Genomic DNA, 144,179 nt, shown 5'->3' on the forward strand with positions numbered 1-144,179 from the left:
TCTTCTGGGTTATTTTTTTCAGAATCCATTTCAATAACAACATGAAGCAGTTTGAATTTTGAAACGAAGTCAGAAGTTGGCAGGAATTTTGCGGGGACAGGAAGAAGGGACTGGTGCTCTCATTGTCTTTGATAGTAGAAGATTTTTTTTCTTTTCTTAAACATGGACATTAAACTTTCTAAAGAAATACAGAGCACATTTCATCACATAAACAGGAAGTGAGAACTTTCTAATGAATTTCATAATGGAATTACTTATTTCCATTATAATGGAATTAATTATTTGTGAGCGAAGTTTGCTTGAAGCAGTATCTCCTCCTATCTGTCTCTAAAATTACTAACCAAAGTAAAGGTCTATGATCTTCTGCATGTGGTCTCTTCTTACTTTTGCTTTTATCTTTTCTTCTTAACTTTTTCACTCTGATCTCTCTACAGCAAGGGATTTTCAGAGATTTGTTCCTCCAGAATAAAGAGAACAGTCCCCCCCTCTCCATTTTATTGTTAACCCTGCAAACTTGAGAACAGAAACCCAAGTGGGTTCTTACCTTTCTACACACTTGCACCAGCAGAAGGGCCACGTGTTGCCTTCAATTAAACCGGTGCAATCATACCAGTGGAAAAAAAAAAAAAAAAAAAAAAAAGAAGAGACAGCTACGTAGAAAGGTGGGGGGTGGGGGGACAGAGATGGGGACGACACACCAAACCAGAAATGCTTATATCCTCTTTTCTACATTCACACAGAGCTGAAAAGCAGAGACTGTCCACTGAACACATCTTGATGCTGGGCTCTCCGTGGCAGAGAGTGCTGGGGATACTTGCTGTTCCCAGGTCTAATGGTACTCTCTGCCAGCTTGAGCATGTATTACAGCAGCTTCAAGGCTGCTCTAATTTATTCTGCTATTGACGGATCCTTGTGGGAATATATTATCTGTGGAAGTTCAGCAATGCAGAGCTGTATCGCAGCTCCTCTTGGCCCAAGTACCTCGTTATTATTTGCATTAGGGTTGCTCCAGGGTTGCCTGGGGCCATGCTGTGCTTAGTGCTGTGGAAACACAGCGGTGTGTGCCCTCTCTCAGAAAGGGACAAGAAGAAAATGGCCTGGGACCAGTTGCCTGTGGAGTGTGGGGCTGCGGCTGTGCAGGATAGGCTCCCCCCAGCTAAAGGTCCTCTTCTGCGGGGAAATCTCTTCTGAGCACTCATGGGCACAACCAGCAGCAACAACAAGCAGAAAGCTGAGCAAATCGGTTTGTTTCTTTCTGAAAAAAAGAAGAAAAAAAAAAAAAAAAGAAGAAAAGGAACCACATTTTCATACTCGGGCAATGTCATAACTTGTGATTATTTGATCTTTACTTGGATGTAGAAACTTCCCAGAGGAAAGCTTCCTTCCCTCGCATGGGAGGCCAGGACTAAAATAATCGCGGCACGGACCTGGGGATGATTTAGCCTGAAAACTTTCAGGTGCTCATTGAACATTGCAAACTGGATTTCAGGCACCAGGAGGGGAATACTTTCCCCTTTGAATGCAAAAACCTAGCAGGATTCCTTTGTAATCTATACTTTCCTCTAGGCCTTTTGAAGCTTAACTTTAGGCTGAGTTCAAGTGAGGAGTCTTAATTTCTGCTTCCTCACAGCATTTTTACTCTGGGACTCACTATTGCTTTGTTTGCTTGGGAAGGAGGATAAAAAGCAAAAAGTGAATAGAAATCACCCTCTAAATCAATGCTTGGAATGCACACAGTTAGCTGAGAAATGGTTTTATTTATTAAAGATGTGAGAATCCCTGCTTCCATTGCACATCTAAATTTTCACTTAAGCAAGATAACTGCAGTCCTCAAAAAGGAACAACCAGTGCTTAGGAGTAGCAGAAGTGGGTACTTTTGAGATCATCAGTATTTTATAATGCAAACAGAGAGACAATATTGTCTGAAATACGGTCTTAAAACCAGCTTCATCTATGCAACAGCAGTTTTCCCCACTTGCCTTGCAGTTTTAAAAATGAACTTGTTCCAGCAAAAGAAATAACACAGATACTTGTCATACAAGGTCACTGGCTATTTTATCCCACAGCTTAGGTTTTATGCTGTACAGCTCAACTTCAGACTCATTCAGAAATCAAAAATCTTGTGACAGACAGAAGTTGATGACAAATGCATGCAGTGCTGACCCACAGTACACCATCCACTTCTCTGATGTGTTCCACATTGTTCAGACATTGCCCTTCCACATCTACTTTCTTATTTATATTGGTATAAATATGCATTTATTTAATTGTCTTTTGTATGTGTAACATACATGTGTATGTTATGTATGTGTAAAATACATTACAGCATCGCTTTAATATTAATCCATTCTCCTCTTAGTGAAATTAAAGTTCTACAATGTTTTTCCACTAGTTTTTGGATGAGAAAATTCCCATTTTAACTAAATTTAATTAATTTTAGATTTATTTTTCTCATTTTAACATGAAAATTCCCATTTAGCTCAAATGAGTTGTGATTTTAGTTTATCAAGTTTGCCAGTACCAACAACAGTGCTAGCTAAGCAAGCAGACACATGGTAAGAAAGTTGGGTTTGAGTCTTAAACAGCCCTTTTCCCCATCTGGGAGCAGGTTTTTTGCTACATGGACTCCTTACCTCACTTAAGAAACATCTCTCTCCAGGCAGATGTAGGTCACTCAGCCAACAGCTCACGCCCAACTTCTTGCTGGCCCTCAGCACAGGTGTCAGTAGGAGATTTGAGGGTCATCATCCCAGAGCAGTGGAGGGCAGGGAATCTTTTTATTCTTGCAAGGAGAGTGGAGAAAGCAACCTTCAGAACATGTCCCTTAAGCAGCAGCACAAGTCTGCACCCCTACCTACCTCCGCTGAATGTTCGGGGGAAACAACACAAGCCATTTACGCCTGCAAACCTATACAAACAAGCAAGGTATTTGCCATGAGAAGTAGCTCATGGTAAGAGGAATGCGGTTTTCTGTATTTGGCTAGGAAGAGTTTCTAACAAGCTTTGGGACAATTAAGCCTCCCCTTCCCGTGGATATTTTAACATAGAGATACAGTGTAAGAACAGGTCTTTCTCTGAAGAAAATATCCCACACTGCTGATCAAGAAATATTAAGAGGCTTAAATAAATATTGTCCGCTTGTACTGTGATATCTCTGCAGCACACAGTGAAAACCACAGGAGGCACCACTGTCTCCAAAATGTTAAAGAAAATAATATTATAGTGTAAGTGAACCACTATCATGAACAAGTTGTAACAATTTAATACATTTATTGAAAGCTAAATTTTCCATATTTTCAGCAAGTTCTCATGCCCTTTGGGATATATTGTGTAGCTCAAACTACCAGCTACTGTCCCCTCCAGCAATAAAACATTAATAGACTGAAACTTTTCAATTGCGTTACTATGAATGCGATGCAATTTAATTTTATAAATGCCATCAATAATGCATAAAAAATATTGTAAAACATAACATGATGATTTTAATTCCTAAAAGTGGGTCTGAAGAAACAGCGGATGAAGTGCAATACTAAGCAGGTGCCAAATATAATTATTTACTCATGCTAATATCCACATGCCCAGAGCTGGTCAGACAACGCCTATGCAAGCACCTTGCTCTGCCAACCACCTCCCTTTTAGTCATGTTAATTAAATCATGGTCATAAAAGACTGCTTCTGCCTGGCAAACTACACAAGCCTCTGTTTTTGAACATTGTAGGAAATCAGTTGTAAGAAGTGTTACTTTCACTCAATATAAAATTTGCTATTGGGGGTGAAGCTGGTACTTGATAGAGAGGACAGTTTTCTGTTATCCACACAGGTTCTGATCTCTGGCCTGACGACATAATGGGAACACATTATGAACTTGTCACTGTGGACAGTCACAAGTATAAAGTGTAAAGAGAAAGAGTGTTTTAAAGACATTTTCACCTCTGGAAGGGTCTGATCCTTGGTGACAGAAGTGGGACGGCTGAGACCTGCAGTCAGCAACATTCTGAAAATGCATCCTGCATAACTGCTATCCTATTTTTCCCATGCCCATGATTCCTAGGGATGAAATTAGCCTCTTCCATTCAACCACATGAGAAGAACCAGGTCGCATCAACCTGATGTGAGGGACCAGGTTGCACCAGATGTGCAGCCTTTGGCATTCTCTGTGGCTGCATCCCTCTACAGTGATCCTCTACCTCCTCCTGGGACCCATTTTGGAACCTATCATACGTACATAAGTCTCAAACATAGTGAAAGGACATTAAATAACGTAAGGGAAGGACAAAGATGAGGTGTAGACTTTTAGCCAGCATGGGATTTCACTGCAAGACAGATCTCTGTTAGAAAGTGTAAATGCAGAATTTGGCTCTCCCATTTGTGGGTTTGTGTCTGCTGAATAGCATGGTAGCCACTAAGTGTTCAACTATAGACTAACTTCTGCTTTACTTACCTTTTAACTAAAAAGATACATTTTTGAGTATTTTTCTAACATACACATTCATAATTAGCAGATAATATTTTAGCATTTGTAAGAACTAAAATCCAAGTGGCAGCACGAACTGGCTCTGTCATTCAAGTACCATTAAATCGGGGTGGGGGGGGAGGGGGGAAGAGGGGTGTTGCCATTTATGTGAACATGCATCATAAAGCAACACAAATATAACACAAGGTGAGACACGTGCTTTATCACTGCAAAGCAGAGCCTGGATAACCATGGATCCTAAATTGCACTACAGACTTTCCAGTGCGGTCAGGAGGAGACATTTCTGTGTTGAGACAAGGCCAACATATCCTCCAGTTGTGTACAGCAGCATAAAAATACTTTGCCAGCAAGGCTCACTTTGCTTGCCAGATCAGCATTTTTCCCTGGCATAAACTTGCCCAAGTGCATTATTTACAGAAATAGCAGACAACTCAGCTTCAAGAGGACCTTTGGGACAGGTCCTCAGGCAACAGAGGCAGCTTCTCTGTACTGACAGTGTTGGGTTTACTCACACTGAAGATACGGTCTGAAAAGGACATGGCAAATGCGGGAGGGGGGTTTTCAAAAAAAAAACCCTGGATATTCACACCTGCAGATCTTTCCAAGCCAATGTGTCCCACAAGCATAAACATAGTCTTGCGTGTGGGACATAGCCGTGATCAGGCTGGCACGGGAGGAACTGACAGCCAGAGACAAACAAGACCTACAAGATACCAGACATCAGTCTTGCACTTGAAACAGCCTTGCACGATGCAGGCGTATACATACCACAGGCATTTTCATCAGGGAAAGCTTTTAGAAGTACCTGGTCTGAAACACTCTGTGAGAAGTGGATCCAAAAATAAAAGATCTCCTCATAAGCTGCTTCTTGGAACAACTCTCACATGAAGACCAAGCTTGGCAGATTTGTGGCTGATGTGCTGGGTTGTGACATCTGAAGTCAGATTGTAACTTGACATGAGAGATCCAATCTGACAGCATGCATCAGCTTAAGATGCAGCAACTGAAGTCTTAAGAATATGTTTTTCTCTTTGCTCTGCAGTTTTGACAAAAGCTCCACTTACAGAAATGGCCCATCAGGTACTCCCTGCCTCTGCTCTTGGCTGGCTTTGACAGGCTCGGTCACAGGCTCCCGGGCCACTGTTCGTAGAGAAACGTGATGCATTTGGGGGCATTTCGCAATATGTTCCTATTTGAATGCCCAGATCACTGACTACGTTTCCTTGAGGATAATACATTCAAATTAAAGCAACGCCTGTAAAAGTGACAGATCAAAGGACCTAGAGTGCAATGTACCAGCTCCGTCCCCTCCCTTTCGCAGCCGTTTGATTTACTGAGGAGGAGAGGTTTTACCTGCAGATAGCAGCCCCAGCCCCATGCCTTCGGCCAGGCTTGTTCCCACTGTGATGCCATGTTCCCTTATCCCACCGAACCATCACTGAACCAAATTACCTTCTCCATCCACAACGCATGAAGCTTGCCACCACACATGAAGCATCCTCTTTCAATTAAGGCTATTTTGTAGCATCCCTCATGTGCAGCAACTTCCATTCTATCAATACGTGAAGGAGACTAAGCAGACACAATTTGCATCCCAAAGAGCCAGAGATGGGAGCTAAATCAGAGATATATATGATAACTTTCGGTTAGTTAAACCCTTTTCATTACACCAGCATAGATCCCCGCTGACTTATCCATTAGTACATTAGGTATAATTATGTCAAGAGAAAACTAGCTGAGCCTAAAAAGACAGTAAAACCTACTGACGAGCAATTTGCACCAACTTGCTTTTTAGCATCTGAATTCGTTTTGGGAAGCGTGGAAGTTCAAGATCTCCTTTTCCACCTGCAGAACATTCTCACTCAGACCTTTATGGTGGCTCTGACCCCAGAAGACCATCTGGGAGGCTGTCCAATGACTGCAGCCTTTGGCTGCTCACATGTAAACACCAGAATTTTGTTAATTCTCGGTACCCAAGATTGTCTTCATTAGTATGGAAGTGACCAAAACAGAAAAAATAAAGGCTGCTAGTGAAGAATTCTTTCCACTTACTTGGTGCAGCTTCAAATATTACGAAAAGCCCAAGAGCGGCTGATGACATCAGCTACCCTGCACTGAGGCAAAGTGATTTATAGGGAAAAAGCTTCTGGACAGAACAACACTGGCATCAGTCAAGGGTAAAGTGAAAAAAATCTTTCACTCAGTGGTGAGCAAGTAACCCAGCTCAGCGGCTGGTCATAACAAAACTCTTGACCTCATCTCGTATTTAACTTTCCAAGGGAAGTTTTGATGGCATCCAAGACTGGGTATGTTTGAACAGGATCACAGACATACCGGCTCTTTCCTGGATAAACTATGTGAAGCTGGAGAACAGCATCTGCCCTAAACAACAAAATGACATAAAAATCAGTCACATCCTCATCCCTATATTATCATGATTATAAAATACACTCGGGTAAACACTACATGGAGCAATCTCATCAAATTCACTGCTAGGATTTTTTGTGCCTTCCACTGTTTTTTCCTGTCTATGAAGACCACAAACAGTGTTTCTGTGCTAATTCACTTGTGTCTTCATAGGGGCAAAAAGAAGAGACAGGAAACATGACAAAGAGAACAGCTATGGAGGGAGTAATACAACCAACTTCAAAATCATTTTGGTCCCCCATCCTACCCTCTCCTGCTCCAAGCTGCCATGACTGAAAAACGTGCCCTCAGAAAGAGCAATTTTAGACCATTGCTTTATGTGCTCTGTTGTTCACCCTTTTTTTGTATTTCTTTCAAATATTGTAATTCATACAGCAGAGAGAAGAGATTTGGAGGGTAACTTTTTAATGATACACTCATAAGCTTAAGCTTATATTGATAACTGGTTTTGAGCAGCAACTGTGTTATTTGCAAAAAAAAAAAAAGTAGAAACCAATTTAGGGAATTAGGAAACAATTAACCCTTAGGGCATAAGCGCTGCTATTAGGCATCAGCCCACCCTGGGCACACCATGAGGAACCTTATCTGCAGGAGATCAGAGGGATGGGAAAGGAAAATTGCATGTCCATTCCCAGAAAATTAAACACCAATTTGAAAACTCATCATGTGTTTTTAAAGCTATCTGAAAACATTAAGTGTGCAAGGAGAACCCTGGGACAAAGCGCTTCTCCAAGCAGGGGCTGTACTTCAAACACTACTTGTGCCAGTGGAAATTTATTCACCTTTGGGTCCTTGAGCAGCCCATAGTGGGAGGACCCCCAGCCTTTCATTGCTGCATCCTGGCCCAGCTGGTTGTCAGTGTTAGGTGGAAAAGAGCAGACATTTTGCATCACGTGCATGATCCGATCCTCAGCTGGGATAAGCTGTCAGAAGCTCCTTTGAAAGAAGCTGTGATATTTCACACCCACAGAGATGCTGCCTCTCTGGGGACAGACAGCTTTTTTCCCAGAAACTCATATATCATCACGATAACTGAATTCAAAATGAAATATGAGTGTTGAGCAGGCCCACGGAGCATGACCACTAGCAGATATAACCCAGCTTACCTGGGCTGCCTTCAGCATCTCATAAATGTTTGGTCCTGGTGGCATTTGCTGCACTTCTCTCACAAGAATCTTCAGTACACATACTGTAGCTTAAATCTCCAAGACAATTTCTAACCCACATGAACTATCATGAGAAACATCACCATGTACCAAGCAGCCCATGCAGCAGTTCTGGACAGATTTTGGGGTAATGTTTTGAGGTGAAAACAAGGTTTTCAGCTTGGGCAGACACCCACTGCCTCCCTGAAGTCTGTCCCTCCCTACAGTTAACAAGGACACAGCATAAGAAACATACTGCATAAACCATACTCCAGCTTCCTACAAGTACAGACCCACAAGACAACCATGTTTTGCCTTTTCTGCTCAAGGGAGGAACCCACTGTGGATGCAGCAGACCCAAGCACAAAGCGCCGGGAGCTGAGAAGACAAGAAGACAGGCAGTGGTCCCAAGCCCTGATAGCCCCGGTATGTTGTTGTTGCTGTTGTTCTGCTTTACAGTGCAATTGCCAAAATGTAAAAGGAAACAAGTTTTATGCATGAGAAATATGTTTCTAGCGCAGACGAGGAAAGAATACTTCATTGTTTTAAAGAATAGTTAGAAAATTGGATATTTCTGAAAAATGAGCCCTGTGAATATAAACCAGCCGAGTCCCTGAAGGCCTGCAGTTTCCCAAGGAAACCTCTATGAATCTTGCCAAGCACACAGTATGAATAATTCCTAAAACAATTACTGGGTGAAGTAAATAGGTGGCTCAACAATTTAAAGTACGTGTGTGTGAGGGTGAGGGACTAATTGCAGGGAGACAAATCTGAGCCAGGTGCTGCTCCAGTCCTAGGGTTAAAGGTTGAACTTGATGATCTTAAAGGCCTCTTCCAACCTAAATGATTCTATGAGTCTATGATTCCCTGAGGTTTGGTGACATCTCACTGAGACTCCAACCATCCCGCGAGGACACGGGCAGTGGGATGTACTGGCAGCAGACCCCCAGCATCACTGCCATCAAGCCCTGGCACTCCCTGGAGCAAAGCCTGGCCCTTTGGTTACGTTACATAGTGATTTTGAGATGCTAATAAGTTAAGAGGTGCTCCAAATCCAGAAGGCATAACACATCATTTAGCGCTAATGACAATTGGGCTGCGCCTGCACTTTGTCACCCTCAGAAGGGACCAAAGAAATTATTCCTCCACACAAGGCCAGGGGGAAGAAGGGATACAAGGAGCAAGGGATTCCCTAATATCTGCTGAGAAGGCTGTAATTTCCTGAGCAAGAATCATAAGAGAAATTACTTTCATATCAAAGATACACAGGGGGTTATAAATATTTATGTAAAACTTGCAAAAAATACATGGTACTGAATAAATAAAATATTTTTTAAAACAGTTAAAAAATGACAAGTGCACATGGGATTATTTTTTTTTTCTGATCCTAGAAGCATTCATGCAGATCTGGCAGTGCTGTACCTCACTTGTATAAATCATTGTAAGAGATACTGGAGAGGGAATAAAGGTCCAGATTAAAGAGCTGTGTTAAGTGTTTCCATCCCACTGTGCTCTACAGGTCCTTGTTGTCCCTCCTCTGCCCTCCCAGCAGGTCCTTATGCACATGATGCTTCTCTGCCAACATAAAGAGAGCAAGAAAACATTGCCTCAGCAAGTTCAGCACTCATACAGAAAATAATTTACTTAATGTAGGGCAGAATTAGGAAGACTCGAATCGCCTTGTCCCGGTCCAAGTACTCGGAAAAGGCTTCTGTGGCCTCTGGGACAACATTTCTGGGGAACATTTCTCTCCAAAGCTCAGCTCCTGCAAAAGATCCGAGTTTAAAGGCCAGCTACATGGGCTATTAATAAATCCAGTGCACAATGATTTTAGGCACAACTCTGCTACGTGCACATTAGCATTTGCTTATGCAGCTGGGATGGAGGCATCCTGCAAACCTTTTCCCTTCTGTTTGCATGCCCCCTGGGCAGCACACTTGAGTGGCTACACAACTAGCTCCAGAGCACACTGCAAACCAAGCTGGCCTCATTATTAATATTCGGTTTTTTTCCTCCACTCCTTCTTGGTGGGTCAACCAGAGACAGCTCTGCCTGTCCAGGCTGTTAAGGAGCCAGCAGCAGCTCTGCGAATATCAGCCCCTTTAAAATTACCAGCTGAAGCAATTTGGTGAAAGCATTTGCAGATTTCACGAAAATCAAATCTGTTTGCCATAATAATAATAATAATAATAATAATAATAATAATAATAACAACAATAACAATAATAATAGTAGTAATAATAGTAGTAGTAATAATAATAGTAGTAATAATAATAATAATAGCAGTTTATATCAACACCTGATAAAGTCCTATGAGATTTAGAAGTTTAGACAATGAAGTGGAATATCATCAGTCCAGGAGAATAATTTGGTACTTTGTTCTTTACCTTTCACTTGAGCTTTATGGTGCATTTTTAACAGCAATGGAAACCACTGCAAAGCATCACAGTGTCTTGTGGGTGTGTAAGAACACGCTCTGAGCTCTTTTCCTCTGAGGAGATCTGCATGCAACAAAAAACAAAACAAACAAAAATATATCTTATTCAGAATTTTTTGCCAAAATACTTGAGTCTTTTCCCTGGCTTCCCAGAGATCCCATGATGGGGCAACTGTGCCAAGGGGCTGCTTGCAGCCTTTTTAGCTCCCTATACAGGGAAGAAATACAGGGGCAAAACCAATAACACAACAAAGATCTGAATGTATGTCTGAACAAAAATCTCAAGTTTCACCTTAGAAGTGTCATGAACAAAACAGCCACAGCAGCTCGTTCAAAGCCTGGCAGCTCCGGACACTCCTGTGAGATCTGGTCCGAGTGCCTGGCCGCTGCCATGCCCCTGAAGGTACCAGGACTGGGGGGCTGGGGGGGGACAATTTACTGTTGTTCATATAAATATGTGTTGCTTATGCAAAAGAGTTCTAATCCAAGTGTCTGTCAGCAGTTCCTAGCACTGAGCTTTGAGAATGCAAAGGGAAAAAAAAAATCTCTGGTTTTTTCTCAGAACTGAGCAAAAGGAGTATTTTGCTTTAAACCCAGTATTTCAGTCCGCTCTGTCTCGATCTGCTCAGCATTAGCTCCATGCAGACTGTGTTTTCCTTCTCTCTCAGTTTCAGTATACAGTTAGGTGAGTAATATAATCTATAAATAAAATATTTTTATCATCTGAATGTCATTAGGAGGCTTAGAATTTGTGCCGCTAGATCTAACCTATCACAGATTATCCAGGGCAGATGTTATTTAAGATCTGTAGTAACTATGATCATATGGGTTAAAATTAAGAGGGGGTATAATGAGCTTCTTAAATAGCAGGGAATATCACTATGGGAAAGATCCTATATTTTTTTTAAGTATCCCAGCTGCCTGACTCAAGGGTTCATGATACTCCACCCAAACAGTTCATTCTTCCACACTTCATTACTCTTAGCCTTTTGTACATTTAAAAATATATATATGTATAATCTCTTCTATTCTACCATTATCAGGACATCATTAGAGCGTACAGCTCATTAGACTTCGTAGCTTCATGTCTATAACCAAGCTATTAGACAGAAATTGCTATTTCCACAAGCGCTCTGAGCTAGCATCCTAACTTCTGGGACGAAAAGAAGCAGGAGGAATGTTAATTTCCATGGTGGATCAAAGAAAGATCTCTCTTCTGTGGGATCTGCTCCTGGGTCTGAGAGGGGAACAGCAACGTAGCATGAGGAGGAGACTAACAATCACTGAATCACCGGTAGAGAGCTGCCATTTGAAACTCTAGGGATCCACCGCATTCTAAAAGCCAGGACAAGAAAACAATTTTCTGCAAAAATGTATTTAAGACAAATGACATCTTACACACCCACACGCCAACCTAAGAGGGTTAACAGTACTAAATATCATTCATAATGATGTCTTATTGTTATTTGTACCTCAATGAAATTCCGTTTACTGGCAGAACAGATGCACATCTTGTTTTGACCACTGCAATTAAAAAGAATAGCACCCTCCAGCTGATGTTGATGAAAACATTGGAGTTACTCCATAGATAGAAGCTTGGATGCCCAGATTTCTGAACACTTACAGATAAAATCAGAACCTAAGTCCCTTTAATTACTGTATTAAATCCCATATTGTATTCTTTGAGCCTAGATTAAATTTGATCAGTTTTTACATAAGTATGACCAAAAGAAAGTCAATAATAAATGTGAGATCCTCACAAAGAAATAGAGACAGAAAAGGAAAACACAGCCAAGGACTATTTGTGAGTGGAAAATCCCTCCTGTGATGGAAGCGTGGGTTGGTGGCCTCCGCCACATCGCTCCCCACCGCAGACACCAGTGCCAGCGCTCATCTCAGCATCAGCCAGACGGAGAGGGACTTCCACAGGGTTTTCCCCAAATCCCTTACCTGGGCTTACCTTATACTTTCGCGGTCCTGTGGCTTTATAAAATTCAGGTTTGAAAAGGCCCCTCTCCCAGTGTGAGGGGTGCAGTGAAGCTGGTTTTGCCCTCCGTGTAGCCTACCCACTCCCTTCCTGGGCCATCGCTGCCACCACGAGGTGCCTCCTTCACCAGGACTTTCTGCCTTGGTTTGCGGTAAAGTCACATACATTTTCTCACGACTCCTGTGTTACTCCTTGTGGAAGGCAAAGCAAAAGAAACAAATGTTTATTGTGGCTTTAATGGCTACTTATTTTATTACAGTCAATTGCAAACTCCCCGGAGCGGTGTGGTGATGAACGCACATCTCTGCTAACGAGTAGCAATTAGGAAAAACAGGTAGCACCATCTACAAAGACAGAACCCCTCTTTTCAGTAAGATTAGATGACACTAGAGTCCATAGCGGTCCCCATAGCAGTGCATGGGAGTTGGGTCCCAGCATGGGGAGGATGCCCCAGCTCCAAAAACCCAGCGTGCCGCTGCCTGGGTGCAGCACCACCAGGAGTAAACCCCAGGAGGGAGCAGCAACCAAAGGCAGTGGCTGCTGGTCCCTGTGGGCCAAGACGGCTATTTGGAAATAAAATAAAACTAGATTAGAGACACTACATGTTTCCTCCAGAAACCTGAGTGAGCGGTCAGCAGGGCAGAGCACGTTTCAAATGCTGCTCCACAAGCACTGGCAATTAAAAACCTTGGTTGAGTGTGTAAAACAAAGCACTTTGTTCTTTCTACCTCATTTTAAATTGTTCCAACAGTTAATTGTGTTAAGATTTGGTTTCTTCACATAAACACATACTGTATGTAGGAATTAACTATACAGTAAACCTATATACCTGCTCGGAAGTGTTTGTGAACTCATAATTATTACAATAAAAGCTAAAAATTAATTGCTGGAGTAAACCAGCAGCACGGATATTGTTAGCGATCAAAGAGAGGAAACAAAGGAAAAAAGTGCAAATTAAAACCCAGCTAATCCAATTACTGGCTCATATTTTCTCAGCTAAAAATAAGTTAGATTTCTTCTCTTATGTCACTATGTATGAGGACCTCTGTAAGATGCAGCTGTAAGCATGCACATCCTGTAAAGATTTCCACAGTAACAACTGCTGACAAACTCTTACAACTCTGGTTATCTTAAAGCATCTCTTCATGCGATCTGTTGGCTGAAGCTGCTGAGTATTTTAGCATTGACTTCAGATTCACACAAGCACCCCTCAGCAGACGCCATCAACCACTCCAGCAGCTGACAGAAAAAGTCCTTCATCCCACAGGATTAGTGCCCGATCTCACCAGCTCCTTACAGGACCAGAGTCCTGCCTTGATAAATTCAGCCACAGCAAACTCTATGTATTTATTGTGCATGCATTACTAGAAGAATATTATATATGATCATGACCTTTTGAGATCAACTATTTATTACTTGGAAGAAGCAGTTGCTACTGCAACTCCATAAATATTGCTTCCCACCCAGGCAGGAGGTGCTGCCCGCAGCTCCCCACACTCTACAAGCGGCAGCCGCTGCAGGCAGCATGGCCAGCACGTCACTCCGCTTCCACACCAGCAGCCCTGCTCAGCACAAGGCTCATCTGGAGGAACCACCTTTACATTTCTTAGATGCAGCATCCATTTAAAATCTCTCCCTGTTCTGCCATAGAAAAATAATAGAAGATTGGAAGTGTCCTTACCGGAGTTACCCAAGTCTGTCTTTGTTTATTGCTCCCACTGCTCCTTGGAAAAGTCAGTCTTGGCCGTGTTGAGCAGCCCAGCCCAGCATGCAAAGCGCTGAAGTCATCCGCAGCCCAAGAGCCTCTGATGCCAGCTGCAGCACGATGGGCTCATTCAGCAAGAGCTGCTGACCTCCTCTGCATCCAATATCACTTCCCAGCTAGCATCTTTTTTTCATTATTTTATTTTTTCTGGAAATCAGAAGCATTTTTAAATCATGACACCCTGAATACCAAGCAACGATTTTGGGGGAAGCTTCTCAAGCAAAGTCTAGACGGAAGAGGAGAACTCTAACCCAGTCTGAAAGGATTATATTCTCACTAACCAGGCCAGCAATCATTCCTCTAAATGCATACAGATATATGGGTTCCCTAGAAAGAAGAATCACAGAATGACCGGAAGAAAAACCTCTGTTTTCTGGGGTACTAAGTATCGATTACTTTCATTTCACTTGTGGAAATGAAACACCCCTAAAAGGCAGCATCAGGTTTACTAAGTACAGATTTGATGAGCTAAGTGGAGCCTCATGTATCTGCATAGCTGAAGATGTGACTAATTTTTGGCAGAAGCACCAGAGATTTGTTATAAAAAACAAAGCACCTGCATTAGTTAATTAGCTCCTGGTACTGAAAGATCCTTCCCAGAAGGACTGCGTTCACAGTAAATTCCTTCCTGAGTCACAGCGATATATGTATCAGCAGACAATTCAATCATGACAGCAGAAACCCGATGTGCACAACTCTCAAATCTTTTCTGACATCAGCCTTCAGCAGTGAGACAGCCTTGGAAGCTGAGCTAGAAAAAGATGGATTACATTACAGAACATGGAAGATCTGCCACCCACCAATGGAAAATGATCTTTTTAAAACGAAGATGGAGGGACTTAATGAATTGATAACTGAATCTCATCACAGTACTGTTATAATGGGACATATCAAAGTTTGCCATCAGCTACACGTTACTGTCTGAGCCTTCTTCCTTTCTACTTTAATGGATAAAGTGATTTATTTTTTTCCCCCATTGATGATGTGGTGGGGGAACCTGATACTCCAAACGGGGAGCTCATCAGCGGGGGCTGGGGGTCCCCTGGGCCGGGTGCTCTTTCAGCAAATGCAATAATAGGAAGGCAGAATGAGGCTGGCAATGAGGGGCAAAAAATTAAAAACTTTGCCTGCAAAGAGATTGGAGACAATCCAAAAGGGCAAATACGAGCATTTCCTTCACAGGTTGCATTCATTGGCCATACATTTCCAAACACATAAAAGATGTCCTGCTCCTTCTGTCCTAAGAGGCCAAAATATGATATAAACCAGCAGGATTCAGTCAAAGAAATATCAAGTCACAACATCAGTTTCTCCGATGTGGAATAACCTAACAAGGAGTTTAATTTTGGCAAATCAACATTTAAAAGTTGCCCAGAATTGCAGTTTACAACAGGGTAAAGGATGAGGATGGTGAAACTGTAGGCACAGAACACAGGTTCTTGCTAAATAAACTCATTACATCTAACTTTGCACTACTTCTACTTAACAATATTCAGTTGCTGTTAATAACATGGTATATTGTGACAGAAGACACTCAGATCTGTGTCGTAAAAGACAACGGCAAACCGTAGCCTGAGATGTCCAAGGTGGCAGTCAGTGGCACTGCTGCCCCTAGGTCCAGCCCTCCTCCTGCCTGCGGGTCAGGGATGCCCGCTGTCCTGCTGCACACCCCATGGCCCCCAGAGGATGCAATGAGCTTCAAAGACACGTTTGCAGTCTCCCTGGAACTCACAGGTTTTTCCTCGCATTGGTTTTCTACTCTATGACCAACCCTACCCAGATGCTCAGAGTGAAAATTGGGAGGATATAGCCTTATAATTTATTTTTGGAGATTTTTAAGCTGGTATTCTTCATTTCCTTGCCTGATCTCCTGCCTTATAAAGTAGAATAAAATAAAATCTCTAAGGGCCTTCTTGGAGCTCCTGTTTCAATAGTGGAGCTACTGCTGGGAATAATTCCGACATTGTTTTGGGGGCTTTTGTTGGTTGATATGACACATTACCAGCTTGGGATTTGAGGCTGGGGATTTTTCCCCCCTCCCCCCCATCTCAAGAGGAGGTAAGGTATCTATTCTAAAAATAATCCTTATAGCCATAGTGGCAGGCATTTTCAAAAAGGAAGGTTCTGCAATTTTTACCAAGCACAGTCACTCTGATTTCACCTTGATGTCCCCCAAAAATGTGTCCTGCTCCTGAGCAGGAGAAACTAGACAGTGCAGAGCCAGGACCTGGTCCAGGAGGGTATTTTTGATTCAACAGAGAGAATTTAGTACCTATTCTTTTTAAACAGGAAAGATGGTGACAATATTCCTGTTTTTGTTTTGCTTCCCATTCAATGCTCCATTCTGCAAGGACTTCAGTGCATGTTTATCTCTGCAAATATCCTCAGAGATTGCAGTAGGACAAAAAAGCTGTTTGTTTATTGGGGCGGGGGAGGCACACACAGGGGTTGGGATGCAAATAATCTGCATATATATAACCTTTCTAAAATGAATTTGTTTTGTCTGAGATTTACGCTGCCATCCTTGGTAGCGGAATAACATTACAGTGTGCAAGTAGTCCAATAAATTCATTCACTTCTCCTGATGCCTGCTCGGCCACCTCCTTTTCCACTGCAAAATTACAGAGAAAGAAAACAAAAAAAAAAAACAAAAAAAAAAAACAAAAAAAAATGAATACACAGAGGTCTCAAAATTCACAGTGTTTTGAGCTCATACCAAAGTCAGCGTGCCTGTATGTGGGAAAGTTTCCACTGACTTCATTTCCAAGAGGTGTCTGAAAGTGCTCTGGGACAGACCCTCATCCTGCTGGCACGCACAGCTCCTGCCCCAACAAGGACGTTTCGGCTGATTGGCAAAGAAAAATGTCTTCTTTTTGTCACAGTGAATAATCCAGGTACTGAGAAAACTCAATTGCTCATGGTGTTAAGAAAACAGATGTTGCAGGACTTTAACAGTGGTTCAAAGACTCTTTACACTGATGCCCAAAGCTGTTAAAAGGGCACAGGCTTATTCCCTGCATGGACTCTTCCTTTTAACTCCATACCAGGCTTTCATAGCTTCAGTGGCTATTTATGAATCATGATGTTGTTAATCAGTATTTCTTATTCACTGAAAAATAGGATCAGCAAATTTAGCAAATTGTGAAAGTCATTTAAGACCATTGTCTTACATCTGAAAAGAGCCAGTTTTGATAGATGAACTTTCTGCCTTCCTGCTCACCCTCTCTCTGCTTAATCAACTGCTTCCCTCTCATGGAAAAAAAAAATCCTTTCATCATAGAGTCACAGAATGGTTTGGGTTGGAGGGGACCTTAAAGACCACCCAGTCCCACCCCGTGCCCTGGGCAGGGCCCCCTCCCCCCAGCCCAGGCTGCTCCCAGCCCCATCCAGCCTGGCCTTGAGCACTGCCAGGGATGGGGCACCCACAGCTGCTCTGGGCAGCCTGGGCCAGCGCCTCGCCGCCCTCACGGGGAACAATTTCTGCCTCACAGCTCATCTGCATCTCCCCTCTCTCAGCTTAAGGCCATTCCCCCTTGGCCTGTCACCACGTGCCCACGTACAAAGCCCCTCTCCAGCTTTCTCATCAGCCCTTTTAAGTTGCCCTTCAGCTTCACATTCCACACCAGCCCCTCCTTGTTGGTGACAACAAGGTCCAGCATAGCACCCCTCCTCATGGGCTCCTCTATCACTATCCTGCATCACATAGAAGGCAACACCCCCTCCTCATCTCCCCTGCTTGTCCTTCATAAAAACCCTCTACCCTTCCTTCCCAATGCTACTGTCATAAGAGCCATCCCACCACATCTCTGTGATGCCAGTCAAGGTCATAGCCCTGCAGGCCTGCACATGCCTCCAACTCCTCTTGTTTATTCCCCATGCTATGTGTGTTTGTATGGAGCATTTTGGTTGGGCCCCTGATGGAGCTGGCTTACCAGCTGGGGAGGCTGGACTACCTTTGTGCTGCTCTATAGGTGCTCTCCTGTTGACCTGTGACTCCTCTCCAGGTGCTGGGCATCTATTGCCGGCACTGGCATCAGCCTGGTAGGAGGGGGATGGACTGAGATTTCTTTCCCCTGGTAACTTCAGTGTAAAGCAGATCAGGCTGCCTTAGTCAGCTGCAGTGTCCCTCCTGATGTGATGGGTCTCTGCTCTTCATTCTGCAGAGGGCAGAAGTGGTTCTGCAAGGGCACCTCGGGCTCTGGGCGATGTCTCTTCCTCCCGCAGGTCCTTGCCGTTGTGAGCTTCCGTTCTTCTGCATTATTGGCCCCTCTCCTGGCTGTGTGTGCCGGTGGGGGATTTTTGGGTTGCTTGGCCACAGGCTGTGGGGTCCACTGCAGACTGCACTTGTCAGCAACTATTTAAATCCTTCCCAGCCTCCCAGAGGTTACACAGCCTCCTCACCACCTCCTGCAGCTCAGCCACTGGCTGCAGGAGGTTTCCACCTAGGCACACCTTCTTCAGGCAGGTCTGCTGCCTGTCCCTGCCCCAGGAGAAGGGTCCAGGTACGTCTTGCAGCCTCAGGTCTGCACTACAGCCTCCCCCTGCAGCAACTCCATCTGGGTGGAGGCATTAGCCACCGCAGACCCCCCAGCCAGAGCTGCAGCCTTGACTCTCGGACAAGTGCCCACCATTCTGCCTTAAGGGTCAGGTAGGATGAGTGCCCTTTACCTGTGTAGATGGTCACAGGATGCTACACAGTTGGGTTACGTGGACCTTAAGTCTCTCCACTCAGCCAGTGGAACGCATCTGCACTGGATGATCACCTTGGCAAGTGACTGTTGATGGGGGTTACACCACATTTAAATTAATCTCATTTATAAGCAAAACACTGTATTCTTTTCATCATGGCAAGACAACAACCCACTGTTTGGTTAGGCACTGTGCAAAGCCCAAATCCCTGACGAGAGACTGCTCACCCTAAGGATGGAACCCCAGGCCCCCCATGGCAGTGGCTTCCCTGATTTCTGGATTTCTCCCAAAGTGTTGTACATGAAACGTAGGCGTTGAAGGCTGCAGGGTGCTCAGACAGGGTTACTATTAATGGACTAGGGAAATACTGCAGCACGGAGCTCAGTGCCGCCTGCACTTAAAGTGCCTTATAGCCCAGCTACCTGATGCCAGTGTGGGCATCCTACAACCTTGGTGTGTGGAGCAAACAGGGAAAACTGACACTGGTGCTCCAGGTTAAGATGGGTTTATCTTTTCCCTTGCATCTTCTTTACGATTTTTGACATTAGACAAAGTGGGGTTTTCCTAGAAAAAAAATTTCATAACCACTTCTCTGCATAGCACTACAAAGGCCTCATAAGGTTATAATCTTCAAACATATTATTGCAAGCCTTTGATATTAAAATTAACTGCTGTAAGTAGTTAATTCCTGGGTGTTTAAGAATAAAGACCATCCCTGTGCAATGACAATTTGAGAACAGAATTGAGTTGATGTTCCTCAAGAGCTCAGGTTCAGGTGTGTCCCTGGGCTTTCTGCAACCTCTAAGGCTCAAAGAGCATTTCAGACTTATTTACCGGGGCAGAGAGAGGGGAGAGTTTGTACAAACTTTGATTGATTTGCATTTCTTCAATTATTTATTTCTTTTTTTGGAATTAGAGAAATACTAGTCCCTGGTAACTTGTTATAGAGCATTTGGGCATCTCATACCTCTGGATCTAAGAGATACGGATAGGAAGAGCCTGATCTGGATGGAGACGTGTGCTATCAACAGGTGCAGTAGGCTTTCCGGACTGGAAATCAGAAACTAGACATGCACCACTCCTGTTGAGCAGACACAAAGTAAATCAGTTTGGTTACCTACAACTTTGTGCTGCTCCTTGGTCACCATTAAATCCTAAGCTGTAAAATGAAGTTCATCCAATCGAATTTCTTGAACCCTTCTGAAGAAAATAGAGAGTGAACGTATCAGACCCTGTTGGTTTTGCCATGATGCTTATTACTTTACGCTGTCCCCACAAATCTCTCATAATACTTGGCACTTAAAAAATAGGTTAGGAACACTCAGTGATTAATCCTCCCAAAGACCCCAGGAGATCCATAAACAGATATTAGCCTCCCTGTCTACAGAAAGTGAGATGGAGATAGTGAGGATTAGACAATAAGCTGACCCTGTGGCCAAACCGATGCCCTGCTTTATTTGCTAATCCCTTATCATCTGTACTCTGCTAAGATCCAGGTTGATGACAATATTTTAAGCCTTATTTTCAAAGGCAAGGACAGAGCTGCAGAACAATTGCTATCACTGGAGCAGGCATTAACTTCTCCTCCCAACAGCAAAACCCAGCCTGATAAATGGCTGAAAGGCAGGGTGCAGCGCCAGGAGGGCAGTGGGGGCGACTGACTTCAGCAGCACGGTCCTGAGCCCAGTGCCGGGGTTGACTCAGGCATCTCCAGGCACCTCCACACTGCAGGGTTGACATAAACACATCTTAAAGCATTCTTGGGTGATATCAATCAAATGCAGTGACTAAACCTGCTCTACTTAAAAGCTGAGACACAGCACTTTTCATGTACCCTGTGACTATATCCACTCCTATTGCTGCCCACTCTGGAATGAAGTAGCATATGACAACATGTCATTTTTCCACTTTCTGAGCACCACCACACTGACATTTTTGGGGAAATGGCTGTATCCTGTACACCTCTGGGCACCCAGCAAAGCCCGCACTCAGTGCAGAGTGGGATGATCATGACCCATCTCCCCAGCGAGAGGCAGGAGCTGCTGAGCTGCCTGACGGCATCTCTTCCTGGGTAGAGCAGCTTTTGGCTCTTTTCTCCTGGCAAAATCTCCATCTGGGAAATGCTGGAGGCCCGTGTCTCTCGGCAAAGTCCGGGACGGTCTGCTTGCAGACTTGTCACCTGCCTCTGTCAGAGCCTTTCCCCTTGCACCCCGACTCTGCGCTGGCCCCAGTGGAAGATGGCTCTGCTTTCCCAGCTCCCACTGAGCCCTGAATTTGGCAAAAGGATCTAACGAGGAGTAGTCTGCACGCATCCACTATTTCCACGCGTGGGTTTTTGTTCTCCCTGTGAGACCACAGGTACACTCATTGCTGCTTCTGAAGACCTACCGTACAGGCCATTGTGAACCCGCTGCTGCTGAAGCAAGATCCCAGCTGCCGTTTCCTATGTCAAACACCCAAGCCTCCTTATAAATACATACATATTTACACAGTGCAAGCGCACAACCACACCAGTATCTCCCGAAACTGGCAAAATCTAATCTGCTCCCCAGTCATGACAAGCCAACTGCCGAGTTTCAGTCTACAGTGTTTTCTATACGGCCAACCGTATGCCTGTAATAATGGTGGTTTACAAGAGACACACCAAGAATTACTGAACCAAAGCTTTGTGCAAATGTAAATGCTGTGATATTATACACAAAGCGCATATTTTTCTTTCTTAGATTATAACGTTTGGCACAGCTGCACATAACATGCCATGTAAACTCCAGCGTACATTAAGTTCATTCGCATAGCAGTTTCTTCGGGATAATCCCCAGAAGATGAGATAAATTATATGATTCCCATGTGCAAGATCTAAACCAAATTCTTTTGATTAATCATAAGCCATTAATGGTAATGGTAATGAGTATGCCACTAAGCATACTATAAAATATGTAAAGCCTGGATGGCTCTCAATAGATCTTGGCAAGTGCCTCATTTAACCTTCACAGCTCATGAAAAACTGTTCGAACTTCTTCGTTTTAGACATGAAAACTATTGATTGTTTACAGCATTGCATGACCTTTTCTGACAAGTGGGAAAAATTATGAGATATTAGGTTGTAATTCAATCATGCAATATGCTCTAAATTATGTTGAGTTTCAAAATGCCGATGTTGTTTCTGCACATTTATTTTAGCTTTGAGTCTCATCTAAGTCTTTGGAGAAGAAATGTATGAAACTATTTCAAACTGCAGTTTCCCTTGAATGGCCCTGAGTGCAGATAAACTGTTAATATCTGTAAGGCATCAGATATGAAAGGTTAATCTTAACTATAACAAATAGTAAGTAATTTTAAAAACATCAACTAAATAAGACTTAACATTTATACATGAAACAGATTGTGTTGAACGAAGATCCTATTTTAAAAAACCTGTGCAAAGACATATCCAGACTCAAACCACTGGTGATGTCCAGCCACTATGATGTCTAGCTAACATAAAGTCTTCTTCGTCTAACAGCACCTGTAACAGTCTGCTTTGATCCGTTATCCTGAACCTGAGCCTCAAACTACATCTTTCCTTCACTGCTGATCAGACAGCACACAGGGCTTCAGGAGTTAAAAGTATAATGTGCCAGCAATTTTTTCTCTCCTATGGGATCTCATTTATCTTCCATCTGATCATATTTTCACTGTTTATTTCACTTCAAAGTCTTCTACCCTTTCATCATCAGAACTACGCCTCCAATGACAGGGAATTATCATATCTTATTATAGACCTGTAATTACGAGTGATAAGTGACCACTGAAATGGATCTTTGGGAGCACAATGTTAAAGAAACATCCAGAAACTGGATTGTGTCAGAAAAATGTTTTGTTATATGCTCTTTCAGTGGTGGATGACTCTGCAGTTCCTATACATGACAGAGATGCTGCTGATGGTTATCTATGATTTTTCTGAAAGACAGACCATTTCCCCTATATAAGTAGAATACTTTTACTAGAAGTGTGTGACACCTCTGCCAACGCTAGCAGATGTAAGAGAGAAAAGCCACATGAAAAGGTCCTGCATCCCCTGGTTGCTTTGGTCTCATACAGGTCAGTAAATTTTGCAGAACTCCAGCTCACCCCAGCCTCCCCCAGCAGGCATCCCACCAGAGATCACTTCCCATATATAAATTCACGTTTCATATATTTTGCAGACTGCTCAGCCCATTTATGACTTAAGCATTTGTAGCTAAAAAGATTTAAAAATTTACAACATGTAAAAAGTTTGTAATATGGCCATTTCAGTGAAGGGAACCCATCTTACCTTGAAGGTCTGCAGGAAGGAGGCATGTTTGTCAGACCTTTTGCTCTCCATCTGGGACTTTTTCTAAACCAATACCTATTGATTCAAACTTTGTCTTTCCATAAGTGACTCTAACGCTCAAACTGAAACAGCAATTATAAAATACAGTGGAACATAAATACTAGTAAAAGTTGGGACCTGAGGCATTCAAGTGACTCAGCAGAGCAGCAGTCTTCCACAAGCAGTGATGAGCAGCGTGCATTTTCTTGGCTGTTTTGAATTAGCAATGTTCTCATCCATATACAGGGCTGTTCATGTGGTAGCTCTGCAGTATATACCTAAGAACAGGACTGGAACCGTCTTTCTGTGAGGGACAGTAAAGCTTTTGGCCTGCTGTAAAACAATGATGGCTTTGGTCTGTAAAAAAACCTGAATATAGACAGGTTCTTTAGAGCTGATAGTTTAGCAGTAACTGTCCCTGTCATTCTTACCCATTTCAGGCACTGAGATTCCTGAACATCCTGCTGCATAATTCGGGGCTGATTTATAGAAAGAAGGACAAAACATTACCAGTCTCAGCAGAAACATACTTCCACTTGAACTGGAAAGTTCAAATTTGCTGGAAGGAGGTCATTCGAGTTTGTATTACTGTGCTCCTTGCCCTCAGATTCAGCCTGCTCTTTCAAGAGGGCAGGTCTTTGAGGGATATCACTGTGTAAAATATTGAAGAGACCTCAAGCCACTGTGAGGAGCACAGACTTAATAGGAAGAACCAGCCATGCCTCTGCATTGCTCAAACCACTGTACCAGGTCCTCTGAGGAACTAGAACGAGCATAGTTTTTAAAAAGGAGCTATGTAAGTTAATTTTACCTAAAAAACAACAACCGGGCACAAGTTTCAAGGTAAGTTCTGTATAGAGAGATTTCTGACAAGGACTACAAGGACTATTGGGTAAGTCACAGAGTTACTGGTGAGCTAATTTAGGGATGTCTTACCTTCAGAAACTTCATGCTGAGAAAGGAAGCAGCTAAACCACATGACTAATCACTTTTTTTTTTTTTTTCTCCTGAAAACTTGGGCAAAAGACTTGGAAATGTGTATCAACAAAGCAGCCCAAAAGGTCGTGGGACAGATTGGTGATTGATTTCACATGATTTAACTGTTTCCTTATAAAGACAAGGCAATCATTTGGAAAGGCACCAGCCTTGCATAGCTTTGGTCCATGGCATAAGAGGATGTTATCAGGATGCTGCCTAAAGTAGATTACAGTCCAGTACTGGGAAAGCGTTAGAGCTGGTGCAGGAAGTGTTTCACCCAGGACCGCCAATTAAGGCACAGGGTAATTGGCTCTACAATGGCAGCAAGTTCCCTTTGCTTTCTTCATCTGCTCTGAACACAAAAGCGCATAAAATATTCCAGTACAATTTGAGGCAACACATCTTGTTGAATTTCAGACAAGTGAGTTCAGTTTCAGTGAAAACACAAATAATACAACTCACTAAGCTGAAATACTTGTGGGAGGGGTAGGCAGAGGGATCATTTACAGCTGCCTAGGGTAATTACTCCATAGGTATTCAATTCTGGTGTTTCTAAAGACATATACATCTGTCAGCTTCTCCTGAAGGCAAAAAGAAAATAAAAATGCTGAGGCAGAGACATCCCTAAGATAATAAAAAATAAGTTTATAGGCAGAAGTTATCATTTCTGCATCATATTTTGATTTTCAGCAACCCAAGTCTAAATATACGCTCAGAAGCACCAAGAAGGGATGCAATGCAACATTGCCTGTGTAAAACTCTTAGATCTACTCAAACCATTTTATTTTATTTTTTTCTGCAGTGGGGGAGGGTATGCTTACATCTGATTGCTTTAAAACAAAGAAATCAAACCCTTGAACTATCGATCCACCGATCTACTGTCATGTTAAAGGTCATCATATTTACCACCAGGGATGCACAACCAAGCAATCAATTTCCTAATTAACAAAAGGTGCATTGTATTTCTGCCACCAGATTCAGGTAGTTTAAGAAGCTAATCACAGCTCAATTAAAAGTTACTGCTCTCAATTGGAAGCAATTGGGTGAATGTATCTAACCCATTTAAAAATAAAGGCAAGCCATACCATTTGAACAACCCCTAAAAAGCAGTGATGGGTGTGTAAACCCATAAACAGCATATGGGACCATCAGAAAGACACTGCCCATGATTAATAACATCTTTGAAGGCTACAAGTGGGGTTTCCTGTGCAATCTGAGTCATTTAACTGTAAAAGATGGGTAATAGGTAGACACAGACTGCAGAGGACACCAGGACTGTGAAGAGACTAAATCATCAGTACTTTGAGTCAGACTGGACCTGATTGCCTCTGAACTTCAAGCCAGGCCCACTCCAGCCTGGCCATCTCCAACTCTTATATTAAAACCGTGGATGTGAATTAATAAAGAGCAGAAATCAGGGAGACAGAGGCACAAGAAAGGAAACAGAGAATCAATATTATTCCTACTAAAGGCAAAAGGTACTTTTGTAATTTTGTAATTAGTGCTTGGCACTAAATGTGAAAAAATTAGAGGAAATGAAATAAGACAGTTGGAAAAGACAGAAAAGATCTGAGAAAACAAGAAATTATGTGAAAAAACAGAAATGGGAAAGAAAAGCAGCAAGTCCTTGCTCACCCTGGCAACTTGGGTCTGGCTTTGCCTTTGGAAGACATAAGAGGTACAGGAGAATTTTATTTTCTAACAAGAACTTACATTGCCAGATCCCAATTCTGCCATGTGGTCCATACTGGTATTTCAGAGTGGGAGTACAACGCCTTTGGGCTTTGGTTGAGGGATACAACCTCACCTTCTGCTTTTCATGCTGCCAGTAAACCATAAAAAAAAAAATAATTTCTGTCAGTGCAGTTGATATTTTCACCTCTGTACGGCAGTCCCCTTTATTGTTCCACATTCATCCCACAGCAAGCACTGAAGAAAACTCCTGGAAACATGAACAGAAATGAGGAGAAGAGACCTCTTTCAAGTCTGTGTTCTGCAGCAGCTGATGGGACGCTGTCTCATGGAACCACCAAAAATGAAGACTTTCACAGCATGAGGGAAAAACAAGCTCGGAGGATGATGCAGTTGACAGGCCAGCTCCCAGCTACTTATTCCCCTGTGACTCTCCTTCCACTGGTTATTATCTGCAGCCAGTGGCTTTTGTGCCAGCTCTGAACCAAAACCAGTGATGGGGGAGCCTGAGGATCAGAGCAAGGCACAGCCAAAACAGCAGAGATTGGTTCCCCACCAGCATTTGCCAAGGAGGGGGCTCTGGGCAAAGCCAGAACAACAAGGGGCAAAGCACAAACTGGACTGGAGCATAAAAATGCACATGACAACAAAAATTCCTTCCTTTATTTAAAAACATTAACTTCAACGCCATCCACTGACAAACATGGAACTAACACTCACTCCATGTGCCTTGCTTTACAGACTCACTGTTTTCTTAAATATACCTACTGCACTTACATCGTCCTGCAAACAGACAGGTCTTACAGAAATGCTCGAAAGTGAAAGGTATTTTACCATACTAAATAGATATTTTCTGCTGACAGTGACATCTAATTTGTATGAGTGAAACACAAAAGTAACAGCCCTATCTGAATTTCTTGCAGGCAAAAAGTTTGATGGATACTTTTGACATAAATGGCTTCAATATTTTTAAAACATTACAGAATACAAGGGCAAGTATTTGAAGCTTAGAATGCATTGTATGGTAAATTCAGAAATAGTTGGAAAAAAAGAAAAATCATTACAAATTACTGTCTACCTAGGGGTATTTTTTCTAAGGCTTAAAAACAAAACCAAAAGTTGTTATAAAAGCTATAAAAGTTTTAATAGCATCTAATAATATATAATTTAAAATAAAATGGCAAAAATAGTTTTAAATATTCTGTGCTTTGATTCTTATATTGGAAATGAAAAAATATTCATCTATTACTTTCTGCTAGGTAGAAAAATGATAGCAGTGTGATGCATTGCACAAGTCCCGCTGAGGATTACTACCCTGGGTTTGGAGCAACTGGAATATTTGCCAAGCCCATGGCAACCTGCACTACCTTTTGTTATGCAGAGGTATCGATCTGCATTTATCCAACGGTGGGCCAGGAAGAATGATTTCAGTGTCCAAAGGTACCTATTTTAGCTGTCTCTCAAATTCAGTATCGATAAATTGCAGCTGTTGACCTTGGCAACTTGGGAAATTCAGGCGCTAACCACCGCTTCCTCACGCTGGGAAGGTTCTGGTGACTGTGACCTGCAGGCACAGTGAGAGACCACAAAACAAAAGTTGCATGCTGCAGAGCAGGTATGCTGCTGCTTTGGTCATTTCTTTTCATGATAACTGCTAAACACCTCCTAAATAACATAGAATATAGAGCAGTTTAGTTTTAGCCAAAAGACTGAAATGACCAATTCTCTAGAAAAGGAAACATAATCCTGGCAGATAAAAAAATCTTAAAGATTTTTTCCCCCACACAGAAGAGACTATCTATGTTCCCCAAATCATTCCTCCATACCTTAACTGAAACATCCTTTTCAAAGAGAAAACAATTCAAAGCGGGGAACAGCTGCAGATAACTAACTTTAAAAAAGCTGAAGACAGACATCCAGTATATGTCAAGAAAATGGAAAGTAATGAATTTCTAACAGGCTTCTGAAAAAAACACTTTAACACACTTTTTATATAATAAGTATTATGGTGATAATACACACATATATATCTATTTAGGTATATATAAATAAAGCTTATGAAGTCTTTTCCATATGAGTAGTTTGCATAACGTTTGATGAATTTTACAGATTGTACAAGCTGCATATCGAGATCATCTTCCTCAGTACATCTTTTACAGTTTTTCCTACTGTAAAATGGAGCATTTCATAGCACAGAAGAAAACCGGTCCCTCTTTCCCAAGATAAAATTTCTGTTATGCATCTCATCGCCATGGAAGACTGAGGTAAGTGCAATGACACCATTGGGAACTTCTGACAAGGCTCCCTGCCTTTGGAGAAAGTGCCTTTGCACCTCCAGAGCCTGTGAACGGTTTGCTCCTCACAGCTTGGTCTCAGTTACTAAAAACGTGCTTTCAGGAGTGTTTTCTCTTCTAAGCTCATTTTTTGAAGATTAAATACTCATGGCTCAATGCCCTAAGCTATGGCTTAGACTTGACTTAAGGAGTAGCTTTATGGTGCAGCTGAGCCAGTCCAACCACAGGCCATGGGCACTGGCGCTTGCCTCATCCCACTGACACCTGCTTCAGAAAAAATTGCCCTCCAAAACCAGCAGGCATGTTTTTGCCAGTTTAGCTCCTTGAATTAGATTCTTGGGTCATCAGACGAATTGTGGCATTGTTGCAAGGCAAGAAACGGATGGTGCAGTTGTCAACAGAGGAGGACTCTCCCATTTGGGTACAACTAAGATCTGGAGACCCTTAAATACACCAAGAAATTGAACTCTTGCAAGTCTTCCTTCCAAAGAAAACCAACTCTCAAAAAAAGAAACCAATGCTCTTCTTGCTCCCATTTCCACAATGCTCCTGACATAACTTGCTGCTAAGTGACTAAAGACATCAGCTACTCCACTGGCAGAGCAGAATAAATCTCAAGGTAGGGAATTAAATAGGATTGCCTAGTCTTAGTGTCAGAGAAGCTTTGTCATTACAAGGATTTCCAGCTCAGTTCTGTGACAACGGACTCTCTGAACCTTTTCACTAAGAAATCATAATGCAAATTTTATACCTGGCATGAGTCTACAGTTGTGAGAAAGTATACTTTTCCAGACAACTATAGTGACATCTTAGGCAACAGAAAATAAAAACCCTACAAATAAATAACATCCTTTCATAGCTGCAGTGCAACCCCACAGTGTAGGATTAGTGCATCTTTATTTAGGGTCTATTCCAAAATATTCTGAAGCCAACAGGAATTTTGCATTAACTTTAGAAGGCTCTATCTAGCTTTCTGAAACAAAGCAAGAAAATGCAAATCGAATAAATATTTAGAATTTAAATGTACTTAAGTGAAATGCAGAAAGCAAACTCAGAGCCTCGGTCTCCCAGGTCCCCCTGCACAGCATTTATTTTAACTTCTAATGTTGTGTCATTATGTTTAATGAACAGGAATCATACTTAGCACAGATACTACAGCAAAGATTCACCAACAGAACTACTTGGGAAGGAGAAAATCATTCAGCTTATATTGTTTTAATATTGCATTAGCATTCCTAACAGAATCTCCCTCGTGTGGAAAATAAAAATAGCCTCAATTCAACACAAATCATGCACAAAAATGTTCCCCAAAGCAGTTTCAGCTGAGATTTAGAATTTCTCTGACTCTAGACCCTTGATATTCAGCAATCTTTGCTTTGAAAATACAACCATACCTACTTTTTAAAATCTAGTTTATTATGACAGACTTTGATGGCACCAAATTCTTTGGGTTTACACCTGAACAAGCCAGCAAAATTATACACCTAAATGGCGTTTTGAGTAACTGTGCTTAACCTTACTAAGGAGATCAAAGCAATATCCAGGGTCACACGCTTCACCCTCATTAGGAAAATGATTTCACAGGGCTGTTGTTTGGTCATTATTGCAAAGCAGGGCTCGGGAGGAAAGGGAAGAGAGTCTTCCAGGGGGAACACTTGCACAGAGCAGCCAAGGCACCAACTTTGCTTTGAAGACGGCTCAACAGAGCAACCTTTAGTGAACGGTGACAGTTCTGCTTTACAAGAAACCCATCTCAGCACCCTCACAGGCAGCAGCTCTGCCAGAGCCCGCAAATAAAACTGGTTCAATAACCAGAAGACAAAAGTGAATGTTAATTACTAATTAGTAGAGCTTCAGGCAATTATGTAACTATCAATGGAAAGCTCAGACAGACACATGACAAAATCAGGCAGAGAGGGAGACAGAATGGCAGGATGCGGGGCCAAACGTGACAAAAATATTGTTTCAGTCTCCAAGGAAATTACACCTTTCATGTCCATTTACATTTGATGTAACAGGAAAGTACAATAAAGAAGAATAATGATTCAGTCCCACTAAAGGAACTCAATGTGACGTGCCTTCTGCTTCTAGGCATCCGTTCCACAATTATTTTAAATCTCTGGCGTCTGTGTGGCACAGATGAAGTATGTGAACATCAAAAATTAATGTGTTGAAACCCATGAACCTATCTGCTTTCTTTCAATTCACTTCTGCACTTCAAACCTTGGTCGAAGCGTAGGCTTTGCAGCCCATCCACCTAAGCTCCAGACCCTGCTTCTCCTGGCAATCCCCAGTTGGATTCACCCTGCCTCTTCCCCACAGCATTAGTTCAGAATTGGTCACAGCTGGCCCGAGCCTATTGCTAGGACTTTTCTATGTAAATCCTGCAGGAATCTGGCTTGTTCTTTCCAGCAACTCCTATGTCAGCCTATGGCATAAATGAAGCCAAGCAAGAACATCTCATGAAGAGAAGAGCTCTCGTCGATGTCCGTTGTACCACCCTCGCAACACAGCAATGCCTGTGAGGTTACCCAAGGGCAGATTCCTGCCCAGGCTGTGCATGGGTGAAAGCATTTACTTGAAGCATCAATAAAATTATGCACCTTCTTGATGTGCAAAGATATTTTATGTGTTATCCTAAATATTTTAAGCACCCTACGTATTTTAAAGGTAATCACATCAAAAAGTTGCGATAAATTACTGCAAACTTAAATTTTTTTCTGCACCAAGAAGTTTGTAAATCCTATGCTCAGTGTGAATCAGATTTTCAAGGACATTTAAGGACAGTTTGAAGGCACAGTCCATACATGTGCATGTCTCGATGGGTGCATCCATTAGTGGTTTACAAAAACAGACGTTAGAACTTGCCCATCCAAAATGGATTAGCACATAACTTTTGCATACAAACCAGGCTTCATGTGCATTTTTTGTGTTTACCCATAAATTCCAGGGGAAAAAAGGGTGAAATGAAAGTGTTCCCCAATTATCAGCAGATTTGTATGCTGTATGAAGTACAAAACAATCTTTGTGACTGATGTCCAAACCCAGTATCTTTGAAACACAACATTTAGGGTAGAGCACAGCACTGGAAAATTAATGCCAGATTTCTTGATGCTGGAGGGGTGGTTTTTTTCCAGGTAAAACACTTTATGAAAGATCAGTTTAAAATTTCTTCATGTTTTTTCTCTTGGCATTCAACACCTAAAAAATATTACTAACCTAACTTTTGAAGTATTCACAGCTGCAGAGTGGAAGTAAGTGTGTTATCAGAGGTACTGCCTTTTAAACACCAGTCCCTGTGCTACCTTCCTGGCACACCTGCATTACCCTGTTACTGATAACAAGATATTGGGAAATACCTTTGCTCGGGGGGGGGGGGGGGGGGGGGGGGGGGGGGAAGGAGAAAAAAAAAAAAACAAAAAAGAAAAAAAGAAAAAAAGGATCTTTTTCCACTGCCTTTTAGGTGGGAGTCAGGCATAGGAAGAGTGCTAGAAGCCTCAAAACCTTGTTAATGTTGCTAACAAGGATCCAGCCATTATGAACAAGGACTGTTATTTTGGTGCCAACAGGCATTGAGGAGGATGTCTTCTGTGATTGTTTTCTGTTACCCTGCTGTTTTCCTAATAAAAAGGCAAATTAGGGAAGCAGGAATTTTGATTCCTCTTTTTGCCCAAGACAGCTTATTTTCCAGTTTGTCCAAGCTGTCACCATCTTCAGGATGTAAGTCTGTTTTCCAAGTCTCCTCTGAAAGCTCTGACAGGCAAGCTTGAGCAGTTTTTCCAGAACACTTGTCTTGGAAAATGGTACTTCTTAAACTATCACTAAAGGGTGTGTGTGTGTGTGTGTGTGAATGCATCTGGAGCCTCAAAATCTGGAAATCACATAAGGAACACCAAAGATCAAGTGTCTAGGCATTAGAAAATTGAAATCTGGGAAACAATGTATAATTTCAATAACAATGGCAGATTAAATATACATATATATAAAAAACAGACATTGCACACTACCTAAAAAGTATCATGTCAATTATTTAAAAGGATTAACTTTATATTCAAGATTTTTTTGACCACTGAGACAATGTTGGACATCATAAATCTCATCTTTCAACAATTTCTACACTATCCATCTGTGCCTGCAATAATCTGCACCCACAGGGGTTTTGTGTTTCATCTTTGTTTTGGCATTAAATGAAGAGAAAGCTATTACTGCTTCAATTACACCAATGTCATGAATATTAGCACAAAATAACTGTGCAATTAAGAACTTTATAAATCAAAAATTGTTTGAGAAATACAGTTTGGGGTTGTGACTTCTGTAACCTGATGAATTTAACAGATCTGTGGAAGAGTTTTAAATAAGTACACTGAAATTTTCATGGGACCAACTGTTCCCTGGTACTTTATTCCCGTAAGAGTTTAAAATAGGCACGGCAGTATGTGAACCTGCAGGCTTAACCCACATGCAAATAGATATATCATTTAGAATCGCTGGCATGGAAAATTAGTATTTACATTTTTTTTGTGTGTGAATAGATGAAATATTTGTAAGTATTTTGGAGAAACTTGTCTTTTCTGTAACTCTGTTCATTTTCTTCAGATTCACCAAAAGAAAATGAGAAAAACTCCTTTCCTCCAAATTTCAGCTCAGCTATATTGTATTATATTACATACACAATATTTAGTTGACATACAGTTCTGTGTATAACAGAATAGAGTTTAACCACTAACAACATTGTGTACGTGTACTTATATTGTCTATCCTCAAAATAGAAGTTACTCCAATATGATGTCACCAATGTGGCAAAGTCAAGCCCTGAAAGTCAGGAATTGCTTCAGCCTCAATCCAACCTTATGCATTTACAATATAAAGGTTTAACACATATATGCTTTATAATTTATACCATGTTTTATATACATGGTCAGAAAATGATGGTGTAATGAGAGCAAGGGGATTCTAAACCTGTTCAGTCATCACTGATGCCTCTCAATGTTCCTTCCCTCCCAAAGAATCTACACCTGAGTACACACACCTGGGGCACTGACCATCATCTCTGTAAACAAATTTAACCACAGAAAGTTTATCACAGCCCCGCCCTGCCCTGCCCTGCCCTGCCCTTCCCTATTTAAAACAAAGTAGTTTGTTTCCTGGATTATGAAAACCTAGATCATCAGTGTCTCCAGTTGAATTAAACAACCAATATAAACTGCTGGTAACCTGACATACTTCTGCCAGCTAGGCTAGCTTATGAGTTAGTTTGAGTTAAATACGACTGCAACAAGTGGTGACATTGCTAAACTTGCATGGATTTCTAGGAAAGCAGAAAGAGACAAGGAATTCACACAATTAAATGGACCTTTTGAAAAACAAGCAATAAAATTTAAGACTCAGTTCTGTAGCCTATGAATATAGATGCTCCTTTTGTTGACATGTTGAATATACGGTAGAAGTTAAAACCAATATTGTTTCCATAGGCGCAACGTATCATTGAACAAAATGCTTCTACAGGAAGACTGCATCGTAAAACTTACAGATTTGGATCAAAGCATAAATGCAAAGAATCTTAAATATCAACTTCTTTTCCCTGCCTTTTTACAACATGTGCTTAGGTTTTGTTATTCCAAAGCCAACCTCATTTGGCTCAAATGCAGGAGCTGAGACATACTAAAAAGTTATTGTAGAGTTGAATCAAAATATTTTTTAAGTTCCCTATTTCACGGCACTTTTACAATACTCTTCTGAGTGCTGTGCAGGCACAGGTTGAGATACATCAGGGAGAACATTTTTAAAGAGACGGTCTGTTCTACTAAGGGCCTTCCTCAAAGCCAGCAAAGGCAATGCAGAAGGTCCCCTCTCATTTCACAGAGGAGGTGACAGTGCTGCAGTAAGGCACCAGTGGACTCACCCCTTCTCCTCTGGCCTGAACATCTGTCTGTCACAAGTCCTTCATTCATTGCTATTAATTGGAATTAAAATTCTGTACTGCCAGCAAGACCAACACTCATTGCTTGACAAGGACCCTTCTTTTACACATTACTGAGTGTGCCTCCAGCTCTGTTAACTGCAATTCAGAAGCTGCAAACATTGCAAGAGGTCAAGAGATCAGGTTGCATCATCAGATGGCATTTTATCCCTGCTCAGCTGCTGCACCCCCTCCTCTGCCCAGAACCAAGCACAGGCAGCTCACTGCAGCACAAAACAGAGAGGGCAGCTCTCCCGCCAGCTCCAGGAGGGAATTTGAGAGAGAGAAGGGAAGCACAATTTTACTAGGCAGTACTTGGGTTAGTCATACTCTCAGGCAGATCTGAGTACAATAATGGAGACTTTCGATCTGCCAAGCTTTACTCCTGATGTACTACATGCTGTTTTTACAGAGGGAAGGAGCAGACCACTATGCAATAACCACAGAAAGTAATAAACCAGGGGAAGTGGCAACATAGATGAGGAAAGACATAGTCCTACTTACAGAGGCAACAATTACTGTGGCCAAACGCCCAACTCTTGCTGTGAGACCCAAGTGTGAAGGATTTAAGACACCTTTGTCCCTTTGCCCTCTAGCAGGAGTCAGTCGGTACAGTTAGTGCATTTCGGAGTAGGAGAGTGCAAAGCTAACATACCAAACAATACAGAAAAAATGGGCTGAAGCACCGGAACTAACAGTCGATTGTTAATTCATTAACATTGTCAATTAATTCTTGCACCTATAATAAGTTTAATGCACTGCTGTGGCTCTCCAACACTTTTTCTATGTATAACTATAAGGAAGCCTCTCCTCTGTGCCAGAGGACTTGGCATATAAATATGTTGCCTAATTTCTCAGTGGGAAAGACCAAAGATAAAGAGGTTTGCAGGCTATAATGCACTCTTCTTGGAGAGTTCAGACACAACTGTGTGTACACACAAAAGTGTGTAAGGCACTTCTTCTACCCATGCCCACAAGGGACTGCCATAAGTCCTATTTAATTCAACTACTGCATTATACAAGTTCCATCACATCATACAGAACAGCTTTAAATAGTATGGGTTCTGTTATGTTTGATGCACTTCACTATCAGTGCATGATTATTTTTTTAAATCAATGAGATATTAAATACTCCACCATTTCTTTCATCTCAGTGTGAATTTTTTTGACTTGAATTTAATTTTACGAAATAACACCTTCCTCACATCTCAATCCAACTGTTCTCAGATCCAGAATAGTTAAAACTGGTGAAATGCATAGTTTTGATTTTTTTTATTTTATGCATCACATCGCATGACACATCTTGAAAGCCAGGGCATTTCAAATATCTATGAAAATGACATAATTGCCTGCCAAAATTCACATTACTTTTTCTGCTTTCCCAAATCACTGTTTCCAAACAAATCATCATAGAATAGCCCCTCCAGAGCAAGTACTGCAAACTTATTTAAGCTAATGTACAAAGAGATTTGGAACTGTCTGACCACGGATAAGAAAAGGACCATTTAGGATGCTTTTTACACAATGGTTTATTCCCCTGAGACTCAAACTCTTCGTGTTTAAAAAGGAACTTTCCATATGAGGGGTTAAGCTATATAGTCATACACATCTATAGCATGGCAGCAAGTAAGTTGGTTGTTTTCTACCAATATTTCTAAATTCAAGTCTTAAGGTGCTAGTAAACTTCATGTTCAAAAACTTCAAACACCAAACCCACTGCATGGCAATCCCGAAGCAATAACATATTGCTAAACAAGATGGGCTGCTTGGCTCAGAAAGTGACATTTGCTCTCCCTCTAGAGTTCTACCTGCATGTGCTGTAACCTATAACTTTTAGCTAGTTGAGTTATTCTGCTAGTGCTGTTGGTTGCTGTTCTTATTCACTCAAAAAAAGCTAGTGACCTTGCAAATTAATCTTTTCACCAAATCTTATCACAATATTTTATTCAGCCTTGACCACTGGTCTAAACTCCTCTCAGATACATTATAATGCTTTAATGTAATAGCTGCAAGCAAACTACTTACAGAAGTTAGTATTTATATTGTCTCAGTATTCATTATCTTTAGAAGCATCTTCCTCTTTGCTTTTGACATTGGTATATAATCAAGAAAATTCACCCTGAACTGTCTAATAAGACTCTGCACTGCTCTAGAAAAACTAGGCAGATCAGTCTTTTGAACAAAATGGGAATAAAAGCATTTGCTTCGTGCTTATTCAAATATTTCATGTGCATGAAGAAAAAAAAATCTAAGAAAAACAGATCTCCGGTAATAAACATCTGCTCTTTGTGCCTAGCAGAAAATTTGGCTCCTCTCAGCTGTCAGGAAATCGGAGGTAACCTTTGAGTTCACGAAGCCAACAGCCATGCACTGCCCTGATCCTGGCACTCGCAAAATGTCAAGGATAATCTCATTTCCATTTTGATGAATAATGTACAAAACGGCAAACACTTCTGCACATGTATATACAGGAACTTGGCCATGGGAACTCAGTAGGTTGTGTGGAAATGGAGGCACAAGAAAAAGATGACTTGAGGGTCAACGAGACTGATGCCTTTCAAAGCTGCAGTTATTTTACTTTTTTTTAATGTTAGAAGACAGCGAGATGAAATAACTAATTTGAGTACATATCAATTCGATTTCCTAGTCCTTGTAGCATTATTGCCCCTCCACTGAGCGAGGGGAGAGGTGGCACTGCAGGGCAGCTCATCGGCAGAAGAGCCGTCGGTGACGCGGTGCTGTCGGCACTGGCTGTCAGTCACCAGCCCTGCAGAGCGCCAGCCCAGCACCTAGCTCTGCGGGGAGCCTTCGCTCAAGATCCCTCTCAACCTGAGACTAAGAGCAAGAATAAAATCTCTCTTACACGCTCCCTCTGTCTCAAAAGGGGCATGCATAAATAAAAAATTCAGCATGACTTCTGAAGGCCAAACATTCCTTTGCATGCAGGAACTCAAGCTGGCAGTCTTTACAAAGGCTACCGGCTAGGTCTTGTTTGGGGTTTTGCAATTATATACTGGGAAACAGAAGAAAAAGAATAAAGAAACCCATGGAGCCAAAATACCTAAGAAGAGGTATCACATCTATAATTTCTTGGTGTCTAGGTAAAATGGCGCGACAAGCCCAGAAAAACAGCCAAAGCTATGCATTCTTGTCTCTGTTTTTTCTCTGTTCGTACCTATTCTGCTCTGTCTAGTAGGAAACAGGCAGCAACAGCCCAGGGTTGGTTCTAGGTCATGTTCTGGTGCATAGGCTGAGCTTCCAAAGTTTGTTTTTTTCTAAACATTAAGAAGGCTTACTTAAAAACCATATATTTTAAAATAAAGGATAATTTTAGGTGTGCCAGAAGAAAACACAAAATAAACTTCTCTTCCCTATGGAGTTTCTTGGTTTCAGTGGAGGTTACAGCTTCACAGGACCAAGCGTTCACTTGTCACAGCAACGACACTGAGCTCTGTCAGAAATGCCCTTCCAGCTGTGCCCCTTGGCCAAGCAAGCCCTCCTGTCCCACCACAGACCACAACCTCATGCCCTTCAGAAACAGTGCTCGTCATTACTTCTGGCCCTGCCACTCATCCTCAGCTGCTCTTGTGCAAGCTGCCGGCTCCTGAAGGTCTCAGCATCCACCTGAGGTTTTTCTGGCTCAGGTAAACCAGGGAAATTTGACTGAATGCTTCTTACATCGGGAATGGGATGTTGAAATCATTTTGCTTAGCTGATTCTCTGAATTAGCTGACATTCAGTCAGAAGGGGCTTTGTCTTCCACAGAACATACTCGTTATTATTTTTTCTGCTTTTGTTTTTTTGGTCTTACATCTCTTTCCCAATTAAACTGATGGTATAAATCAAAATAAAAGTCTTTTTACTTCAGGGAAGCAATCTGAGAGCAAAGCAGGACCGCTACGGTACACATTTACGTTAGTTAAAAGTCTCTCAAATTTCTTACAGAAGTTCACAGCCAGAATGTGATGAGCCTTAAATGCACACGGATTTCTAGATGGTGAGTTAATAGGAAAGGCTTTGTCCGCACCGTCACTTAGTACACATCAGCATTTCAACACACCTTGCACGCACACAGCAGATAGCTGAAGGTACCCTGGTGCTCCGTGCTGAGGGCAAGCAGCACAGCCTCTGACATGGCTAAAGAAACGCGTGGTTTAAGGTGAGATTGGGCATGCAACACCAGCATTGGCTTTGACTAGCCAACCTGACCGCACACTCAGTGGGACCAGTGGCTCTCCCGTACCACATGCAATCTGTCAGGCAGCTGCTAACAGAGAAGTATAATTTGACTGCCTCTCCTCTACCCCGGCTGACTTCTTCTCCAGGGAAGAGTGTGTTGCCGTGGCCAAGAACATAGTCTCAAGCTCTATTAAGCTTTCTCTTAAACTCCTGCAATAGAGGTAAAGATTTCCAAGATGGCAAAGTTGTATCATGCAAGTATTGCACGGATATTGCTTAGAACTTCTGTTCATTACCTTACATGCTTGAGATGCTTTCTGGAGGAGAATAAAATATATACATAAATGTGTGCTCAGAGGGCATGATATTGAACTTCTCCTCAGAGCCTGGGGACAGGCCAGTTCAGAGTAGCCCAGGCAGTCTCAATAGATTGCCCTGGCAATATCCTCACTCAGCCAAGGTCCATCAGGCCCAACAGTCTTTCCTCAGAGGTGGTCATTAGCACAGCAGCAGATAGGGAAAGAAGAAACAAAACCCATGTAGAAGAGTCCTTGGCTGTTAGAAACACCGTGGGTCCCAGCAATCCTGAACTGAGGTTATCGTGCTCAAAAACCACAGGTAAACACTTCTTTCATTACTCTAAGTCTTTCTTTAGGCCTCAACAGAGTTTTTTGACAATGACTTTTGCATTGTATTTTATGGGAAAAAGCACTCATATTTTATCTGGTCTGAAGCCAAATGCAAGAAATAACAGAGGCTGAATATGATGGACGATGGAACCACGGCTGCCTGTGTTCATACCACCATGTGCTCACTTCTCCCCTCTGGCTCCCAGCCAGCCCCTAATGAGCTGGTTTTTTGGAGAAGCACTCTGGTATCACATACTGGAAAGCAGCATAAAACTCTAGGATAATTAATATTTAGAATACATTCTCTTTTAAATGCATGGATGTAAGAACATGTTAGGAACAAAATCCATTGACGCTCTTTGAGTAATGCTGGAAAACACAGCCAGTTATCCAGATCACTCAGGCAGCCACTGGTAAAGTCAAGAAAAGCCCTAAATACACTGCTGCAGATAATGGCATATTCACTATGTGAATTTCTGTGTCACGGGAAAGGGACATGATCTTGTATTATCCTGCTTGAGATACTTACCGCATCTTAGCAGGACTGTACTAAGCGGAAGCACAGAACTACATTTTGTAAAGAAGGTCTTAAGTAATCCATTTACTTAAGGAGGGTAAAAAGCTCTTCATTTGTAATACAGGCATAGATTTAATGACAAAATGGATTTTCATCAGAAGTTTCTAAAGATTTCTAAAAGGCTTTGAGCATTAAAGAGAATTTGAAATAAGCTTGGAATTTTGCCTAGTGTTTTTAGCTGATTTCTTTCCCCTTCCCCTATCCCAGGCACAAGATGGTAATTAGAGCATATTACATTCCCTCCAGAAAATATATGTCATTATGTGAGAGTCTGTGAATAAGGAGTTCAACGCATCTCTACTTCATGTAACTAATCTCCTAAAAATACAGCATGTGGTAGAACAACAGAAAAGGCATTGCCAAACCAATAACATAACTAAGATTTGATTTAGCAATAACTAATATGGTCCTGCAGTGACCTTTAAAACTACCTGCCAAGAATTTTTTATAGAGAGAGAGAAAAAAAAGTGGATCCTATAAAGCCAGTAAAGAGAAACATTACATTGGCAAGTCTCTACAGCAGTAATCAAGGTAATATAGATGTTCATTTGAAGGAAGGGCAATTTGGCTTAACATTATTGAAGTCCCCCCATTTTCTAACATCCTAAAAGCTTTTCTAACTAAAAAAGGCTCTTAAACTGTCATGTGCTGGATATAAACCATCTCAGTCAGAACCACTAATCCCTCAGGAAAGAATTTCTTTGGTAAAAGGGTCTCCCAGGACTGCAGCTAAAAACTTAATAATTCAATTTTGGGGTATCTTTTTTTAATCAATTCATATCAAGAACACATAATGTTTATACCACCTGTGGAATATCTTTCTGTATTTCTGATTAATTAAAGGCTTATTCAGGTCTGAAAGGATCTAGCATTATGGCATTTCCACCAGCTTTTTTTTTTTTTGACAGTTATTTACAATGCAGGCTTAATTATCGCATCTTGCAAACTCAGCTTTCATCCCCGAGGTTACATTATACACTTTCAAATAAACAGATTTTTTTTAATACAGGAATTTGAAACTGTGACAACAATCAAGATAATAAAATATAAATTTATCTTTCTGACCACATTCTTACCACTTGTAAACTTTCCTCAAAGCATTAGCAAACAAGGGCTCTGTTTAATCTAGGGAGCTATACTATTCCAGTTGCATAATAAAACAAAGGCAAAAGGCCTGTTTGATCCGTGGATTATATTTTGTCTGTTAAATTTGCCAGTAGCAGAAGGACCGTGGGGCGGTGGAGGCTGAGGGGCTGCACAGGCTCCGCGGCCGGGGGCTGTACCGACCCCCCCGGGGCTCTGGCTGCCCAGCCCACCGTGCTCCCTGGGGGCTGCTCACTGCCTCAGCTGTACACAGCCCACTCCTAGGTACGGTCAATGCAAAACCACATCCTCTTTTAATGATTAAAAACCTAATCTCAGAAAGCAATTAAATGGAAAAAAATAGTCAATAATACGAGATTTCAGAAGAAGTATCGAAGTACCAAGGGAAACGTTGGTTTTACACAACAATTGGGTTTAGTTAGATTAATAATACCTTTTTCTTTTTTCTCCTAAAATAATGTATGGAGAAATTCATATCAAAACAACAAACCTCATCTTCATTTTCAATGTCTTTATGCGTCAATTTTTTTCAGAACTTTGGACTGGAATATTTTTTTAAAAAATGGGAAGAAATTTAGGTCATTCACAATGCAGATCTATAATGTTTGCTATTTTAATTTTCCACCAGCAGAATAATTAAGCATTTTCATATTTGTTAAAGCAATGTAGCATGTGAACTATCATGCTACTCTGATTAGAACATGGTCAGCTAATATATTCTTCAACAACAGATCTTCCCTAAAACAAAATGGATAGAAGATTGCATATATAAAGAAGAGAATGAAAAGATGGGTGTAAAGAGAGCATTTATGTTGATCGGCAGCTACTTTTGAAATTCCTAATACACTTGACCTGACAGAACATGCATACTGAAATAGTCTTCAGGTGGTTGAGGGAAAAAAAAACCCCAAACAACCAAAACACAATGCCAGAATTATAAGAGGAAACACTGAATATGCTACAAATACTAGTAAGTCATTCATGTGGCTTTAATGTTGAATCATTACATAGGTTTATTAAGGAACTGAGGAATATATGCATTAAATTCGATTCTCACCAACAGATGCAAAAAAAAAAGCTTGCATGGAGGAAACTTCCTGGAGCGCCAGGCTCATGGCTTTTGCACAGACCCTGGGAGGAATCACATTGCACACATCCTCAGCTACACTAATCTAATGGGATTTCCCCAGGAAAAGAACACAGCATAGAACATAACAAACTTAAATTACTGACAGCACAAACAAAACCACTGACCAAGAGGTATACAAGACTTTCTGTAATATCCTCCTTCAGAAATACACTTCAAAGCAATTCCAGCTTAAATCAACGAAATGAAAGCAATTTTGACGTTTGGAAACAGCAGGGCATAGGGATACCACTTGGTGATGTACTGCTAAATTAAAATGAGGATCAAAGTAAATTTCTCTAACAGTGGTATACAGTTATGAAGAATATTCATTCTAGCTCTAATTTTTTAAATGATTGTGCTATGAATATACAGTTCATTAAAAAGATAATTGTTCAGACTTATCCTACAGACATTACCCAACTTAGAAGGTTCCAGCTGCACCTTTCAGAAATATCTGATCATCGTTGCATTGCCAGATATTTACATAATGATGTTTTAAAATGTGAAAATCAAAAAGGGCAAATGCAGTTTTAATATGCAGCAGCCTACTAATGATAGTCTAGAAACAATATACATACATGCATATATAAATGCTGTGTGATGATTACACATGCACTGTGGATACATCAAATGCAATACATACCTGTTTCTGAAGACAGGGTGCCACACAAACATTGTCCTATTAACTATTTACTATAAAATCTACTAAACTCTTATAAACTAATATAAACTAAACTATGTAATGTAAGCTATAAACTTTACTAAAAACTATTTGAAATAAACTTTACTATAAACTTTTTTTTAAAAAAATATCTATTAGTGGAGAATAAGCATGGTCTGTAATCATTCTTACCCTCTTTCTTTCTTTCTCTTTTGAGGCAGGAATTAGTTAGCCCAACTAAGAATTGTGTTAGTCTCTGCAATAGACTTGGATAACAGAGAAAAAAATACTTAATTACATATAGCATGTACATGGGTGTGCTAATATATGATATTTAGTATAAGACAGGATACATCATTGCTGCTAAGGGACTAATGAATGCAATTGCCTATGTAATGCAAATATCTCTGTGGTGTTAATGTGATATACTTTAATGCCTTGTGAAGGCATTTGATGCTGAAGCAGCTTTCTTGAATAGATTAAAGGAGCCAAACTATATTTTTCAAGATTAACAATAACACTGTGCAACTGGTGATGATATAAGGCTGGAGTGCTGCAAGCTTGATGTTTACTGACTGAATAAGGTTTTCAAAAGGCAGTAAGGTACAGCATTCCAGCTGAGGAAGACTGCAAAAGGTAACCAAACAAAAGAGTTTTCATGGTTTAGAGAGCCATAAAAATTAAAACCCCACTATTTAGCTCACTTCTCTGTTCAGGCTGCTATGAACCCCAGTAATGGTTGTTCGTGAAAGGTAGGGTGGTATTTTACAAATGACACTGAGAGCAGTTTGTCCCTTACAGCTTTTAAAATAGGGCATGTCCTGATTTATGACCTGCAGCTGCTCTAGAGGTGAAAGCACATCGTGTCTGTAGAGCAGCGTGTGAATTTACAGGCCTTCCCCCCACCTCACCTTTCCCTCCACTCTCACTCCTTGTCAGACAGATTTGGGCTCCGAGGATAGTTTAGAGACCCAGGATACATAGGGCGTAATGAAGAGGATCTCAGGTAGTGGCATGGAGATATTTCTGCCAAAGCTGCCTGCACACAGACCGCTGAGACGGTCAATTAGCTGTGCAGAGGAATGGACTTGATAGATAATTAAATTACCCGAGGGGTCAGACCATTAACACATCGCACTGTACTTCACAGGCTACCCAGAAAAATGAATCCTGATTCCTGACTATTTAGGCAGAGCTTGAAAGAAAATAAAATGTGCCATAATGTTAATTATGTGAGCATGAACACCTCTGCAGCATAAAGCGTGTGAGAGAGGAGGAAAAATTTTTTTGTACTGTTTTTTTCAGCTAGCAGGAAGTGACACTTCTATTTACAAATTCATGAATGTATAAGGAAAATAAATTAAAAGTCAAAAAAGGCTATCTACTTTGAAGCTTTCTGATATTTGTTTCTTTGTCTCATCTTGTGTTACCTACTCAAAAGTATGTGAGATGGGGAGGTGAGACCTCCTGCCACAGAAACTCCAACTGAACAGCACTGAATGTTCAAGCATGCTAAAAAAACTGAGGCAAGAAATAGCAAAGGAAGGGTTTACGTTCTCCTTATAGATGCACTTCTTTACGGCACCTAAGGAGTACTTGTCCTAAAATCCCTCTATGAAGCCCAAGCCTGTTTGCTTCAGTTGTCACATGCCATTAAGGCATGAAGGGACCATCACGGAGAAAACAGAAAAACCAAGAGGAACCTGCCTGGGGAAGGCAACTGTGACACCAGGTCTCAGCTTTCAGAAAAGGATCCTGGGAATGGTGAGGAGCAACGCCTGAGCTGTTTCTGACAGCAGATTAAGAGGACACCTTAAATTTACTCTGGAGAACCCAAGACCATAGCTACGTATGGTCTTGGATCCTCCAAGGATGAAGGTCCTCAGGAGTATCATCCCAGCTGATGACAATGAAACTCCTCATGAGATCTCTGCAGAAACCTTCCCTGCATCCAGAAAACTACATTCAATGAGAATTGTTTTTCAGTGACTCAAACTTGAACAACACAATGACAGAAAAGGAACATTTTCTGTGCCAGAAAAACGTCCGATGACTATAGCTACCCTGTTTTCATCGGCATTCACTCCTCACCAGTGCCAGTACCAGCTGTAAACCATCCCTTACTGCCAACTACAAACCCACAAAGAGACAATAGTTTCAACTCCCTCTTCTTGGATCTTGGGGACCTTTTATCTAGTATATAGAAGTACTTTCAAAGAGACAGTCTAGAAAATAGAGTCCAGACATGCTGTATAAAACCTGAAGTATAAGCTTCACTATAGGGAAGCTCTTGTTTCAGATATACAAAACTCACCCATTTCACATTGTAGTGACAAATGAGAAAAGTTACTGAACTGAGACTTTAGAAAACATATATCTCAGCATTTATGAGTAGCTTCACTCACTGAAAACAAGGGGTTCTGCTTCATTACCACTCCAATATTTAAAACCTAAAATATTTCTGTTCATTTCCATATAGTGGGTAGCTTAATGAACTTCATTACACATATAAATCCTAGGTGTTGGAAAGGTGAACAAAAACTCCCAAAAGCAAACAAAAAATATTTTTCTAACTTAATCAGCAAGATCAAATTCTGGATAACCCTTGCTGATATCACTTGGAAATAATTAATTTTGACATCAAAATGTGAAGATTAATTTCCTAACCTAAATATACATGGCACCCAACATAAATAATTAACTAAAACAAGGTCCATTAAAAATGGAAACAGAAAAAGAAGGAACACTGGGAATTGGAAAAATGGGTGCCTAGAATACAAAAAACATTTTCTGTGTTTCAATTACATGCTTCCCTTTAACTGAAAAACACTTTCAGTTAAAAATTAAAGTAGAATTCAATGCAATACCAAAATTCAGTGGAAGAATCAAGAAGCAACTGGTGTGCAGAATTTGTTCCTGGTCTTTGCAAGCAAGGAGAGGTGTTTTGTCCCCTTGCTCCTTCTGAAACTTAATCATACAAGGGTTCGGTGCGCGGCAATACCCCTGGTGACCCCCCCATCTAAGCACATCGCACAGGCAAGCTATACCATGTTCTAGCTAACGATAAGGCATTTGATGACAGATTGGTATTTGTGGATTTACCCAGGGCAACACAGGAGCAAGCAGTGTTGGTGTCTGCATTCAGGCATAAGGATTTCCCACCTAAAATATTCTCTGAGTCTCCACGTAAAGTCCTCTTTACCACCAAACCAAGGAAAAAATCCTAAAACCACGCTGCACGCTGATGGTCAAGGGTTATGGGGGGGAGCAGAGGAGCTGTAAACCTCCTTCCCTCCACCCTTTCCTTTCCCCAGCCCAGGAGCTGTGCAGTGGGTCTGGGGATGGAGCTGCCGTGCCAGCACAGCCAGGTCTCGTCACCCAGCAGGCTGGCAACCCTGCAGGGCTGAGGGCAGCCAAAGAACACCAGGAATATTGGTAGAAATGATAACAGATCAGCTCCACAGCTGCTGCTTTCACCTCAGGCTGCTCTAAGAGTCTTCGGGGACGAGGGTCCGACAGGGCCACAGGCAGTGGTGGTGTGACAGCAGGTGACACCTCTGTACTCCCACGCCCAGCAGGTGGAAGGTACCAGCCAGCCCCAGTTTCCAGCAGAACTCATCTTTCCACACACCTTGGTTCTTCTGTCCATCTTCCACATCAGCCCGAGACTAAAAGGAGAAAATTTATAAATATATATATACACACACACATAATATACATATAAAAATCCTGTGGATTAACTATATACATATAGTATATAACTCATAAGATTTTTAAATTCACTCATGGCTAAACAAGCAAGGAGGAAGAAACTCCTGAGAACCCACGACTAGCAGTACTCACCGTTACACACTTGAGAAGCAACCAGTAATTACGAAGTTGCATGATCAAAGCTTTTAATGCTAAATTTTCACAGCAGTTTGTAACCATTAAGCAAATGTTTCAGCTCACAGGCAAGGCAAACATTACTATGCACCTTCAATGAAGAGTTAAATTTAAGTAAAAAAGAGAAATGAAATTTTTCCATTGTTACACAAATAACTTATATCGTCTGAAACAGAACACACACGCCCCCAGACCCCAGTCTTCCACCTTAAAATGGAAGTTGCAGAAGCTTGCACCCTGCTGGTAAGAGTTTTTGCTATAAAATCAGCATTATTTTATTTAGCAAGAGAAGAAAAGTCACACTTTGAAATATCAGCATCAGTCCTGAAACCCATTTATGAGAAGCAATTACTTTAGGTTATTGATTTGAAGCTTCAAGGGAGATGTATCACGTTTGTTTTCAGACTAAAGAAATAAAGAAGGAAATCATTATGTTAGACATAGTATTTCATATTAATGCTAATAAAGTTGTTGGAGAGGTTTTTTACCATTGTGTTGTATAGAAGTGTGAATAGCAGAATCAAAGAAACCCCCAAAGTGCATGCCCTGGGCTCCCCAAACAGCATGTCATAGAAAGCCTAAGGTTTCTCAGGACTTAGAAAAAAACTGATTTTGTGTATATAGTTAATGGAAAACAATGAAAAAGTGTTAGGAGTAGCATCCACTCTTTGCATTAAAAAAAATCACGTTGATCCAATGTTAAACTCAAGATGAAAAAAAGGAGGAAGCTTTACATGGAACTGGGGTGTTATCTTCAGTCGTCTTGTTCAGAACAAAACAAAGTGCCTTAATCTACAAAGCCATGGTTCAGATCAAGAATCTGCGGTTTTCCAAGCACAGATCCTACCCTGAGTCCAAGACCAAAAAGCAAGGAGCCGGGATGTGTAAGCAAGTGTCTGCCCAGAGCTTCACAAACTGCAGTCCTTGCTTCGCTGGCATTGGGCGTGCTCCTGCCTGTTGGGAGGATAAAATATGTTTTTTCCATTTGAGAACCTTTGCCCATGATTATTTCCAAGATCACTGGTACCTGAAGAAGGCAGGCGTAGGTGTCCATCCTCCCTATGCAGAGGAAGCTCACAGCGGTTCTGGGACAGCCTCGCTCACTCCTGAATTAGCCTGATTTATTTAGTGATGACTCCTCAGCAGCAAGACACAACACCTTATCCACAGGGTCCTTGTTTGGTGAACTTTTAGCAATACCAGGAAAAAAAAAAAAAAAAAAGCTGAGTTTTGAAATAAGGGCTGTTGTGGGAAGGATGCGCCCAAGCTGATTTGCCATACAGATAAAGCTGGTGTCTGAATAATTCCCTGCCATATTAAATTCTGTAACAAATTACTTTTTACCTAAGAACTACATCCAAATTCAAAGGAAAGGCATGTTCTCAAAAGCCGTGCATAACCACAAAAGGAAAATCTCAGACCTGTAAAGAGCAACTCTCCGTACCAGAGATACAAACCTGTTCCCACAAAGAAAAAAGGAGGAAAAGGGGTGTCAACACTCTGTGTAGCCCCTGGGCTGGCAATCCCATCCCAGTCCCCAGGCTGGCAGGGCTCTTGGTCACCTGAAAGCCACTCCCAGTATATGCACCCTTTTCATCCATATGGATTGTTACCCTTGTGACAGATCATTCAGCCTGACTTGCAGTAGGTCATGCGCTACAGCATCAGTAACAGTGTAAGTGTAGATCGCTATTGAATATAACTAAGTTACACACCAGACTCGATGGGAAGGCTGGCATACTCAAGCATCATTGCAGGTGTGTGGAGGTAGAAATATCTGGCTAGTTTAGATCATACTTCAAGTTTGAACACATTCAACGGCTCTGGAATAATGGTGAAAAAAAACAAAAACACTGTTTCAAAATACTTCGATTTTAGGTGAGGCTAGATATTAATTTCATAGCAGAAATATAAATTTTTTCATTGAGGCGTGCAAAAAAAAAAAAAAAAGAAAGGATTAGCTTGCTTAATAGGTGACCTTTCATCACCTGAATTTTAAATGAATTCTAGACCAACTTTATTATGTTCTCAGCATAGTTTTATTTGTAGCAATGTTTCCAACAGTCAAATAGGACGGTCCACATTGAGAAAAATGGATTTGTTTAAAATTTGGTTGCCTAGGAAAGCAGAACAAAATAAATTGCTAAGGTTAATGCTGGGTTTTGATGAATTATCATCAGCTTCAGAGCATCTACCATTTGCAGTGATGACAAAAGTGAATGCTGTTGGGCTGCGTAACGGCACGGAGGGATGTGCTGGGTTCAGGGCTGGCACGATGGATGTCCACCACACAGCGGGGAAGATCTCAATGCAATTCCCCCAAGACTGCCCCAGCCGTGAAACTGCACCACACTGGGGAAACAGCACTGCCAAAATTAACCTCCACAACATGAGTTACAAGCAAACTGGAGGTAAAGAGGAACCAACATGCAACACCAGAAGTAAAACTTTGGGGTGGGAGAAGAGAAAGGCATAAGACTGCACTTGCAGAAGAGCTCATTTTTGAAGGCAAATCAGGATCATGATAAAAAAAAATATGTAACTACAGGAATCTTCTATCTGTAAATACACAGGGTTTTTTACTGTAAGATTCATGTGCACAGATAAATACCTACAGAAACTTGGCCTTCCCTAAACCACACTACACTTGGTTTAGATTCTTAGATGTTTACCTAAAACATTATTTTAGGTTTGATTTGTTTGGGGATATTTTTGAGTTTTGTTTTTAGTTTTGAGTAGGGGGCAATTAAGGTTTCTCTCACTAAAGCAACTGATATAGTGGGATACTGCATCCTCCAGCTCTGAGCTCCTGCAGCCCCGCCAGCCTCCAGGCAAGACACATTTCCATTCATCATGCTCCAGAAAAGCCCAGCCTGCACCCGCAGGTGCCTCCCCGAGGGGGCTGGAGACCACACAGTCCCCTCCACTCACACCCCCCACCCCCCCCACTCACCTCCACATGCCTTCAGATGAGCTGCCATGGGAACACCTCCGCTTGGCCCCCTCTTATTTTGGGAAGGGAGCAAATGGAACAGCCGATTCCACCGACTTTGCAATATGGCCATTAATGGTATTTGCCTGTATTTATTTAACATTTCCCCAGCCATAGCCGATTTCCATGATGCATCACACAACACAGCTGATAAAAAGACAGTAACCAGGTGTGACAAGTAACAACATAGTAATAAATGATGTAACAGCACTGGGAATTACAAAACCGAAAAACCAACAAAAGCATTGTTTTCTGGATCACATGGTTAAAAGGCATGTAGTGCTCTCTCTCACTCATGTACTATTTATATGTTGGATGGGAAAATAAATATTGCAACAAACAATTTTTTTTTCTATGCTATGAAACTTTGTTCTCTCTGACATACCTGGAGGTTTTATTTCTTCTTTTTCAAGAAGTCTATAAAAAAGTCCTCTCAAATGAGCAATTAGGCTTATCTCACTTGCTCCATTTAAGATCACACTATGATTGTTCTTACCATGAAAGAGTTTGACTACATAAAACTTTACAGCCAGGTAGATTTGTTTGGTTTATAACACAAAAATATATGCTATAACAGGGAGGAGGGTGATCACAGTAAGGAGCTGAAATGACTGCAAGATTTTTCACACTTTTCCCTGGAATTACTCCCATTATGTAAAATCAAACAAGTCTTGCCACCTGTCTACAAAATCCTCTTTATGTCAACCTTTGATGCTCCAAAGCCATTGACTTTGCTGCTAGTCTTCATAAATTGCAAATTGCTGTGGAAAGTACAAGCACCAAAAATAAAGGCAGGAGAGGTCGTTGTGAATAACGGGCCATCTCCAAAGCTGGTACAACCCAGCCACCAGCCACCTGCTTCTAGAGCCGCCTTTGGCACATGGGCACCAACGGGCAGGTGACACTCCCTACATGCGGAGAATCTTTTTTCCCTCAAAGCAGAACTGTTCTCCATTTTTCCTGTTTCTATGTTAATGTTTTATATATTAATAATTATTTATATAATATTATATATTTCTATTTTAACGTTTCTATATTTGTATAATAATCACATAGAAAACATTCACTGTTACAGTCACAGTCAGGCTTAGTCTTTGGTATATCTTCTAACAATATAAGCTGTTTCATTCATTGTCTCAGACCTTGTCTTGGTTTTTTACTATAGAGGAAAAAAATTTCACTTAAAAATGCCTATCTGTATTACTGGCTGTGGTCATGCATCAGGGCGAATCGAATTTACAAGACTGATTTCTGATAAATACATGATCTTTGATGCAAAAATGAAATTTCAGTTCCTTTTAAGGCAAATTAACACCTCCTGGGTTCCACCCATCACCGTGGTTAGCATATCCCCCATGAGATAGTGGACCACCACAGAGCATGAGGGACAGGAGCTTGCTTGCAAAAGGCAAAGTACCTAAGCCAAGACCCCCAGTTAAACGGGGTCCAGACCAGAAGCAATATAACGTTGCTTCCAAGCTACCAGATCACACTAGGACCTGGAAAAGGAGTTGCACCAAATGCAGCAAAATCACATGGGTGAAACCACACAGTCCCAGCACGTGATACCCTTGGCTTTGGAAAGTTTAAACTCCTCCCTGGAAGCCCCTGTGTAGAATTGTGCCCCTTCCCTGCCCACATCTGGAACACAGGCTGGGGAGGAGGGGAACAACGCAGGATGGAGAGGGGAGGAAAAATACCATGGAGGCTGTTTGGGAAAGTGCCCCAGATGATCTGGAAAACAAGACTTACTTGCCTCTTTTTTTTTTTTTTTTTTTTTTTTTTTTTTTTTTTTTGACATGAGGGATAGCTACAGCTAATAAACGATCTAGGAAATGTGCCTTGAGTTAATTACTTATCCTGTTTATTGCTGCACTGTAATCAAACTGAGCTGTTTTCTAGGCAAGCTGTTAAATATAACAAAGCAAATAGCAATGCTGATTTGGGAAATTTAATATCACAAAAGGCACCGAAGTCTGTAACACAAACCTAGGACCAGCCCAAGAAGGACATTGCTACATTCACATACGCCCACAAATGCCGGCACTTACAAGGCTCAAAGCTTCTCCTCCACGCAGGGAAGGACTGCCTTGATGTTAATGTGAAATTCCACCCAAGTATGATATTTTGTCTACATTTGGAAAATAGTAAGACATTTGGGTGGATTGTTTTCCTTTGGTTACCAAGGACACTCTGTCATAGAAAATCACCTCCACGTGAATTTAATTTCCCGCAGATACTGCAGCACACCCTCCTCCCATAAGTCAGTTTTTTGGGGCATCTCTTGGAATGAACTGATGCTAACCAAAACACATCCTCTGCCTTTTAGGCAGGGTTTTTTCATGTTGTTTTGTCAACTTCTCCATAAACCGTCATTATTTGCAGGGTTACAGAAACAAGAAAACCCTCACAATTGTTCCATTATTGTTTGCCCTGTTTCTTCAGTGCCAAGCATCTTCCTTTCCTGTCTTCTTTTTGTCACCCCCTTCAGAACAAGGTTCTTTGAGGGTGAAGGGAAAGCTTACAGAGCCTTATAAAATGAAGTTTGCCTAAGAAAAATTTAACTTTTTTTTTTAAATCAAACCTGATCATTTAATTCTGTAAGCTCTCCCCTTACCTTCCCAATCTGACTTCTGCCTTTCTCTGCTCTGCCTCCCAAACTGAGAAACACACTAATTTCATAGCTACAGCTACCCCTTGTCCCAAAAAGAGCCTGCCTTTCTTTTACAGTCTAGTTTACTTCCTGGAATTAGCAATGTTAAGTTTATCACTTATTTTTTGCACTGTAAAAACAGTAGAAAGAAACCACTTCAAGCTGAACTAAACACAGTTTGGACAGTGCAGTGGCTTCAGGCCAGAAAATTCTTACAGCCGAGAAGTAGCAAGTATTATTCAGGTTGTTGGAAAAGTCTTTTCATGGCTGTATCTGAGTAAGTGAGCCCATGGTGCACATTTAGCTATGAAGGCTGGAATTCCTGCTCCACAACCCTAAATACTATTATTTATGTTAAAAAAAAAAAAAAAAAAAAAAAAAAAGTTATTTCCAAAACAATTTGCTCTTCCTCCAGTTAAAACCCAGACTTCTTTACTCAGAAGTTCCACATTTCTGATACAGTGCGCTAGTATCAATTTACTGTAAAAAACAAAAGTGAAAACATTTTGAAAAGCCTGACACCTCTTCCTTACAGAAACCTTATGCACTGTAATGGCACCATTTCAGCTGTTGTATTATAGGCTTATTTCATATTTAAATGTAATTATGTTTGACCTTTGCTCTAATAAATCCTTGAACCAGAATTGGAAGATAAGAAATTCAAATACCTTAAGCTTGCTAAAGATAAAATGCTGAAAGAAAGGTGATGTTGCTTAAATAGCTTTGCTCAAAAATCAATACAGAATACATTCATAAATTAACAATCACTCTAGACTAAAACATTTATTGCTGGAGGAACACTGCATAATTAAACCATGGGAATGAATAACAAATTAAAATTTAATTTTAATTTTTCAGTTCTTTTTAAAGCCTTTGGTTAAAAAATTAACTTGGCTACACCTGACTATTTCTACTGGAGATTATGTGCCTTAATTGGTCATGACTCCAAAAACTGGAGTTCTTTAAAGGTCAGGCTCCAGCTAAATGATTTTAACTGGATTTATGCCAAAATCCAGAGATGCATAGGCTCGGGGTAACTGGCATAGGCCAAGAAAAAAAAAAAAAAAGAAAAAAAAAAAAGAAAAGCAAATACTGCATTTGTAACCCCAAAAGGGAAAATTCTGATTAATCAAATCATTTAAATCATACTTATCCTTGACCTTGTGAATTGCCAAATTAAAAACAGTTGTGTGCTTCCAGCCTGCGCTGGATTTAAGCACTGCAACCTGTGCTGGTGTTACATCGTGGAGCAGGAGGAGCAGAGCCGGAAGATTAAGGATGCTGCTGCGGTCCTGACAGCCGCTCCTCTCTCAGTTCAGGGTTGGGATTTCTTTGTTTGATATGATTTTGGACTAGGTGGACTGAATGGCTATTTAGAACTGGCCCACAAGATTCAAGGCAGCCCTCCAGCTTGCCCCAAGCTGCATGGGGCTGCAGCCTGGGCACCTCACGCTGCAAACTGGAGCATTGACAGCAGAGAAAATCAGAATTGTTTCAAGAGTGCTTCCAAACTGAAATGCCACCGTAGGTGCCCCTGGAGTGATTTCCAGGCAGTGGTGCCTGCCACAATACGTACATCACTCCTCCCTTTCTCTGCCTACGTTGCTGTCTCAGGCATCCAGCATGACCTGAGCAGCACATGCACCGTGTATCACCAAATATCCCTTGTTTTCTTAAGACATCAAGAAAAATAGCTCAAAAACCTCAAGTTCCTTTTTTTCCCCCCACTTCAGTTTTCTAGGATGTTTTTTTCAGGTTATAACCATATGCTCACACAGAAAGCTGTTTCAGACTAGAGTAAGATGCAAAGGAAATGAAGCTGGGATGATTACTGTTTGCTCTTTGAAAATGGGCAAGCAATACAAACCTGCAGGAACAAGGCGTAAGATTTAATTCTTTTTTCTTTTGCCATTTCACGTTCCATTTTGCCTCCCTCTGTCAAAATCATCCCTGGCTGTTCAGCATGAGGTGTCACTGATTAATCCCAGGGAAGTAGGGGGTTAGGAAGGAGAATAATTACATCAGGCAAATGTGATGTGCTGCCTACAGCACTTAGGTTTTATAGGCACCTTTGACCTTTTAGCTGCATTCTGAACAGTGACAGTTGCTGCTTTTCCAGGTAAAACATGCTTTGTGTTAAATAAGGGAGGGGAAGGGGTAAGATGGGGTAGGAAGGACAATTAACTTCCATAAAATAATTAGATAATTTCTTCCAGATGTGTTGGCTTCTGCTGATTGCCTTGGATAAATTATAACCAAAGCACCTTCTCTGTACACACCAGTCTCTTTCAATATATCTATTATCAGTCACGCAGTGGTGAAGCAAACACTGAGTGGCCACAGAGAGATAAATTTGAAGAAATTCTTTCTGTTAGCAGACTTGCCAGGAAACTATAATACAGGAATTTAGTCTTTTAGGAAATATATGGTAGTTTTACACTATAACTATCATTTAGATATTTTGGATGGGATTGATCTGGGTGCATAAAAATGGAACTTGTACTCTTTTTTTCAGTTTTAGGAAGGTATCAGTAAAGGATGAAAATGTCTGTATCATGAAGGTCACATTAAAAAACATCATTAGTAGATCACTTGACCTTTGCTTCATAGGTCAATTCTGTGAATCGAATTTCCTTCAGCATTAAATATTTTTGTTCACAGTACTTAAAAATACCATTTCTTCAGAGAAATAAAAATCAGCAAAGCAAGCTGGCCCTTTTCTCACAGATGCGGCAGGGTGACGAAGATGCACAGCGTACTTTGGGGTTCCTCTCTTCACGTGAAATGTTGATGTCCAGTGAGGGAAGACCACTTAGAGATGTCTTACTCCAGACCAGCAGGTCTGGGGGAGTCTGACTGCACGGGCAAGGGCCAGTCCCGTCGGTACAGTCCTCTCTTACATTGCTAATGATGACAAACCTGAGAATGGTTTCAGTGCATCCCTAAATCACCCCAGCTGGTAGGGTCTCCCCTGCTATATGCTCTGCAAAACCAGAAGAAAAATAAGTAGAAATAGAAATATTTTGAGCACAAATCAAAAATAAGGTAACAAGTCTCCTCAAAGTAACTGCCTTCAACCAGTGCTGGAAACACGATTCCTTATGCTGGTCTGACCCAATGTATGTGTTTGGTTCTTACTTATACCCGTGTCAGCACTGAACCCAAGTGAAATCCTCATGGTACTTTTGCACATATTAAATTAGATGAGATTTTCAGAGTCGTAGATTTTGGAGCCAGAAGAGACTGTTATGATCTATTTGAACTCATGCATCACACAGGCTGTAAGTTTCACCAAGTGATTCCCATGTGAAGACCATAATTTATAACTGACTACGAATATACTTTAAAGCAAGAAATCAAAGTTCTCTATAAAAAGGTCAGTTATTTCATGTAGGATGAATGATAGATGAGACCTAACAAATTAAACACATACAGCACTTTTTTGATACCAAAATACTCCTCAGAATATGTTTTTTGTTACACATCAACTTTGCCCATTGTAAGATTAAAAGCATAGTGCAAATACAGCCCTGGAGAAGGAATCCTACCTGACCATACCCAGCTGCTTCCTTTCACCTAATACATGTGAGAAACAACATTATACGGAAAACCAGAACATAATCTTTATGGCACATTAGCAAAACAGCTAAACAGTGAATCTGCAAAACCAGAAAATAATCCTTTTCTTTTAATGTATGGTTTTCCTTGAGATTTTACCAGCACTTAGCCAAATAAGCAATATGCTCTCCTCATGCACACAAGAAGGAACGTATTTCATCTCTAAGCATTTACACCTTCTGAAACCAAAGAATACACCAGGCCCCATTAACCAGCATATGCTGAAATGGGGAGAATTTTATCGTAAATATAACTTGCAAAGACACAGGAGGTTCATTACTACAGTTGTCAAATATTAATGACAAATCCAAAGAAAAAAATGTCAATAAAACACAATATGAAAGAGCCTTGAGAAACAGAGGTGAAGGGTAGTTCCTGTCTGGGTGACATGCAGACACCAGGAATATCCAGCAATACCACTCCAGGTACTCCAGGTACAATTTCAGTGTTACTTGGAATAAAAGGAGTGGCAATTCTCTAAAAGCCTCTGGTGAAATAGGGAGATGGACTCAGAAATATCTAAATTAGACACTCCAAAAGAGACTGAGAACTTTTTCTTTCCTCTCAGACATGAAATGGCGCATTTTTAAGAAAGAAGACCTTCAGAAGGTCTCTATTACACAGTGGACCTCATCGCAAGATATTCGTTGTTACTTATTTAGATTGCAGAGGCTGAGCAGGCTTTTAGCACTTATCCCTGCAGAAGAAAAATACAGCAATTCTTGGGGAACATTTCTTGGAACAGAAGAAAAAGAGAATGAAAAAAAAAAAAAAGAAAAGAAAAAGAAAAGAAAAGAAAAACATGTTTTCCTCTCTATCCCCCTACCAGGGTCCAGAGGCAATTTTAGAATTTACAGATACGGGACAACTCTGCAAACCCAGTGGGAAGTTCTCCTTCCCACAAGGTCTATGGGAGGTTTGCAATGACACTAACAGCATCATTAAGGGCTCACAGCTAAATGCAGTAACGAAATCTCATTCATGTCTACAGCAGCCAGTAGAGCCAGCACCCCAAAGGCAACACACGCGGGGTGTGGTGGGGCTTTTATTAGAGGGGATGCTCTTTCCCAGCACTGCCAGTCACACCACAACGACCTGAAGTCCAACTGCATGGAACCTGTGACAGCTCAACATCATCTGCAAGTCTGATCACCATCAAAATTCCTGGCTCGACATAATGGGCACCTGCCTCAGAAGGCACCCACTACCTGAATTGCTTGAGAAAATGTTTGTATCTCAAACAGCTACCATGATCATTGTCCCATGAGTACAACCAGTCACACTTCAGATACCTTTCACATTTCTGCTTATTTGCATCACTTGCATGTTTCATACCAGGTGCATTTCTAAGGAAAATGAACAGTTGACATGGCACATTTGTCCCACCGTTCTACAGTATTTCCCTGACTTTTGGCACCTGACACGGATACTCATGAAGGAACATTTACCCAAGCAAGCTGTGATTTGCTACAGTGTAAGTGGACATTTTTCACCCCGACTGCAGACATTTGCCCTTCACATGGGGTTTCAAAGCCTGTAGCTGAGCATGATGATAACAGAGACTTCACTGTTCCCAATCTTGGATATGCACAAAGGGGCATTTTTTGCAGTTCAAGCCTTCCCTGCTTGGAAAAAGAACGCACAAGGAATTAAAATGTGTGTGTAACGGTTAGCACAACAGCTCATACTGTTAAATCATACACAGACAGAAAACACTATCAACTGTGGTACTGGGTCTATAAGTAGCCCTGAAGTTAAAGAGTCACAGAACTCTTGGCTGCTAGTATATTTTTTCTCTTAAGTATTACTTTAAATAATGCAAGAGTTTTAGTTTCTGACAAATCACAAGCCAGGTCACAAGCTGTTTAAAATAAAAAAATCAGTTAATTTGTTTCCCAACACAAAATATCTAGCAATTATTGCAGAGTTCTTTCCCTATTCTGAACAATTTCACAGTCTCCAAATATGTATGAGGTTAAGGTCTCTGTGACTAGCCTCACTTTTAACCCTGATCTGTTAGCCTACATTGATCTACTTTATTCCAAGCAGTATTTTGTGACCATATGATTTTTTTCTTAATAACCATACTTACACCTGAAGTGAAACAATCCTTTGAAGTCCAAATATTCTATCTGCTGCCTCTTCCCTCTGAAACAGATACACAGGTCAGCACACTAAAGGTTAAGTTTACTTCTGATGTCTTTTAGGTGATTTTCCTCCCCCAGAAGAAAAGAAATAGGGTAGAAGAGTATCTCAGACTCAGGAGATGCCTTGACTCCTGTGCTGTTAAAATTTAAGTGGCAAAAGTATCATAGCCCTGCCCGTCCTCAGACATAGTTAATCAGCTTTCTGGTGGACATACTGATACAGGGACACTCAGGTAGAAATCCTACATCTTCCTACTTCCAGGCACAGCCCACTTCTCTAACCCACCTTACATTATACCCATATTGGGTTTACTATGTCATGTGAAAACCAGTGTTAAAGCAATTACTATTTAAGTTTTCCTAAGATAATTACCCGAAGTGAAAATTAGTTGAAAAACATGAAAGAAAAGGCCACACAGCCAGCCAACAGTGCAACACGCCATAAGCAGGACAGGACTGGAACCCAGGAGACCTGGATGCTATTATCCTGCACTCAGCAACTTAGTTAAATAAATCACTGCACCTCTGTTCTCCCCATCAAGTGGGGGAGAACTCCACTCTCCATTAGTGGAGACAATGATAATGACTGCGCCATAAAATCCTTTGAGATTTACTGTTTAAAAACAATCTGAAAGGTAGGTATGCTATTCTCTTGATTAGATTATTTTATATCACTGTTCTTCTCATCGGTTTACTCAAGCTGTGAATTAGAGTCAGTAAGAAAGAAAAAAAATAGGTGCAGCTTGGTGGTTACACTGGAACTAAGCAAACCTTTCCAAAAAATTAGCTATATTCTACATGTGCGTGAGGGACAGCAATTAAAATTAAAAAAAAAAAAAAAAAAAGTCTTCCCAGATCAGTGTACTAGTGCAAAAGCTGCAAGGCATTAATCACCACAGAAAAGGTGTCCTTAGTCACTGAGTGACCAACACCACTCTTCATGAAGGTGGTCCAAGAGAGGGAGCACCAGCATCTCTTCTGAAGAGTACCACAGCTTCCTGAGGGTGCCCTGTCTCATACGAGAAACACTAGGTTTGAAAATAAACTCTTAAAAAACTTGTGTGTTCAAACAGAGTAATGGTGCCAAAATCAGCTGGAAAAAATATAGAAAACTTTCCAAATCCAGGAGAATGGAAAGCTAAGGCTATTTACAAAAAAATGCATTTTATCATTAACTGGATGGCTGCATTTTCACTGGTACAAATACAGTTAGTTCCATTGAGCGGACACAGGAGTTTTTATAGAGATAATAAAAGGAACTATCAAGAAAAACAGAAGATAGATCCTTGCCAGGATCAATCAAAAAGCCTAAAAGATAAGTAAAGCCAAGCAAGTATGCCCACCAATTCAGAAGTTTGAAAGAAGACATAAAAATATAATTCAATTATGCAATGAAAGACCACTGAGCAATCCAAAAGCTATGTAAAACCAGGTACTGAAATATTAAACTAGTTAAATCTGAAATAACACCTAAGAAAATAAGCTCAATAAAGACAACACAATTCAGAAGTAATTACAATGGTAGAACTGAACGGTTTATGAATGAGCTCTGTATAGCTGACGAGCCGGATATTTGCAGGAACATTTTCTTCTGAAGAAACAAAAAGTGTAAAAAGAAAAAGGCTGGCAGTGAAATAACAAGGAGATTATTGTGGATTTTAAAAGAGTATTGTTAGCATGTAAATGGAAGATGTACCTGATGTGAAGTAGCTTTAAGCATGAAAGGAAAAAGGAAAGCACAGGTTAAGCTGCAAGTCGTATTGGGAATTAATGAGAATTAACAGAAGCATAATTGTACCTCGTTACTTTAGAAAGTAAGAAAATTTTAATATGCAGGAAAATTTACAGGAATGGAAAAACTGAAGATTTTTACAGAGGACACATAATTTTTTCTTCCTGGGTGTTGCTGCCCCATTGAGTGTTTGTTGGCATAAATCTGGCTTTCCATGTTTTTCAGTCTATCTTCAATATTTCCTCTGCCTCTCTGGGTTTTACACTCAGGATTTCCGCTCCCCCTCCATTGCTTGATGACAGGATAGCTTGAGCAGTATCTAAACATGAATCAACCCTAAAAGGAGGAAAGATGTGTTTCTCAGCCACGACTCCTGTGCAGTGAAGTAGCTGCTGGAGAATGCTGCAAAATTAAATGTTATGAGGAGTCTGAAAAGATCAACGGCAAACTCAGAGTTAGGAAGCACAAACTTACATACACTTCATCCCAGGCTCAGTAAATTTACTCAGAAGCTTTGACTATTGATAAGGGAAATACAGAGAGACACTTCAGATGTGCAGGTACTACCTTAGCACCATCACACCAGACAAATTTACTTTTTTAATTAACCTCTCACCAAGTTAAGAAACTTTGCTTTGTAGAGTGCTCTGCCTAGGAACGTTGTTCTCTGTATGCTGGGCATTTCAGTAAAACAACTATTTTTTCTTGCACAATTAATGAAGCTTCAGATGTAGAGAACAATCTATTGCTCATTTCACTGATGTGATTTTGTATAAATGTGTGGGAAGGGAACACATAATCGAGTTCATTAAGTCAGCCAATTGCCTAGGACTGACCCTGCAGAAATACTGTATTTAGTTACTGAATTCCCCCGAATGCCAGTGAAATCTTGGAATGACTACATCTTCTTTAAGTGAAGCCAATCTGGATATGGTCATAAAAGTTCATCTGCTGATTTAATACGAGCACAACCTCACTGTACTTGACAGAGGATCCTCAGGAGTTGTTTACACATCCAGCTGCAGCTGTTAGGCTGTATTTTCACAGGTTTTGCACCAGTATTTAAGATGTGCATATATCTGGGGTCCCAGACAGTTTTGCTCCGGTACCACAGCCAGCAGAGAAGCAGCAGCGCATGGTATGATGCCAAGCTACACAAATGAGGCAAAGGAAGCATGTGTCTCTTCAGACAACACACACGTCCCCTGCTAAAACAGTGGCCTTTGCGCCACCAGCAATCCCCATGCCAGTGTTTGAGCCACTGCTTTGCATCTTTTAATGGCATCATCTCCAGCCATGAGCTGAAGGAACACAGGAGCTGATGCCCCAGTCAAGTACAGCTCCTGCCCTTCAAACCATAAGTATTCCACACGGGATCTAAAAAGATCCATGAGTTTGAAGGTAAAATGCAGCTTCTGACAACCTGGAAATCCTCCTCTGGCAGCCGCGAATTGTCAGCAAAAGACCCATTTTCCCTGTACCTTCACCTACTGGGGGAATTTTAGGAAGCAGTTGTTGTGATGATTTTACCACCCTGGCTGTCCAATGCCGCACGACAAACGCTGTATGAAACACTTGCCCATGAGCAGAGTGCAGCAGCCGTGCCCCGGCCGGCCCAGCATTTTGGCAGGAGCACACCCTGCCACGAGCACCTGCGCCCACTGCGTCGCCTTCCCAGCTGCGGGAGCTTTCCGGGCTTTGCGGAGCAGCACAGCTCTTGCTTTCTGCCAAAGTTTTAAGCAACTGTCATCACATCATGTCTATGCAGCACCATTCACAGTGGCTTCCTGCAAAAGAGTAAATTGATTTTATAGGGCCCTTCTGATGTTTGTCCTACCAGCACGGTCCGCACGTCTTTCCCAGGCTGCCATCTGGTACAGGTTTGCGTTAGGCTTCCCACAAGAGATGAGGAGGGGGTCACACTTTTTCCCGCAGCAGTGTCTTCTGTAGGAAGCAGTGTCTTCTGTACCTTTTTCTGACATCTGTAGCAAACTATTTTCCTGCTTACTCCTTTTTATTTGCTGCCAGTTGCAGGTTTCAGTTGTCGCAGTCACTGCTTACCTGCAAATGCCAGCACGGTCCCTCCTATGCAGGACACCAGAGCACATGGTTCTCCTGCGATTGCGTCATTCGTCTCCTTCAGGTGTCAGCATCAATGCTTTTATTCCATAGAGCTTCAAGTAATTCGTGAGTAATTCCATCATAGAGTCTCATACATACACTGCGTACATGTCACAGCTCATATGAAAATGTGGTTTTTTAAAAAAGATGAAAAATGCCAGAAACAGTGCTAATGTCATTTGGGGGGGTGGGAGTGGGTGGGTGTTTGACGTTTAGGTGTGGGGTTTTTAACCTAGGGCAGCAGGAGTAGGACCGTTAGGTCGTCGACAAACCTTTTCATTGGAGCTGAAGGTAGCAATGGTGGCTATCACCTCCCAAACACTACCACAGTCTGGCCAGTATGTTTTACAGGCATTTCTCTGCACAGGAAGGAGCAGGTTGACAGCCAGCTGAACATGAGCCCCCCGTGTGCCCAGGGGGCCGAGAAGGCCAGCAGCACCCTGGCTGGTAGCCGAAGCAGCGTGGCCAGCAGGGCCAGGGCAGCGCCCGTCCCCCTGCGCTGGGCACTGGCCAGGCCGCCCCTCGAAGCCAGGCTCAGCTCTGGGCCCCTCACTCCCAGACAGACCCTGGGGGGCCGCAGCGTGTCCAGAGCCGGGCAGGGGGCTGGGGAGGGGGCTGGGGCACAGGGCTGGTGGGCAGCGGCTGGGGGAGCTGGGGGGGCTCAGCCTGCAGAAAAGGGGGCTCGGGGGGCCCTGATGGCTCTCAGCTCCCTGGCAGGGGCTGTGGGCAGGGGGGGTCGGTCTCTGCTCCCCGGGAACCAGCCACAGGACAAGAGGGAACGGCCTCGAGTTGCGCCAGGGCAGGTTTAGGTTGGGTATCAGGAAATATTTCTTCACTGAAAGGGTGGTCAGGCATTGGAACCAGCTGCCCGGGGAAGCGCTGGTGTCACCATCCCAGGGGGTATTTAAAAGACATGCAGATGTGGCACTTAGTCACATGGGTTAGCGGTGGGCTGGGCCTGGCAGTGCTGGGTTAACGGTTGGACTCGATGATCGTAAAGGTCTTTTCCAACCTAAATGATTCTATGATTCTGTAATGAAAATCTTGCTAACTTAAGGAAATTCTCAATTTTTAAATTTAATTTCCCGTCAATAAATCTAATTAATTCAATTTCTGATTCTTAATAAAAATGGTTTCCTACATCATTATAGCTACAATCTCTAATATCTGAGACCCTACAGGATTACAGTCTGTGTAAATACAATTTCTGCAAACAAATGGGTTTTACATACAGATGGAGAAACAGAAAATGGTATTAGTAGCTATGTCAGCTTCAAACACCTACCATTTTGAAAAAAGACAAAAATAAAATTACTGGGTTTTCTCTCTGTCACACTGAGGAGAAAGACATTTGTGACTGTGCCATCTTCAGTTTGACAAGGCTTAGGATATTCCCTTTCAAGAATTGAATTATCTTAAATATATCCCCACCAGAAAAAATTAAGACTGTCATTGAGGTTATTTGACATTCTGCAAGCACTGGAAATCTTTCCCTTGAATGGGAAATTTTGTGTTATAAATGTTTGTGCAGTTTTTAACTAACCCACTTGACCACAGTTCCGACAGTTGTGAGATGGTTGTTCATAATATATTCGTATGGCAAAATGTTGTTACGCAAAAGCAAACTTTACGCTTCCTAGCTCACACATACGAGCACTCCGTGCAGCACAGCTGGGCCAGTTGTGGCTCTCCGTGCAGCCAGATGACGCTCCACTGCTTGCACAGATATACAGATGGACAGAAAGATTCCTCCCTGGCCAAAATTTGTTGTCTGCGTCCCATTTACAAGCCTCTACAGAGTATCCAAGTTAACACTTCAGGCACTGATTTTGAACATGGGGTTGGGAATTGCACAAAAATTCAGGAAAAGAATGACTGAAAAGTTTTGAATTAGCAATAAGTTAAAAATACATCACTGTCAGCAACTACCACTTACAATCTTCACCATTCATGTAAACCAGAAAGGCAGAGAAGAGAAAAAGAAAAGAGAATCAAAGGAGGTCTTAATAAACCTAAAGAAAAGACCCAAGGAGAAAACTTCACAGAATACAAATCACCGCTGAAACACAGCTGGTGTGTAACTTTTAATTGTTTTTAAGGAAAGCTAATTCCCATGGGTTTTGAAGATGGGACAGCTTTGGGTTTAAAGTCATTTACCAAGTATATTGTTCAGAGGTGCCTTTAGGCAAAATCACTTTTCTGTTTGTTTGGCTATTTTTTCTTTTTTTTTTTTTTGTTTTTTTTTTTTTGTTTTGTAATATTATTTAGCTGTGAGAAGCATCATTACAGCCAGCCTTCCACTTCCAAATTTTCCTTTGTTTTTCTTGCAATTAGGCCAGCTCTAGGATGGAGCAGGGGAGGATACTCACAGCATGACAGCACTCTGATGGCCATGGGCTGAGCCGGCCACACCATGTGCTCCATCACACTGCAAAACTCCAGCTGCAAGACCCTTCGACTTCTCGGGTTCTCCAGCTCCAGTTTCATGTCCTGGGAATGCATTTTCTAGGTGAGCAGAAATACTGGTGTTTGCTTCTTTCCCACTTTAGGAAGACATTGAAGCCAGATGAGGAAACTGCATGGGGAATTACAGCAGCGAGGGAAAAGCATAAACACGTGTTTTTACCAATCAAATTCTACAGAGAACCCCCTTTTTCCTTTCATTTCTCTTTCTGCAAAAAACATGACTCCTTCATGCACTCCCTCTCCTATTCCCAGTCACTGGACCCATGTCCTAGGGTTTCACTTGGGAAATCAAATCAAAAATCAAATCCCTGCAGTGGCGGTTCCAGGGCTCAAGCACAACCCAGATTCTTGGCAAAATGACTCCCAAAAATCCCAGAAAGCTGGGAAAACAACATAGCAGTCCCTCTTGGGGAAGGCTTAGGAATGTAGAAAATTTGTTTTATGCTTAAGGCACTCTGAACACCTAGGATTGATTTGTATAGAACAGGGGGCGAAGAGAAAATAGCAAGAGCAAATGATCTTGGTTTTTTCTAAATGTTTTTTTTTAAAGGTAGTTGGAGTGTTGGATGGCACTTTCTGCTTTCATTGTTTAATGGCCGGGGTGACCCCTAGAATAAGGAGTTATCTGTGAGAGTGAGCAGTGCTTTTATTTTTTTTTTAGAACAATTTCTGAAATCAGACTGAATACTTTGAATATTAGCAGCCCACCTACAAACGAATAAGCAGCTCCTGAGATATTAACATGCCTTATGACATAACAGGTTATAAACTGGCATTTTATAGAGGTATAGCCACAAAACTGGTGTAAACCCCACAAACTCTTTGGCCAAAATTCCAGTAACCCAGAGGAGAGGAACAAATTGCAATTCTTTTTTGGTTCAAAGACTCTTGAGTCATGATGTCCAAAGAAGGCCATTCCCCAGACTGCCGAGATTACCTAAATACTGCCCTGACCTCTTTCCTATTTATTTCACAAGGTTTTGCATTACATATGAATATGTATATGAAGTACTAACTTGCTCTCTCTGGACAGAAAAGAAAGTTCAAATAATTATTCATTTGTGATCACTCCAATTAATTTAAAGGGTATATAGGTAACCCTCAGTGTCCTATTGACTAGGATTAACAGAAAGTACAGTGGAAGACAGGAGTGAACACCTGCATAAGAATGATCTAATTGAGGTCTGGAAAAGGAATAATCTTTACAAACCTGCAGCTTCAAACAGGCACGTCAAAAAGGCTGATCTGGGTAATGGACTCTTCCTGGATGACCAAGGAGAATTTTTCCTGAAGCCCTTCATCAGAGGGAGGCTGTTAAACAGACCAAGCAGGAACGGCTAAATACGACAAAGGCAGGACCCGTCTGGCTGCTCTTGCAATAGAAGTTCACCACCGAAGGAAGCTGTGCATCTGCCATCCTCTGAAAGAGGGATTAACAAAATCATTTCTTGCTTTGATAACAAAGTCATTGCAGCTGTACAACAACATGGACAGTGGCTTCTCTGTCAGCATGGACTATGCGAGCAAGTGTTCCTTAGCCAGGAAACAAGGAGATTGATGAGGAACGTGGCAGAAGTCTACAAGTCACAGGTGCCTTAGCTCCATGGAAGCCCTGAACCCAAGGGAGATCTCAGTGGTAATTTTGCACTTATTAAGAGGTAGGTCCCAGCTCCAGTCCTTTCTCCAGGCTCTTTGGAGGAGCACAGAAACACAGCTCCACCACAGGTGATCGGGTGCAGACAGAGAGCTGTGCTCCAAATGGCACTGTGTGCCCAGTGCTACTAACGAAGCATGTAAAACTAAGACAAAATTGCTGGCAAAATCATGGATCCTATCATTTCCTCTGCTGGGTCTGTAGGGAAGCAGACGCTGCACTTACGGAGAATTTTATTCTCTCAGCAGCTTTGATTATTGATGGGGACTCAGTGCCAGCTGTGGCATAATAATTATCATAAATTATATGATAATTTATAAGAAAGTATCATAAAATCATAAGCATTAACCAAAATAAGCAATTTGCAGAAAGTTTTTGGTGACGTGGACATCCCCTTTCATCTTACCTTCACTCATCCTTCATATAAAGAGAAAAAAATAGTGACTTGGTATAGCATGTATACTCAATTTTTAAGTTTATGTTGCTTGCAAGGCCAATCCTGTAGTCATGCAAAAGCCTTCCTTGACAAGTTTCTAACTTGCCCTACACTTTACTGTTTTATTTTGTGCTGGCATGACAGGAGGTGGTTTATTTTGCAGAAAGAACTGTTTTTCACAGGGACATTGGTGGACTCTTTTTTTTTTTTTTCTTTTCTTTTTTCTCTTTTCCATATTTTATTCTCTAAAGTTAACAGTACTGGCAGCCAGGAAATCTCTCTGCCTGAACTATGATGAAGTCATACAACACACCTTAGCCACTCTGCAAAGCCTATAATAAATTAGGTGATTCACTCAGTGTACAGATTAAGCACAGAGTTTGGAAAGCATGCAGAAATAACTCAAATGAAGTGACTTTAAAAAAAAAAATACAAACACGTCTGGGTGTATTGATAGCACTGTAGAAATATTACAGTCTCTGAATTTTCTTACTCTATATAAATTTCTTACTCATAACAGTCCAAACATAGATGGTATTATCTCAGAAAATGTAAACATCTGCCTAATTTGATTTGGCTTCAGCTCTGCTACAACGAGTTGACCTGTTTCTAAGGAAAAAATTTAATTATTCTGCTCAGAAGTGAATCAGGCAAAGTACAAGCCTGTGATTTCATCAGTCTAACGTTTTTTGCAGAAACATCTCAGTGGAGTGACTGACATTAAATGACATTACACACTAAATCCCTCTTAGCAGACAGCATGCTTGGTGGTGTTTTGTTTTTAAATATTTAGGGTTCATGGATTTGTGTAGTCTATTATAATTCATGTGTGTCTTATGATGTATCATTGATTCCATCTGGGCTGGATCAGCTGTTATTATTACCTGTCTCTTCTCCAATTTACCTTCCCTAAACAAGACAAATTCTTTCCTCACAGTCCAAAAGGAAGGCTATCTCTAAGGTTTATCTCACCCCAACATTTTATCTCAAGATGGCCAATAATTGGTGAGTCAGGGAAGAAACACTGCAGAACACAAAAACTTCTCACAGAAACACCCTGCTGGCTTTCACCAGCTTGCAAGTTTTATGGAGATTATATCAGCATCTCTGTGTACTTTAATAGCCACTGATGAGTTTATTTCCCATAACTTCGACTAACAGCCTCTTTACTCTTCCACTTGGAATGTCCTTTAGCAGTTCTACATTTAGTTAAGCACTCTTAATTGCTTTTCATTTGTGGGGCTGGTAGGTTGGGGGGGTTTATCTTCCATTTTTTTCCTCAGGAATTTCACTGTACAAAGCATAGCATCCCTGTAAGATTTCTGCTACAAGAGACAGCTGATTGTCATTCCCAATCCACCTTCTTACAGCTGTCGATGATGTTATTTATCTGCATTACCACTCTCCTTGAATCACCTCTTTACCGGTCCGAGTCCAAGCCTACTCTGTCCCTGGAGTTGGTGATTCACAGAGGTGTTGTCACCAACACCAAGATCTCTCTCCTGAGAAGTAGTTTGGAGATTACTTGGCATAGGCAGGGCTAGAAATATATATTCCCACTTGTATTATCCCAGAGTTTCGCTTTTTTATGTCATGATAAATTTATCACCTAGTCACTGAGGTCCCTTTGCAAACTTCTGAGGCTCTACTAATAACTCTCCTTCGTGAAATCTGATTTAAATAGACGGGTGGAAATGTAGTAAACATCCCTAATCTCAATTCATAGTGATCAGTAATAACATTTTTGATGGATTGCAGTAGTAGAAGAATAGAGAGTCCTGCTCTCTTTTGTCCCAACTCACAGAGAGCAGAGGTACAAAATACTGTAAATGAAATGCAGGTTAATAGAAAAATAAATAGAAGAGTTTAATAGAACAATGAAGAGGCATGTGCTAAATAGTCTTAAGCATCATTATACAATTATTAGGCTATATCACTGTAAGTATATAAAAAATATATCAAAGGAGACCTGACATTTATTGCTTTCTTCTTAGGTTCACCTGACAACTTTTCCAAGAAAAATGAGTCTGTTCCAAGAGCGACTATACGACGCTAATGCAAAACCATGACTGTACGGCAATTTACCCTCGCAAGGCTGAGAACTGGCTCCAGGCAGGTCAGTAATGTGCAGGCCAGGTCTGGAGTCAGAGCCTTGATACTGGATCACAATGATTTATTGAAATCCACAAACAAGGCTACAGGCTTGAGATCTCCCTCATTACGACTTCCCAGGAGCACCAGGCTTAACATCCCTTAACAGTATAGTATTTTCCCTGGCTTTGAAACCGTTAGCAATTTTATAGGGCCTAACAGGCATTACAGGAGGAGTCAAGCTGCATAAACTACTTCCACGTGCAGATAATTTCCATTTTAGTAACCCACACAGGTAAAGTGACACCTCTAACCCTGGAGAAATTTCAGTAATATCTCTAACTCCAAGCTGAATCCTTCTAAATCAAAATAATTAATTTTAACAAGAATTTGCAGATCATCCTTGTGTATAGCTCAAGAGTTTAAGTAGATAGCAAAAAATTTAATTTATTTAAGAATTTAGTTGAACATGGGATTGAATAAATTCGCTAGAGACAACTGGAAATCCATGCATACAAGCATCAAGGAAGACCTTAACAGGCAGAATCCCCTAATCCCATACTTGTGAGTACAGCTCAAGTGCAGTTAAAAGAATTTCTCTCCAGAATTGAATTCTTTCTTAAGCAACATTATCTGGATAATGCAAGGACACATTCCAGTAAAAACACAAAAAAAAAAAAAAAAACAACCAAACCCACAAAACAAAACAAAAAACAAACCACACTGGAATTAAATTTTTACTTGGCAGGTAACAAATATACTAAGACTCCTAAATAAAACTATAATAGTTTCTGAAATGAGAGATTTCCTAAAAAAGGACTTTTTTAAAAAGTTAAGAATAGGTTAGCCAATATGCATCCCAAAGATATATATATATATCCAATATATAACTAAAGACAAAAATACTCTCCTTGCAGAAGTATATGTATAGCACTTAGTTTATGGTCCAAAATAAAAAAAAAAAAATTTAAGAATGACTCAAGATCAGTTGAGCTCATGAATTCTCTACCTTCTCAATGAACCGTGCACTTGCCAGCAATCCTTCCTAGGCTAAAAAATAAAAATCTAACAGAGTGAGTAGAAATCCCAGGAGTAGAGCACAACGCATTGGCAGCATAAGTACCCTCTCTTTCGCACAAACAAAACCAGAAGCTCCCAGCACCACCCCTGAGCCCAGCGTGAACTGAGACCTCTTTGGGGAAAGCCCTTGTGAAACTTCCATCCATATCTCCAGAAGAAAAGGTTCTGTTAAATCAGATGTTTACCTCAGTCAGCTCCATCCCATACATATATCTTCTAACCTGATGGATTCAAAAGTCAGTGAAAGCTGAATGCAACCATAATACTTCAGCAAATGGTAATCATGGAAAAACCAAATGGCGCAGCCACCCCCTCCCCCCAAACCCGTGACTGCCCGCAGGAAACCCTCAAGTGTAAAGCTGAAAAGCTGAACCTCTTTGGTTTCAGTCCACTGATGGATCTCTAATCTTTCGTCTGCCTTCCAGGTTTTTTATTTCCATAGCAAACACGTACCATGGAAGTGTATCGTAACAGGGATTTTTTTTTTTGTCTCTTTTAATGTCTACCTCTAGACATAAACACCTGAACTTCATTTTCATCTTTATACAATGTTCCAGTGTTGACCTCTTGTTTCTTCTAAATAGAGAAAACTCCTGTTGCACTTGTCTCTGGGATCAAACTGGGTTATTTCGGGGGTGCTTATGCATGCTATAGAACTATACATGCAGCTGCATAAGTGTTCAGAATCTACCAGTTCCACAACTCATATACAAAAAAATACCAGGAAAATACAAAGCAGGAGTGACAGAAGCTCTCTCCTTTAGCTTCTGCAGTTTTCAGAGGCTTTCCAAGAGCCCATGTAGTCCTTTAAGCATTCAGAGAGCATTCCTGATACTTATCATAATATCTAAGACTGTTATTAAATCTCATCCAATTTTCTGTCTGTAATTCAGCAGAAAAGCGCAAGAAAGCCCTCCCTAAACTGCCTCTAGAGAACAGGGACTCAGAATGTCAATCAGATGAGTTTGTGCCTATATATATTAGTAGCTATGAATCATCTCATGAAAAAAAAAAACATGTTTTAGCTTAACTGACCTTACATGCTGTCAGCTGATGCCTGAAAAAAAAATTTCAAAACAAACTGGAGTCTGCAAAATCGTTAGACTCACAGAATGGTTTATGTTGGAAGGGACCTTGAAGCCCACCCAGTCCCACCCCGTGCCCTGGGCAGGGCCCCCTCCCCCCAGCCCAGGCTGCTCCCAGCCCCATCCAGCCTGGCCTTGAGCACTGCCAGGGATGGGGCACCCACAGCTGCTCTGGGCAGCCTGGGCCAGCGCCTCGCCGCCCTCACGGGGAACAATTTCTGCCTCACAGCTCATCTGCATCTCCCCTCTCTCAGCTTAAGGCCATTCCCCCTTGGCCTGTCACCACGTGCCCACGTGCAAAGCCCCTCTCCAGCTTCTTGCCGGCCCCTGTAGGTGCTGGGAGCTGCTCTAAGGTCTCCCCGGAGCCTTCTCCTCCCCAGGCTGAGCAGCCCCAGCTCTCCCAGCCCGGCTCCATAGCAGAGGGGCTCCAGCCCCCTGACCACCTCCGTGGCCTCCTCTGGGCTCGCTCCAACAGGTCCGTGTCCTTCTCATGCTGGGGGCCCCAGAGCTGGTCGCAGCGCTGCAGGGGGGTCTCACGGGAGCGGAGCAGAGGGGCAGAATCCCCTCCCCCACCCTGCTGGCCACGCTGCTGGGGATGCAGCCCAGGGCACGGGGGCTCTCTGGGCTGCGAGCGCACATTGCCGGGTCACATGGAGCTTCTCATCCACCAACACCCCCAAGTCCTTCCCCTCGGGGCTGCTCTCAACCCATTCTCTGCCCAGCCTGTAACTGCACCTGGGATTACCCCGACCCACATGCAGGACCTTGCACTTGGCCGTGTGGAACTTCATGAGGTTCACATGAGCCCACCTCTCACACCTGTCCAGGTCCCTCTGGATGGCATCCCTTCCGTCCAGCGTGTTGACCCACCACACAGCTTGGTGTCATCGGCAAACTTGCTGAGGGTGTGTTCGATCCCACTGTCCATATCCCTGACAATGTTAAACAATTGTGGTCCCAGTATGGAGCCCTGAGGAATGCCACTTGTCACTGGTGTCCACTCAGACATTGAGCTGTTGACCACAACTCTTTGAGTGCAACCGTCTGGGCAGTTCATTATCCACCCAGTGGTCCATCCATCAACCCATGTCTCTCTAGTTTAGAGATGAGGATGTCCTGTGGGACAATGTCAAATGCTTTACACAAGTCCAAGTCCACATTCTCTTCCATTGGTTCCTTCATCCAGCATCTAGTTCCCAGAATTCAAGCCTCATTTTTTATGGATATTTTATCACAGCAAGGGCCAACAAAATAGTGCAATTAAGTCCAAAGGCTAGGAGTGCAGCATGTAAAAGACAATGGCAGCTGATTTACTATTTCAGCCTTACAAATGCTTTTCACTGCAGCCTTGGCAGACAAGAGAAGAACCCAACCCAAAATCTCCAGCAGAGTTGTAGGAATAATTGATTTTTCAGTTCAGTAGCCAAACTGGAAAAGTAAATAATTTGAAATTACCCAAAATGCTTTTTGTTGTTGTTTCTCATTAAGGTGAAACACAGGGCGAGATAACGCTGCTTCTCCTTCACCCAGCAGACTGTCTATAGGTTTTTTTCAGCCAACATGTAGGTGACCTGGATTGAACCCCTTGATTCCTTTGCCCCTCTAAAAGAAGGGCTTTTATCATCACCTTACAACATATTTCTGAGAAGGTTGTTCTTGTTCTCTTGCTGCTCATTTCCATGAGTTATTTCACCGTCCATTAGAAGAGCAAAACAGGTGTCCTCCCACCAATGCAAGAGATGTGTCCCAAATACCAGATGATTGAATTACTCTTGGCACTCAAGTGCTTCGTATCAAGTGAAGCATAATGGACAGGAAAGCTGTCTGCTGCAGACGACTGCATATACAATGGTTGGGATGTTCCTCTGAGAGCGGAGGAATCATTTCAAATCCCTGTACCCTGAACCTCTGTTTCCCAAATGAAAATGTGGGCTTGTCTTGTCTGGGGCCGAGGCCAGCAATGGATGCCTACAGAAAAGTGTAAGAGCAGGAAAAGCACATACTTATATTTCTCTAGAATACTCTCCCAGACTCCAGCAATTCCCAAACACTATTGCTTATTTACTAGCCTTTGATGAACACTTTTCCCAGTGTTTTAACTATTTCAGAATGCCTTAACCATTTGCAAATTTCCTATCAGCAATCATCTAAAAGGGCATCCTTCCCTCTTGAACTTTGAGTATAGCCACTGGGAAAACCAAGAAGGAAAAAGAAAACCACCCCAACAGACCTAAATCAAAACATTTTTAAAATTGACCAAGATTTCTGATTAGTTCCAGAAAATCAACAGCCCTGTTTTTCAGGTTTTGCCAGCCAACACACTAGAGCTTAAACTGTACCTGTACAGCTGGACCTGCAACAAACCCAAAGTCTTTGGTGGCTTGGTCCAGAAGGGAACTCTGTTTACAGTCACCAGCCAGTCCCTGGCACGTGTGTGAGCATCAGCTTCCCAGGAACAATTGCACAGGGTGCCATCAACGCAGAGCGAGTACGTTTTGCAGGCAGGCAGACAAGTGAAAAGCAGCATGAAGGTACCATTAAAAGGGAATGGCTTTTTCTTGCTGAAATCAGACAGACAGGCAGCTGAAGTGACTGTTCTTAGTTGGAAGCTAGTCACATAGTTTAACTGTAAATAGTAAAAGATTACTGAAAACTGCAGAATAAAAAATAACTGTTTTGAATTAGAAATGCAAGAGATTTAAATTCTTCTTTTTAATATATTTATTTAGAAATATAATTATCTATTAAAACAGAAATGCTTTACAAAATGCTTGATTATGTTCATTCGAGTATTTTCTTAAAACTAATTGAGTTAGAAATCCCTAATTTCCTTTTATAAACAAGGTCCTAAAATGCCTTAAAAATCTTGCAGGAAATTCATGAAAATTTATTCAGTATGGTATGAAAGAGTAAATCTGTGTTATGCTTATGGATACTTTCCAAAAACATGTATATCTTAATTAATCCCATTAATTTTACAGGATTGCTTGCTTGTAAAGAAAGCAGCTTTCTTGAATGGAAATTAAATTTTCAGCTTCAAAGTATGGGGTTTTTTTACAATAACCAACACTGAAAAACACAAAACATTTCTTGCTGCATGGAAAGCTTGATTTGTTTTTCTCATATATATTTTCACAGCAGTGACAGCAACTGATGGCTTAGTACTTGCCTGCTATATATAATGCTATGCAGGACATGAAATAATTATTCATTTTATTATAGGTCTACTGAGGGAGCTACATTTGAGTTTAAGGTTAACATGACAATCGGATGAACAGTATTTTCAGCTTTTTATAACTACGGAATAATAGTTCTTTCCAGCTGGCATTTGTATACCTAGTCTGAGACTGTAGGCTCCGAACATTCAAAAAATATTCACTTCTGGCACTGCATTATACTCAGAAGGAAAAAAAATAATATTAATTCCTTAATTTTTCTTATAAATGGTTTTATTTACTTTAAAAGCTGAGTTTGAGCATAAGATTTATTAGTTCTTTAACACTGATCACTTTTGCTATCTGAAAACATCCACCACCCTGCAGGTTGCTGTGTGATCTTACACAGACACGTTCAGCTCCAAAACTAAAATATTGTCTCCAACATGAGCAAATCACTAAATCAGAGGCATAACCTGAGAATCTGTGTGCTTCCTAAAGCTCAGTGTCATTCCAAAGGATACTGACCAAAGGCACATCGACTTTTAGAAAATAATAGAAGAGGTTGTAGGAGGTATATTCTTGTATTACTGTACCTTGCAGATTAAGTTTTCTAAGTCTCTTATCATATCCTGAATTGGCTTGATTTCCTGCAGCAACTACTCTAACTTGGACATCATATTTTATCTCAATATTTATCAGCTCACTCAAGAATTCTAGACCAACTAAAACAGCTTAAAAGAAAAACAGGTATTTAGTTCCATGATTTCTCTTCAGCTCAGTGCACTCATTAGTGCTCACTTCAACTTGATAAGTAAATAATCCAGAATTTTTGGTCAATTTAATAATTATTTGTAATTCATAAATATGTTTTCACACATACAGAAGTTGTATTGAGTAGTATGGTATAACTGTTAAAAGAACATCTTCACAAGTAGAAAAGTGCAAGAGCCTTATATGATACTAGGCAATGTGTGAGCATGTGTGTGTAGAAAGATATTTGTGTTTAAAAAATATTCTTCCTTTCAGTTCATCAGACACCATAAAAACACTCATAAACATAAAAACTAAAACTGAAGGCACAGCTTTTCCCTGGATACTGTTTTCACTATTTTCACAAAAATCCATGCAAAAAACATTACACAATACAATTTAGTTAGCCAGACTTTTAAAATCTTGGTAATCTGTGCATACTGTAATAAGTGCGCTATATTACTGGCAGCACACACACACACACAAAAAAAAACCTACCTTACTTCAGTGTAGGGATTTAAATTGTCAAAAGAATTCCTTGTCTTAAAGATAGCATAAATCATGGCAAAAGTCATTAAATATCCAACAGAACAAATTCATTCTCCAGGCTATCTCTTTCTAGGCCTTTTTTCCAGGCTGCCTCCAGAACCTGTCTATGACTATCTGAAGAAAATCATAATACACAGTATGCTGTGAAACTAAGTTTTGTTTAAAACAACTGTAAGTTGATTGTATATATTTGCTTGTAAGAAAGAAGCTAACAAGGAAAAAATGCAAATGCTTTGCATTGGGTTTTTTCCTGCTAAATATGCTGGAAGCATATGACAAATACCAATAATAAACTAACATCTGCAGGTGTAATGAAAGGCAAACTTGTTCAAGGCTGCAGGAAAGTGGCAGCATCATGTATCAGCAAAAACATCTAATAGCACAGGTAACAACAACAACAACATGGCCTGTCATCTGTAATTAGGTGCTATGAATCATAGTCTGTGTTTTTCTTTGAACCAAAGTGTATATACTGGGTTTTGTGGAAGAAAAGAAGAAAAAAAAAGTAGGGGGAATGGTTAAGTCTCACGACTTGTGAAGCTGATGCCCTAGCAGGCTATAGGGAACCAGATGGAGCGAGGACTTCTCAGTGCCGGATACGGGGTTCATGCTCTGGTCAGACAGAGACGACCCCAGCACAGCCCAGTCTGGTGGATGGAAAGAAGCCGCCAAGGCCAAAGCCCACAACGCAGCAGCCCTGGCACGTCCCAGCCTCCACCGGCAGCACCGGCTCCCGCAGGGCTGTGCGATGCTCTGCCCTGAGCTGATCATGAACCCGCAGGCGAAGATGGTGCTGGACCTGCTCCAGGAAAACAGCTTTCAGTGCAATTAGATTACTTTGTAAACTTTAAACCTTAGCAATCTCTCTGGGCCGTTGAGATACTGTAGGATTATTTAGTAATCCCTCGGTATTTTTCTACTTCTGCAACTTCAGCATCACAAGGACGCAAGTGGAAAGGACAGGAAAACTCAGCAAGACCTGAGCCTACAGCCAGCCAGCCTGCAGGCTGACATCCACGCCAAGACTGGGAGTGCAAAGAGCTGCTGCCCAGGCTCCAGCACCAAATGCTGAACTTGCGACGCTGCAAACATAAATACCCGAAACATCCTGGAGAAACGGCATGTTCACATCCAGGCTGATTAAAACACCAGCTCTAGGAACAAACCAGGGGCTGCGCTTGCAGAGAGGTGCAGAGGCACCGGCTCCCCACCTGGAGCCTGCTGCAGCCCTCAGACGTGCTGAGCCCCAGCAGCGTGCAGGCTGCTCCCAACGTGCCTGCTCCACCAGCTCAGCTGCACAAGGGCTGGGAGCCGAACCTGGGCAGGGAAAGGCAGCCACGGCTGCAAAGGGTAAGGCAAAAAATATCACTCCTCTAGCCTGTAAGGGAATCTGCGCTTCCAATAAGGAATTCACTTCTTTTCTTGCTTTTCTTAAAGTTGCGATTATTTGATGATGGGTATATCCTTCCCTTATGGTAGCTGTGTTGTAGCAGCAAAAAAGCAGAGGCTGATTTGGGGATTGTTCAAGAAAGCAGAAGCACATTTTCATGAAGAAACCAGTCTTCTTCCCTTTGGTGCACTACTTGGCAGAGACCAACGGCCCGTGGATAACAGATGGTCAGGAATTTCATCATAACCTGGCAGGCCTGACACTCTACCTACTGGGATAGGATCTGTGGCAAAAAGATAAAAATGGCCCTGCATAATGGATAGAAGAGGTCTGAACATTTAAATACCTTTGCAGAGCAGCTAATTAGATCTTAAATTATCAATATCCTTGGAAATTAAGTCTTTTTGGATGCTAGGCATACAAGCAGACCTTCACAAGCAAATAATATGATTTAAGCACATACCAGAAACTATTCAGACCTCACAGTTTTGACAGCAGCAGGAAAACAAGAACAAAAGCAGCACAAATAAAATGCAAATAAAGCTCATTACAAAGCCAGAATAAAGCCAAGCATTCCTAATAATCCAGCATGTGTTTAAACTAATGCATACCCATAGTTCATGGTCACTTAAGCAAAGCAGTCAGAAGTAACCACCCTGGAGAGAAGTGCATAAAGCAATGGTGGAAGGAAGGAAGAGCAAAATGAGCACACCACAAAGCACATGGACTCGAAGAAAATTGAATAAAGCGGCCAGTCAGGAGATAAAATAATGGCAACATTGGAACAGTAATAACTCTTATCAGTTCTACAGAAGGCAAAATATATTGTCATGCCTTAGCAGCTTAATTTTCTACACAAGCCTATATAGCAAAGCTGAGAGCTTGCTAGGCAAGAGGCAAGTCACCACGCGCTCGCACCACCCTAAGCCAAGGCAGCACAACAGAGCGCCTGCGCTCGCTGTCTCCTCTGATCAGTCTCTGATGGCATGCCGTGACTGCTGCATCACTTACACAACGGATTATTATTTTTTTCCCCCAGCCTAAGACTTTCTCATGTGTTCTGCATGGTGTCACTCTTCTTATCTTGAGCCCTTGGTAATCCTAGCCTTTGAGTTTTTTGATTCTTTTGCCATGCCGTAAAGTACAGAGAGACCTCTTTGCATTATCATTTCAGACTGTTCCAGCCAGGGAAGGTAGGAGCTTTGGGAATTACATCTTCAGAAAGAACCTCCAGCCTCAGCCAGGCTTTGTACCCAGGCACATGCAGAGTTTTTAGCCGAGCAGCACTTAACAAGACATTTCAAGACAAACCTGCTATGAATTGATAGCTTTTGTCTAATCTAGCTTTCCGGGCTGCTGCAGATTGCCAAACCCCATTGCAGATGTTCCCAGCAGCTGTGTGCTGCATCAGACCCTCAGCTTTACACCCTCAGCTCCCAACAGGGCATCGCTGCAGTGGAAGGGATGGGGTGCTGGCCAGCCCTGCTTGGAGAGATGCCAGAGGTCTTCCCACCCCCAGCAAGCTGATGCTCCAGAGCTTCCTCTCCTCTATCCCCCTACAGAGGAGCATTGCTGAAGAGCCTTTCTGTGAACGTTTCATGCTGTATATATTCATAGTCATTAATACCAACGCAACCGTTGAGCACTTGTAACACACCATGTGGGGCAGGGTTACAGACCTTAGCATCTCAGCCAGGAGAGGAGTTACGCTTTTCACCAAACCTCAGGAAACAGGATTCACACCATGGCAGTGGGAGCAAGCAACAGCGTTCAGGGAAACAGGCATTATTGGCAGGCATGAATTAAATGCCTGTTTGATACTGTTGGAGAGTCTGAAACCACTCTGCAAGGAGATGCTTAAATCACAAGCCTGCATGCCAGCAGCCAGGCTCTCCTTTGCCGAGGGGAGGTGCCTTTTCTGCTGTGTAGTATAACAGGCTAACGGTGAGAATGGTGGCTGGGGAAGAAGGACCATAAAATAAACATGAAACAATCCTGAAGAAGAAACCTAATTTTTATGAGGCTGAAGAGACAGAAGAAGGGAGCCTGGCTCCATAGCTTGGTTGCATGGGCCTTGGGGATGGGGAAGCTGGCTGGAGCGTTCCCCTCGAGGTGGGAGGCTGGTACCCACCGTCCGAGGACAACAGTGAACCTGCATCTTCTGTTTCCACAGCAGGTGCTCTCACCACTAGGATGTTTCAGAACAGCACATGAACGTGTATTTTTTATATATTATACACATACCTACGTTATATATAATACTAAAAAAATAATATAAAATAAATACATATTTTATACATATATATATACTCACACACTTATAAAAAGAATAAAATACTGCTTGGAATGAAGCTTTGTGTAGTTCTCAAAGCTGCTAGGATGCAGCAAATTCACCACGCTGGGACCTTCAGGGCTCAGCCTCAGAAATGAAAACTTTCTGTGTAAGACCTGCACCTTCATGTGGGCAAAATATTTGCTCCACCTCACAGCAGGAGCCCTGGGCACATCGAGCAGCTGGACACTAAACCCCCGAGAGCTGAGAAACAGCGCAGCCCCTGGGAGTCTCCTGCCTCCCTGGGTGCAGAGGGAGAGCCAGGCTCTGTGGGTCCAGGCTTCATCTGCAAAGCAATAAATAGCCCTGCCTCGCGTGTACACCCCCCTCGCATGGCTGTTGGCTACTCAATCTCACTTCCAAAGTGTGGGCTCGTAGCATTTAGGTGTCCAAGGTCCCTTTTCTTTGGCTTTCACCTTTCCTTCACCAGAAAAACATTTTTTTTCTCTCAATCTACACAAAAGCAAAGAAAATAATGAGTCTAAACTGAAACTTGGGGAAGTTTTCTCCACCCCTGTGAATTAATATAATATTTAGAAGACAAAAATCTCCGTCCTACTCAGTTTCAGTACTTTGAGGGTTATTCTGCCCCACCACAAGCCGTAGCCTTGGAAATTGTGTGAAAATCCCAGTTCCTACTTCCAGCCTCACGCCAAACCCTAAAAACAATTGCTACTCTCCATTTTCAGCTCTTTGCCCAAGGCTTCTAAAACATCATATGGGGATTTGGGAGCCCCATTTGAAACAAATTGTTTTAATTAAAATAGTAATTTTCCAGCCCCAAGAGATGTAAACTATTAAAGAATTGCCAGGAGGGAGATCTATTAATGGAGAGCAATGAGCAATTATAGCCAATCTGCTGCAGGTTCTCCGAGAAAAACACACTGGAAAACCAGAGCAGCCACTTGCCAACTGCCTATTTATCACTATAGACAGCTTTTAACGGTATACAGGTTTTCCCTTCCATAAAGGCTCAGCAAGTGCACTTCATTTTCTCATGTGTCATCAAGTCATTTTGATATAAGAGGAGAGATCAGCAAAGGGAAATGGAAGAAACAAATCTCCTCTCCGTTAAATAGCTCTTCAGCACCTGAAACAACAGGCGTGCAGAGAACAAGGGAGGCAGATGAAAATGTTTTTCCTCATGAAAGTGAACCCTCCATCTTAGACAATCCTGCATTCGTTCTCCCAGACACTCAGTATTTCAGGAATATTCTTTTGGGATGTACCGGATTTCAGGAATACAGAAACCCCAACCAAGTTCATGTTTCCATTTTCCCACACAGAGTCAAAAGTGGACATTATCCAACCCAAAACTAAGTGCTCAGGTGCTTCCCTGGAAAGGTAAATGTGAGGAAAAGGAAGAAAGGAAGAGGCTGTTTTGTGATATTTTTTTTTCCCTCCCAATTGCAACATGGAAGAAAACCACCAAGAACAATAACAACTTAAGCAAGTTATCCGACAGCCACCCACCTTCTTCCTAAATTAACCTTTGCTATTTTGATTTCTTACTGTGGACGATACACAGATTCACTGGAAGGACAAGCCTCAGAAGACAAAACCCCTTGCCGTTCCAAAGGTCCACATTTCTGATCAACGCTCCTTTCATGTTTCCCAGTGAATGTCTGCCATAAATGTAGCTTGAAGGAATTTTACTTCTGTTCTGACTCATGGAACGCTTCCCGTTATGAAGAAATGTTGGCTTGCTTTTATAGCTTCAAGTGTACTGCTGTTCACAGACCCCATAGCTTCAAAAGAATACGATCAGCTGGGAGAAAAAAAAAAAAAAAAGACTGACACCTAAAAACGAAAACATTTGCATTTCTCTAGTCTGGAAATTTATCTGCTGAAGTATACTTCAGCATTCAGTAGCACTATGGTCCCCTTGGAGATGCAAGGGGACAAGTGTGGAGTGTTTGTACGTATATAAAGATGTCTGCATATGAAGTTTCACTTATAGATAGATACATGTATATATATATATGTATATACACTGAACCAGTGTACATCTCCCAGATTTCATAGACTTACCATATTCAGCTAATTTGAAGAAAAGCATCCTACTTTAGAAGCCAGGAGATCAAGTTTCCACTCTTAGGTAGCATCATCTCTACTGAAATAATTCAGGATGACCCATATTTGGAAACAAAAAATAAAAATAAATTAAAAGTCTTTTTTGATATGCGGATTTTTTTGATATTTCTAGTGTAGAAAACTATTCAGTTTAATACTGGAAAATAAAACATGGTAACGAGCTTCCTGGGGAAAAAAGAAAACTTTTTCCAAATGAAAACTTCATCTATTTTCCGTAAATAACATGCAGTTATACCTTGTTTTTCTATTCAGGAACCACAAGGCATCTGCCTCCGCCACCCACAGACACAACAGAGAAACGCATTACTCCAAGGAATATCTATTCATGTCAGCACAGTGACCTACTAGAGATAGCATCAGGATGAAAAGTATTATTCTTTTTTATGATTCCCTTCTCACTCGATTCAAACCTTATTAAATCAAGAGGAATGTTAACCATACATTTAAGCATGTGTTACATGAGGTCCTTTTTTCAGAAACGCAGACATTGCTTATTAACAACAGTGTCATCTGATTCTCTTAGGTAATGAACACCAGCAGATGACACTGTATTTCACCCGTGGCTATACCGCAATAATTAAATAATATTAAGTAGAAGTACTAGGGATGGAATTACTAGAGAAATCAAGACTCTTAAAAGAATTCCACTGAAGGATGTTTAAACAGACATTCCACAAGGGTAAATAGATAAATTAAGTTTTCCCTTAGCAATCTCTGTGACAACAGGAGAATACTAAATAGAGCACGTAAGGGACATGTTGTAGCAAAATGTTTTGCCTTATTTTTAATTTAAATGTAGTTATATAGATTAAGAGCCTGGAGGCACCAACCATTGCCAATCAAAGCTTACATAATGAGTGCGTCTTATAGGTATACAGAAATCACCACTGCCCAGAATTGCTCAAGTCATCTGAGAGCAAATTTTTTTCAGCATAGACATGTACAATCCAGCTGTGGGTTATTTTTTTAAAGTATTTTCAAAACCCATGATTTCTCTTTGGCAAAGAAATCCTTTGAAGCAGTCCAGCTACCCTTTGAAGTTAAAATAGAGAAGTCATTTCATATTCATACACCCATTTTACCTCCCCCTTCCGAAAAAAGAAAGCATATAGCTTACTGAAAAATTTATATAATTAAATAGGTGGACTCATCTCATGACATCAGAAGCATTCAAGCAAATGAAGTGCCATTGAAATGGAAGTGTACATGACTTTGGGTGTAAATCAAAGACATTGTGAACTGAAATACTGAGGGGGAAATCAACCTTAATTATTTCAGATTAAGAGCTACAATCTGCAAGTCAGAATACTGCTATGTATATAGTAAAGTGTATGAAGCATTAATGGGTTGGTAAATATGTACTTGTTTCAAAGAGCTGTCCTCACTCAGCAGCCTTAGATTTATTAAAACTAGGGGCATGTTTTCTTGCTGAGTCACGACAGCTATTAAAAACTCATGGTACATGCCATACAGTGCATTAGTAGCAGGATTTTAACAATGTTCTTTTCCTCCTTCCATTCCTATAAATGTATTTCTCTCCTTTACAATATTTCCTAAGAGTCTCCTGTGTCAGAGATTTTCCCGTGTACATCTTTCCAGAGCTTCAGAAAAATGAGAATGGCTGATCTTACTTGAAAACTAAAAGCTTTGAGATAGTTCTCTATGGAATGATGAAAGATCCCACAGGTTCAGGAAAACAAACGGTAAATACAGGCTTCTCCTTCCATAAAATACGATTTGTTAAATACAAATGTTTGCTAATGGAAAGTGTTTTACTGCTGCAAATACAAGACTGCTTGAAAGGTGATATGAAGTCAATAACCAAGCAGTAAAAGCAGCAACACACTATATGGAGGCATGGCAAATAAAAGGCATGCTTTGCCATTTTTGTATGCCTTCTGGAAGATAGGCATCATTTTTGTTTATCTATCTACAGTGCAGAAAGTCACATATGTATTCATACTCTACTTGACTCTGCCAAGTATTTCTTCTTATTCCACAATCCACCATATCCTTCTAGACAAAAATCCCATCAAAAGATCAGCTTAAACTTTTTTACCTGAGGTGCCCAGTGGAAGAAACAGTGACCCGATTTTATTTTATTTTTTTTTAATAATTCCTCACTACTTTAATCCCTTTTTATATATACTGTATGTTTAGGAAGAGGGAGATAGTCTTCTTGGGGGAAAAAAAAGGAAAAAAGGTAAATAAATCACGTAACAGGAATGCTCATAAATCTGTATTTAGATTGGAAGCAAAAATAAACTCACCAAAGATGATTTAGTGCCTTTTGTAATGAATGTGAGTATTAGGTCCTTAGATTTTATTAACATTGTGAAAGAACATATTTTATGTTCAAATATTTAAATACTTGTAGAAAGCAAATGCAAAAAATATTGTAAATATTAAGTATTCAATTACTTTGTTATATAAAAATACATTGCAAAATAATTTCTTGCCTGCAGAGCAATACACTACCAAAATCTGAAATTTCTACTTTACCACTGAATCAAGTGAATTTGATGGCTTTATTTGGAGTCCAAATGAAGAAATGCATGCATTTCTCCCGGAAACAGGCAGGAGAGCAGTTGACATTTGGAGTGCTGACCACAGGACAGCTTCAGGGATGAATAATGAATCACTTCACCCGAGGAGCAGAATATAAAGGTACCAACTCCAGCAACGCACTTCTCAAAGACCTTTCTTTCTCAAAAGAAACTTCTCAGCTTTTTTCATGCTGACCAAGCCTCCAACAAAGGCTGCCGCTCCTCATGGAAGCTTTTTCCTGAAACTTATTTTCTGACACCTTACAGCAGCTCCACGTGGCTTTGACACAACCACGCAGTTTTTCAGACAAAACCATAATTTCTGCATTGCCCATGTAGCAGCCCCCCAGGACCCAGCGTGCCGGGGTCAGTACAGGCTCCTTCAGCGGAGAGGAGGAGGAAGGTGCAGGAAAGCAAAAGATGATCACTGCCTTCCTCAAAATGCATAGAAACTCAGACTTCCTGATGGCTTGCAATAATGCTGAGGAGACAAGAGGTAAAGATTTTTTACACTCACTAAGTGATCAGTTTTGCTCTTTCCTAATGGATGCCAGGATGATGGCAGAAGTTGAAGGTAAAATATAGACAATGCAAGCTGCTGCAGTGAGTGTGTTAAAAATAAAATGAACAAAAATAGTCCTAACAAACCTTACAAATGTACTCATTTATCGTCTCCCATTTCCAGACCTCCAGAATTGTCAGGACACAAAAAGAGCTTTCTTAGTCTAGATGCACAGTTCTGGCGATTTCGAACTGTTCCAAGGTTAGCTCAACCCAAAAATAATGTTAATAGCAATAAAACTTCGGGTCTTCAAACCACATCGATTCGTGGAGTGAGACAGGAGGATGGGAGAGTTTTCTTGTTGATTTTATATTATTTGCATTGATCACTATCTGCCTATTTACCTTAAATAGCCAGCCACGATGCTACTTTATTTTTCAGAGCTTCAATAGAGAAAATGCTTCCATTCTCTGGATTACAGCCCTGCAATTGGTAGTGTGATTTTGAATGTAGTTACCTCTTGCTTAAATCAAATCAAATACACACCTTAATGGCAAACCAACATTCCTCATGTGAAAACCTGAAAAGACAAAATTCAGTGAGAAACGTTGTGTATTACCTAACCCTGGTGCAAAGGTGTGGATGCCGAAGCATGGCACAAGTACGAGGGTATGACTGGGGGTTTTGCAGCCCTCCCTGGGGAGGCAGGGACAAACCCCACCAGTCCGGCAAGAGGCGGGCAGATTTCTATACCCAGGACTACAGAAAGTTCCTACCATTTCCCCATACCTAAAGTACTTTGTTTTGCATTGAAAAAAACAAGTTGCATTTAATTAGTTCTGTTCCTCATAACCCATCTAACAGGGTTTTAGCCGTGGGCTCAAGAGTAAAACATTTTTAAATGTGCAATTTTAACCCAATGGTAAGCTAAAATGTTATAAAACTTAGGAAAGAGTAAAGAACTAGCAAGTGTGGAAAAATCAGAAAGATACTTAGTTTCAGGTTTGTGCTTAACTTTGCCAGAGATGAAGAAGCCTTGCCTTTTGCCAAGTTTTTCTAGTTTACTGTTCAAATGAGAAATTACTTGCAGAAAATACTGATTTAAGGCATTTTTCTGTAGACTCCCTAACAATATTCAGGTAAAATGAATACCGAAAGCAGACCTTTCAGAGGTGTAACTGCATCCATATTAAGCTGGTGAAGAAAAGACAAACTCTGTATCTACATTTTTTCTCTCTCTGGCTCATCCTCCTTCTCCCTTAACTGTAGGGTCCAGCCAGGGAGGGCATTCTGTAGGCTGCAAAGCAACACAGCATTGCTGTGTGCTAAGGGGTGCACAGTGACAGAAGGTCACTTACTTTTTCATTAGTAAAAAGGTTTTTCCATCAAACAAAGCAAAACAAAAAAAATAGATTAACTATTTAATAATATATCTACTAAGGGGAATTTCCAACTTTGTAATGGGCAACTATTGAAGACCTTTCCCATCACATCCACACCTCCCTGGGAGTTCTGAGACTTCCTTACAGCTTTTTCCCCCGTGATGAATTTGTCTAAAACCTGTTCAGCTAGGAAGCACTTGCTTTCTGCAGGATGCTATGAACAGACTGTCTTTAACTAGTCAGACACCCTAACCCCATCAGCCTGATCTTTATTCAAAAGATCCTGCTACCTCTGTCCTCTCTTCCCCACCACAAAAAAACCAGAGCTTTTCCTTAGGAACTATCAAGAATGGTTTGCTACCATTCAGCTTGCCTTGCTGTAACTGCAATACAGGTGCTGATAATATCAACCAGTGAAAGTACCAGCCTTGCCTAAGCAGGGTTTCTTTTTGATACAGCTCCTAAGGGGCAGAAGTGCAGCCTCCAGCAAATAAACAAGGACTTCCCATCACTTTATACATAGATTTTTTGAATACCACCACAAAACAACCTTTATATAAGCTTTATGCAGCCTGAAAATATCAGGAACACTGTTGCTCGATAACAAATGCAGTTGTGGAAAATTTCCCCTTTATTTAAGCTGCAAAACATGACTTTAGAAGCCTAAAACTAACTCGTGCTGAATTTCATAATGAGTGGGGTGTGCAACAGGCAGGCAGCCCCTGTGCTCTGGCAGCTCACAAGCATGTTTACTTAAAATGCTGCCTGAGTACGGACTTGTTCATCTGAAATGAACCTTAGGTTTTATGCTCACCTTCCTATTTAATGACATGGGAAACTTAACTGGGATTAATGCATGTTTATACATTTTAATTGTATATTAAAGTGTGTTTTGCAGATACATAAGAAACATCAGTAGCATATTAACTTATATTAGCTTTAACAAAAAAAAACCAACATTGACACATTTGCAATTATTCTGCAATTATATAGAAATTACATTACACACTAATTGCTCTGACAGGTGCCTAATAGCTTCTCTAAATAGGGGGGTGAGAATTTACCCATGGGTATTCTCAACTATTTTGCTTGACCACCTTTTGCCTCTCCTTAAAGCAATGAAAATACGAGGCAGCAATAACAAGTTTCTGTTCTGCTGGATTGTTTTTTTTCCAACACGATCGATGTGCTCCTTCCCCCATGGCTGCCTCTGTGCATCCCCTAGCTCTGTGCTGCTTGCCAGCAGAAGCCTTTCTGCTTCTGGCAGCGCTCCTGAGTGTCCAAAAGTTTTTCCAAGTTTGTTCCTGAAGCATCTGTGCTCAAACTTCAGCAGCTTTTTAGGCAAACAGAGCCTGACAAGGGGACCTGGCCATGCCTAGCACATTCTGCAGCCCTCAGTACAACTGCATGAGCATAGCTAACATTTAATGAAACCTCCTGCACATACTCCAGATACAAATGATCTCAGTCCAAGGACAGACAAACAAAAACCCGTCTTTTTTTTGTGTGTTGTTTGTCTCCATTAATTTGAAGATTCTTCTTACTAGACAACTATGCTGAGAGAAAAAGGAATGGTCTTGTGTTTCTGAGAGGTCCTGGAGAATAATTGATAAGAGTCTTGAAGCTAACTGGCCATAGAAATGATGACACTGGTGGAAAATGTTGTCAATACAGCTGACAAATGTGCATAAAGTATGATCATAGAATCATTCAGGTTGGAAAAGACCTTTAAGATCATCAGGTGCATAATAATTTTACCCTGATGATAGGTTTACCATAGGATGGTCTGGGACAGGACGGTTTGGTTTCGCATCCCGCCCGCCAGTGCCACGACCTTCCTTGGGCAGGCGTCAGGACACACTGCAGGGTTTACTCTTCAGGCTACAGCAAAAAAGTTTTGCCTATCTGAAGGCAAAGTGCAGTCAAGTGGGACAAGATGCATGTGGTTTCCGCGCCGTTGGAGAGGGAATCTAAGAAAAAGCTGTTGCAAATTAGTGACAAACTGTACAGGACAGGCACCGGTCACTGTGGGGTTAAAGCTTCTCACTGTTGTTGTTCAGTAAAAACCTTTTCATATTTTCAAATTAATTCTTCAGTGTTAGACTTATGCTATGATGTTATTACAGGTGTAAGCTAAACAGTAGTTAAGTCCCCTGAACAATCGCTTGTGAATCATACATCTGCAAAAAGCTAGACAAACCCAGAAGAAAGAGCCTTTCCTGTAAGTAAAAGCCATCAAGTGACATTTCAGTTAATACCAAGCGCTCTGCCGCCCTTCCCAGAGACCCAGTTTCCCAAGTACTCCACCACTACAGCCCTCTACAAATTGAAATTTTATGTACATACTGTAATATAACCCCCATATGTTTAATATAGTCTCATTGTGAAAATGCTTCCCAGACTTGTTTGCAAACACTATAATACTGAAAAACAAATGCCAACTCTTGCATTCAAATGGGAGTATTGCCTGTAAAATTGTGACCTTTGTTTTATATATAGGCATCCACAGCTGTTAACCAGGATTATCTATACATCCCAAGGTGTATTTCATCTGAAATGCAAAGCATTTCTTTATTGCACGTATGGTTGACTGGGAATAAAATGAGTTTGTTTCCCTGTGACTGAAAGCTATTTGCATGACTTTCAGATATTTAGAGGTGATTTACAACTCCTGCATTCACATCATGGGTAGATAAACAGGAAAACTGTACCGTGTATGACAATTACTATCCTCAACATCTGTTTTATCCGAAAAATAATTTTATGTAGAAGAAATTCTACCTTAATTATTAGGGCTGACCCAATTTTGTTTTCCTTTAATGCTTGCTTTCAATGTTACAAGACTCGTCTTTTGTATTAGGCATAGCTAGATTCTGTTGATTTATCAGCTGGTCACTTAGGAAGGCACACGCAGAACTGCCTTTGGTGTCTGTTACACATTGCACTTTTCTTAGGGAGAAGTTAAATGTTGACTCATTGTTCTCTTGCAGCAAATAGGAATTTTATGGATAACATGACCTGTGAAATTCAACTCAATGCATGCCTCCACTGCAATTAGGCAGGGCAATAGCAGCTCAGTGCCATACTGGCATTAATTCTAACGCAGCCAGCTAGAGCAGAAAGGAGCAGGGAAGAAGGCACAGCCGCAGACTTGAGTGGAGGCTGCAAGCCAGTTGCCCTCAGCAAGCCAGGCGAGGCAGGCCATGCTTTAGCAGCCGCAGGCAAGGCTGCGGTGCGGAGATCTCCCAGGCAGCAGGGACAGGGAGCTGAGCACGGTAGCAGTGCCAGGGCAGCGGCGCGGTGCCTCGCTCACCCGTGACACAGGTTCCTTACGCAGAAGCACTGCTCAGCATCAGTGTGTGAGAGGGAATCCTTTGCTGCAAAATGGTCAGCATACAGCCAGAATTCTTGTAGTAAAGATGCTTGACCTCTAGTTATTAACTTCTTAACTTCAGGGGGGTGTTGGGTTAAGAGGATGTGCAAGGTAACGGGAAAAAAAGTCCTTGGATCCCTGGCCCTCCCTGCCTGCCTTGAAGCATTTTTTGTGTTTGAAAATAATTCATGCTTGCTTCAACACTCATATAATTATATCCACCCATGATTAATTACAGTACTTTAAAAATGCACTTGAGTGATGCTTCTGATGACACAAAACCTTTTTCTTTACAGAAAATGTCTACAGCGGGCAAAGACTGGGACAGTATTCCACTAACTTATGCAACTGAGATGCCTGAAAACAAAAATATACTATGTTCTTTATTTTAAACATATCCAAAATAAGTAACTTTGACCACTTCTCATCCTTTACTATCTGGAAAAATATCTTGCTCTGCTCTTCTGCCTGGCAGTACTCTTACCATATCAGTCTTAATACTACATGAATGTAACTGCAATACATTGCACTTGCACTGAGTTCAGAACATTTTGTTTCCAATTTCCTCCGCACAGCTTTGTTTATGCTTTGGGTATTAGTATTCAGTAGTTGAACATTCTTGCCAAGCTTACTCCAGGGATGTCTAATGGCTCTGGACCCTAGTCTTTGCTCCTAACACATAAATAGATAAGCTCTGCAAAGCAGTCATTTGTAGCTAGCCTTCGTCTCAACGTTAACTAAAGGTGTAACTCAAAACTTTGCTTCGAGCTCAGCCCTCCCACACACCCAAGGAGGGTAAGGTTATTTAAAAAACAGCTAACAAACACTCCTGACATCGCAGCACTACAGCCCCAGACATTATCCCATCTTTCCCAGTGGCTCGTACAGCCAATGTTCATGTCCTGGACACTGCCATGGGAGCCAACCTGCCAGAATTAAACACATGTCCAAGCGACTGCAGTGACGGCAGCACACAAACTCCCTAAGCGAATGCCATAAGCTTGTGAGGAGGAACTAAAGTACAAGCGCTGTCTGCTCCTGGAGTAGCAAAGTGCTGGTGATGCAGCACGATGGGAGCTCCCGCTGCCCCAGGATGCTCATCACTGCAGGGCAGTGCCATCGCATGGCAGGGCTGACTGCGCTCCTGCCAGACGAGCTCCAGAAGTACTTTATGCCAACGGCAAGCCTGGGTTGGGCAATAGCCAAAGCCTCCTTTCTCAGGGCTCACTGCAGTCATCTTTATTCAGATATTTAGGTTGAACTCTGATATCTTCCACTGCTAGTGGTGTTTCCTTCCACCTTCTGTTAAATGCTCTATGAAGCTAGCAAATCCAGGGAAGTACCAAGCTTTTCAAATGAACCAAACCTGCTTCCTCCCTCCCTCCTTTTCCTCCTGCTTTACATTGTCCCACAGTGATTCCCCAGATCTTAAGTCAGCTTCAGCGACTTCAGAAGATCTGTTTTACTACTTCATCTATAATTTTGCATTTTTATCAGCAGTTTCACCACCCGTGTTCAAGCTGGTTTTCTCATTTTTTGTAGCGTTTCTACCATCATCTGCTGAGCAGACAATCTGAGGCAAACACCCTGTGATTCACTGAGTGGCATTGGGAAAATCAAGAGTAAGAAAGTTATGAGAAGGTGGGAGGGAGGGGAAAAAAGAGACTTGTTAATATCATTGTCCCAGATTGTACCACCCTCTAACTCAGAAATTTAGCAGCAGTTGGAAATTCAGCCTCTCATACACATCAAGCCATCCATTCAGTATTCTGAAAGGCAACAATATATGTCCAAAAAAGAGGGTGAAGCATGGAAATGGAAATGAGATCTGCTTGAAATGTTGATTATTTCTGGAGTACTTTTGAAATTTTTCCATATGCCTCTCATATACAACACTATGCAATTAATTAAAGCAAACAGAGTGCATTAAAAGTAAAAAGCACCATATGCACACTTACATTTCAATACACATGAGAAATTATTTCTATACAAGAAAAAGCCCTGAAAGCTCCCATTTCATTCACGCTTTGAATTTGCGAACATTGATGAAAGCTCTTCAGGCATTGACCAACACTCAAATTGCTTTTTATAGTCTCCCTTGTATGTATTTTAATACACAGAATTAAGATTTGTAGCTTAACGCAGAGAAGTACCTCAGGAACAGAGTTTGTGAAATTACCATTTTTTAGTTCAATCACATTGCAGTGAGCTATCAGAGAAAATAAACATTGAAGTGCTACAGGTCTTCTCAGGTGGCAGATATTGCTTTATTACTGGACTCATAGTTCCTAATTCCCTGTTAAAACTAAAATAACTGCTGAAGGTAATGCTTTTGGAACTGGAGGAGGCTGAACTACAGCACTCCCCTGCTGTTTGTGACCCATAGATACACGTGGTCTCCCTGCCCATGGCTGGGGGGTTGGAACTAGATGATCTTGAAGGTCCCTTCCAACCCAAACCATTCTCATAGAACCTTATTCTATAGTCTGTCCAGCTTTGTCACCAAAGCATCTTCAAACCTGTGAAGCACTTACCAGCCTATGACTGATGTCTGTCACTTTCTACCAATCACACATATTTATTAGGCAATTATCTCTTTTTCATTACAATATCATCCCTCTCTCAGAAGATCAGCAAGCTTTTGTGAAGTCAGAAGCTCGGTGTATTTAACATGGAGTTACTAACTTTCACTTGAGTGGAAACTGTGGAGCAACCTTCCACCCCAGTCAAAGCCAGTATTGCACCCCCTGCAACGCAGAGTTCTCATAGCAACACCCGTGCTTTCAAAAACCCATATTGATCAAAGCCCACACAGTAACATCCAGCTATGGCATGATATCTTGTTATCACACAGTACAGATAGTGTTACTCCAACATGGCTCCTACAGTTCCAGTGCAGAATTCAAATGTTTTGTTTATAAATATGGGCTATATATCTATCAAATTATACTGAATGGACCATATTACATCATAAGTGTTACAACTGATAACCAACTTAGAAATGTTGTCCGTGGAAGTATAGGAGTACTGATACATACAGTGAGTATAGTCATTAGAAGGCAGTGAAAAATAACTGACTACTCCTGCACTTACAAAGAAATAAAGGCAAGAAAGATGACTTTGGAAGTAGGAAAATCAGATGTAACTCAAAAATCAATAGAAAGGCAAGATTTAAATTAGAAAGACTGTGACACTAATGAAAGATAATATTGCCTTGAGCTCTCAACAGGGAGAATGGCAGCTCTAGGATGCCGGTAATCAGATTCACAAGATGAAAATCTAAACCTTCCATGTGAATGTAACAGCGATCACAATTACTCTGAAAACTAAATTCATGTCAGAGGCAAAATAAATCAAAAGCATTAATGAGAAAATTAGAGGATTCGAAGGAATTAGCTGTAAGGCATTCAAATTTCTCTTTTTTGTTAAGAGCAGCAGTCTTGTAGGAATGTCAAAGAGTAAATAACATAGTGAAGTATAATTGCAATAAAGCTCATTCAATGCTGCATTACAGTACATCTAGTCTGACTACCATAAATCTCCTCCTGTGCTTCCCAGTAGTTACTTAATGAAAAACAAGCCAAAAGTTGTGTGCTGTTATTGTATGTGTTCCTATAGCACCTAGGAACCTGAGAGCCTCTGCAGTAACTTCTATTCAAACATGACAGACAGTTTCTGCATTGAAACAGGAATGTTCTTCATCAGTCTCATAGCAGCCACTAAAACTGCAAGTTTTTTGCTTCCTATGATGAAAAAATCTTAAAGTATTCATGCTTTAGCAAAATTCTCTTCTTAAAGACATACATAACTATGGAAGCTGACCCTCAGTTGTTCAGACACAACTGACATTTTCAGGGAAGAGACTCGGTGATTGAGGCCAAACAAATAAAAGTATACATGTAAATAGAAGCATAATTTCACACAAAAGCTGTCTAGAAACAGTTTCTGGCAAACCTAAAGTCTTTCTGGATGGTATCCTTTCCTTGAAAATGGCCATTAGCTGATACCTCAGAACTGTGAGAATAAGAAACATGTGCAACGTTATTTTGCCTGGGTGTACTTTTTTATTTTTGCATTTTAATGGTTACCCCTTTTTCTGAACCCATTTCTAGTTTTTCCACTGTGCAATGGTTGCAGTTCCCCCAATTTAAGCATGAAAGGCATGTACTGCATTTTATTATTAAACTTTACCCTCTTCTATCTTACTGCTCTGTTAAATTACTCCATTTTATGCACACAATATCTGGCACGTTACACGTCAAATCAGGCATTAGCACAGCATATTACACCTCTGTATACAACAGCAGGAACAAGACAAGTGTTTATACTTTACTGAGCTAGCAAGCAATCCATTACTTGAATTTTTTCCTGTACAGTTTGTCAAGTCTCTCAAATTAAGTTTTACATAAGATGTTCAATTTTTTCACAGCAAACCAAGCAACCCACCTGAAAAGTACTCCAGAATCTCATCTCTGTGTATGTAGCGTTCTTTTAACAAAACAAAACAAAAATAAATGGGAGGGACTGGACACTAGATCTGAGACAATGGTGATCTGCTGAGGGGAAGGGTGAAGTCACCGCAATCACCCACAAGAAATAAAGAAGTCTAAAGCAAGCTACATCCAAACTGATTTTTTTTTTTTAATGGGTTCACCCTTCATCTCTCAGATGAATTAAAAACCTGCTACAAGCATTGCACTTGGCATACAGCAGTTGTCTTTGCCTTCCTGAACTGCACAAGGCAAAGGTCCTCACAGGAACAACTTGGATCATGACAGCAAAATGTCTAAGAAAAAGATAATATAGAATTAACCCACTCCTAACTAAGCTGCTGGACATCTACCTCAGGCTCTGAAAGCCCCAGATGTCATAGACAGATATCCCTTAACATCCACAGATTGCACACAGGCATGTCAGTGACTATAAAGTAGCTGCATACACAATTGCTTGGATGCACTGTTTGTATAAAGCAGTTAAAATACATGGCAAACTATTAAAAATGATTAGGCGAAGTTACACAGCAACCTTAGAGGGGATGCGAATGCTACACCAATCTCCCACCAGCTGGAACGTGCTTTGGAGATGCTCAGCTCAGCCTGGAATACACCTTTTCAGAAGCTTAAAACAGTTCATGTACGTGAAGACTATCCACAGATCCAGGGCAAAATGTGTAACTAATTTCATGAGAGAAAGAGACAAAAGGATTTCATCTAAACATTGGAGTTTTGGCCCCAATGCTATTTAAATATCTAAACTTTAATTAACTGTAGGTTGAACGACATATGCGTGAGGTACTGAGAAGTACAAGTATGAACAAGACATGAGTTTTGGTGAAGAGAAAGTCCTTCGGCAAATGAATGACAGGACCAGAACAGAAAAACAGAATGCCCAACTCTTCACCTTCTATTGCTGAAAACAGCAAAGGGTCTGGACAGTTCTCAAGTCTTAAAAACCAGCCATTTAAAAGATTTATCTGAGCAGTACTCCATAATTCAAAACTGGAGAGTGTTAAGGGAAAATCTACAAAAACATATTAAACGATTAGAAAGCAGAACCACAGAGAAAGATCTGCAGAGGTCAGACTACTTAGTTTATCAAAGAGGAGGTAAAAGGGGAACTTTGATCACAGTTTAAGAACCTAAAAGGATAATGAAAATGTGCTATAGCAAGCGCTTCAATCTAGAGATGAACGTATATCAATTTCCAGAGGTTACAAGTGGAAAAGTGCCAGAATCACACAGGAAAAAAGAAACCCTTGAAGTAATGGTGTGAATAATTAACGACTTGAGAAAATTACCAGAGGTTCTCATGGATGCCCTATTGCCAGAGGTCCTTAGCACAATACTGGGTGTTTCTTTGCAAGAAACGTTCCAGTTCAACCTGAGTTACTGGACATGAATCAGCTGAGAGAAATCCCACAGCCTATGCTGTGCACTGCTCAAACTACAGGCATCTCAGCTCTGATGGACCCCAACACAAGACACCAACAAAAATTTGTATTAATGTTTTTTTCATATACTACTAGAAAGTACACAGAAACACTCCAGGTACAGAGTTATTTCCATTAAAAACCTCGTTACGGCTAACAGTGCAAAGAGCCAGCAAGCAGACAAACTCTCTTACCGCTACTCCTTTCTGAACAGATTCGGAGAGGAGCATCTGGTGACAAATTTCTGTGCCTCCAAATCCATCTCTGCTCTTTCCAGAAGGTCAGGGACCGGATCTCATCCAACTTAAGCAACAAAGATAATTACCACGTTCAGAAACACGCCAGTTGCCAAAGCGTGCTCCTTTTCCACCACCTGCTTCCTTGTCTTCTCCACCTCCCAAAAACACCTCTACTGCACAAACGACGGGCTGGCTGAGATCTGACATGGTTTGCTAAGTAACTGTCCCAGTGGTGGGTGCACAATTGGCCATCACCGGCACCATCCAACTCAAATTGCATTACACTTAATTGATTCATTAAGGTAATCACTACTGTCATATCATCTGCTCATTACAAACAACAACAAATTATTCAAAATATGTTTTCCCTTCTGAGCAACTGTATCAAATATATTAATCAGAAGTTGGTTGGCTGTTTCAGTCGCTCATTATCTGCATGCCATTTATATAATAAAAAGAAAATGAACAAGCAACTTGCCATCAGTCGGCTATTTCATTTTTCCCCGATGAGTTCTAGAATTTGTAAATTAAACCAGCAGTGGTGCTCCTGATTTATATGAGAAGGTTATGACCAAAAATATATTTCATCTATAGGCAAATCTGTTTTATATCCAACAACTTGTCAGTTTTAACAAACTCTGCCAAAGGCTATTATTGATGGTAGAAGGCAAAACAGGTATGGAGAAGCCAAGATTTTCACATTATGCACAAGAAAAATCACACCGGCCATAACAAAATTGTTATCTAAGAGTGAAAAATGCTTATATATGAACTTGATCGAAATTCAAAAAGTACCCTTTGCCCAAAGAATCACTTTATATACCACATCCCATCAGGTAGGTGCAAAATTAGCACATAAGCGATTTATATACATTTCTGTATACTGTACCCTGAATTTGGTGTACTCTATTAGCACAGCAGATGATTAAGGTCTGCAGACTACATAACAAAGCAATGAAGTGGTGCCGTAGTAGTTTAAATCAGAGCAGCTGTGAATAACTCCCATTATGTCAGCTATGTGTTTCTGGCAGCTGATGTACCATCAGCCAGGTCTCCAATTGCATGTCAGCCTTCTCATTTAAAACCCCCAGAAGAGATCGAGCTAGACACCCATAGAAAGGTCTTAACTGACAGTGATTGCCTCTATTCTGAAGACTAGCAAATTAAAATAATCTTGCAAGTGACTATTCCCTCTAAAGAGGAAACATTAATTCTTTACAGAATTAAGTCAATGCATTATTTATTTCTTGCTATAGTACTATTTGTGTTTTCTCAAAATGGGATTCAGGGCAGGGGATGCTCCTAAAAGCCCACCAGGATACCATAATTTGCTGCAGGTGTTCATTGTTTTATATGGCTCATTTTACACCATCCTTTAATTAGTCATCACAAGTTACCTTCAGTGCAAAAGGTGATAGTCTGGTTCCTCGGGAAGCACCAGAATACAAATTCTCAATTATCTTTGGCCTTGCAGGTGATGGAACCAGCTGCGATAGACAGCAGAGACTGTTGTATCACCTTGGGTAGACCAGCGTGCATGGTCCTCTGGGTTGCCAAGGCTCTCCTGGACCTGTCAAGGATCAAGACGGTGACTATCCAGCAGCCTCATGCCATTTGCAAGCCTGTCTGTCCTTCAAGGGCTGTACCTGTAGACCAGAAGAAAAGGTCTGCACTAGACAGCAGGACAGCCCAGGGCTTGCATGCTCCGATCAGCTGTGGGGCTGGCAGGGGGGCACACTGCCCATCGACACCAAGCAAGCAAAATACAGCACATGATCTGCATGCCTGCCCATGCAGGTAAAGCTGCACTTTTGTGCTTTAAATGATGTTAAGTTTCCATTTCCCCAATTTTTGAGGCAATCTATAGAGTGACAGCGTTTGAGTGAGGGAGAGAAAAGTCAAGAGGGTGAGCATGGAAGTGTTTGCAATAAAGAGGAATGAAATGAAGGATAAAGGAGGCGGCCTGATGTGATAGATTGGCTGTCCTATCAGTGGTGATAGTTTTTCTACAAATCATCAGAACTCCTGCCTTGAAGATGGATCATCCAATTCATCTTTGCGGAAGCACCATCGAGATGCTGGGGGGAGAGGAGAGGTGGCCGGGAGTAGCCGGACACAGGGCCAGGAGCCAGGATGGGAAGCAACAGTTTTGCCCTGTTGACACCCATGAAGTTTGTGAAACAGTACTGGCAAATTGTTGTTTTCTGTTACCATATTATCACCCTCTTGCATCTAATAAACTAGTTATTCGAGGGAAATTACAGCAAGAAGCAGGGCCATGCTAGCAGACAGTAACACTGCTAAATGTACAATGGCGCTGCTATTCATGCTGGCTGGGAGCAGCAGCCGAAAGTGTTGAAAACAGACTGCCCTGTCTGTCACTCAGCTAGTCCTATCCACAGCAATATTGCATTGCCTTTTAAGATATTTTCCTGTTTTTCAGGGTTATCCATGAAGCGACGGCTCTGAACTCTATCATCTCTGTGCCTGACACATTGTTTATAAAGATCCTGAAAGCTTCATCCCTTCGTATTGAATGCTTCCTTGGAGAAAGAAACACCCAAATTACATGAGCTGAAAGTCATGTAATTATTATAAATGAAAATAGCAAGCCATAAAGAATATTCTAGCACTGTTCATATTGTTCAAAAGAAGAGAACAACAAAGTAGCAAAGCTTTGTTTAAACTATCTTTTTCCAATATAATCCAAAGGAATCTTACACTACCACCATGATACTACAAGACAACATTAAACAAAATACAGGTTAAATTGTACTGCGAAGTACCTAGACAAAGGGTATTTTTTACAAATAGATGTGCAAACAACACTCTTTGGGGATACAAGCACGTAAGGAGGAGGAGGCATTTTGCACTCAGTAACATGATGTCATGTATCACAACACCATAGGAGCTGTCTTAATTGTCACAACGTTTTAAATTGTTTGACTGTGTGTTTGACTCATTAAATCGCTTAATACATGTATAGGTACGTACATACACTGTGTATGGAATATCAATACCACATAGCTGAGAGGCAGGTTTAGGCCAGCACCTTGTTTTCAGCACTAGCCAATTAGGGAAGTAAAATAGGACATAGCAAGTGTGTCCAGAATCTTCCCTAGGAAACTCTTCAGCCTCCCAAGTTTCACAGTGTAAGAACAAGGAGTGGTTCCTTAATGGTCACATACCTCTGTACTCTTTGCCCTTTAAAAAAACACAACCCTTTGGTGCAAGCCGTCTTGGGAGAGCAATAAATTAATGGAGAATGCATCTGAAGTTGCTATGACAGATCTGAAGTTTCCCCTTCTTACACAGTATCAGAAATTAAGCAGCAGGTTCACAGTCACCATGGCCCTTTCTTGAAAAGAGAAGGAAAAAAAGAAGTCTAATGCTGCTTCAGGAATTTGAGCTTAAACGATTTTACTTTAGGAAAACATTTGAAACCTTGAGTTAAATAGTGAGAATTATGCAGGTTCTGAAGAGAAGAGATTTGCTGGAAGCCTTTGAAATAAGGGAGAATTAGACAATACAATTTATTTAGACTTTCAAGCCTCTTTAACAGAGCATTAAGAGAAAGCACCATAAAAACAAATTTTCAGAGTGGAAAATGAAGCTATACTGTGGTCAGAATCCAGTTAAGACAAAAAAATGAGTAGGAGTGAACAGCTGATATCCGGCAAAGATATTCAGAGATGTTTTCCAGAATAAGTACTTGCATGTAATACACAATTAGGTTGGAAAAACAGATAAATGCATGTCTGAGCAGAAGCAATATATCTATTTTCCTTGTCAAACTGACACATCATACACAAACTTTCCCTGCTCATATGTGATCAGGAAAGTCTTTCACTTTTTTGACCACTGAAAGAGAGGAGAAAGCATACTTCTGCAAAGTTTTCCTCTTCTATATTAGTATGGAAGACCAAAAAAAACCCCAACAAACTACCAGTCACCCATGTGACCACGGGCAGATAACACACCCCGGCACATTTTCATCTGTTAATTCCGAGCCTAAGCTGAAAGGCACATCGGAGCCGTCCAGAGGAAAACAGCATGGATGTGTTATGGGAAAATATGCTAAGCTGCTTCTGGGAAGAACATGCAGTACAACTTGAGGGTACAATCTATGACAAAGACATTAAAAAAGCACCTAATAAGCGTTATTACTTTGTTCTTCAATTCTTTATGGTTACAATTATTCTGGTCTCTCCCTTGAGAATTATTTCCAAGGTAACGTGCACTGGCTGGCTTTCTTGTTTCAAAAGTAAGATAAACTTCCAGAATCACCATCTCTTGATCTTCAAGCATAAAGTCCAAAAGAAAACCGATAGCCTATAAGAAATCACTGTCAACTGATTCATGAAATAGCTGGAACTACAAGATCTACTGCCCCCACAGAGGCAGAGCTAAGAGTTGAAGGCAGACTGCTGTATTCTTCAAACCATGGGCACATGCATGCCAGGGCAGTATTCAAAAGAAGGGAAAAATTCAAGCGTAGCTGACTAGAAGGCAAGAGGTTCAGAGACACATTTTGCCTCCAAGTTAGAAAGTGAATGTGAAAGAGCGATGGGTGAAAACAGACCTGGAAGTCTTCAGAAAAAGAAGCATTTTAGTGATTCTGCTCAGTTTGAGACATTTCACTGTAACACATTGGGGATGGTGTTAAACCAGAATATATTCTCACCTCCTGGCTAACTGTGTTGGTCAAAAGAGGTAATCTCAAAGCCTCCTTATCATGCCGCACCGAGATGACTTCAGGTCACTACCTCCCCTGTCTAGCTGACTTACATCAGCCCATTCTTCGGCTCTTTGTTCAGGTTCTTGATTAACTAAAGCCTAATACTTCAGCAGAAAAGCCATCAGCAGTGGGACGGCTCATTCCAATTGTCTGGCCATTTGTTGCTGAGTCTGCAATGACCAACCTCAGGGTGAAGAAACCTACTACAGAACAACTTTTCAGCGGCCAGGTCAAAACGTGGTTATACCAAGCCCAAAACAGAACATGTCCTTCTCATCCAGAAATATCATATCATCCACAACCTACTTTTTCAATTTAAAAATCTTTTCCTTCATCCTCGTCCTGCCCTGTTCCAAGTGCCTCCTTGCCTACATGCCTCGAACCAGGCATGCTGGAGTCTTCATGGAAAACATCCCAGACTTTCAGCTTTAAGTTTCTTCTGAATTACAGTTCTCAACATTTTTAGAGAACAAAATATTTTGCATATAAGCATGCAGAAGTTATCGTCATCTTGTCTGCTGGCAACAACCATATTATTATAAAACCATTCGCACAAATCAAACCTTTGCCGCTAGAGGACTCTCCTGAAGCCATCGCTTCAATGTCACCAGGCATCCACTTCACTCTTCTTCATCTCCCTTTCGTTTCCCAACTGCAATATGGTCTGTTTAAGTTACCTTTTGCCTCTTTCATTTGTTATAAGATTGTCTATAGATAGATAGATATACATACATATAAACACACACACAGATACATACATACATGTTATTTACGTAATTTCCCTATGGCTGTGCATGGCTGTATTTCTTGTTTTCTGTTGATTTTTTCTCTCTTTTCCACCTTCTGTGCTTTCACTTTTCCTTAGCTCTGCTTTCTTGTACTGCACTTGCATCCCATCCATATTCTGTCTCAGTTTCTTTCAAAAATATTCTCCTCTCACAGCTACGAGCAAAAAAAATCAAGAAGGCAAGTGCAAAAAGAGACTGCGTGTTGCAGAAGCTGGAAGGGTGACTGCGTAAGAGGCATCCCTATTGCAGCAGAAAACAGTTCGCTACAGCTCTGTCCCTTTGCTATTTCACATGTTGCGGAACAGGCACGCATTTTCAAAAAAATTATAAAAATAATCCAAGTATTCATGTTGTTTGGTAAAATGTTGCACAGAGGTTTCTCAATAGTCACCAAGATGTCAGTCCTGCTAAAAGCCATCTTCACAGCATCAGAACAAGAGACTAATTTGCTGTAATAACGCCTTTTGGTTGTGATAAATAAACCAGGTTTAAAGTATATGTTCAACCTCCAGGAAAACACTGAAGTTGGCTGAAATAACATCAGCAACACAGGAGGCAATCTGCGCTTGGAGTCAGCACTGGGCAAAGGGCCATCGCACACTTCTGTTTTCCCATGTCTTTTTCTTGCTGGAGAGAACTTTTTAGCCACCAGTGTTTATTAAGCTATTATATTAAGAACAGCTTTTATCAGGAGAGCTCTTGACTGACGTTTGAGCCAGTTCCAACTAAAACTTGTGTGCCATTTCAGTTGGAGAAAAAATTACTTTCAAAATAGTATGCTTTTTTATCAAGGTAAACCTCACAACACGCTAGTAAGAAAAAAGAATTTTTAAAGAAGAGAGCAAGTCTAATAATTCATACCTGACACCACCAGCCTGGGCAGGTTCATGGCATTCTCTGCACCACTTGCTCCTCCTCCTACCTTTCTCCTCAAACTTTCGAGTAGGTAACCAGGGAAAATTCTGCTCTTAGAAGGTTTTTAGATATAATTTGATAGAAGCAACCTGGGAGACATCTGACATGTGTTAGTTTTCTCAAATTTCAAAGAGAAGCAGCACCGTGTTACCAGTCCTGTCGAGTGAATCAATGACATGTTCAATCCTGAGAAAGGTGCTTGTCCTGTAAGTCATAACTCATCAGGTAAAATGCTCCTTTAGGATCAAGATGAAATCTAGACCTGGAGGGCACATTTGAAACCTCTCTTCAATAGGGCAAAGATTACCTCTGCAGAACTATTCTGTGAAACAAGAAATTAGTGTATTATCTTGCTCTGCTGTGGGACAATACTTCAAAATAATAGCAAGCTCCTGAATGGGTCATCTTTTCTGTGTGAACACTGAAATTTTCTCCTGTTACAGACTCACGACCACAACGCAGCTACACTCCACTCAGTCATATGAAAATTTGGTAAGTGTCATAGGGACTGACTTTCAGGAGTATGACGCTCCCACATATGTCATCGCTTTTGTAATTGTGGGAAAATGAAATAAAACAGAATACATGCCATACAGACACCTCAGACCTCATATTGCAACATTTCACTTGTTCAGTTTTGCAGCTGCTGCATTTTCTGCTTTATTTGTGTCTCTCTGAGACCCGCCCTTTACAGCAGGCACTGCACGAAGAAACCCTTATCAGGAATCACTGGGGTGTGTGCACACATGCACGTGTTTGTGTGCACAAGTACATCTTAAAGCCCCAGGTTTCATCTAGACCAGGTTTTTCTTTACATGTATTTTTTGAAAAATCCTAATGTCCCAGAACTTGTTAGGCACAGTCATGAAAACTCTTTCGGTCCTTCCTCAGCATTTCTTCCCATGTATCTCATCAGAGGTTCTGTTTCGAGTTTTGAGCATGCTCAAGTTTTGGCACCTAAGCAACAGCTACATGGAAAAACTCTTCCAGCAAGCTGATGCTTCTGTGGGACTTGTTGTCTTCTATGGGACATGTTGTCATCCTCTTTCTCCCCCTCCTCTCCACCAGAGCTACCACCTGACCTAAGTCCACCTTGCAGATACTTCCAGACCAGCCATGCCTTGCAGGGTTTGTAGAAACCAACACACTCATCTAACCTTAACTTCACAAAATTCCCATGGATAACTTCTGATTTCAAAAGACTGAAAAGAAACCAGAACAAAAATGATGCTGCTCCGAGAATTAAGATACAAGCACTGAGGTTTTTTTCCTCTGCCACATATCCCTTCTGCAGGCCTTTAACAAACCACTTTGGCTGTCTGTTTCTCCTTCCACTGCCACCTTTGGTGTAAAGTGATGGTGCTTGTGGGTAAGCCCAGGTGCAGGACCACATAGACTGGGCAGGAAGACATCCATCCATGCTCACAGGGGAAAACAGATCACAGACCCCAAAGAAAAATGGCAAATCTAATGACCGACTGCTATTAAGCAAACAGCATGCCAAAAGCATTAGGAAAGCAAAATCTCACAGCATCACCCCCAAACATTTCCCCAAAGGTGAAAGGAACGACCACCATAGTGAGAACTGCTGTGTAAAGCAATGACAAGCTCTCTTCCGAAGAGACTCATTAATCCCCATCTACTGAACTGTGACAGTGTCAAGCTCTGCAGCGGGAAGATGGTCAGCAAGGAGACATCACCCACACCTTTCGGTGATCTGCACCTCCTGCCTTTTGCCCTATCAATGCCAGGACACACAGTTACTTCCTGACTTTCTGCTACCTAAATTAACAATTATTACTGAAGTAATTTTCTAAGGTGTCGAGGTCAGCAAAGCACTAGGAAGTATCATGGCTAATGAGCAAGCCATCACTACTGCAAAATGAAAATTGCCGTAAGGCAGTGGAGAGTATCGTATTAAAATTGCCCATAAATTTGCAACTGCCGAACGGTATCTCTCATTGCATGAGGGGCAGGGCTTTTGCTTAAGAATTTTTTAAAATACTTAAGGCATACAGCCTTTGAACTTAGTCCAGTCCCCTGCAATCACATTCTGAACTCCCTGTGTTAGTAAAGAGAACAAAAGTGAAAAGGGCTTATAGTTTCACTTTTTGACTTTCCTTGTACTTTTAGCTCTAAAACCATTTTGATAAGCAGTTTCAGTGAGTTATGTACATATCTTATCTCTCAAGCAATGATTTCTCAGAGTGTTGTGCAAGTAAGGGTTCAAGACAGGCAGTTTTGCAGCACACATTCATAATTTCCCTTAAAAGCAAATTGTTACAGCCACAGCTGCTGTAATCCAGGAGTGGATCTGGACTAGGGAAAAAGGAAAAGCCTTTTCTACTGCCAGGAGAGCTCGGTCTGTTGGGCTTTCATATCATGGAGTGTTTGTGCTGTTGCCCAGCAAGTCCCTCAGGAGCCACAGTCTGTTCAGCCCAGCCCAGGGCTGTGTGCTCATGAGAAGGAGCTGACATCACCACAGACACACAAAAAGCAAAAACCCCACCATTTCTCGAATTACAGTAAGTGGTGATGTCGAGGAGGTTGTTCCAGTCCTGGCTCTGTTCCTACTAATTCAATACCCACAGCAGTCTACAGCCAGTTCTAGAGCCGGCTCTTGAGCGCCAAGAAATTAAATATTTCCCTGATAGTTCCATCCCAGACTATCCAGAGCCAATGCACTTTAGTCCCAAAATGCTGACTCTCTCCCGCCAGTCTCCCCAAAACATAACCAGCCTGTTTCATGTGAAAATATCAGCCTAGCAAGGCTCTATCTCATGATGCAGTTTGTCATTTCCATCAACAACGCAAGTTCAGTTTATGGCATCTAAAAAGGGAAAAATAATAATAATACAGGAAGGAACACAACTGACATTTAAAAGAATTTGATTGATGATAAAGCCTGTGGGGAAAAAAACATGGAGCTTCAGAAGGGATAGGAACACTACTCACTGAAATAAAGACTTTGAGACTTAAAGATCTTAATCCTGTGGGGAAAAAAGAAAAGAAAAAAAATCTAAAAAGATGAAAATACTGCCTAGTTCCTACAGAACAAACAAACAAAAGCAACAACAAAAAACACAATTAACAAAAAAAAAGGAATGTTCTTGAGGATGCAGTTTCAAAATGATAGGAAGTCCTAAAAGCCATAATTCATTCTGGCTAGAAAACAAATTGTCTCCACAGTATTATAGGATTTAAAACAAGCAGATTTTGTCAGTGGATTTAGCATGATGAATCAGGTAAATTGGAGGCTGAATCATCACTATATCCCCAGGCATCTGCAGTGAAATAGAAAGGAAAGGAAAATAAAAAATTAGAGAAGCACCTAGAGGATGCTGAGGAAATCACAGGCACACGGAATATTGAGTGAAAAATCACACTGATCTGGAATGTTTGCGTCAGGTTTTTTAGTGACAGGCAGTATTTGGGAGCCATGAAGAGACACAGCAAGGAAGGCTTCTGGACCTCCCAGAGCTGAGACTAAACCCAGTGGGAAATGATCTACCACAGAGCAGACCCAAGGAGGAAAATGGAGGAACAGAAGGGACCCTTGTCTAAGCGATTAGATGGAGGTAACAAACTGAAATCTCCAGATGTTATGAAGCAGGAACCTGAACTAACTCCTCCAGCAGCTGGAGGGCTGCACTTCATGCCCCAGGGCCCCAGCAGTGCAGGCGCTGGGACAGATGAAGCCTTTCTCACCCTCACGAAAGCTTCCCAGCCTGCTCAGCAGATGCTTTCATCGTGTCTGGGAACAGCCCAGTGGCACTACCTTCTCCTGGCGTCTTCCGTCTGCCTCCAGACCACCACCCTCCTGCCCAACCTCCGAGGCAGAAGAAGCCAGGCAGCTGGGGGACGTGGGGGCACACACGATGCTGTCCACACCTGGTGCCTCGGGAAGGCTCCTGTGCTGGCCATGCACCCCCCAAACACCCTCACTACACCAAGCAGAGCTGGGGAGTTACGTGTCTAAGGAGTTTACCAGCGGCTTTCCTGAGCTTTCTTAAATGAATTCTCAATTGCTTGCAACAACACATAAAATTTAATAATAAAATGCCTTTTCTTCCATTTTCTTTATACTTTTTTTTTCTTTTTTTTTTTCAGAAAACTTATGTCTGACCTATATCGACCTCACAGGAAAAAAGATAGATTTTTTTCTGCTTGTTTATTTTTTCCCTTTTTTTTCCCCCACACAGTAGTACCATCAAAATATGCGTTCCCCTGACGGCAGAGACAAAAGCCACTCCAGTAACTCAAACCAACACCACTCCTTCCTCGTCCGGCACAGCAATCCTTAGTGACTTCAGGCTGCCAGGGAAGGTGAAGGACAGAGAACTGCAAGAGCCCTCCCATCGCAGACGCCAAGAGAGCCCTCAGCTCTCACTTATGCGCTTCAGTGCTTGCAAGAAAGGCACAACAGGAAATTTTCTTTCTGTCCATACACAAAACGAGCCCTTAGCTAAGGAATGGATAGCATCTATTGTAGAGGCTGGCTGGTTTTCTCCAATACACTACAAAACTCACTTTTAAGTGATATGCACGGCTGCACCTGCACATTTTGGGCATGGCCAAATGGAAGTGCTAGGTGGCAGCAAGGTCCCAGGTATGTCCCATTCCAGCTCTGGCTCATTTCAGAAGTGTCTTGGTATTTACTCAACAGTCACTTCAAATACTTACCATTTGTCACCTGCTTTTTAGACGTGGGTGTCCTCAATTCTTCGAAACTCTTGTGTACAGAACAGCACATATGGGGCTGCCAGTGACCCTCCCTGGGAAAGACTACAATTATTCCTTGCGTTTCACATGCAGCCACATTTACCTGTGCCTGTCCCTGGTGAGAACACAGAGCATCGACTTCAAAAGCGCCACTCCATAATTTCACAGATCTAACAGTCAAAGCAGAGCTACTGCGAAACTTAAAACAAGCAAAATGTAGGTTTGTGCCATTAACATAACAGAGGGAAAGTGGAAAGAAAATTTGCTCATATCTTGTATGTTTGAACATGGACTTCAGTGCAACTCTCTGAAAACGCGATCTAAGGTTGCAGCTGCATTGAAGAAAGCAAAACAAGCTGGAAGCCCAAGCAAAGCTGTCCTTCGGCTTAAGCTCTAAGACAGGGTGGCTGGTGGGAGAGGGGACATGGCCTCAGCCCACAGCCACTGCCCAGGCAAACTGCACATGTCTGCGGCAAAGCAGCAAACACACATGATCACTTTGGTTAAAAACTTCTCCCAAGAAACCTTTCAACCTTCAACCAAACATCAGCTCATTAGCAATAGGTCAAAGCCACATGGTATTTAACTTTGGATTAAATATCACTCTCATTCTCAGTGGGAAGCCAGGGCATTAACATATGTCTTGTCATGTATTTTCCCTTCCTGTTACATCTGATTAATTATGCCTCTTTCTGAAATCTTTTCTTAGTTTTTATGTGAAATGAAAACCCATGTCAACAGGGAGAGGACAAGCCCCAGGAGAGAGGCAGCAAGCAGGGGGGAAATAATTCTTCCTCGTCCCCAAAGCTCTGCACTCTATTTAGACTGCAGCAAAACCAGGGGAGGGATTTTTCTCTTACTTGAATGTACCTTTCATTTTCCTGAAGATTTCACTGATTGCAAGACTTTGTTAACATTTATACAGGCTAAAAAACACAGGTCATTTCCGTAGGGACTTGTACTGGCCTCAATCACAGACTAACAAAACATACCGCAGCAATGACAGATATATATCTTGACTGTGAAAATATGCCTATAGGCACTTTCTCTTCTCACTGGCAAACCATTTCCCTTAATTTCCCAGTTTCTCAGCTTTGCCACTTCTTTTTACATTTTGCAATAAATATTGTTCAGCTTGGTGACAGGATAGTCCAAAGCTTTTAAAGCAAAACAAACTGATCGCTCTTCTAGCACAGAAACATTAAAGTTCTTTCACATTATGTTGAAAGCATTTGGTCTAATATTTAGAAGTCAAAAACATTGATTTCTCGTTTAGAAAGTTAGCAATGTTATGGATGCAGCAGCTCATGTGCGCACATGACACGTTAATGATCAACTTGACCAGAAGTTATAACCTCAGATTGTAAGGTGCAATAGCCTCTTAACGAAAGCCTGTGGAATGATACAAATGTGTTATTTAATTCTTTTCATTACACCAATGAAACCAGATTTGCATATTCAGTACTAGCTGAGCACAGTTTTGTAGAGCAGATATAAATACTCTGTAGATTATCCAGAAAGCACTTGGAGCTAGAGACGTTAATTCTCACATTGAAGTGATAAATACAGAGAAAGAAGTCAAATTGCATCTGTGAGGAAGAAAAAAGCATTTCAAAGTAAAATCAAAGCAATGTCAGGAAGGTTGCAAGCAGCCACCAGCCGTTCCCAAACTCACTTGCATCTGCCCACGTGCATCCAGGTCTGCATTCGTGTCTCACAGAGGCTTTGCCATTCCTTGGGGAGAGGGATGCTCCCTGTGCCATGCACCACAAATAGCCTGCCATAAATTTACTGGTAAATGCATTGCTCTCGCCTCCTGACTGGCAAAACATAGGTGTAGAGATTCTGTATCTGAAAAAAAAAAAAAAAACCCACCAAAAACAAACAAAAAACCCCCCAACACTTTAAACTAGAAAAAAAACCAAATGAAAACAGAATATATAACATATATTACTATTAATAATATATTACAACACTAATCCATGTATTACTGTATTAATTATGTTAGTTTTTACTGTATTATTATATTCTTGAGAGTGTGTATATGTATACACATATATAACAACACCTATAGCATATGTATTATTGTGTAAGCAAGGAGACAGGCTTGGCAGATGGCACAAAATCTGAAAAATATCACCTGCCCAAAAAGTTCACAGCAACTCTTTCACAACAAAAATTGTGTGGTAGATGACGCACCTTTGCAGCCTCTTCCCCATAACTCCTGCTCTGCAGTACGCACGGTGCCAGCTCTCCAGGGGACAGGCTGCCCGCTGCGCTGCCGCCCCCAACAGCCGCTGTTTCAAGGGGTCCGTGCTGGCGGCGCGTGCCTGCCTGGCAGTTCCAGTGCAGAGATGGGATTTCAGACTTCAGTTCCTCCCCTGTCAAATTTAGAGGTAAACATTTCCATGGGCGCAGCAATGCCCAGCCCGTGAGCGTCCAGGATTTCACAGAGGGAAGAGTTTTATGGAAATGAAGGATCTGTGTGCTTTGTAACGGGGCTTTTTACTCTAGTAAGCTGTTCAATCGCGGGAGTGCTGTAGAGATAAAAGTGATTTTTAGGTTGTCAGAAAGTTATTTCAGGTTTTTTCAAATAGCCTTTGAAGGAGCAAAAAGGTGTTCACAGCTGAAGAGAGGAGGTAAGAGGGGATTGTCATACACCACACAAAATAATATTGAAATTCACAAAAGTAAGAGGCTGTGTTTTATACCAAGCCTACCACAACACCTGACAACTCTCTAGGATGTTTTTGAAGCTGAGGCTGTTAAAGTTTCCCTTTTAATTTTGACTACAAACAATCCTGGAAGGTCTCTGCTTATATTAATGGCTCTCATCTATCATTTAAACACAGACCCATTTTCTATCATCTCTGTGATCAGGGAGCAAATGATGCTGATGAAACAACTTTATTTTTTATGTCTTTCTAATAATTTTGTTATTACTGAGTTCTGGTTTCAGCAATAACTCTGTGATTTACAAGTTATTGTTCTGGTTAGAGTATATTAAGCAGCAACCAACATAATTTAATATCTATGGTGGCACGTACGTATACGCACGTATAATTTTAGGTAGATGTATGAGTTTTATGAATGAATGCTACCTGCTAAAAATGAACCTGTTCCTTCAGAAATTAATTCCTCTGTGAAAAACAGCTTTCCTTACCCACTGGAGCCGCGGTCCCCCTGGGAGGATGCCTGCAGATCAAGGATGCACACGGCATAAAGAGTGCACGGGATGCTTTACAGACGGACATGCCTCCTGCACATTCCAGGCCCTTAATGCACTAAAAAAGTTATTACTAATAGTGCAAAAGTCTAAAGACCAGAGAAGAAACTTTAATGACTGAGGCAAAATGGTCAGTTGGGTTACAAAGTGCCATAATCACTATTTATTTATACCTGTGCATCCACTCAAGCCATTTGTTGGGGAGGGAGCTTGTGCTCGCTCATATTGCACACGCCATGGGAATTTGGGGTGAAGGTGCTGGTGTGACACCACTCACCCTCTGATGGGCTTAGTTCAGCACAGCAGTGACCACTTTGGAGCACCTCCATAACCCACACAGATACTATGACGCTATGGAAATGCTGCTGGTTTACCAATTCCCTTATTCCTGCCCTCTCTGCATCCCCATCACAGGTTCTTATCAATGCCCTGCAAAGCAATGGAGTCTGGGATGGATGCTGTGCCTCCTCAGGGACTTCTTGCTGAGCCACCCGCAGGTGTGACTCGACCACACCACCAGGGCTTTGCTGTCCCTTCTCCCACCCTCTGCCACCATACTGCAACCTTCACCTGTCAAATTTGGTGCTGAAACCCAGCTGCAGGGTGGGCATTGAGCCTTGCAGTGCTGAAGGAAAGGTTCCGCGCTGCTTGGCTGCAGCACATCACCATGGCCAGGGCACACCAGTCCCAGCAAAGCTGCAGCCGCTCCCGCTCAACAAGGTGGGTTAGGCACCACAGTCGGTCCTTGGCATCATCCAGCCAGCAATGGCTGTGACAGCAGATGGCAAATGTCGTCCTTGTCACTGAAGAGCTTCATACCTCCTTAGAGCACAACCCACACCTGCTTCTCTGCCCTCCTGGAGATGCCCAGCTGAGAAACGTCAGACACTCACTGGGGCATCCTCCAGCAGCTCTCCATGATAACGATCCTCTCTCATTATTTCGTACAGAAAATGGTATTTAGGGGTGCCTAAACTATTTTAACAAAGATACCAAAACACGTGTTGATACTTAGAAACACCTATGAGTTTTTAGCACAAATTAACACATTTTTATTGTAAGATATATACAGACACTCATTTTTCATATATATGTGTGTGCGCCTGTACACGCACATGTTTAAGTACTCACACACCTTTCTTCATCCAGAGCATTAATCTAGCCCTGAAAAAAAAATTGTTGCCCTTATAAGCCATCTCATTTTCCATCTCAAACTCCTAACAAAAGTTTTGCTTACTCTCCACCAGCCTTTTATGGAAAGATACCAGCACTTGTTTTTTGGCATGTTGGGAGCTCTTCCACAGTTTCTTTCCCCAGCACCTCCAGTCGTTTTAGCACGGATCCTTTCCAGGACATAGACCCTGCTCGGCAGGTGTAGCCCTTTCTTGCTGCGGCCACGTGCAGTAGTACATCATTACATCGGCCACATGTGTTTTGTTTGCAGGCACCATGGGATTATAACTGCTCCTCCTGACTGCCCTCCCATCATTATTTACTGCTTGCCAGACTCTGTCACCTATTCATTTTATTAATGGTGACTTCAGATTTGGTTAAAATACTATGATTAAATATACATAGTGTGTGTGAGTATATATATATACACACATAGGTAGTGAAGATTTTATCATGAAGAAAGGTTACTTTTTTTTTTTCTTTTTCTCATTCTGAACTTTGCATTTCTGAAGGAGTTTCCAGGGGCAGAGACTGAAACTCTCAGCCCACCAGCAGCCAAGCCCCTGCCGCTGCCCGGGAGCCATGAGCCCAGCCCTTCCCTCCTTCCCTTGCACAAGCCCAGCAAGTCCCTTCAGCCACAGCACAAAGGGACATACGTGGGGCGGATGACTTCTCAGTAAACAGGTTATTGCATGCATAATACTTTCTGAAATGTTAAGTATTAAAACACTATGTTCACTTTAAAACACTATGTTCACTCATCACCAAAATAAACCCTGTACCACCTGTCCCTCAGCCACTGTACAAAAAAAACCACCAAAACAATGAAACTTCTCTATTAGAAAAATAGAAAAATAAAGATAAATTATTTTCATAAAATTATGGAATGGTTTGGACTGGAAGGGACCTTGAAGCCCACCCAGTCCCACCCCGTGCCCTGGGCAGGGCCCCCTCCCCCCAGCCCAGGCTGCTCCCAGCCCCATCCAGCCTGGCCTTGAGCACTGCCAGGGATGGGGCACCCACAGCTGCTCTGGGCAGCCTGGGCCAGCGCCTCGCCGCCCTCACGGGGAACAATTTCTGCCTCACAGCTCATCTGCATCTCCCCTCTCTCAGCTTAAGGCCATTCCCCCTTGGCCTGTCACCACGTGCCCACGTACAAAGCCCCTCTCCAGCTTCTTGCCGGCCCCTGTAGGTGCTGGGAGCTGCTCTAAGGTCTCCCCGGAGCCTTCTCCTCCCCAGGCTGAGCAGCCCCAGCTCTCCCAGCCCAGCTCCATAGCAGAGGGGCTCCAGCCCCCTGACCATCTTCGTGGCCTTCCATTTTTTACCACTGCATCAGCACGATGTGGGTCAGGCAGTCCAGATGCTGCTCACCAGCAATCACCTGCAAATCTGGCCCCACCGCTGCAGCCCACCCCGCAGACCCTCAAGCCCTTCCCCGCAGCTCCCAAGTCCCCTTAATGACATCAGCACAAGGTCCAGCTCAGCCTGGTCAGGCCTGCCTCACCTGAAGCACTGATGTGGAACACAAGTGTGTTTTCTGCCTACTGAATACAGACAGCATCCGAACCTTGGAGCTAACACAAAACATCTCAGGCTGCCCAGCCAGCACCAGCCATGGGCAGGGATCCAGGAGCATCTCCAGCCAACCCTTCCGACCCAACAGGCAAGAGCAAGAACAGCGAAGCCTTTACCCCAGTCTGTGTAGGAGGAAACAACAGCACATGTCAAACAATACTGAAACAAGCATGAAGGGATCATGTGGTTTTTTCCCCTAGATATTATAAGTTTCATGTGCAGAAAGTCAAAAAACAGTCCCCTCTGGCTAAAAAGAGATTTTGAGGGCCCCTCTACAACCCAGGCCACAGCACTGAATGGTACAACTGGGGAGAGCTCTCTTCTCTGTAACTCCCTCTTCTTTCTGTTTGCTCATGTGTCTTAAACTCACAAGAAAATCTCTGAATAGGGAATTTCATCACTACACAATTTGCTCGCTACTGTCACTACAGTCACAGAAATCAAAAACTGTTGTGGAGTGTGGAAGGATGGACCAGATGGTTCTTGCACCTAGATCACTCCTAAAAGATACTCATCCAAATTGTGCTGGAAATCTCTTACAGAAGGAAACAAACAGGCAAGAAAAGACTCCCTTGTTCAGCTAGTTTCCTTCTTCAGCTAGTTTTCTTATAAATACACAAAAATAGATAATTTTGCTTGCTACTAAAGAAGCCCTGCATTTCTCAACGGCTCCAGACAACATGTGCAGACCTTGAATTACAGTTGATACATTTTTTCACCTTGCTTTATAGATGGGTCATCTTTGCTGCTGCCTTTCCACTGCTCGTGCGCTGAGGAACCTGCTGAATCTCTCCCACCGAGCCCAAGATGTGCTGCAGGTGGGAATCCATGGGCAAATCTATTTTTGAAGATGTAAAGGTGGCAGGAGAGTTGAACACGTGCCCAGCCCACCTCAGATCAGATGGTTCTGTATCATACAAGGCACTAGTAGTAGCTATATTATCTATGACAGCTTTGAGTGTTACGAAGACAAATAATCTCATCAAAAGATGATTTACTTCAAGAGAAAGATATTCCATAGAAGGAGAAAAATGTATTTTGGTTTGTGGCAGAACTATTTTGGAGGTCACTGATATGATTTCGTAGCACTGAAAACTAAGCAGTTTTCAATAAATAAATAATTCTTCCCTTTCCCAAACCCATCAAACTCTACACCCTTGAAAATACCTTTATTAAATACTGTTTGTTTTCCTGCATTTTATTAATTATACATACACTGTAAGCAATGTCGAGCCTTTTTTTTTTTCACCTTTTTTAATGGCAGTAAAGCTTTTACGACTACCACTAAACCTGGCACCTGGGAAATGCTGGCTGTCCAGCACAGAGGGATCCACTGCTCTCACGTACCTTTCCCCCGTAAGGGATCCTCTTCTTACTGGTGCCAATGCAAACAGAAATAACCAGCATCTCCAGCATCCCTTTGTGGCTTCACCAGTTCTCAGCCTCTGCTAGAAAGAAGATGATGTATTTGCTGTGAGTGTGTCACGATACGCTCTGATATGCCCAGACGTAGCAGATTACTTGGCATCCAAGAGATTTTGAGCCATGAGACAGCTCTGGAACACAAGAGCTGCAGAAACAGGCTCTTCTCTAATTTAAACCTTGGGTTAAAGTGAGATCTCCGCCTCTCCACTCTTCTCCAAACTGACTTCCAAGCATCTTTCTTTGCTTTTATATGCCAGTTCCTGCCCCCAAAAAAAACTTAACCTGACCCAGGAAATCTTTTCCCTAAGCTCATACACTTTCTTTTCCAGAGATCACTTTTATTTTCACTGGCATCTCCTGATTTACTCTGTATGCCCTTTAAGTCCAGTTGTGCTTCATGCAATGATCTCTGAATTTAAATGATCACTTACCCCACCTAACACAATCTATAGAGAGAACACCTTTTAAAAGCCTGCTACTTTCCTAGCACTCTCCAAAGCAGAGCGGATTAAGACAGAAAGAAAACCATCGCCCTAACTTTTTTAGTGTCACTACTGAAGTTTCTAGAACTTCTTTTTATTTTTCAGTTCCAAAAAAAGAAAAATGCTGTGGTGATGCTAATGCAGATTTCTTATGTGATGCTTTTACTAGGGAGAATAACGTAGGTGCTCATACAGTTTTGCTGCTTGTCTGAAAGTCAAGATTAATTACTCCTCGAAAGAAACCACATGCAAGAAGTCCAGCAGCATTGATGCTCCAACGGCTGCAACACTTCAGTGGGAAGACATTGATAGATTTTTCTGGATAGTCTCTGTTTAATAGCTTAAGTAGCAGCAAATGCTAAGGATTACGTAGATTTATGATGTATTTTGCTACAGAGCACACCAGGCTGGGCAAGTCAGCCCTGAGAAACCAGTAGCCGTCTCATGCTGTCTGCACAGCAGGAAGAGCCACTGCTGTGAACGTGCTGTGCGACAGTTTATTAAAAATAAATCTCACACCTGGAGGATGAATACAAATGCTATTATCTCATCACACAAACAATTTTCAACATTTTCTGTCAACAGTGTCAGTTCTAATGACATCTTAGAAGCTGAGGGATAGCAAAGAGTAAAATGTTGGGCTTGTTTTCATTTAAAAAACAAAGGAAAAAAAATGCAGCTCTCTGTGGAGCAATGGAAGAACCCAATCCCATGCCACACCTGCAGATCTATGGCTGGTCTTTATCAGTAGCAACGACACACAGCCATGGACAACCTTCCTCTATGGGAAGCAGAGCGGGTGTCCTGGCTGCACCGGCACAGGCAGAGGGTCTGAGCCAGGGTCTGCTGCTCTGCTGCCCCAGCACCCTGCTGGGAGCCCAGCATCACTGATGTCAGCCTGGGGATACAGTTGTCAGCCTGGCCCAAGGAAGCAGCCAAGGTGCACCAAGAGTGTACGTACACCCTTTGTAACCTACCCTGCTCTGGTTGTACAGCTGCCCTTCAGAGGACACTCAGTGTGAGCAGAAGGTACAACCAGGAAAATTAATTAGCACACTGGGTTAAAAAACATTCATGAGTAGTTACAGGAGGGGGATAAGAAGATAAGAATAAAAGAAAAGAACAAGCAACCCCTTATGTTTTTCATGAAATTTGAACACTCACAGTCCACGCTGTCACCAAACTGCCTTTCAACACATCCAAGGGCAAGGTTCATCCAGTGAGATGGCAATTCGCTGCTGGGCACCCTTCAGCTCCCTTGGACCTTCCAGCTACCCATGAGCTTCAAGACAGAGACCCTGCGTAAGGGGATGGCCCCCTACCAAAATGCCCTGACACTCACCAAGCAGGGCCACCCCAGCACGTCCCAGGGGTGGGTGCCACAGGGGGACATCAGCACAGGCTGCCTGGCAGGGGCTGCCTGAGATGGTGTAGAAAAATGGGCTTGACCTGGACTTCTTGGACTTGACTTGTTGGAAAGATAACAACTTTTTCCACACATCTTGTGAAATTAGGACCACACTTCCCTAGTAAACGGACCCCTTTGTAGAAAAAGTAAGCAAAAATATAAGAACTTTCTCTTTTCACGGGTAGGGAAGCAATCTTATTATTGCAGGCTATTATAACTTTGAGGTTTCTATCAGAAACTTTTCTAAGGTTGCAGGCTATTATAACTTTGAGGTTTCTATCAAAAACTTTTCTAAGGGAGATAAATATCACATTAAACTAGCCATAGAGTCCCAGGACTCCTGCATTTTAATATTATCCTGGAGTTCAGAAACTTACACAATTATCTCTACATCTTACACTCTCTTATGAATGTCTATATCAAAAAGGAATAGTCATTCTATTCAGGGTTGGTATGGCTTCAAGATAGATGCAAAATTTTAGCAGAAGAGGTCTTGCAATAGAAATTTTGAGAGATGGAGGTAGGGTAGCAGTATCAGGGTTACATTTGATTTTTTAATGTGAATCCTGCTATAGTTTCATATTCATCATTAAATGCATGTATTAGAAATACTATTTCTATTTGTGCTAGTTGGATAGGTTTAAATATGCCTTGGTTTCAATCCCATTTGTAATAAGCCACGTTAGACTGAATCCATCCATCTTTGCATATACAATAAACCTTTAGAGACAAGAGAGGATGCTGAAGACTGAAGCATAGTGGGGTGTCCGAGTTTCTTCTCCAAGAAGGACTTTATTACCGTAGATTGTTGATTTACCTTTTCAAAGATCATCCAAAATAACCAGTATTTAAAAGATTCAGGAGTTACTATCTTTCATTATATATTATTTTAAGCAACGTAAAAATTAACATTTGGGGTTTTTTTTTAAAAAAGACAGGAAAACATCTTTCCAGTTGGCTTATTCTTAACCCAAAAGTAATTTTTCCAGTTACAACGTGAAGTTCCTTTTTGCTGATTTCACTTCCCTGAAACAGCTAGAGTAAGAACATTTCTGCTAGAAGTTCTGTTTCTTTCAGATTCAACTTACATTGGCTCACAGAACTGTTTGCATTGATGTAACATGAATATACAACAATCCTCTTATTTTCTGCTGTAATAGCAGCAAACAAATTCCACTTCTGATTGTGTAGTCTGCCATGCAAGTGTGTATAACTTGCATCTTCCTTTCATGCATATAAACAGCTTTGTGATTTGTAAGGAGTAATTGGAAAGATGATCATTCCTGTTCTTATCTCATAATTATTACACGCGCCTTGTTGTAAAAGTTCCTGGTGAAATACCAGGGCACCACCTTCTGCGAAAGCATTACATTTAGATCACCTTGAAGAATGAAAGAGCAACAAGGTTTTTTTAGAAGTACAGAAGCATCCTTTTGTAACCAAAGATGTGCAGTTTCCTCATTTATTTCTCCAGTATCTAATTTTTCAATGTAGTAAGAGTATCTGCACGGATCCTATCAGAGCGGCCTGAATTCTAGCCTGCATCATCACAATAAAGAGAAAAAAAGTACCATTAGAAATGTACTGACTAGCCAGGTATGAGCAGCGGTCCAGGCATGAAAACAGCAAGCCAGACACAAATTAACTTATGCTTTCAGAAAAAGGAAAAAATCACCCTGCGCAGATGTGCTGCACTTAGACTGCCTCTAATATCCAATTATTTCTGTCTTTTGCTGAAGATTACAGGACTGAGTCTGGAGCTCTGATTTCTAATTTCAGATGGACTCTTCACTGAAAACATGTTCCATCTTTGAAGCCTGACATTAGCAAGTTCAGAGTGTCCCCAAGTGTCACAGTGGCCAGAGGGAGTGAGCAAGTGGTCCCTCTGACACGGGGCCCTTATTTTTTGACCTATAACTCAGATTTTGATATAAAAGACAGTACGCAAATAACAAAAGAATTATTCATTTAGCCACTGTTTAGCCACATTCACTCAACTGACTTTCTTCGAAAAAATATTCCCTGATTTTTCTCATTTTGCAGCTGACAATAATTAGGAATACATAGCTAAGAACTTGCATTTGTACAAGGAGCACTTTTCCAAGACTCTGCTCTACACTAGCTCATTAATTAGTGCAGTTTCAGTAATGGCTGCGAACATGATGGGGCAGACAAGAGACAACCCCAGCCCCTGCTTCCCACAACAGGTAGCCGCAGAGATCGGTGTGTGGCACGCAAATGCAGAATGAAGCCCCTTCTTTTTCCAGCCGGCTGCTGTGATGCTGTTATCAAACACCAGTAGCAGGAGCCCCCCAGGCAGGCAGGCAGGCAGCCTTGGGGGGGGGGGGGGCAGAGCAGAAGGGGTGCCCCTGCAGAGGCGCGGGGAGCTTGGGGCCAGGGTCCCTTTTCCCCCAGCCTCACCCAGACCCGCCGGGCAGGACGAGGGCACCTGCAGCATCCCAACGAAGCTGCCATACGTGGAGCAGAGCAGCCAGGGCTGGCAGGAGATGCCAGCAGCACCCAGGTTGCAGGGAAAACTGTCTCTGCCGTTACCAGCCAGCGCATCCTCGGCTCCCCAGGAACCAGGAATTTCCTCTACATTTATCAACACCTGCTCAAAGATGCACACCTCAACTGGTGTCCCAGGAGCACATCTCACACACACATACTTTCCTCAAAGAGCTACAGAAATTTGGTTTTCTTTTCATTCAAAGCGATGCAGGTGTGGTCCCGAGAGATTCGTTAGCAGCGCGGAGGAAGCTTTCACAGCACCGCACTCTGCAGAAGATGGGTGGGGAGTTTGTTTTCCAGTCCCGGCCCAGTGTCCCATGCTCACTGGCAACTTCTTATACAGATGCAGAGCTCCACTTGTAAGGATTATATTCTGGGGATTTGCCTATATTTTTGTCGACTCTTGCTTTATAAATTCAAAAAGGCATTTGAAACTGTAATGAACTTTAATGAATTTGAAACACTATTAATCACTACTACATTTTTTTCTATCACCAGATAGAAAATTTTCTCTCACCAGACGACACATTTCTCTGCTTTTTTCTTTTTGTTGGTGTTTTCCAGCTGAGTTTCTCATGGCATTTACAGTGACTGACACCTCGGGTGCCCCTTGCACCAGCGTGGCACCAGACCGTGGCTCTTGCCCCTTCCATTGCTGCAGGCCACCACGACTGAGCAAACCCTTCCTATCTCGTGCTTTCCATTTCTCCACCCACAAATCTACATCTGCTTTCATCCTTTCAGACTGCCTGTTGGCCAAACAGAAATTCTCCTGCAGGTTTTTAAGCATGTGAACTTGAGCATAACACAAGCTCCCTGTAATATTAGTTTTCCTTAAGTTCTTGTAGTTTTGGGGTGAGGTGCATTAGTGCTCCGCACCAGCACCAGAAAACATGAGCAACTGAACATCTCAACCACGATTAACCGTATAATTAACATATTCACCAATAAATTTGCCAAAAAGCTGAAGGTATCGAAACAGGAGAACTGCTGGTCACAAGCCCACACATGCCCACCTCCCAGTATCCCACCACCAGTCCTTGGCTAGGGAAAGCCATCCAACCACACACACAGCATTTTGGCAGGGGACAGGATGCCCATCATGTACACTTACATCCTTGAAAGCAGATGGCATGGCAGTGCCTGAAGACATTAGGATTTAAATATTCTTCCATTATTAATTTATACTTTCATGCCAACAGCACCCCATGTCACCTCAACAACGATTATTTTTGATAACAGGAAACTCAGCTTTCACTCAACAGATTTGCAGCAATTAAATCTCTTAATGCTGGCACTTATTATACATTGCTTACTCAGAGAAACGTCTTTTTTGACCAATATAGCACCTGCTGTCTTATCAGATGGCCCTATAATGAAAGTAAAAGAATATTGTTTAAATGCTAAAATAATAAACTATAATTTATGTCAATTATTTAATGATATTGTATTTCTCAAATTTAGTAATACTAAAAAAATTATATACATCAGAATTATAAAAACAGTAAGCAGAATCACACTTTTAATAAAAACTTAGGAAATGGTCATGATCCGCAACGCTATACTGACTAAAGTATTTAAGCAATATTTTATTCTTTTGTTTATCTTCTCCTGTAAAGCATAAAGACATAAATCACTACAAGCTTTACCAAAACATTGGAGCAAAGCACAGACCCCTGGGAGGTTTGGGGCTGGTGGGAGTTCAGGGGTCTCTGTCCTACCGTGCTCCCAGCAGGTTGCTCAGGGATGTGTCCAGGCGGGTTTGATCATCTCCAAGGACGGAGACCCCACAGCTTCTCAACGCTCATCCCCATTTCAACAGCTGAAGATCCTCAAAGCAATCACAGGTGGTTCCAAGCACTGAATGGATTCACCCTAAACAGCAAATTGTGGGATGTGGCACTGCCCCACCATATCCCACTCCCACATCAGCAGTGCATTAAGCTCCATCCCTAACAGACTGCAAATGTCCCTTTTCTGGAAATAGCAGTAAAATCCTGATATTTCTGTGCCGACATCCAGACTCTGTCTTGTCTCTGCAACCAGACTGAATGAAGATTTGACAAGTGCTCAGCTCCCCAGAGCACAGCTCCCTCGGTTCAGGAGATGTTTACCCCAACTTGTCTATCCTCCATGCACCTCTTTCCAGTGCGAATACTGAACATTTCATCAATACTGAACATTTCATCAGCACACAGGCTCTGGTGTTCCTTTTTTCCTTTCCTTTTTTTGGGGTGTTTTTTTTTTTTTTTGTTTCTTTTTAAATCTAAATCATTCTCTTTGTACTTCCACAACTCAGAGATAACAGGAACCGTATGCTGATTTAGGGTTTTCCCTTCAATTTTAAGATTACTTCTAAATTGTAACCTTGAATGCTAAGATTTTGCTTAAAGCAAGGTTTTATTGCCGTGTTGTCAACCCCAGAAAGTAAAACCCTCACATTATAAAAAGAAACAGACCTTTAATTAACCGTAATGATAGTTCTGGGTACCATTATCACACATTTTAGCTACAATAAAAAGCTTTTAAGAGAGTTGACAGCAAGTTCAGCCCATATTTCTCCTTCCTTCCCAGCACCCAGACTTAAAAAAGGAGGCAAGCTCAGACAGACAGCTCCGTGGGAGAACCTCTACAAGACATGGGAGAGTTTGTTCAAAGGATACAAAAAAAAAAAAAAAAAAAAAAAGGGCCAACAACAAACAAAAAACCCCTTATGATAAGCATTTCCTTCGGTATCCTGAAGAGAAAAGGGCTTTAGGAAGGGCGACTCGAGGCAAGCTCCTCTCCAGTTCACATCTCTGTTCTGATTTCAAGGTTTTGCAATAATCCAATTTTTTACCACCTGCCCCTTTGGAACAAAAGGCTAGGTAAACATCCCACCTAACAGGCAAACCTCTTGAAAAAACCTTTTCCTGAAAAGCATTCCCACTTCCAGATTTTGGATTTTCCCATAATCTGGGCAGAGGGAATCGCTTGCCGCTAGCTTTCATCTTTTTAAACTCCCAGCCACGGTGGAGTTGTTGCCCTCCTCCCTCTACAAGTCTTGCTGGAGCAGGTGAGAAAGCATCGACCCCATGGCCAAGTTACCACCTGGGCATGCTGCACTCAGCGTGACCAACACTGGACCACCACTTTTCACAGCATCACAGGCTGGCTGAGGTTGGAAGGGATCACTGCAGGTCATCTGGTCCAACCCAATTCCTTGTCTGTACAATAGATATTTCCTCAAAATACTTCCTGCAGAGAATAACAGCTTTCATCTACTTTAACATTAAAGAATATCAAAACATTTATTTCAATTCTAGCCAACTGCAGCACAGCACCATCCCACCTATCCCCACCTCAGCTTGCCCTCCCAGGCACAGAATGCAGTGCAGTAGTGGTGTAAGCCACCAGCCTTCAGTACAGGAAAAAAAAAAAAAAAAAAATCAAAAATTGCCCCCAGTGGCAAAGCATTTTATGAATTTTCTATTCTATCATCGAGATTGTTAGTATGCAAATTATAATTTGTCTCAACATTTTGCAGGCTACAATTACATGGCATGAAACGTATTTACATACTGCATGGAACCAAACCAGTGGGACAAAAATTGCAGATCAGTCTCAGCATTTAATTGGACACAGTAATTTTAATGAATAAAAAGGACTAAGACAGCACCACTACAGCAACATTTAGCACATAAAAATTAGTATCTTACAGAAAGAGAAACTGCTAGGAAGGGCTCTGTTAATGAAAAACATACTTGTTCACAAGTGAGCCCTTAGATCACCACAATCCAGAGGAAACACTAAGTAATATAAAATAACCATTTAGCTTTGTGCCTCATTATCTTCACTTAGGATACACCAGGAACCTTTGCAGGCACAAGGAGAGACCCAAATCCTCACCTGAAGGCCACATCATCCACAGTTATGAACTGGACAACATCTGGAGATCACATCATCTGCAGAGTGATGAAGCAGACCTGATCTGGAGACCACATCATCTGCAGACTTCTGCTGGGTGGCTGAAAAGGACCCCCCAGGTCTGGGGTCCCTGCCTTGTGGGACCCACCTCTCTTGCAGCGTGCCTCCAAATACTGCATGTTGTTGAGGTCGTTTTTCCATATGTTGGAACTAGTGCACAGGTTAAAACACCAGTATTGAATGGCCAAACCCATTAAATCTGATTTTGGTTCAAACCCATTAAATCTAATCTTCAAACTAATTTCTAAAGTTCAAACTAATTTCTTCAGCTAGTGTGGCTCATAGGTGAGCAGGATTCACTAAGAAACAAAAAGACCAAAGGAGAGGGAAGAAAGCCAAAAAGTCCGGTCCTCCCTGTCCCACATATTCCCGAGTCCTCCATCACAGGAGGAGGTCCAGAAGATTCTTGTGTCTCACACAGATTTTCACCAAGATTTCTAGATTCCTAAGATACAGTCACATCTTTCAGTGAGTGTATTCTGGCTGAGGTTGTTTCCACTTTTAGTAAGGAGCTGCTGCAGAAGCCATGCTGACTTCAAAAATCATATCTTCTTATAGTCTCATTTTCTGTGATTTTGCTGCTTTGGACAGAAGGAAACTCACCCTTGCAGCTGATAATTAAAGCCACAAAGTAAGAAACCAGTATTCATTCTTACTGGTGCTAGAGATTCCCTACACTCTGGTAATTTGTTTTCAAATGAAAATAAACTATGGTTTAGAATATTGATGTAGTTCTCAAATTTGTTTTGGTTTTCTCAAGTTGCTCTATGCCAAATATTATTACCTATGTAAGTTTCTAATCAACTGGTCAAATGATCTCCATGATAATTCCAGGCAGACAGTCTGGAATTATCCATGCCGGAGGGATGTTAGCCCATCTTGCTTTGGTGCTCCCCAGATGTTACAGCCCCATTCCCTGCCCTGTAACACCTTTCCCCATGGGGCGGGGCAGAGGTTACATTACCCTGGACTGCAGCTCCTTTGGAGCTGATCTCTCAATCACTGCTGCCATCAGTAAGAAATACCAGTAGCAATTTATTTTCCTAATCTACATCAAAAACTTTCAAAACAGAAAGACTGAAATCAGATTTTTAGCGCTCCAGGATTGCTCCGGCGTCAATAAGGAGAAAACCCCTGCTACTCTTGAAATTAATGTTTTCACTCTCTAGCAACCCCAGCATCTCAGCCGAGGAAAATAACAGAAGCATTAATATAAAATACACTACTTGACCAGAAGGAAAGCATTTCAATATTATGTAGAAAAGTCTCTCAAAGGGCACACTACGATAAAAATATATATATACATATGGTTAAAAATGAATTGTACTTCAATATGTTAACCAGAAACACAAAAATCAATAACAGCAATTTAAGTTCGCAACCAAGAGAAAAAGACATGGGTGAGTGAATGTTCAGAATGCTCCACTTGATGCTCAGAGTGCTTCATTAGGCATTTTTATATGCTGGATTTGAGTAGATACATGATACAGAATTTCAAATGGATGGTAAGAATCCAGAGCTCTGCTGACCCTTTGATCAGTTTTCCTTAGCCCACAGATACTCAGAGTCACTTTTTAAAGATAACCAGTATACCAGACCAGTAGCACTATTTTTTGTCACTTTTTTTAATTTGATGCCTCCTCATTTTACCACTTTTCAGAACTGGGCATGCTAAGATATTATGTTTCACATCTTCCTTTTTTTTGGAAAAAAAAAAAAAACAAAACCACACGACATTTTTGTTTTAAATTCAGAATGGCAATAAAGGCCTTGCACTCTTCTTTCTTGAGTACGCTTCAGGTATTTCATTGCAACAGAGAGAAATTATCACATGATTTTCATCTTTTTGAGCCTGTCACTTAAGGCAAAGAGACGATTTCTTCCTGGGAACCAGCATGAGTTCCCCTGCGGTCCCCAACGCTCTGCTCGCTGTCTCTGTGCTAGAGGGGCACGCTCACCGTCACCTTCTCGCTGTATTTCACTGCCTCCCCCTGCACTGGTTCTCACCTTGCTGTTTAATAGCGCTACTCAAGATAAATGCTAGCAGAGCAATGTGATCTAAGTTTGCCTTCAACTTTTGAACCCAGACTCGTTAGCACACTCCATCAGAAAACAGCCATAGCTTTTTCTTGATACCCAGTGCAGCATTATTTTTTAAACAGGGTCAGCAAGCACTGCATGAAGTCAATTCTCCAAAGAGGCCAACAGGAACATAAAGATGACGTTATTTTTTCATAAGCTAGGCTGGGAAGAACTAACACCTTTGTGACAGAAAGTTTCCAGCCCTTGCAGAACATAAAGAAGACGGTATTTCCATAATGAAACAGCACAAACGCCAGCTGATACAAAGACCATGCCTCAGCAGCCTGAAATAAATTCCTGCTAATCAAAGTAATCACCCCTGACTTTAGAGAAAGACAAACATTTGGAGAAATAGCATGAAAGGTGGAGCCAATTTTCTTGTAAATGTTAATAACTCCAGGCCTCAAAGGCAAAGTTACTTGCTGGGAACAACTATGCTCTGGTGTTTGATTCCACAAAAAGGCAGAGCAGCAGTTGCAAGCTGAAAAGGCCAGATCAACAATGTGGAACAACCAAGACTACATGATTTGCTCAATATCTTCGGAGCGCATAAGCAAGAGAAGTGACAAATTCCAATACTTACATTTCAAGGCACGAATGGCAAGGCCGTTGCTGCCTGACTCCCAGCCTTTTCTACTATCTTATCGCTTTCCTTAGCTGAAGTAAAGGCTCTTCTCCAAAAGCACTAACAGAAGACTGAAAGCAAGTTTCTCGGTACCACTGTCATCCACTTTCCAAAGACTTGTTAAAAACTAAGTGTTCCCCAGGCACCTTTGCCTAAAGAGCCACTATTGATAGTATCTCCAATAGTTTTAAACTATGTCAAATCCCCAAAGTCAACCTTGGAGCAGTACAATAGAAACAGAATTAGGTAGGCACGGCTAGACGTGATGAAAAATATTGCCGCAAGTTAAAGGCAAATAGGTAGACTTTGGCTGGCTCTGAGTCAGCACATTATTCTGTGGGGTTTCTTTGATTCATACCCAACCACTGGCAGTTTTTAATGCCTGAGGACCTGCCCCTCAAACTTATGTGTTATCATCTTAAAGTGCTTGGTTCTAGGGTAGAGCAGAGATCTCTTGCCCACCTCCGTTACTAAACACTAACAAAATGGCACCAAAGGTGCTAACTTTTTGCACTACATGAAAACTTACCTTCTCTTTTACTACTGCTGTAGCCTATTCGGACACAGCTAGGTCAACATATGATCCACCAGTCTCTAGCTGAAGCAGACCTTTTCATCTAGCCTTACAAGGCTCACGATGCAATGCACTTCCATAAAACTCGATGGTAGAGGCCAACGTTAGAAAAAGCAAAATGTCAGAAGGCCATCAGTGAGATTTGTGAAAAATCAACAGCATATTCCAAAACCTGGTTTTGCAGGGAGCAGGGCAAACAGACAGGCCAGAAGCAGCTGAGGTGCCACAGAAAATAAAAGGCCAAGACACCAGAAACAGTGTCATTCAAATACCTTTATGAAATTGTGCTATGTTTTCAAAACGGCATGCAGAAAAATGTTTATAAAGATTAGCCATAAAACATTCGAGGAGATACAAAGGAGGAAAGAGCATCACATGAAATGGCCTGGACAGAAAGGAAACACATTTAATTACCACTGCAATAACAGAATGCACAATGAACCAAAGCATCTTCTAGCTCTATTCATTCAGCAGAGCATTTTCATCTTTCTACTTGTCTTTTGTACTTTTTTTTTTTTTTTATTGTACCACCTGAAATTTGTGTTATGACAGGTCCCTGTGATGCACATCTTCTTTTTAAAAAAGCCTAAGTTAAAGAATTAAGTACTACAGTATTCAAATATCCCTTCAAGTAAACCCTTTTGGCAATTATGAAACAACAATCGTAAGTTGAACACCTACCTAAGTACCACTTATCCTAGCAAAAACTGCGGAATCAGCTACTAAGATTATGTTTTTAAAAAGGTTTTTAAAAGGCTTTTAAAGGAGAATACTGTCCAGAAGAAACTTCTAATGGAAATTCCTCAAAGTCACCTTACCTACTTGTAGGAGAGGACCAATTTCCAAATCTTTGTTGTTCAGTCAACAAGTGACAAATCTGGGATATCGATACGGGCAATTACTGCTCCCAGCCGGACACGTTCCTCCTCCTCACTGTGTAAATGTCTCAAGGAAGGGATCACGTGTATTTCTTTTTTGCACAATCTCTTCATTAAAATCCTTAATTCTGTCTGTGACTTACTCATGTTACTGAGAACAACTCCTGACAATTATACACATCCTGCTGACCTCACATGCCCTTCACCTTTCTAAGGCAGAATCAGGCCATTACAAAGAGACTCCAGCTAAGCTGCTCATGAACCACAGACACCTCCAAGTGCCTGACCAACCCCTTGAAGGTCAGTGTTAAGTATCTGCCAATGTAACAGCAGTTTTATGGCTGAAGGCGTACCCCAGCAGTACAGCACTAGCAACACAATCTCAGCCCCTTGCCCACATCTACCAGGAAAAAAAGTCCCTCAGTCACAGTCCTCTACTTTTTAGCAAAATCATTTAATTGCTGCTTCCTCTACAGATACTTTGTCCCCCAGGGATTCTAATGAAGCTGCCAATTTGAACTGAGTCATTCCGTACGGCTGAGTAATGCATCTTTCCCAACCATCTTTAAGGTGGGAACAACAAAAATTATCAGATGTCAGCAGACAGGTACTCTGTAGCACTTCACCCACACTTCTACAGTTTTACTCAGCTTAATGGAAAAGAAAAATCAGACAACTCAATAGTCTGGTGGTACTCCCGAACCTACAAAGTCTAAAGCAAATTAAAAGTGGGTTTACATAACTTAACCCACAGCACGGCATGTTCTGAGGATAGTTATGTCACTTGTATGTATCGACAGACATTAAAAGAACCCGGATGCTGTGGCTATACAGAATTCAGTAGCGTGCAAAATAAGGATTGGGGTGAGACAGTGAGAGATGCAGCATCTGGCCTGTCCTTACTGAGGACCCATCCTGTTAACACCTTCTTTCTGTACAAGGGTTCAGCGGCAGCAAGACCTGCACATGCGGTTCACATCAGTGTTATTGATGCCTTAGAACGAGAGCACGTGGAAAAGTGCCTGGTCCCAAGCACAGCAGCCTCACACGTTCCCCTTACATTTTGAGGGCACTAACGTTGGTCAGGCGCCAGCTGGCAAGTTCCATACTCCTCTCTATCAGCTTTTCTATGGCCACTTTCTTTTTTATAAATCACCCTTTGAAATGTTTTAAAGAAATAGGTAAACCCCATTTATAAAGTAACACAGACCCCAAATCTCAACTGCCTTTCCTACAGTTATGCTTAACAAAGCTTTTTGTTGCACACATCTCGACACTATCCGTAGACCTATGAATCAAGTGTAATTAGCTTTTATTCTAAGAAGAAACAGGTGCTTTTCAGTTTATTACTTCATGGCCTCCCACACTGCAGAATCTGACAGAGGAAAAGTTAGATTTATTATGTGCTTAGGAATTACTCCACTGTATTAACTACCAATATGAAGTGATCTCATTGGAGACTGTATTATCATACAAGCACTTCAGCATCTGCATGATGCAATGTATTCTAGGCCTTAGAGAGGTAAATAATTGATAGGAAAACACTCATTTTTCATCTTTGCAGCTTTTTGAAATCCTTTTTTAATGTACAAGAGAGTATTCCTAGGACATCACAGTGCCAAAGGAGGCAAGCTTTGTTCAGGCAACTCGCTAATCAGCACCATGGCAAAAAATGTTATCACACGCTGGATATTCTGATGGGTGCTTAGCAACATGGTCAAAGCTCGCTTTCTTATTATTATTATGGTATTTTCCAGGATTACTATGTATGTTAACAAAGCAGGAAATTGAATATTAGGTACGTACGCCAAATCAGGAAATTACTTGCAAAGCTCTTTGATGAGGCTAAGCCTACTGTCAGCTACGACACAGCATGAGCACCAAGATACAACACAGAGCAAAAGCAGTTCCTCTGGTTTGAGGCAATTGAGGTTCTGCAAAACACTGGGAACCTTGCAGATAGTTGCAAAAAAAAAAAAAAAAAAAAAAAAAACAGGAAACGGTAAGATTTTCTTCTGTTTTCTCATTGCCTTTCTCCTTTGATATTCTAATCTCTGGTTAGTACATAGTAAGTATTTGAAAGAAAAAAAATAAAACAAAAAACCACAAAATAGCAAACAACAAGCCCTCTAAAAAAAAAAAAAAAAACACCAACAGAAAAAAATAAAGAAAGTTAGAAAGGTAAAATAAGAGGTGTGGGAAGAGTGAAGGCCACATAAGAGAGAAACAGAAGGAAATGACTGATCAGATTTCCTTTGTGGTAGTTTTAGGAAGAAAAAAAACCTGTTGTATAAAGGATCAACCAGACTACCCACACTTCTGATCAACCTACCCTTCAGAGAGACTACAGAAAAAATCATGCCATTAGCAATTCGCTCTGTGCTCTGCAGGAAACCTAATTACATACGCTGCTCCAAAGCAAGCTCTCTCTCCACCCATCATAACCAACAAGCACTGAATCTGCTCCTTGCATGGAGCATTTTTTCTAGAAATTGGTGCATGTGGCATGATTTACACCACCCACAGTGACTTCCCGCGGCCCTTTGAAACGCATGTAAAACAACTCAGCTCTCTTCCCTGTTTTCTTCCTTCGACAGTAATAATTTTATTGCTATGAAGTTCATAAAATCTAATTGTGGGGGAAAAGAAGGGCACTTGCATCACCAGAATGCTGGCTTCTTGAACGATAATTAGCAACCATGCATTAAAGCCCCATCTTGTTTACATCCTAACACATATCTTGCCAATTAACTTGATCTGATACGGCTTTTTCATCACGGTTTCTCAGGACCCTTCTCCTGTTTCTGTTCCCATTTCTTTCCCATTTCAGGTTTTTTTTTCCTTTTTCCTCCCTGCTGTGCAGCACATCACAGGCCACTGAAGAGCCCCAGATCTCAAGCTGATGGGGGAACATTGCCTCTGTATTGCTGTTGCCATCACAGGGCTTTGAATTGCTAAAGGTCTGACACACCACCATCCTATCACTTGCCCAAGAGCTACTCGGCTCTCATCCAAGTATTTACATTCCAGCAGGTATTCCCCTGCACATAGATTTCCCTCTGCTCCTTTCGCTGGGTGTTTCTGAGCAGAATGGATGCAGAAGAGCCAAACCTCTTCTGAGGAGTCCCCAGCCCCTCCTGCATGCTCCTACCGACCAGACGCAGCTACGCTGTCCTCCCCCCACCCTTTCTGCGCTCCCCTGGGGAGGAGGAGGACGACGTATGTACAGGAAAGAATCATGTTTCTTGCTGCTCTGCCCTTCTCCACCCAGGTAAGTAAAATGCCTTGTCCCTAAAACCCCTGGAGATCTTCAGAAGTGTCCAAGGGAGACACACAGAACAGTAACGAGTGAGCAGGGGCTGAACACCAAAACCCTCTGAACTCACCGCTACGTGACTTTGACCTCATTTGTACCTGACACTCGATTCCTTCACTTATCTATTCCAAGGCTTACATCAGGAATTCAGTGCAAATGCACACAGATCTCAGGAACTGCAGTAGCTCCCTGTGTCACTTCTCACCACAGAAGCTACATAATTCTTCACTAGAAATTAAAATCAATTAAGGGACAGCAAAGCATGAGGTATTTCTGTGTTTTCTTGAAGTTAGAGGGCTTAGTCCCTCTGAACAGAAATGAAGAATAAATATAACTGGAATTAAATCTCCCCGACTATCAGAAAAATGAAATTTCTTTTTCTGCTCCTCTGGCCTTCCATCAAGTACTGCCAAATACAGCAGCACACTTTGCGTGCCTGATGCAAAGTCCCCACTGCCCAGAACAAACCTGAAGCAATGGAGAGGGGAAGCTGGGTGGTTGGACTGGTTAGGTCTGGCTTGCAATATTCCGAGGATTTCTGTACCCTGCCATGAGGTCTAATCACATGTTTTCAACCCAAATGAGAAACTGTAAATTTGTCAGCTTTATGAATCAGAGCTACCATAGATAATGTGTTTTGTTCCCAGAATACATCTTTCTTCTAAATAAGAAACTATTTTCATCAGTCTACCTTTAAAATCAGATCTACTTCTCTATGTATTGGAGAAAGACGACAGATTACTCATAATGGTGTCTTGTATCCTATTACAAAAGCCCTGGGAGATGTGAAATGAACAGACCTGTATGTAACCAAAGAACGCGTGGAGTAGGTTCACTAAGTTGAAAAGAATTACGGAAAGACTTCATGACTTATAAAATGATACGAGCGTAAGGCAAAAGAAGAAAGTTAAGCCATGAAATGACAACACATCTAGATTGTGTCTTAGATTGTGTTAGATTCTAATTAGATGCTAATTTAATCTTCCTGTATCCTAATGATTTGCAATATCTGAAGAGTCTTTGATATGGATGACATGTCCCTCCTTCTAACAAAAAAGGATGGGAAGGCAACGCAAAACAGAAATAGAAGGCTGAATTTCAAACACACCAGGGTAGAGAATTCAGTTACAAGAGATCACCTGCCCCATAGGGAACACCCAGTTGAACCAATGGTACCAGTTACAAGCACAGAGCAAGGCCGGCACTCACATCTCCATATTCACCCACCTATACAGCATGAATCCAATCAAAGAAGATGAACTCACAGCCCTCCAAAAACCAGAAGTAAAACTCCTTATTTTCATAATCATCTCTACATTTGTACTATGTTCAGAAATTACAAAATCAGGATTCTTTTTAGATTTTTTTGTTTTTTGCTGTAGCTTGTCCTTTGTTCTACCATTATGCTTGCAGCTGAAAACAAACTGTTGCCTACGCCTGCTCCTGCAAGGTTAAAAAATACCTTTGAATCCCATCTGTGCTCGAAACTGCAAATAACAGCAGAGTGCCTGCTGAGGCAAGGGTCCCTCTGCACAGGGGAAGGCACAAACAGGACCTTACCAGTCAAAGTAAGGCTGCATTTCAAGGGGGTAACAATTAAGAGCAAAAATAAAAGGAAACAATCACAGCTGTCCCTCGAGAATCCGGCCCAAACAGGAGAGAGAGATATATACACACACAGATATTCATGTATCAGGAGATATAATTTTGTATATATTTTTTATATATATATTTTATATATATATATATATATAGGAATGGAAAAAATAGGTGGCTTTCAAGCCTGACTAAAAATAGTTTGCTCAAATTTCTTTCTAATGCTTTTAAAGATAGGAAGTGACAGTGGAAATGAGAAATCAGGCTGCCTGTGCTCAAACCACAGAGCGGATGAGGTTGGAAGGGACCCACAGAGATCACCTAGTCCAAATCACAGCATCACAATAATATTTTCTTCTATATCGCAGGTGAACATGCATTTTCTCTTTCCCTTATAATAACACTTCCAGTCCAGGGCTGTAACTGCAAACTGATTATTCCCCTCCCTCTACCCCCAATCCAGGCACAAGCTGACTCTTTACACGCTCCCCACAGGTGATCGGAGCTATGTTTGCTATGGCAATTGAACATTTTGAATTTTATCAATAGTTTTAAAACCTACACACTTCTTTTAACTGTTTCCTTCCTTGTGCTTCACTGTTCATTTCTTATTGCAGGTTAAGCCTTCTCATAAACATCTTTATTCACCTATTTCATGAAGTTTTGATTATGCCTTTGTATTTCCTCCTCCCTCCTCCCCCGTGTTTTAGAAAACTGCGTTTTGGAGAGCTTCCTCCAATGTCTAATCATAAACAGGAAGTAGATGGACAGTAGATATCAGATCTTCTGTTATCAAAGTCCAGACTCTGGGATAACTCCCACAGCATCTCCAGCTCTGTTTGCAGAATGGCATCACATGAGACAACAGATTCATCTTCATGCCACGGTGTGCTGGGGAGTCCCAGAGGTAAGTGGATTACAGCGGATGCTATAATCCCTATGCTGCATTAATGCAGTGTTTTATCACTAGGAAGACCAAGGAGAACTCCAGCTGTTTATGCATCGCTTATCCCTAGGGCACTGCCTTGCAATATGTCGATTTTCATGCCAATAAAACAAATCATTGAACCACGGAAGAGAATTCTGCATCCGGGAGCAATACAAACCCTCTCGGGTGGTCCACCTGCAGTCCCTGCACGACGACAGTTAATTCTCACCGACCGCAGCAGCCGCCAGCTCCGAAAGCAGCGGGATCGGACGGCGATGGACAGACCACGGTCTCTAAACCCTCCTGCACAAACGGCTGTGTCCACGCCCGCCCTTGGCCAAGCACTTTTGTGGGGGCTGGCCCTCCCTGCTCAGCATCAGTGCAGGCCTAAAACGAACAAAATGGCTCTTCCTCAAGGAGGCCTACAAGATCTACCTGATCTCCTATGATCCAAATAGGAACGACCCCATCTAAAGACTGGACAGCCATTGTCCAAAAAAGTAAAACAAGCTCAGAAATGCTCTCTCTGGTCCCAAATGTTACATCTGTCTCCAGCTGCCTCTACATTTCTGAAGGGAGGAAAAAACGACTTATATTTACCTCTGTTTTTCCAAAAGTACTGGTGTTCCACTCCCTGTGGCCCGATCTCAACAATTACCAGATCCAGAGTCCTGCAGCTAAGTTTGCCATGACCCTCACTGCTCGGTGCTGGAAGGAGAAGGGAATTAGGCGTTTCTGCAAAACACAAACCACGCAGCAAGCTGGCATGGGGGAACTCACCTCTCCCACCTCGTTTTTAGGGAGATTTTGTGTCTTATTGTGCAGATGGTAGGCGACTGGATTTGTTTCTTGGAAACAGAACACTTTCTCAAAATAAAGAAGTTAAATCTTGGAGCTGGTTCTTGCCAACTGCAAAAAAAGCTTTCTATTGATCCTATTGCTGTCAATCATAGAATCATAGGATCATTTAGGTTGGAAAAGACTTCTAAGATCAAGTCCAACCATTAACCCAGCACTGCCAAGCCCATCACTAACCCATGTCCCTAAATGCCATATTCACATGTCTTTTAAATACCTCCAAGGACGGTGATTCCACCACGCCCTAGGTAGCCTGTTCCAATGATTGACAGCCCTTTTGGTGAAGAAATTTTTCCTAAAATTCAATGAAGGATTACGTCTTCATTGATTTCAATAGAACAACTAGAACTTACCAAAGAACTTGAACACTGCATGAAATTTAAGACCATAACCTTTTCTAGGATCCTAATACATCTGTGGAGCACTCAGCCCTACAGACAGAAAACGCGTTAACACAGGCATTTAGAAAGGCTCATGGCTCCCCCCTGCTCACCTTACCCACGATAAGCAAAGCCAAGTGCTCTCAGCTTTTAAAGGCTTCTGTAGGATTTTGCTTTTCAGCAGAATTGTTACCTAGGCAAGCATTAAGAACAAGGTATCCACTCAGTTCGGTTTCCTTCTGTAGATAACATTGAGCATTAGGACTTTTTTTTTCAGTACAGTATCTTCTGTTTACTTCCATGATGAATATTAGCTCACTGCAACTATAAATAAATAGTAACACAAATACGCTGAGAATCATTGCATCTTCCAGGCTAGTTTCAGTGAGTTGCCTAACAACAGTTTTTCTCCTTTAAACATCCTTATATTTTGGTACACTGATAAAAGTCCCCTTCATTTATTCAGTCACGTCACATACATTCTGCTTTGTGCACTTCTGCATATTTGCAACTGTGCTAATCATCTCAGTCTATTCTCCTTTAGGCTTGAATGAGATGTACTACATTAATCAGTTGATTGTTATTAACCCAGTTACATTGTATCTTTACATAATGCTGCTCCATCTCTAAATCCATAGTCTAATCAGGTATTATGACATACATTTAATTATACTACTTGTGTACTTCATGATAATCCTCTTATTAAGTGATCAGGGGGTTTATGGTTTAAGCCTTCTAAAATAGCAGCAAACCAAAGGATGCGAAGGCTGGTTAATGGGTCAGGATCAGGCACCTAACAGATAAGGCTGCTCTGTATTGTATAAAAAAAAAAAAAAAAAAAAAAAAAGAAAAAAATCCAAAACACAAAACCCCCTCATGTAGCATGTTCCCAGAGGACAGAAAAACATCACTCCCTCAGTCACTTCTACATCCAGACCAGAACAGGCAAACGTCAACTTTGACTCTGCGGAAAACAAACATCTGGAGCTACTCACCTGAACAGCTGTCCAACCAACACTGTCCACGGCCAAAAACAAAAGCAAAAATGATACACTCACCTCTTTGACCTACCCTGAAACAAAAGGGACTGCGTGCCAGCAAGCCTGCACCACTCCCAGGAAAACACATCAGGCTCTGGAAACAGAGGTAAATCCCCAGGAGGCAAAGCCACCAGCAAGAGCCCAGAGCAAAGCCCTACAAACCAGCAGGCTGTGAACTGGAAGGGGAGAGAACACAATGAAGATCATCCTTTGAATGCAGAATAAATGTGTATCTTTCTATCAACAGATGCACTCACTGCTGTCCAGAGGGAGCTCATCATGGCTGTGGGACCAGAGGACAGGAGGCCTGCAAGTATGCTGAAGGAGCCAGGAGACACCGTCATGACACCAAACACAAAGGAGTCCAGGAGCGGCTCTCCATGGCTGGAGAAAGGCTGACGTTTCTGCATCCCTAAACAGGGCAAACCCCAGCTCAGCCTCTGGGAGGACTGTGGATCTCCAAAGCTTCACGTGCCTGGAAATGGCATTTGTGGAACGCAAGAGGGGAACTGGGATCATCTTACCATGTACAAACTGCCCGATGCTCGGCCGCTGCTGGGATGAGATGGCTGGATCGATGGGCAAGGGAAAAGCAAGGATGTCATTCACTTCAATTTCATCAGCCCTTTCAAATCAGCCCAGAGAAAAGGAGGTGGAGGAGGGATCTAACAGCTGCCTATAAAAGAGGGTCATTGGGAACACTCATTCAAAGGTTCTCAGCGGAAGAGCAGGTGATAGCAACACCAAGACACAACTGAGGCAAGATCCACTGAGACAGAAGGCGGGGGGAAATTGCAGTGAGTTTGGATAAGCACAGGACCAGATTTCCCCTTGCAACACCCTATGAAATCTCCACGCCTGAAGATGTCCATGGTTCAACAAGGCAAGATCCTGAGGATCTGGTGGCTCTGGCAACTTCCCTGACTACGAATGCAGCCTGTAGATCATGCTGCTGTGGCTGCTGCTGCTCCTGTTGCTTTGGTGGCAAAGGAAACAAATACAGGTGCATTTTGCTCACATAGTAGAAAATCAGGTTTATGTCTTCCAGGGCAAATCACTTAATGAGAGACGTTAAGAGCTCAGCTGCACCCATCAGCAACAGTGCTTGCACCCAGGCAAGCTGGAACATAAGTAACCAGTGCCAAAACAAATCCACGGGGAACGGGGAAGAGAAGACACATTGTTCACTAGCAAGCAATGCCCTCCAGAAAATGGAATGTGCTGGAAATCAATTAACACAAGGAGAAAAATAATAGAAACTGCAACTAAATCAGAAAGGACTAAAAAAAGCTTCAGCCACAGATTGAAGCATCATCTTCTCACCACTGAAGTCTGGCCGTAAACTGCCCACAAACACAAACAGCCCCGTTTAACTCGGTGGATAGCTCAAATACTTGGAGACGTGTGGTTGCCTAACTTCAGCCGAGACCAGGTTGTACGTGCATTATTCCTTCCCTCCTTTCATCTGAATTTTGATCTAAGTATGCAAATTTTGAGGCACTTATGCAACTTCAGTCAAATGAAAGCCTCTACTGATTTGGCTGGTTATTCCTCAGCTCAAAGTTACACATCTGAATACAAGTTTCTAGGGCCACAGTCTTAAATAATAAGTTATTTGAACCAAATAAACCTCTTCCTATGCATCTTTCCATGGTATTCAGATATACTTGTGAAAAGCCCAAATTAGATTTGTGATACGTTCACTTGTTTAGAAGAGCTTAGCTTAAATTATGCACAGCTGTTTGCAGGATTTTAGTATATACAGACAGTCATAATGAATGATATATTTTTGGATTTTATTTCTTATAATATGGGGTAAAGTGAAAAGATATTTAAACTGTCATCCCAATTTTTTTATTTTTACTTTTTTACTGTAGGCATCCCACAAAGATCATTTATAGAAGCAGATTATTTTGTTAGCGTATGCTTTAAATATTTTATTTTTCATTTTATTACCTGCAGGTCTAATCATACTTTTCACAGTGTAGAGTCTGATAACAAATAATTTAGCTACCAGACATCTTCAGTCCCACAAAACTATTTTAAGAAAGTGCACAGAAAGTAACACATTAAAAACGTAGTTTACAGAAAAATTATCTGTATATGTTTTTTTGTAAAATGTGCAGTTGCTATGAATACACGAAAAGCAGGCTATATGTGGAAAAAGGATTTTTAGTACCTATATGAACTTTCTTGGACTCAATGTATTTTAATAACCACTGCCACATTAACCATAGGCACACTATATGCAACCTAGATACTGTTTAATTATTAACATGTTTACAAGAGTTTTGAAAATAATGTGCTAATTACTACAATTATGTATTTTTCAGTCATCTGAAACTGCTCAGCTCCACTTCAGGCATGGAGGGAAGACGTGCTGCATGCTCTGCACCTGGAGCGTGAGTTCGGTGGTGGGATCCAAGGTGACAGCCAGCCCCAGGGACCACCAGCAAGGCCACATTGATGGACAGTGGGTACCACGTGCTGCCAGTGACTGACAGAGCCAGCAGGACCTTGCCCAGATGCCCAGAACAGCAGGCAGCTCCATGGCACATTCAGGAGCAGATCCGTGCTCACGTGCAATCCCGGCAAAAAAGGCATCAAAGCCTCCATTTCCCAGGCTGCTGTTTATTTTTGTTGACTATTGACTTTATGCCAGAATTTAGTAGGATTCAATTTTAACGGATAGCCTAGTCATTCACTCCCAGCTTTAAATTATCAATGAGCATCATGTCTCATTCACCCGTTCGCAGTACTCCAGTGCCTCGGAAGCGACTGGCTTCAATACATAAATACCCAAATAGTTGAACACAGAAGGTGAAATATTTCACTGTGGTGGCTCACTGTGAAATTTCTCTACACCCGAACTGTAATAAATAAGCAAGATATAGCAGAGGGAGAGGTGGGTTTCCCACCCTTTAAACTCTGCCACTTTTTCCTGCAGGCCACTACGAAAAGGAGAGGTCACAAATTTTTGCATGGGCTTAAAAATAGTAATAATATTGTAAGACTAGTCTGTAGGTGGGTAAGCCAGGTGTAATAGATCCTCAACAGTCTCAAAGAGAAGCAGAGGAGACAGACATCTGATCCACAAATGATCATTACTCCCTATTTACTGTTCCTTTTGGAGGAGGGGAAGAGAGTGTTACATTGAACTGATCTAGTCAACAGCATTTACTGTAAAACGAAGCAGGAAAAATTCACCTCATGGTTTTAGTACCAAATTTGGAATTACATATAATTAATATAATGTGCTCACGTTGATTATAACCATTGGCAATTGATTTTGTCCAAGTTAGTGTCTGCTTCACACTATATCCACGACATGTATATACTATGGACAGTATAGTGCACTATGTACATGTGTACACACAGAAACACACCCCAGGTGCTCGGTGAAAGTACTCACGTGAAAATCCAACTCTCTTAAATCCAAGTCAATAACTAGAAGAGAGAGCTGCCCAGCCTGAGGTGCCAGAGACACAAGCCTGTCCAGCTTCAGTGTTTATTTCTTCTAAGCAATCTGCTCTACTACACATCTGCTTTTCTTTCTTTTTTGGCTTAGGAATAAAGAAAAATTCACTGTTCAGTAGAGATAGAAGGGAAGCCAGGCTGTGTCAATGAAAAAAGTGACTAGTGCCCATCCCTTGTAGGGTTAACATAATCTTAACAAAGGTTTCTCACTTCGTTTTAGAGTTTCCTTTAGGTCAGGAGCTCCTTTAACACAAGTCAAACAAAACAGAAGGAAAGAGATGTGACTTAATGCCCACTAAATGCTGCAAGTGGACCTTTCCCCACCCTGAAGCACACCAAGGCCAGACCACCTGCACAGGCTGCCCAAATCATCACATCCAGGAACAGGGGTGGAAAAAAAATTTCTAACCAGTAACGTGAATCAGAAAGACAATAGAAGGAACAACATAATCTTCCTTTAGGAAGAAATGTTAATTTAATCCTAAGGAAGAAGAGCACACGAGAACAGAAACCTAGCTGTGTCTGTTGGGCTTGGATGACCAACAGGGCAGTGATGCTGGAAGAGCACACCATGCTCCATTGTAGTTGAAATGCAACATGGATCTCCACTGAGAAGGTCTAAGGATTCCAAAAACCTGCAGCTTCAAGCATGCTGTAAGAACTAACAAGCGTGAAATGAAATCCAGAGAAGCAGGAGAGCTACAACATGCTATTACTCAAGAGCACAAAGCAGAAAAAAAGTCAGATCCAGTAAGTGCCAACATCTGATGAGGACACTGCCCAACACAGGCACAGAACTGGAGTGAGCCAACACCGGGAGCTCAAGCCGAAGAAAAGATTAAAATCTCAGTAGATAAGTGTTAGTGAGACAGCCATTAGGATTTGCTCTCAGGCGATTTCAAACTGATTCACTGAAGGAAAACGCACATTAAAACCCCTCAATAGATGATTCTGCTGTAAACAGCCCAGTAACATTTTATAATCTAGAATAAACTGATAAATTAAAAACCTACAGAAATTTAGAAGACAAGGAACATTTGGAAGCATGCAAAGTAGCATAAAAGACCTCTTGGATCAAGGAAAGTCAACAGATATGGAAGATGATGTGACATTGGCCTACTGAGGATTAAAAGATTCTTTCTTCTTTAACTCATTCCTATCAAGCATTTTGCAAAGAAAAGGAAGAACAAGGTAGAATATGGCACAGAAGGACACAGGGGGGTACTGAACCAATTTATTCATGTGGCCCTGTAAAATCTCGTAGTAAAGACAAATCTCTTTATCTTTGTAGACCACAAGAGACACAAAGAAACCCTCAGGTCTGAAAATGATATTTTCTTCTCACCGCTAAGATCAGTCCAGACTGACAACTTGATTTTGTCACATCCCATTCTGGATGACTAAAGGGCCACAAATCTTATTACAGAGATAATGACCAGGATTTTGCAAAGCTCTTGGGAAGAAAAAGGCTGGTAGATGCTGTTACTTAAAATACTGTTCATAAGAGGGGAGGAAATAAACCTTTTGTGACATAAGGATACACACTAAAACCAGTTTACTCCTTTGAGGAAAGTAAATAAGAAGTTGAATGTAATAAACAACCTTTGCTCTTGGAAGATGTCATCATTTCTAGAAAAGTGAGCAAGGACAAGTCCAGAAGTTACTTACATTTTCCTCTAAACATCTGGCAATGGCTGCTGCTGTGGGAAGGGTAAAGGGCCCACAGGTCTGGTCCAGCAGGGTGGGATGTATAGCTTCACCTTCCCATTTTAGTACTTGCATATCTCCTTAGTAAGATAAGGGGGGGGGGGGGGGGGGGGGGGGGAGAAAAAAAGAAAAAAACATTCATTCATTGAAAAAATCAGGTCTTTACATAGTTCTTATAAAAGACAGTTTGCCAAAAGAAACAGGATAGTGCACTTCAGAGACCAGAAATCTTTCGACCACATCTCCAGCAGCAGCACTTGATGCTCATCCCTCCTCCCAGCCACTTAAAACTCTTTAGCCAGAATTTTTCCCAGAGCTTTGCCCCTTCCCGTCACTGAAGCAATCCATCGGGAGGACCTGGCTGGGGGCCAGGTGCCATCTGTGCCGCTGGAGGTGTGGGATGTGCATGGCACCCCCAAGGCCAGTTTAACCACGGATCACTTTCTCCATTGAGAAGTTCATTGTGTCTCACAACGAAACAGAGCGATCCAAGTCACGGAAACCAAATTTTCATTTTGATCCAAGGAAGTAATAGGAAAGTAGATATTAAAAACTTGGGGGGGAGGGGGGAGATTTTGGTGGTGTGTCATAAAATTTAGAAATTGAATTCAAAGGGGACAACTGCTCTAGCACATGCCTGTGCCAGCTTCTGTCACCAGGGCTGTTTGTTAAAGCACAGAATATTTACTGAAACAGGAGTTTCTGTCTCCTTGTGGCATTGCAAGCTTCATAACAACAGTTTCTGTCAAAAAAGCAGTAAACCGGCTTCAGCTCAGGAGGAGTCAATTAGGACAATAAAGTTAAGCAGTAAAAGGCTTGGGGTTTTGCATGAAAAATATACAAATTGAGGGCACCAAATGCAACTACGGGGAAGTGGTTTTTTTTCCTAAGTAATTTTCTTATTATTTTTATTGTTTTTATTAAGATGTGCTGTGGAAAATATAGCTCAATCTAAAATAGGACTTTCATTAAATTCTCTGCCTTAATTCTTTTAAATGTTTGGGGCTAAATTCAGCAAATAGCCAGTAAGTGAAGTTTTTTTGTCCCATTTAAAGCCATTAACTTCAGTTTCATAAATCCCACAGAAATCTCTGGATTTTGCTTACAGGTGAAAAGATAAAAGCTGTCACCACAAAATTACGTTCTGTCTGGGCGTGAAATTCAGGAAAGAGTGAAACCATGAAGACTGTGGTGGGGAGGGACGGCTGGCGGGTGCCACCCTCACGAGAGATGCAGCCAGCATGCTGCCCGCGAGCTGGACCTTGCTGGGTGGGATGCTCTCCATGCTTCCAATATATTTATACTGGGCCTTTCATAGCGCCAGGTTTCAAAAACGCAAACAAAGCATCCTTCTTTGCCTTCCCTGTCTGTCCTGACACAATGAACAACTCAAGAGGGTGAAGCCAATTCCCCTCTTCTCCCCTAATGGGCTACACTTTAAAAACCCCATTGCCTACAGCAGCACTCCATAGGAATGAAACGGAATTTGTAGGGCCCCAACAAGCACAGTCTAATCTCTGACCACTCATAATGATTTTCCTGCAAGACAGTACGGGGAACAAACTCCTTTTTTTGTTGTTTGTCTAGCATTATCAGGTGTAGCATGCCAGAAGGTGTCAGGAGACCTCTGGGGTCTGCTACCAGCTGGGACTGGTGACATCTTGCTCCCACACACATTATAAATGCCAGCAGAATGGTGATGGCGAGTGTCACAGGCAAAGAGCAGAGCAACATGTCCCCAGATTTTAAAGGGGACTATTTCCATAACAAACATTAAGATTACCAAATATCAAATTTTAATACTGTTCTGTATTTAATAGTTCTGTAGATAAATATGTTTAATCCTAATTCTTCATCCATCAAAGTTCAGAGGAGAGTATAAGAAGATGCACTGTTTTCTAGGATCATCCATCAGCAGGCAGATGGCATATCTGCATACAGATTCTGACAGATCCTGTGAAAATATTTGGGCTTGAAATGAATGTCACCGAGCATTTTGCAAGCATGAAGTTTATTACGGGCTCTGTAATTTTCTGGGATATTGTATTTTCCTCTGGCTAGAAAAAGTTCTAGTACATAAAACAATTTGTCCCTAGGAACATTAACTGTTTAATATCAGATTTTAATGAGCTTTCAGCATCAAAAAGAGAAAAATTCTGCCTCTAGCAGAAATAACCTTCTATTTACAGAAAATACGCATTGCCAGAAGAGAGCTCTGAAGACTGAAATCGTATTTCCTTAAGCCAGTAATTTCCTGAACTTTCTGAACATAGTGCACAAGGGGACTTTTGTTGCTGTCTGCTATTTTGCTTTTGTGATTGGCCAAAGCACTAACATCTACTACCTAAATGTAGAGACTCCCTGCCAACACGTCAGCCCTTCTCCCTGCACAAGGCACAGGCTGCCAGGCAGTGACACAAGCTCCAGCACTGTAATTAGATCACAGGGGTTTTTTTATTATTATTATTATTATTCCAAATAATCTAAAATCTGAATTAATTCCTGTGCTTCATCTCAAAGTCCTACATATGGCTGCAGTGCTGTACGGATGTGCAAGTGCAGATGACGCCACCAAATTTCAGCCAAGCGGTGGGTTAGTGAAATCCAGATCTCTTAGTGGAAAAACAATCAATACAGAGCGACATCTTTCTGACTTGAGATATCAATGTATTAAGATACCAGCTTTCCAGCTAAAAGCACTGAAAAATCTAAGGTAATACAGAAATTGCCCATTAAGGTCTACACTATCTGAGTATCTCATTAAATAGAAACACTATGCACAGATAGAAAAACATAATTTAATCTGAGATTTCAGACGAACAGATGTAATAAGGATCCTGGTAATGCATGACGGTGATTCTCTGTGTTTAAACCCCATGTTCCTGTTTCACACTTTGCTCCTCCCAAATGCCTGTCGTTGGGGGGTTTTGTGTTTTAAAAATTAAGGTGAAGGTGTCCCTAATGTGAATCCACATTTTTCCCCTCCCACAGTGCTAGTTTTCTATTTCCCTGTGCTACTTCAGAAAGCCATGTCCTGCAGCCCCCAGCACCCGCGCACAGCACACCCACCACCTGTCAGAGCCCCTTCCGCATCCAGGAAGAGCTGGCTCTTCCCTGGAGATGGGAAAAACTTTGCAGATGAAGTTCTTTCATTTCACAAAAGTCATTTGGGGGAGGCAAACCTGTTTACAAACTCAAATTAGATTGTCTAATAGTTTTTAGCTAAAGAATTTGAAAACATTTCCTGAAAGGTAAGACATTTTAGTGTTTGTTCTCAGAGTGACTGGAAATAAGTTCTGGATAAAAGTTAAGTGAGGGGATGGGAAAAGACACCTTTTAAGACAAAACATTTTTTGAAAATTACTATTTCAGGGGATGAAATTGTGTTGCATTTGATCCAAAACTAATGAGGCTCTCCTCCCGAGCGAAACCAACAGCTTATTGACCAAGTTCTGCCTTTGCACCATCTTCACTGAACAGCTACAGCATAGTAGCATGATGGGGACAAAAAAAAGATGTCAAAAAGCTGGTAGATGCTTGTCATACAAGATATTCGGCCAACAGCACGTCAACTATTGCAAGCCTAAAGTAGCTTTGCAAGCCAGTCTCTGTCAGGAAGAGAAACAGACACCTCCGCACACACCACCACTGTGGTTTTTTTTCTAGTAGCACCTTTAAAACACTCCAAAGACAAAAAAAAAAAATGCAGTACATGTTCATGCTCCCACAGTCAGGTAAAGACAGCATAGCACCGGCACACCATCTAAATTACCTATTAGTTTTAGATGATTACCAAATAATTCAAAATCAAGAATATTGCCAAAATCTCTACTCAGTTCTTTCAGCATCTTCCATGTTTCAGGAGTTTCAATGGGAATTTCCAGAGCACTGCCACCCATGATGCTGAATTCCTTGCTAAGCAGTGAAGGAGCTTTTGTCACACTCTAAACTTATGACATGTTTCATATGGAGAAGTAATTCATCTGCTGAACTAAAAGACATTAATCCTTCCCCATCCATGAGTCAGCTTCTCTTTTACTGTACCTTAAATTCTTGAAACAATTAAAACAAAACAAGGCGTTTTATAAAGGAACTTTATGTTCAAATGTTAGATATTTGAAAGCAAACAACAACCTACCAGTCTGTCATCTCCCATGATTTCAGCAGCGCTTTATCATGCTCCTTATGACTAAGGTAAATCAGGACTTCCATCACCCCCCGTACATAGCCTCCACTCACACACTCCTATACTTGCTCCTCTTTTCCTTACCCTGCATCCATCACATCACAAAAAGGCTTTCTGTGCTTCCATTCCCAAAGCACTTTAACAGGGAACAGCAGCTCGTGTTCCCCGATTTTATTCTAGGTATCTATGCCCTTCCTAAGTTTTCTCATGAGGAGTCTTTGCATCTATTGTTGCCCCAACACAGGCAACTCAGTTCCAGGAAAACCCATGTATTTTTAAACACAAGAGAGATAAACCGATTAATGGGTGCAATTTCTCCAGTTCCTCTGCATCCTTAATAAATTAGCAGGACTGTGTAGGATATCAGAACTAAGCAAAAACCCTGGACAAACAACACAAGCCGGTACAGCATGGGAAAAGCTGGAAAGTAAAAGGGGAAAAAACAATGAAAAAAAGGCAGGAGAAAATTCTCTGAAATTCTGCACATGTAACTTAACCCAGCCAAGAACACAGAATAATGCAACACCCTGGATGGAAGGAAGCCATGCACAGCATTTCATCCCGTGCCGGCAGCTGCTGCCACAGATGAGGTTTCAGGCACAAGACCTCCGCCAGCTCGTAATCTTTTATCTCTTCACAACCCAAGCACACAAGAGAAGATAAACCTAGGAGACAGGCTGCGGGAAGCACGCAGGTGATTTCTCACTGAGTAAAAGGTAGGAAGGACTATGGTCTGCGTCACTATGATAACACGTTGATTTACAGGTAGAACATGGAGGATTAATTATCTTGACTTTGGTTTCTTGCTTTGCTGAGACAGACTCAGCAAAGGCTCGGACACGAGAGGCAGGGTGCCCTTTGTTCTGCACCTGTCACGACAGACTCCCCCCATCCATGACAGCAGCCATCAAGATCCGGTGACAGAAAGCTCACTGTTCCC

At 41.6% G+C, this 144,179-nt stretch overlaps 5 long non-coding RNA genes across 7 annotated transcripts; all 5 read right to left on the reverse strand.

Annotated features, from left to right (window-relative positions):
• Positions 1-9,409: 9,409 nt before the first annotated feature.
• LOC119153820 lies at positions 9,410-12,656 on the reverse strand. The gene is made up of 3 exons (XR_005106233.1): positions 12,444-12,656; positions 10,434-10,547; positions 9,410-9,621 (listed from the first exon to the last, which is right to left on the reverse strand). It is a non-coding gene; the product is annotated as an uncharacterized LOC119153820 (long non-coding RNA).
• Positions 12,657-14,156: 1,500 nt separating this feature from the next.
• Positions 14,157-49,259, reverse strand: LOC119153819. 3 transcript variants are annotated; one of them, XR_005106231.1, is made up of 5 exons: positions 47,372-49,259; positions 41,727-47,298; positions 27,295-27,491; positions 25,949-26,057; positions 14,157-14,382 (listed from the first exon to the last, which is right to left on the reverse strand). It is a non-coding gene; the product is annotated as an uncharacterized LOC119153819 (long non-coding RNA). The 3 variants fall into 3 exon arrangements; XR_005106232.1 differs by having other exon boundaries at positions 45,937-49,259; XR_005106230.1 differs by having other exon boundaries at positions 41,727-49,259.
• A 3,092-nt stretch (positions 49,260-52,351) lies between these two features.
• Positions 52,352-69,425, reverse strand: LOC119153813. The gene is made up of 2 exons (XR_005106228.1): positions 63,977-69,425; positions 52,352-57,755 (listed from the first exon to the last, which is right to left on the reverse strand). It is a non-coding gene; the product is annotated as an uncharacterized LOC119153813 (long non-coding RNA).
• A 4,190-nt stretch (positions 69,426-73,615) lies between these two features.
• On the reverse strand, positions 73,616-80,726 carry LOC119153834. Its single transcript, XR_005106239.1, has 2 exons — positions 80,630-80,726; positions 73,616-80,366 (listed from the first exon to the last, which is right to left on the reverse strand). It is a non-coding gene; the product is annotated as an uncharacterized LOC119153834 (long non-coding RNA).
• Positions 80,727-84,287: 3,561 nt separating this feature from the next.
• LOC119153833 lies at positions 84,288-108,148 on the reverse strand. The gene is made up of 4 exons (XR_005106238.1): positions 108,026-108,148; positions 107,502-107,677; positions 105,788-105,879; positions 84,288-84,320 (listed from the first exon to the last, which is right to left on the reverse strand). It is a non-coding gene; the product is annotated as an uncharacterized LOC119153833 (long non-coding RNA).
• Positions 108,149-144,179: the final 36,031 nt, after the last annotated feature.

This window comes from Falco rusticolus, chromosome 9 (assembly GCF_015220075.1).
Source record: "Falco rusticolus isolate bFalRus1 chromosome 9, bFalRus1.pri, whole genome shotgun sequence".
Lineage (NCBI taxonomy): Eukaryota > Metazoa > Chordata > Aves > Falconiformes > Falconidae > Falco > Falco rusticolus.